Here is a 137,240-nt window from a genome sequence, read left to right on the forward strand (position 1 = left end):
ACACCACTCCCCTCCCAGAGCTGGAGAAAGAACCCAGGAGTCCTGGCTCCCAGCGCCCGCTGCTGTAACCCCCTAGGCTGCATCACTGATGAGAGATTTATTCTCTTGTTGGCTTGGCAGGGCTGAGTTTTTCTAAGCTTCCTGGGGGCTTCAGGCACTGAGTTCCCCATTCACTGGGCACCCAGTTCCCTTAGGGAGCTCTGAACATCTGGGCCCCACGCTGACACCACAGAGGTACAGACACTAGTGATGGACAGTAACTGGTGCTGCTGTGGGGGGGGCGTTTAACAGTCAGGCCTGGGGTTTGTGAAGGCCCCCAACTCCCCATGTCTCTCAGCTCAGGTCAGCGTGGCTCCCAGAGGGAACGGACACCTGTGTGCCCAGCCTCCATTACTGCCCCTCAGCTCTGGGGAAAGCTCCCTAAAGATACCCCTTCGCCTCCTCCGAACCCACTGTGCCCTGATGCAGGCAGCTGAGGGCTGGGATGGCCGGTGGCTAAGCACTGCATACATCCTGCTAGGGAGGTTAGGATGGGTTACCCCATCTCCCTTCACCCAGCAGCAGAGTCTGGAAGGTCTTTTAGCCTTTACCTGCATGGGGAACGTTGCACTAGTTACACGCTGATTGGTTTGAACCTGGGGCTGGGCCTCATTGGACGCTACGATACCTGTTCCCAATTGTAAACTAGACTGAAATAGGCCACTTCTAAACCCAAATGGGAGACAGTGCTGTGGTTTGTTCTGGCTCAAATGTCTGAGTTAGAATTCACACATTGGCTGTGTTAGACTGATGCAACTTCCCTATGTAGATGATACCTGAGGGGCTGTCTACTCAGGAAAGTGAATCTGAATTCACTTTTAAAGTATAAGAGGGGTAGCCGTGTTAGTCTGGATCTGTAAAAGCAGCAGAGAGTCCTGTGGCACCTTGTAGACTAACAGACGTATTGGAGCATGAGCTTTCGTGGATGAATAGCCACTTTGTCGGATGCACCCACAAAAACTCATGCTCCAATACGTCTGTTAGTCTACAAGGTGCCACGGGACTCTTTGCTACTTTTAAAGTAGATTCCTTAAACTGCATTAAACCCCTGTGTGGTTGCTTTTATTATTTAGAATTAAAGTGAGCTGAATACAGTTTATCTTAATTCACTTTGGCTGTCAATTAAAATCAATTGAATTAGCATCACTTTAATTCTGAATAAGACCATCCGTACAGGGTTTTAATCTGGTTTAATGGCTCCATTTTAAATTCACCTCTTAGTGTCCCATGCAGACAAGCCCGTAGACGGCAAGCTGCTTGAGGGTTGGAACGGTTGGATATTCTGTCTCTTGGACCAAGTGGGACCCAACCTGCTGTGGTCTTTGTGTGCTACTGCAGTATAAGTGTTAATAGCATAGCAGCACCAGGGGTGGAGTCATTGGGTTTTGGACAAAAATGTTTGGCTGAAAAATAGGATTCCAACTCTATATATATACACATAGAGTCCCCCTTCCCGAAATCCTTTTTTTTAATTAAGCAAATATTTGTTTACAAACACTTTGAAACAAAACTTGTTTTGAATTTTGTAACAAAAACAATTTAAAAAGTTTAAAATGTTGAAGAAACAAAAATTGTTCATTTTCTGTTGAAGCTTTTTGCAAAACAAACTTTCAACCCATCTCTCAAGTGCCGGAGACAGTTTCGGGCAGCGTGTTGGCTTTGTTAGGGACGGTCCCAGCATGCAAGCCTAGGGACTTGCACGATCTGTCTCTAGCTGTGTCTACTCTATGCAGGCTATGCCAGCATGCGCTGCATCTCCAGAAATTTTTCTGCCAGTGGAGGAATGTGACCTCACCAAGCATGAGTTGTGCTGACAAGCCCTCGTCTGCCGGCACAGCTGGGGCTTTGTTGGCATAGCTGTGTTGCTAGGCTGTGTGTTTTGTTCACAGCTCCGGCTGACACATCCATTAAGGATAGACAAGGTCCTAGCATCTCCTAGAACAGGACTGACCTGAGGGAGTCCAGCTCCACAGGGAAGCTGTCTGGGAGTTACGAATTCAGTCCAAAATTTGGGCATTTTAGGGTTTGTTTTGGGGCAGGTTTTTTTAATTTTAAAAAGAAAATAAGCAATTTTAATGTCATTCAAACATTTTGATTAACTGTTGTTTGGTTGTTTTTTCCCTATTTCCGGGGAGGGGTGGTGGTAAACTTTTCTTTTTCTAAATTAAAACATACTTTGTTGAGGGGCAACCCTAGTTTTTGTGGTTCCCCTTTTTTCACGGGTGGTGGGTTATTTAAATGTTTGAAACTGTCAAATGGTTTCATTCCAGAAGAGCAGGAGTCAAGGGAATTCCTCCTGTCCCTCACTTTTACATCCTCTCCCTCTTTTCATGGGGCAGAGAAGGTGGGGTGGGGGGGCTACTGGAGGAGAGGGGGCTACTGTTTGTAGAATACAATTTTTGACTTTGTTTAAAAAAACAATAAATCTTTTTCTGTGGGAAGTGGCTTTGCAGAAACACCTCTTTGGTATTAAAAAGCTTTTTTGGAGGCAAATGTGTTGAGCTGCTCCAGGTCTCAGCATTGAATTGGAAGGGCTGAGAATCCCAGCTGGGGGATGCTTTCGCCAGACACCAGTCACTGGGCTTAATACAAAAGTTAGACTAGGTGAGCCACTGCTCCCTGATGGCCTCCTCACGAATGGAAGGGCCGGAGCGGTTTTGTGGGCATTTCTCCCTGCACTGCTCAGACACCTTAGAGCTGCACTGGGCCATCTGGGTGTGAGCTGTGGCCCCGGGAAGCGCAGCAGTGACTACTACATGGGTCACAGGCTAATGTCTCTGGGCATCTCTCGGGAGAATGAATTTGACCAGTCACCCACCCAGCTGTCTGTCCTTCCCCCTACAGTGTCTGTCTTTCCTAATCTACCCTCCCTGAGCTTTCACTGCCATTACATATCTCTACCTGGTGTCTGTCTGTCCATTTCTCCACACTTTCTAGCCATCCATACACACCTGCTTTTTTCTCTGCCTCTGTCCTGCTGTCCCTTCTCAGCCTGCCTGTCTGCCAGTCCTCTTGATTTCTATGTGACTCTGCATGTCTAATAAACCCTGCCCCTGCCTCAATTGTGCCTGTTCTATTTGAATCCCACTGGGGCTCAGTTTCCTTTGTGAAGACTGGGTCCTGGTCTAGAGGCTGCAGCTCTGGGACCAGGGGCGTGGTGCTGACTTCAGGCTGAAGAGTGGAAATGGAGCAAGGCAAAGCAGGCTTTTAACCCTCCAGGGTCAAGGGCAAGTAGCTTTGTTCCCACCCTGTGATGGTGCCTCTGAGAGTGCCAATGCAGGGGGCAAGGTGGGGCAGAGACTCAGAGTCCCACAGGAGGTGAACACTGTTGCAGGGTTTGTCCCCTCACTGATGGAAGCTCTGTTGGTCACACCCTGCTCCTAATGGTAATATCCCCAGGGACCGAGGGGAGCAAGGCCCACCATCTCTCTGTTCACTGCCCTGGAATTTCCTTCACATCTCCCAGGGCTCAGAAGGCTCCCTAGACTTAAGGCCTGGCTATACACGGAGTTATCCAGATGAACCCCACATGAAGAAGAATGCCTGGCTTCTGTTTATCACCATGCATGCTTTGCCAGGGTATCTATAATAGCTAGACTGGGAAACCCTCTAGTGTGAACACAGTTTATATCAGCAAGAAAAGATTGTGCTTTTGCTGGCACTTCCAACTGATGCGTTGTAGACACTAGAAAAGCTTTTCTGGCATAGCTGGACCAGTCTAGCTACACGGGCAAATCCTCCTAGTGGAGACAAAAGTGCTCACAGGCCAGTATAAATCCATCTGCTCTCGAGTGTAGAACAGCATAGGTATGTGGGTAACAAAACCACACCTGGTGAAACAGCTCTGCCAATATCAATGGTAAATGTAGACCAGGTCTGCCCCGAATTAAAGAGCTATACCAGTAGAAGAGGAGTATTGCTGGTATAGCTGTCTCTGCACTAAGAGCTTTGCTAGCACACTTTTGTGAAACAGGGATCACACTGGTTCACAACCCTGACCCATAAAACTGTCAGCAGGAGGCTGCAGTGTAGACAGAGCCTGACGGTTTATGTACACGTGTAGTTTTCCTGACTATAACTCAAGAAGTGGGCATTTTTAGGGGTTTCTACATGGGGATGTTAATCCAGATTATAGCAGGGCATGAATTTAAAGCGGAATAGTTTAGAATAATTTCCTGCATTGGATGCTCTTATTCTACAATCAAGTCTTGTTTACATGGGGGCACTCAGAAAAATTAGTCTGCATTAAGATGTGAATTACAGAATAAGAGTATCCACACATGGAGTTTTTCAGAATAGCTGTTCTACTATAAATTCACACCCTGCTTTAATCCAGATTAATATCTTGTTGTAGACAAGCCTAAGTGTGCTTGCAGGAGTTAATCAAGAGCAACTCCATGTGTAGAACAGCCTTTAAGATTCTGAAAACCAGGACTGACACCACTTTATTCCTTTGAAAAATGGGAATTAGAGGGCTAAAGTAAATTTCTCCTATGGTACTACACAGAAAGAGGGAGAGGGGGAACTGCACCTCCCACTCAGCTACCAGCTCTGTCTCCCTCCTGACCCCTCCATCCCCCCACAGGGCAAAGGGGCTCTGCAGTAGGTGAGGGTCATAGAGGTATGTGGTGCTTTCGGCTGACAGATTTATCTTGACACCATACCAGGGAGTATGAGCTGTCCCATTCATTTCAGGGGGTGTTCACCTCCTCCATATCCTGGGGTGCACTACTTTTAAGGCGGATTACCAATATGCATGGATGGGGGGTGGGTTCTGTCTGTAGAACTCCTTGACCAAATTACTCCAAATTCGCAGCACAACTCCTACTCCAGCTCCTGTCGGTGGTCTACCAAGAATCAAGAGGATCTCACTGTGTATGTGGATTTCAGTGCATTTTGAAGATTAAAGAAAGCCAATTTTGTGTGGGGCAGAGTCTTGGGAACCGTTGGACCAAATGACCCTAAATATGGGCCACTAATTCTTCCCCTAGGCTTAATGAAGCAGAGCAATTTTCAAGACAGTCTAAGTATGCCTGCAGATTTTAGAGCCTTTTGAATTAGCTACTCGTTAACAAAAAGTTCTGCCCTTGAGGTGACTCCTGCACCCCACTTTAAACTCCAATCACAGAAGGATAAAAAAATCATTATTTTTTGTGTGTGCGGGGTGGTGGTTAATGTTTTTTAGCATTTCAGTGTTGCCAGATTTAATCATTTTATTGCAAGTCCCGGACATTGGGTGTTTCTCTTCAAGCCCCAGCTCCTAGTGTTAGGTGATTATTCCTGGCTCTGCTTCTGGCTTGCTGAGAGACCTTGAGCGGTCACTTCACCATGCTGTGCCTCAGTTTCACCATCTCTAAAATGCGGATAGTTATACTGACTTTGTTTTTAAAGCACATTGGGATCAACAGAGATGAAAAGCACTGGATAAAAGCTAGAGATTATTATAATTGATTATGTGAGACTCCCAGCTTTCTTACTTTGTAAAGGGAGTTTCTAGCCCTGCTGTTGGATGAGAAAAGTTGGAAAAGTGACCACCCCTAAAGTCTAAAAAAAAAAATTAATTAAAAAGAATTGTAAATTTTATCTTTCTTTGGGGTGACCAGATGTCCTGATTTTATAGGGATAGTCCCAATATTTGGGGCTTTTTCTTATATAGGCTCCTATTACCCCCCCATCCTGATTTTTCACACTTGCTGTCTGATCACCCTATCCTTGTTTACAAAAAAACCCCTGATTTTTAAACACAATACCATTAATGTAAAAGACAGTCTCATTACTATTGAACCCAATCCCAGGATTTCTATGCCTCATCCCATCATTTCTATACCTAATCCCATGATTTTTAAATCCAATCCCAGGATTTCTAACCCTGATCCCATGATTTTAGGCCTCATGATTTGGGGGGGAGCTAACTCATGATTTTCGGACACCTGGCGCAGGCAGCCTGTTCCCCAGCTGGGCATTGGAGGGTGCAGGGGCACTGTGAGTGGGGGGGGGGGTCACCACTGGCTTAAATAGGGAGTTACCACCACCCCCCCCCCCAACACACACACACACAAAACACACTCAGCATCCATCCCAAACCAAGATGGCTATACCTCATAGCTGTCCTATCCACTGCCTGACTGAAAGGGGTGGGAAAAAATTACCCACGACAGGTTTCCAAACGAGTGGGGGGCGAACAACTCCACAAACAACGGGGTTTATTAAATTATTATTATTATTATTTTAATTCAGGCACCACTCAGGGCAGCCCCACCCGGGTGAGGGCCCCCGCTCCCTCCCCCCTCTCTGCGGAGACTTCCTGGTAGGCTCTCAGCCTAACCTGCTGGCTGGCCCCGCCTCCTAGGTCGCCGGGCCCGTCGCCGAGGCCGGGCGAGCTGGGCGGGGCTTGGAGGGGCTGCGGGTTAGGTTGCGCCGCCCATGCTCAGCTGCCTTGTTCTCTCTCCCGGGGAGGGGGGTCAGCGCCGCGAAGGGTGAGGCTGAGGCAGTCGCAGGGGAGACCCCAGGTAAGGTCCCCGCCCCCCCCCGCCCGGCAGGGGTATTATGGGATGGCGACGTGCCCGTCTGCGGGATGCAGGCCAGGCAGGGAGATTCCCCCCCCCCCCCCGGGAGGGATGGTCCAGCCCGCCCCCCATAGGGGATAATGGGGGGGGGGGGCGTCCACACTGCACTGGAGGAGGAGGGGCTGGGTCTACATTGCACCGGGGAGAGCTGGTTCTACACTGCACTGGACGCGGGGGGGAGCTGGGTCCACGCTGCACTGGAGGAGCGGGGGGGAGCTGGGTCCAAATTGCACGGGGTGGGAGGGGAGAGCTGGGTCCACACTTCACTGGAGGAGTGGGGGGGGAGAGCTGGGTCCACATTGCACTGGAGGAGGGGGGGCTGGGTCCACACTGCATGAGGGGGGGAGAGCTGGTTCCACATTGCACTGGAGGATGGTGGGGAGAGCTGGGTCCATACTGCACGGGGGGGGGAGAGCTGGGTCCACACTGAACTGGAGGAGGTGGGCTGGGTCCACACTGCACTGGAGGGGGAGGGGAGCTGGGTCCACACTGCTTTGGAGGGGTGGGAACTGGGCCCACACTGCACGGGGGGAGAGGAGGCAGGGGGCTGGGTTCACATTAGGATGGGGGCCTGAATCCACATTGTACTGGAGGGTCCATGTCACCTTGTCCTTGGGCGGGGGAGGGGTAAGGAGATTGGTGGGGGCAGGAAGCATCCAGGTAGCCCTTTCCTGGGGGGGGGGCAGGGAACACATTTGTGCTGTGCTGATCTGTGGGGGCACAAGGAGAGGATACAGTGTGCTGCCCCTTGTGGGAGGTTTCTGTTGGGAGGGTGCTGCCCAGCTTTTCCTCTGGAGTGAAATACCCCCTCTAGGGCCTGGGAGCTCCCTGCCTGTGGGGATGGAATTGGGGTTGGTTAGAAGTAGAGGGGCAGCCACTCAGGTTGGTCCCCTGTTATTGTATTGGGTGAGGAGATAGCACAGATGATGTGGGATGCCTGCAACATCACCTTAGCCCCTCTCCGCTGGGTTCAGAACCCCTGTCTCACTATGGCTTGTCTCTGGTTTTCTTCTCCCCTTGTGCTGGTAATAGCTCAGTCCTCCCCTCCCCATGGTGAATAGGGGTAGGTAGGCCCCATGTGCACCCAGGGGGTGTCTGCAGTATAGAGGGGAAGGGCTGGAAGGCGGGGAGCCCCATTACAAGTACCATCTGGGAGGTGTCAGCCCAAGATCCTATCACAAATATTTTCAGTGGGAGTTTTGGGGCTGGGGAGAGGGACCAGTTTGGTGCCTGTGTGTTGCAGGGGCAGCTCCGGTGAGGGGAAAGGCCCCTTTCCCCTAGAGGGGAAAAGTATTGAGGGGCACTGGCAGATCTGCGGGTGGGAGCCCAGGGCTGGGCTAACAGTGGGCTGCGGGTCCAGAGTGAGGGGCACAGAGACATTTGTGTGGGGATCCCAGCCAGGGATTGCAGGGGTCTGTGGGTTGGGAGTGAGGAGCACTGGTAATGCTGTGTGTGGGAAGCCCCAGGTCAGGGAGAGCAGGTGTTCATGGGTTGGGACTGAGGGGCACTGGCAGGCCCTTGCTGGGTCACTGCTGGGCCGCAGCAGCAGGTGGTCAGAGCTGCCTGGCATACATCACCCACCTGCTCGGCCTCTGTCCCAAATGTGGAGGGTCCCATGTGGGCCAGGACAGAGCCCTGTACAGCATTGCAGGGCTGTTGGCATGGGTGATGGGGAGTAGCGGGGTGCAGCAGGCCGTGCTGTGCAGCATGGCAGGGGATGGCAGGCTCTGTACAGCAGCAGGGTGTGTGCACAGCTCAGACCAAGCGATGGCACCGGGGAAGGAGGGGGGATGATCTCTGGGCCAAGTGGGGGCTGACACCTGGGGGCCCTGGTAGCTGCAGTACATTGCATGGCTGTGAGAGGATAGAAGTGCGTACTCCTCTGTGTGTGTGTGTGTGTGTGTGTGTGTGTGTGAACCCACAGCTCCCTAGAATGAGGAAGGACGTCTTTGATGTGAACCCGAGATTCTGCAGCTCCTGCTGCCTTCCCCCTTAGTCACTGCCTGGCCAAGCCAGATCACTGGCACCCTCCTAACTCTGCGGTTTGCCCACTGAGGCCCTTAGCTGAGTGCATTTGAATCCCTGAGCCCTGGAGTAGGGGGTGCTCCTCAACCCCCCCTTGTTGCCCAATCACATTGCTGGATCCCTGCTCCGGGCTGTTTTCCCATCAGTAATGTGCAACCTGGATGCAAGGTCGTTGCCCGGCAACAACCCCAGCCTGTCCCCCAAGGCAGGGATGCTATGGGGGTGGGAATGGAACCATAGTTTTCTCCCCTCCTGTGGGAGTGGGGTCCTGGTCTCTGTCACATGGCCCAGGCCCAGCTGAGCTCCGCAGGGCCCTGGTATGGGGATCCCTGTTTTATGCTGACACTCCCAGGGAGCGTGGCATGGGCTCCCAATGTCAGTTTTGTGCTGGGCTCGGGGGGGCGCATGCAGGGAGGGGGTATGTGGTGTGGGCGTGAGCCTTCAGCAGAGCTTGGTTGGTAGTGGGTGGGCGCTGGGCAGTGGGGGTCACAGTGCAGCCCAGTGAGGAGTTGTGGTTTGGGGAGTGTAACTGTGGAGGTGCCCTGGAGTTTCAGCTGGCCCAGAGTGAGCATGGGGGACGGGTGCCTGCAGATGGCACTGAGAGGGGCTGTTGGGAAATGTACAGGACTAAGGGTTGCACCCCCACCTATCAGCTTGTTGGGTGTTGTTTTCAGCTCTGGGGCACAGGGGGGAGGGGGCAGCTGGAGCAGTTGTGGGGGAGCCCTGGAAGTGGCTGTATCTTGCACAGCCCTGCGAGGAGGCCAGTAGGTATGTGCTGGGGTGGGTGGCTGGAGCCCATGGCCCCAGGCCCTGCCATGGAGTGGGGTGCAGAGGAGGTCGGCCCCAGCATGTCTATGGGGAGTCGTGGCAGGATTAGCACTTAGACCTGCATCCCTGGGCTGGCTCTGGGGGTGACTTGGGGGTGCAGCAGCTCAAGGGAGGAAGCTGGGGGCAGGATGGGGGGGCTGAGGTGGGTTTTTGGGTGGGTTCTGCTGGGTGGGGTGGGATACTGGGGTTCTCAGGCACTCCAGGGGGCTAGCTGTGGGGAGGGTGGTCGGGTCTTCGGGGTGTTGGGTGGGGGCCAGGAGGGGTCTCTTGTGTGGGGCTGTGGGTGTCTGTGGGGCCAGACTGGGGGTGGGAGCAGGAGCTATGTGTGGGGAGGCGGGGGGGGTCTCTGTAGGGCCAGGCTGTGGGGGAGCTGTGTGCAGGGGGTTAGGGGTGGCTCTGTAGGGCCAGGCTGGGGGGGAGCTGTGTGCAGGGGGTTAGGGGTGGCTCTGTGGGGCCAGGCTGGGGGGAGCTGTGGGCGGGGGGTCTCTGTGGGGCCGGGCTGAGGGGGGGCGGGAGCTGGGGGCAGGATGTCTCTGTGGGGCCAGGCTGCGGGCGGGGGGGGGAGTCTCGCTGGGGCCAGGCGGGGGGGGGTACCAGGGAGCTGCGGTGGGGCAGGGGCTCTGTGGAGCCGGGCAGGGGCTCTGTGGAGCCAGGCTGGGGGGGCGGGAGCTGGGGGCAGGCTGGGGGGTACCAGGGAGCTGCGGTGGGGCAGGGGCTCTGTGGAGCCAGGCTGGGGGGGTCTCTGTGGGGCCGGGCTGGGGGGGCGGGAGCTGGGGGCAGGCTGGGGGGTACCAGGGAGCTGCGGTGGGGCAGGGGCTCTGTGGGGCCGGGCTGGGGGGGGCGGGAGCTGGGGGCGGGGGGGTCTCCGTGGGGCCAGGCTGGAGAGGCAGGCTGGGGGGGGGCGGGCCGTCTCGCTGGGGGCGGAGGGGTGTCTGTGGGGCCGGGCTGGGGGCGGGGGTCTCTGTGGGGCCGGGCCGGGCCCTGTGTCTGCTGCGCTGCTAGAAGCGGCCGGGCCCGGCCCCGCCTCCCGCCCGGCTCGGGGGAGGGATCCACCGCCGAGACGCCGGGGCTGGAGCCGCGTCTGGGAGAGCCCGGCCCCGTTGCGGGTGGGGAGAGCCCTGGGGACGTGGGGGGAGGTGGGGGAGCATGTGGGGGTGTGTGCCCTGGGGACATGTGGGGTGGGGGAGCATGTGGGTGGGTGCCCTGGGGACATGTGGGGGGAGGTGGGGGGAGGAGCATGTGGGGGGGGTGTGCCCTGGGGACATGTGGGGGGTGGGGGGGCATGTGCGGGGGGTGCCCTGGGGACATGTGGGGTGGGGGAGCATGTGGGGGTGTGTGCCCTGGGGACGTGGGGGGAGATGGGGTGGGGGAGCATGTGGGGGGGTGTGCCCTGGGGACGTGGGGGGAGATGGGGGGGGGGAGCATGTGGGGGTGTGTGCCCTGGGGAAGTGGGGGGAGATGGGGTGGGGGAGCATGTGGGGGTGTGTGACCTGGGGACATGTGGGGTGGGGGAGCATGTGGGGGTGTGTGCCCTGGGGACATGTGGGGTGGGGGAGCATGTGGGGGGGTGTGCCCTGGGGACATGTGGGGAGGTGGGGTGGGGGAGCATGTGGGGGGGGTGCCCTGGGGACATGTGGGGTGGGGGAGCATGTGGGGGTGTGTGCCCTGGGGACATGTGGGGGGAGATGGGGTGGGGGGAGCATGTGGGGGGGTGCCCTGGGGACATGTGGGGGGAGGTGGGGTGGGGGAGCATGTGGGGGGGTGCCCTGGGGACATGTGGGGGGAGATGGGGTGGGGGAGCATATGGGGTGTGTGCCCTGGGGACATGTGGGGTGGGGGGAGCATGGGGGGGTGTGAGACATGGGGACATCAGGGGTGTGTGGAGCATGGGGGGGGGTGCCCTGGGGACATGTGGGGTGGGGGAGCATGGGGGGGGGGTGCCCTGGGGACATGTGGGGTGGGGGAGCATGGGGGGTGTGTGCCCTGGGGACGTGGGGGGAGAGGGGGTGGGGGACCATGTGGGGGGGTGCCCTGGGGACAAGTGGGGGGAGATGGGGTGGGGGAGCATATGGGGGTGTGTGCCCTGGGGAGAGGTGGGGGAGCATGGGGGGGGGTGCCATGGGGACGTGGGGGGAGATGGGGTGGGGGAGCATGGGGGGGGTGCCCTGGCGAAGTGGGGGGAGATGGGGGTGGTGACCAGGGGACGTGGGGGGAGATGGGGTGGGGGAGCATGGGGGGGGTGCCCTGGGGAAGTGGGGGGAGATGGGGTGGGGGAGCATGGGGGGGGTGCCCTGGGGACATGTGGGGGGGCATGTGCGGGGGGTGCCCTGGGGACATGTGGGGGGAGATGGGGTGGGGGAGCATATGGGGGTGTGTGCCCTGGGGACATGTGGGGTGGGGGAGCATGGGGGGTGTGTGCCTGGGGACATGCGGGGTGGGGGAGCATGGGGGGTGTGTGCCTGGGGACATGCGGGGTGGGGGAGCATGGGGGTGTGTGCCCTGGGGACGTGGGGGGAGATGGGGTGGGGGACCATGTGGGGGGAGATGGGGTGGGGGAGCATATGGGGGTGTGTGCCCTGGGGACATGTGGGGGGAGATGGGGTGGGGGAGCATGTGGGGGGGGTGCCCTGGGGACATGTGGGGGGAGATGGGGTGGGGGAGCATGTGGGGGGGTTCCCAGGGGAAAGCTGGGGGGAGATGGGGTGGGGGAGCATGTGCGGGGGGTGCCCTGGGGACATGTGGGGTGGGGGAACATGTGGGGGTGTGTGCCCTGGGGACATGTGGGGTGGGGGAGCATGGGGGGTGTGTGCCTGGGGACGTGGGGGGAGATGGGGTGGGGGACCATGTGGGGGGGTGCCCTGGGGACATGTGGGGGGAGATGGGGTGGGGGAGCATGGGGGGGGTGTGCCCTGGGGACATGTGGGGTGGGGGAGCATGGGGGGGTATGTGCCCTGGGGATGTGGGGGGAGGTGGGGTGGGGGAGCATGTGGGGGGGTGTGCCCTGGGGACATGTGGGGTGGGGGAGCATGTGGGGGTGTGTGCCCTGGGGACAGGTGGGGTGGGGGAGCATGGGGGGGTGCCCTGGGGACGTGGGGGAGCTCTGAGCCATGAGGGGGCATGTGGGGAGCTGCGAGAGAGGCATTGGGGTACTGGGGCAGGGGTGCACAGGTGGCAGGAGCCATGTGGGTGGGGTGGGGGAGCACTGGGGGCGTGTGGTGGTGAGATGGGGCAGTATGGTTTGGGGAGAAGGAGCACTGAGGGGGCTGTGGGGTGCTGTGGGAGAGGGGTTGGGGGCAGGGAGCTGGGGCTGGGAGGGAGATGGGGGTGAGGGTGCATGGGGCAGGGGTTGTGGAGCAGGAGAGTTGGGAGGGATGAAGGGAAAAAGACACAGGCTGCAGGAGGGGAGGATAAGAGGGTGGATGGAGTAGTATGAGGGCACTGTGGGGAGAGGATTGGTGGGGCAGGAGAGGGATGGAGATGGGACAGCCTGGGGAACTGGGAGCAGTGAAGTGGGGGTTCTGGTACAGTGTGGGGGGCAGAATCTGTAATGCTGGGGGGGTGAGGGGGCAGGATTGGTGTAATACTGTGGGAGGCAGGGTCTGTAATAGTGTGGGGTGCAAGGCCTGTAACGCTGTGTGGGGTGCAGGGCAGGGTCTAGTGGAGTGGGGGGTAAGGTCTGTAACACTGGGGGGGAGCTGCAGTGTGGGGGGCAGGGTCTGAAACGCTGTGGGGGGGCAGGATCTGGAGCGCTGTGGGGGGCAGGTTCAAACACTTTGTGGGGTGCGGGGCAGGATCTGTAACGCAGGTGGGGGCTGCAGCGTGTGGGGATGGAGGGAGCAATGTGGTGGTTTCCCCAGTTCTGTCTGCTCAATGCCCTCTTGTCCCTCGGATGCTGTCAGGGAGCCCTTTTCTGGCCCCAGTCTCTGTGCAGCACCCCGCGAGGTGCATTGGGGTGAGGGGAGCCTGCATTAGAACCCTTCTGTTTCTCTGGGGTTGCCCTGACTTTTGCATGGTGCGGGGGGGTGTCTCTTGTTTCTGTGGGGTGACAACAGGGCAGGTTGGGATCCCTGCTGCTGTTGTGCGCTGTGAAAGCGAAGCAGGGTGTGGGGCTGACCGGTGTTTTGGGACAGGACTTTGGGGTCCCTGCTCCTGCTCTGTGGGACTGGCCACTGTTCAGGCATGAAGAGGGGGTGTCTGGCCCCATAGCTGCGGACGGGACTGTTGGATAGGTGTGCCCTTTTCTGTCTCAGTTGGGGTGTGTGTATGGGACATGGGAGAAGCCAGAGCTGGGAAAGCAGGGAGCGGTGAGTCAGGATTAAGGGGCAGAGCTGGGAAGGCAGGGGGCTGTGGGACGGGATTAAGGGGCAGAGCTGGGACGGCAGGGGGCTGTGGGACGGGATTAAGTGGCAGAGCTGGGACGGCAGCGGGCTGTGGGACGGGATTAAGGGGCAGAGCTGGGACGGCAGCGGGCTGTGGGACGGGATTAAGGGGCAGAGCTGGGACGGCAGCGGGCTGTGGGACGGGATTAAGGGGCAGAGCTGGGACGGCAGCGGGCTGTGGGACGGGATTAAGGGGCAGAGCTGGGACGGCTGGGGGCAGGGCGACGGGATTAAGGGGCAGAGCTGGGACGGCAGGGGGCTGTGGGACGGGATTAAGGGGCAGAGCTGGGACGGCAGGGGGCTGTGGGACGGGATTAAGGGGCAGAGCTGGGACGGCAGGGGGCTGTGGGACGGGATTAAGGGGCAGCAGCAGAACTGATGCAGCAGGAGACTGGGGCAGTGGCAGAGCTGGGACGGCAGGGGGCTGTGGGTTGGGATTAAGGGGCAGAGCTGGGAGGGCAGGGGGCTGTGGGACGGGATTAAGGGGCAGAGCTGGGACGGCAGGGGGCTGTGGGGCAGGATTAAGGGGCAGAGCTGGGACGGCAGGGGGCTGTGGGGCAGGATTAAGGGGCAGATCTGGGACGGCAGGGGGCTGTGGGACGGGATTAAGGGGCAGAGCTGGGACGGCAGGGGGCTGTGGGACGGGATTAAGGGGCAGCAGCAGAATTGATGCAGCAGGAGACTGGGGCAGTGGCAGAGCTGGGATGGCAGGGGGCTGTGGGACGGGATTAAGGGGCAGAGCTGGGACGGCAGGGGGCTGTGGGACAGGATTAAGGGGCAGAGCTGGGACGGCAGGGGTCTGTGGGACGGGATTAAGGGGCAGAGCTGGGACGGCAGGGGGCTGTGGGTTGGGATTAAGGTGCAGAGCTGGGATGGCAGGGGGCTGTGGGACGGGATTAAGGGGCAGAGCTGGGACGGCAGGGGGCTGTGGGGCGGGATTAAGGGGCAGAGCTGGGACGGCAAGGGGCTGTGGGTTGGGATTAAGGGGCAGAGCTGGGACGGCAGCGGGCTGTGGGACGGGATTAAGGGGCAGAGCTGGGACGGCAGCGGGCTGTGGGTTGGGATTAAGGGGCAGAGCTGGGATGGCAGGGGGCTGTGGGACGGGATTAAGGGGCAGAGCTGGGACGGCAGGGGGCTGTGGGGCGGGATTAAGGGGCAGAGCTGGGATGGCAGGGGGCTGTGGGTTGGGATTAAGGGGCAGAGCTGGGACGGCAGGGGGCTGTGGGTTGGGATTAAGGGGCAGAGCTGGGACGGCAGGGGGCTGTGGGACGGGATTAAGGGGCAGAGCTGGGACGGCAGGGGGCTGTGGGTTGGGATTAAGGGGCAGAGCTGGGACGGCAGGGGGCTGTGGGACGGGATTAAGGGGCAGAGCTGGGACGGCTGTGGGATGGGATTAAGGGGCAGAGCTGGGACGGGAGGGGGCTGTGGGGCGGGATTAAGGGGCAGAGCTGGGACGGGAGGGGGCTGTGGGTCAGGAGTGAGGACGGGCATGTGCGTGGGAGCGTCTGGCCTGTAGCTGGGAGCCAGGGATTGAGATACTGGAGGTGCATCCAGTAACCCCCCGTCCTGTGTCTCCCATGCAGCCGGACCTGGACTCCTGCTCTTCCTTCTCCATGAGGCCTGGTGCTGACTGACGTGACCGCGGAGGCCCCGATCGTGACGCTCGTTGGGGAGGGGAGCCCCAAACCCCTCCCCACTGTGACAGCCCCCTCTTCGCCCACCCCCCGCCATGGCTGACCCCATCATGGACCTGTTCGATGACCCCAACCTTTTCGGCTTGGACTCCCTGACGGAGGAAGGCTTTGCCCAGGCACCGCCCGACCCCATCGAAGAGGCGCTGGGACTGCCAGGGGCACTGGACCCCTCCCAGCCAACGCCGCCCCCTGCCGCAGAGCCTGTCCAGCAAGAGCCGCCACCAGGGCAGCTGAATCCCACGCCCGGCCCCCCCCAGCCAGACCCTCCGCAGCCAGAGCTCCCCCAGGGGCAGGAGGTGCTGAGCCAGGGGAACCCCTTTATGGGCGTGTCCAGTGCCAGCACTGCCGTGGTGTCGTCGTCCTCCGTTGGGGGGCAGCAGCTGCCGCAGGCTGCGGCCCCCCTGTCAGCCCCCAAGATTGTCATCCTGAAGGCCCCGGCGGGCAGCTCGGTGACGGGGGCCCATGTGGCTCAGATCCAGGCCCAGCCCCAGCCGCTGGGGGCGGCCAATGGGGGCAAGGTGACCTTTGCCAAGGTTCTGACAGGCACCCCGCTACGCCCTGGTGTCTCCATTGTCTCCAGCAATGCCGTGCTGGCCACCAAGGTGTCCCCCTCGGGTGGCCCCACCACTGTGCACCGGCTGGTCCAGCCCGGTCGGCCGGTCAAGCAGCTGGTGTTGCAGCCCGTGAAAAGCCCGGTGGGGGGCACGGGGGCTGCAGGCGGAACACCCCTGAAACCTGCTGTGACCCTGACATCCGCCCCTGCTCAGGTAAGGGGGCTGGGGGGCGGGCATGTCTGACCCCAGTGTGAAAGAGTCAACACGCATCCCGCTGGCGCTCTGGGGTGGGGCGCTGTTGAGCAGGGTGTGGAGTAGGAGCACTGGGGGTGGGGCTGGTGTCTAACCCCCATTGCTTTTTCCCCCACAGGGCGAGTCGAAGCGCATCACCCTGGTGCTCCAGCAGCCACAGGGTGGGGGCGGCCCCCCTGGGCAGCGCCATGTGGTGCTGGGCAACCTGCCAGGGAAGATTGTGCTGCAGGGCAACCAGCTGGCGGCCCTGAGCCAGGCCAAGGGGGTGCCGGGCCAGCCTGCCAAGGTGGTGACCATCCAGCTGCAAGTGCAGCAGCCTACCGGGGGTCAGCCTGGGGGGCCTCAGAAGATCCAGCTGCTGCAGCAGCCCCCAGCACTGGGTGCCTCAGGGCAGCAGCCTCCCCTGGCGGTCTCATCCGTTCAGCAGGCCCAGGTGGTGGGCGGCCCGGGACAGAGGCTGACGGTGCCACTCAAGGTTGTGCTGCAGCCGCAGGTGAGCTGGGGAATGGGGCCTGCTTAGGGGGAGCTGCCCAAAGGGGGGGCCATGAAGGTGTCTGTGAAGGCTCCATGGGGAAATCGGGGTGGGGAGTGACTTTACCCTAGGCCACTCGTCCCAGGGTGGCTCCCTGGGGGGAAGGCAGGGTCTGAGGGGAGTTTGGGTCAGGGGGTGATGGTCCCTCCCCCGACAGGCTGGCTGGCAGCTCCCTGTGGGGAAGGCGGGCTCTGAGGGGAGTTTGGGTCGGGGGTGATGGTCCCTCCCCCCACAGGCTGGTTGGCAGCTCCCTGTGGGGAAGGCAGGATCTGAGGGGAGTTTGGGTCGGGGGTGATGGTCCTTCCCCCCACAGGCTGGCTGGCAGCTCCCTGTGGGGAAGGCAGAATCTGAGGGGAGTTTGGGTCAGGGGGTGATGGTCCCTCCCCCCACCCTGTGGGGAAGGCGGGGTCTGAGGGGAGTTTGGGTCAGGGGGTGATGGTCCCTCCTCCCACAGGCTGGCTCATCCCAGGGTGGCTCGCCTGGGCTCTCCGTGGTGAAGGTACTGAGCAGCAGCGAGGTGGTGGCACTGTCCAGCCATGGCACACGCGGTGGCTCGGAGGAGACCCGCAAGCTGGAGCACCAGAAGAAGCAGGAGAAGGCGAACCGCATCGTGGCCGAAGCCATCGCCCGGGCACGGGCCCGGGGCGAGCAGAACATCCCCCGGGTGCTGAACGAGGACGAGCTGCCCAGTGTGCGGCCCGAGGAGGAGGGTGAACGCAAGCGGCGCCGCAAGGGCGAGCGTGGGGGGCCCAAGGAGGAGAGGCCTCGCAAGGGCCGGGGCCAGGGGGGTTCTGGCAAAAGCAAGGGGCGCAGCAAGCCCAGGTGAGACCCCTCATACAGCCCTGCAGTCCGGAGCCCCCATCTCATCATGTAGTCCCCTCCTAGGGGAGGCTTGACCCCCAGCCCAGAGACGCAGGAAACTCAGGGTTGAAGGCTGAAGAGTTTCCTCATCTTCCCTTGTTCCAGCCCCGCCCCACCTTTCCCCAGCCCCTCTGGTCCCGTCTGCCCTATCTTGCCCTTGGGGGGTGCAGGCAGGTGGCTGGTCCCTGGTGGCGGTTGTACTGGGAGCTACAGCCAGTGCCAAAGGGGTTGGGGCTAGATCTGGGCTGGGGTGGGAGCTGTGCTGGATGCACTGGCGAGAGGTGGGCAGCAGCTCTGTCTGCCCAGCAGAGTGGCGCCCTGGCGTCCCTTCCCCTGCACTCCCCCGCGATGGGGTGTGAGCCCAGCCCCCCCTCACTCTGCCTGTCCCCTGTCATCCCACCAGCACCATCACCCCCGTGGTGGGGAAGAAACGGAAGCGGAATGCCTCCTCTGATAACTCTGACACTGAGGCCATGCCAGCTCCATCCCCCCGCGAGGAGGAGGAGAGCAGCGTCCAGGTGAGGAGACTGGGGTGTGTGTGTGGTGTATGGGGGGGGGGGGGGCCATGCACTGCCCACGGGGGGGCCTGGGTACACAGGCTGCCCGGACACTTGGGTTCCCTGCCTGGAAGGGGAGCAGTGCGATCTCTGCTGCGGGGGAGAGGGGGAGTGAGTGGGGCAGGGGGCTGTGCCCTGCACCCCGTGTGTGTGTGCGGGGGGTGTCTGCCCTGCTGCCCTCTAACCCCTTATGTGTGTATGTGGGGGCGCTGTCCAGGCTCTGTGTGCAGTGTCTGTCCTGGGGTGTCTCTAACACGCACCCCACTCCCGCACCCCCAGAAGCGTCGCTCCAACCGGCAAGTGAAGCGGAAGAAATACACCGAGGATCTGGACATCAAGATCACTGACGATGAAGAGGATGAGGAGCTGGACGTGACAGGGCCAGTGCGGCTCGAGCAGCCTCCCGTGCCACAGCCCTCCGCCCCTGAGCCAGAGGGAGAGACCCTGCCCTCCATGCAGTTCTTCGTGGTGAGTCCTGGGCCCCAGGGGGATGCAGGGAGCAGAACCACTGCTCCCTACACCTCTCCTTGTGGTAAGCCTGGGAGGGGGGCGCACAAGGGTGTTCAGGCTGTGAAGTGTGATGCAGCTGCGGCTAGGGCCCAGTCTGCAGTCTGGGAGGCAGGGTGTGAAAGGGGAAAGGCTTCTGCTGCGTGTAATTCCCACTCCCCCAATCTCTCTCATCCCTGCCCTCAGGAGAACCCCAGTGAGGAGGATGCTGCCATCGTGGACAAGGTGCTGTCCATGCGGGTGGTGAAGAAGGAGGTGAGAGCGCACGCTGTGAGGATGGGTCTGACGCCTCCCAGGCACCAGGTCCTGCAAGAGGGGGCCAAGGACTGGGATATGGGGCCTTTCTCTTCTAGCGGGTGCTGGCTGCAGTCTGGCCACAGGGGAGGAGGGTGCAGCGGGGTGCATTGGTGGGGGTGCGGGGTGTTCAGGGATTTGAGTACAGGGTGTCAGCAGCACTAACACCCCCCCCCCCCTCTCTCCAGCTCCCCTCAGGGCAGTTCACGGAAGCAGAGGAATTCTTCGTCAAATACAAGAACTAGTAGGTGTCATGCCCTTCCCCAAGGCGTCTAGGCGCCACTCCCCCCTGGAGTGCTCTGAGTCTAGCTCCCCACTTGCCCCCGCGTGGTGTGGGGAGGCTGCAGCCGCATCTCCCCAGCTTTGGTTTTCCCCTGCAAGGGCCCGAGGTGGGGCAGATGGATCTGGAGTAGCTAGTGCCACAGACCCTGGGTGGTAGAGGCACTGGGGTGGCCACTCACCACTGCACGTGGCACCAGCGCCCAGTTGGGGAGGGTCAAGGGTGCCAAAGGGATGGAGCATGGGAGCCTTTTAGAGCTGGTTGAAACATTTTCGGCAGAACAGTTTCCCCCCCCCCCCCCCCCAAAAGCCCCAAAATGTGTTGGCTCTGTGACAATTTCAACCAAACTTTTGACAAGAAGATTTACTTCCTGGGCATCCCTAGAACGAGAAAGTGTTTCATTTTGACTGGCTCTCTTTTGACTCAACTTTTCTATTAACAAATTGGGATGTTCCATTTATGTACATTATCCTGGGGCCTGAAGCCCAGGCAGGTTGTCGAAATCTGGGGCCATGAAGAGAAATTGGTGATAGTCAGGTCTGCTCTTTGCTGCAGTCCTAAAGAACCAACACACAATTCTATGCCCTGGGACACAATAAGGCAGTTTCCTGGCCTATGCTCTCCAGGCCTGACTCCGCGGCCAGTCCTGTGCCCCAAGGAGCTCCATGTCTCAGCTCCCTCCCTAGGCCATGCTCCTCGGTACATCACTTCTTCCTGCTGGCTTTCCGGCTTTCGCACACGCAAAGCTCTGCTACCAGTCAGCCTCCAGACCCTGCCTCTGCAGCCAGACCGTTTGCCTGGGGGGATGGGTTCCTACCGCTCCCAGCGGTCACGACCTAACAGGGCATTGAACTGCTCCTTCCATTTAGCTTGACTGAAGGATGGCTGGTGTGCCACCAGCTCTGTGGGCCATGGCTGCTGGCGACTCCTGCCAGCACAACTTATTGTGTTGTCTGTTTTCATATAAAATGAGACTACTTGAAACCATAAATTCATAAGGCTTCACCTTATGGAAACGGCGGGTTTCCATGCCCATGGGTCACATTTGTTTTGGGGGGGTTGTTTCTCGAGAGATTCTGAAATTTCTGCTTCTGTTCAGATTCTGAATGGAGAAAACTCCCCACTGTCAGAATTTCTGGGCGTGGAATTCAAACTCCAGTTTCTGGCCAGGTATAATATCGCTCACGTGATGTCTGTCCATTTGTCTGTCTGTCTAACCCCTCTGCCCTTCCTCCAGCTCGTATCTGCACTGTGAATGGGCCACCATTTCCCAGCTGGAGAAGGACAAGCGAATTCACCAGAAACTCAAACGCTTCAAGACCAAGATGACCCAGATGAGGCACTTCTTCCACGAGGTACCCGGGGGTGGGCATAAACCATGGGGGGGACCACAGGGTCTGGGCAGCAGTGACACTTCCTGGGGGTACCTGAGGCTGTGAGGCCCCTCACTACCCCCTGGCCTGAGCGTGAGGGCAACCCAGCACCCCAACTCCATGGGCAACACAAGCACTGCCCCCCTGGGCCTCGCCTGCCCCACTGTTACTCTATCAGTTAGCGATTGACACGCCCCAGCTCCTGGATCCTCCATGCCTCCCCTGGCCACTCGCAACATCCACAGACGCTGTTCCCAAAGAGGCAGGACACCCTCAGATCACCGCTCCCTCAGCACAGCACTTGGATACATTTAGAGCTGCGGTTCTCAGCCCGCGACCCAGTCAGCATGCAGCTGTGGCCCATATGACACCCTCAGGGCCATACAGGTAGTGTATCTATTGTGTGGGGGGCAGCCTATGTAACAAACAGAGCTACATGTGCAGCCCACAATGGTAACTAGGATGAGAACCTCTGGTTAGTAGTGAAAACGAGGATAGAGTTTCATTAACGAAGCATAGAGATTCCAGTTGCAGTAAGTAAAGTATTGGAAAGAGAGGGTGACTAGAAAATGAAACACCACCACCCATTCCAGAGCCTGGACTGACTATGCTAGAGACTCTCCTGTCTTGATGAGTACTGCTCGCCCAGATTCTTTGCTGCACTTTGCACCAGGCTGGCTGCCTCCCAGGTGAAGGCACTGGCATGCGTCACTTTGCACTCCGAGGTACAGCAGAAATTCTCGGCTGTTCCTCCTATACAGGACACCCCCGCTGTCTGTCATTCCTGTAGATGCTGCAATCTCTTCCGTAGCCTGTGGCTCGCTATGCAGATAGGTGCACTTTGTGAGGCAAACAATAACCACATGGCCAGACAGACACACCCTGGGGGGTTTTCACCTTCCTCTGCGGCGTGGGTCACTTGCAGGTTTAAACTAGTGTCAATGGCGGATTCTCTATAACTTGAAGTTTTAAACCATAGTTTGAGACCGTCAATAATTCAGCCAGAGGTGAGGGGTCTGTTACAGGAGTGGGTGAGGGTCCGGGGCCTGCGATGTGCAGGAGGGCAGCCTAGACGGTCACGATGGTCCCTCCTGGCCTTAAAGTCTCTTGAGTATTTGAGAAGTGTCTGGTCCTGCTGGCCTGAAAGCAGCGTTTCCGAGGGTGTTGCCACCCTAACTCGAAACCCTTAAGAACATAATTTCCAGCGCAGACCTGGAACTCCATAAATGTTCTCTGTACATGCGTTTCCCGAGGAGTGGTGGCCAGTGGACTGCCGGCTCCCAGTACAGACCTCACTTGACACCTTTTGGTGAGCTCTGACACACCTAACTGACCCAGGAGGCCCTGTGAAGCCCTCTGCCCGCCGTGCCCTCTGCCCATTGGCACCCAGGGGTCCCTTTGGCACTGTGGCCATAGGATTGGCTTCTTCCTCGTAGCAGCAGAGGACTGGGAGGGTGGGAGCTGGGGGTCCCCAGCCAGGACGGGGGGTGTGGGTGAGTGTCAGCCCTCAGGGAGACTGGGGACAGGTCGAGGCGAGTTATATACGTCTCCTCCCCAGGATGAGGAGCCTTTTAACCCTGACTACGTGGAGGTCGACCGGATCCTGGATGAGTCTCACAGTGTCGATAAGGACAACGGAGAGGTGACCAGGGTGGGGTGGAGGGTTTAGCTGTGTGGGGGAAGGGGAAACTGGGACAGTGAGGTGTGGGGAGGAAGTGGGGTCTGGGGCAGAGGCCAAGGCTCGGGGGCTGCAAAACCCCCTGATTTATGGGGGGGCTGTTGGGGCTTGGCGTGAAGCTCTGTGGGAACTCACTCTGGGGGTGGGGGTGGGGACTGGGAACAGGCAGCAGTGGCGACCTCCCCGCAGTTTTCCCCTCCCAGCACATGGCCCTGGCCTGGTTGGAGAGAGCTGACGCTCTCTGTGGGGCGGGGATGAGCTGTTGGAGCCCCTTGTGACCATGGGCCTGTCCCTGGCCCCGCAGCCGGTGATCTATTACCTAGTGAAGTGGTGCTCCCTGCCTTATGAGGACAGCACCTGGGAGCTCAAGGAGGATGTGGACGAGGGGAAGGTCCGTGAGTTCAAACGCATCCAGGCCCGGCACCCTGAGCTCAAACGCGTGGTGAGTGACAGTCTCTGGCTCTGCCCCCAGTCGCAGCACTAGGGCTGCCAACTTTCTAATCATACAAAACTGAACACCCTTGCCCTGCCCCTTCTCCAAGGCCCCATCCACTCCATCCCCGCCCCCTCACTTTCACCGTGCTGAGACAGGGGGTTGGGATGCAGGGCGGGGGTGTGAGGGCTGTGGCTGGGGGTGTGGGGTGGGGCCAGAAATGAGAGGTTCTGGGTGCGGAAGGGGGCTCTGACTTGGGGCAGGGGTTCAGGGCGTGGGCTCCAGGCAGCTCTTACACCAGGTGATTCCCGGAAACGACTGGCCTGTCCAGCTCCTAGGCATGGGGCAGCCAGATGGCTCTGCATGCTGCTCACACCCACAGGCACCGCCCCTGCAGCTCCCATTGGCTGCAGTTACAGCCAATGGGAGCTATGGAGCCGCGGCGGTGGCAGTGCGTGGAGCCACAATGGCTGTCCCTCCGCCTAGGAGCCAGCCAACCAGACTTTTTTAATGGCCCAGTCAGCAGTGCTGACTGGAGCCACCAGGGTCCCTTTTCAACCGGGCATTCCACTCAAAAACGGGATGCCTGGCAACTCTACCCTGAGCTAAAAGTGTGATGAGTGACAGCCCTCAGCTCCACCCCATCAGACACCGGCTCCGCCCCCTCAGCCCAAATGCATCCAGGCCCTGAGCTCAGAGGCAGGAGGAGTAACAGCTGTGGCTCCACCCCCTACCCTGGCTCCACCCATCAGCCACCCTGCTTAAATGAATGGTGAGTGACAGCCCCATCCTGCCTCTCCCCCATCCCAAGCCGGCTCTGCCATCACCCCCTCCCCACAAGCTGCCTCCCATCCCAAAAGCAGCAGGTCAGGCACCTGGAACGCCTAGGCATAGTGAGTGACAGCGTCTGTCTTCTCTCCGGGCAGCCCCCCTCCACTCTCGCTGGTGTAAGGGGGGCTTCTTTCCGGCATGCTGATGGTGTCCCCCCTGTCCCCCCCCCCAGGCCCGGCCCCAGGCCATCTCCTGGAAGAAACTGGAGCTCTCCCATGAGTACAAGAACCGCAACCAGCTGCGGGAGTATCAGCTGGAGGGGGTCAACTGGCTGCTCTTCAACTGGTACAACAGGTGAGTTGGGCCTGGGGGACAGGTGAGGCTGGGGTTAGCTCTGTGTCTCCCACTCAGCTGGCAGAACTGCAGAGGGGCTGGGGTGGGGGGGAAGCTGACCCCCTTTTCTCCCCCCCACAGGCAGAACTGCATCCTGGCAGACGAGATGGGGCTGGGGAAGACCATCCAGTCGATTGCCTTCCTGCAGGAGGTTTATAATGTGGGCATCCGAGGCCCGTTCCTGGTCATTGCTCCCCTCTCCACCATCACCAACTGGGAGCGCGAGTTCAACACGTGGACCGAGATGAACAGCATCGTCTACCATGGCAGCCTGGCCTCCCGCCAGATGATCCAGCAGTATGAGATGTACTGCAAGGACTCCCGGGTACGGGGCGAGGGGCAGACGCACATGGGCGTGGACACAGACACAGGCGGGTGTACCGCAGGGATGGGAGGGGCAGACCCACGGGGGCGTGGACACTGATACATGCATGTGTACTCCAGGGACTCCTGGGTACAGGGGGAGGGGCAGACCCACGGGGGCGTGGACACTGATACATGCGTGTGTACTCCAGGGACTCCTGGGTACAGGGGGAGGGGCAGATGCACGGGGGCGTGGACACGGACACGGGCGCGTGTACCGCAGGGATGGGAGGGGCAGACCCACGGGGGCGTGGGCACGGACACGGGCGCGTGTACCGCAGGGACGGGAGGGGCAGACCCATGGGGGCGTGGACACTGATCCATGCATGTGTACTCCAGGGACTCCTGGGTACAGGGGGAGGGGCAGACCCACGGGGGCGTGGGCACGGACACGGGCGCGTGTACCGCAGGGACGGGAGAGGCAGACCCATGGGGGCGTGGGCACGGACACGGGCGCGTGTACCGCAGGGATGGGGGGGCAGACGCACGGGGGCGTGGACACTGATCCATGCATGTGTACTCCAGGGACTCCTGGGTACAGGGGGAGGGGCAGACCCACGGGGGCGTGGGCACGGACACGGGCGCGTGTACCGCAGGGATGGGAGGGGCAGACCCACGGGGGCATGGACACGGGCACGTGTACCGCAGGGACGGGAGGGACAGACCCACGGGTGTGGACACCAACACAGGCGCATGTACCACAGGGATGGGAGGGGCAGACCCACGGGGGCGTGGACACTGATACACGCGTGTGTGCTGCAGGGACTCCTGGGTACGGGGGGAGGGGCAGACCCACGGGGGTCCCAGCAGGCCAGGCTTGGGGATGGGCGCAGGTCTCTGGGGTACAGGGGGAGGGAGAGGTAGGAAGGGTTTGGGGAGGGGGTCTCATGGCTCCAGGAGGTGGGTATCTGCCCTGGCATGTTGTGGGGAGGCTGTTCTTGGCTGTGCTGGTTCCCAGTGTGGCCACCCCACCCCCGTTGTCTGATTGCCCTTGCCCCGCTCCAGGGCCGGCTGATCCCCGGCGCCTACAAGTTCGACGCGCTGATCACCACTTTCGAGATGATCCTGTCGGACTGCCCTGAGCTGCGGGAGATCGAGTGGCGCTGTGTCATCATCGACGAGGCCCACCGGCTCAAGAACCGCAACTGCAAGCTGCTGGACAGCCTCAAGCACATGGACCTGGTGGGACGCCTGGGGGCCCAGAGGTGTCTGGGAGGTGTGGGGGGGGAAAGGGTGGTTGCGGTGGAGCTCAGCTGGGGCTGAGTTGGGGGACCTCCCTCTGTGGGCTTCCCACCATGTGCTGGGCCCTGAGTGGAGGTTTTGGGGCCCTGGCTGTGGGGGGTTGGGGGCTCTTTGGGGGTAGGGGTAGCATGGGGCCGCCCCCTGACGCCCTGTCCTATGCCAGGAGCACAAGGTGCTGCTGACGGGCACCCCGCTGCAGAACACGGTAGAGGAGCTGTTCAGCCTGCTGCACTTCCTGGAGCCCTCGCAGTTCCCCTCTGAGGCCGAGTTCCTAAAGGACTTCGGGGACCTCAAGACAGAGGAGCAGGTAAGGGCGGGCGTCCCCCTCCACGTGCCTTGTCCCACCCCGTCGTCCGCGCTGCCCTGCCCTGCCCTCCCTGAGCCCCTTGTACCCGCCATCCACACCTGCCCTCCCCGCGCCCCTCGTCGGCGCCCCCCTGCCCTGCCCTCCCCGAGCCCCTCGTACCCGCCATCCACACCTGCCCTCCCCGCGCCCCTCGTCGGCGACCCACCGCCCTGCCCTCCCCGCGCCCCTCGTCCCCCGCCATCCCCACCTGCCCGCCCCACTGCCCTGCCCTCCTCGAGCCCCTCGTCCCCCGCCATCCCCACCTGCCCTCCCCGAGCCCCTCGTCCGTGCCCCACCGCCCTGCCCTCCCCGAGCCCCTCGTCCGTGCCCCACCGCCCTGCCCTCCCCGAGCCCCTCGTCCGTGCCCCACCGCCCTGCCCTCCCCGAGCCCCTCGTCCGTGCCCCACCGCCCTGCCCTCCCCGAGCCCCTCGTCCGTGCCCCACCGCCCTGCCCTCCCCACCGCCCTGCCCTCCTCGCACCCCCTGCCCTCCATGCGCTTCTCGTCCGCGCCCCACCGCCCTGCCCTCCCCGAGCCCCTCGTCCCCTGCCTTCCTGCCTGCGCACCATGAGCTCAACTCTTGTCCGTGCGCCTTGTCCCACACCACCCCGCATGCACGCCCCAAGCCCCTTGTCTACCCCGCACACACCTGTTCTCTGTCTCCTGTTCACAACACCCATCCCTGACAGTACCCCTCAATCCCAGACCGCAGCCCCCTGCTCTCCTGGCCCTGGGCTCCTCCCCCATGTTCAGACCTCCTCCCGCTGCCCGGAGGGCGTGTTCCCAGCCCCACCGCCCCAGTGCTGACTGCCCCGGCCCTGCTCCCAGGTGCAGAAGCTCCAGGCCATCCTGAAGCCCATGATGTTGCGGCGGCTGAAGGAGGATGTAGAGAAGAACCTGGCGCCCAAGCAGGAGACCATCATCGAGGTGGAGCTGACCAACATCCAGAAGAAATACTACCGGGCCATCCTGGAGAAGAATTTTTCCTTCCTGTCCAAGGGAGCAGGGCACACCAACATGCCCAACCTGCTCAACACCATGATGGAGCTGCGCAAGTGCTGCAACCACCCCTATCTCATCAACGGTGAGGGGCCGGGTGGGGGGCTCTCCCCTTGGGCAGCGCTGGCCCCTCGCTGCTGGCGCCCGTCCCTGCAATGGTGGCATCTCAGCAGGGCCAGGCGGGGGGCTCTCCCCTTAGGCAGCGCTGCCCCCTCGCCACCGGCGCCTGTCCCCGCAGCTCCCCTTGGGCAGCGCTGCCCCCTTGCCGCCGGCACCCGTCCCTGCAATGGGGGCATCTCAGCAGGGCCAGGCGGGGGGCTCTCCCCTCAGGCAGCGCTGCCCCCTCGCCACCGGCACCCGTCCCTGCAATGGGGGCATCTCGGTGGGGCTGGGTGAGGGGAATGCTGGGCCCCAGGCTAACACGCCCACCTGTTCTTTCCCTGTCAGGTGCGGAGGAGAAGATCCTGGCTGAGTTCCGGGACTCCTGCCCACACTACGTGCCCCATGACCTGCACCTCCAGGCCATGGTGCGCTCGGCCGGCAAGCTGGTGCTCATTGACAAGTTGCTGCCCAAGCTCAAGGCGGGCGGCCACAAGGTGCTGATCTTCTCACAGATGGTGCGCTGCCTCGACATCCTGGAGGACTACCTCATCCAGAGGCGGTGAGGGCACCTGCTATTCCAGGGCCTGTGTGTGAACAGACGCTCCCCCCGGCAGGGGTTGGGATCTGCGGGGCCGGGGGGAGTGACCTTAGCTCTGCTGTAGAGCATACATCCACACAGGCTGTGGTAGGTTGGAAGGGGTGTACGGGGCTAGTGGTAATGAAGCTGGGGGTGCAGTGGGGCATGGAGTTCCATCACTAGGCCCTACGTAAACACGGTGCTGGCCCCTCCCTCGCAGGTACCTGTACGAGCGGATTGACGGACGGGTGCGGGGGAACCTGCGGCAGGCCGCCATCGACCGCTTCAGCAAGCCTGACTCGGACCGCTTCGTCTTCCTGCTCTGCACCCGGGCAGGTGGCCTGGGCATCAACCTCACCGCAGCCGACACCTGCATCATCTTCGACTCCGACTGGAATCCCCAGAACGACCTGCAGGTACTGGGGATCCCCTACAGCTCCCCTCAAAGCCCCTTCCCACCCCCGACTCCTGCATCATCTTCAACTCGGACTGGAACCCCCAGAATGACCTGCAGGTACCGGGGACCCTCCCCTGCTCCACACCCTGTCCCCATTGTGTACTGCCTCCGAGAGCTGACAAGGGGGTCATGCCCTTCTCTTCCTGTACTCCCTGCAGCGTCGTCGTCCTCTCTCCAGGGCTCCCCGTCCGCAGAGCACCTTCTGGGGTCCCTGAGTGTTCTCTTACCCCCAAACCCTGCCCCATCCCTGGGGCTGTCCCACCCCTGTGCACTTCCCCGGGCCCAACAACCACCGTCCCCCAGCTCCTCCCCTTCCCTGCCCCTCAGCACCCTCTGGCTCCTCCCCCCACCAAATGCACCAAGCGCCCTGATGCCCCTCTCTCCCCAGGCACAGGCGCGCTGCCACCGGATTGGGCAGAGCAAGGCGGTGAAGGTCTATCGCCTCATCACCCGCAACTCCTACGAGCGCGAGATGTTCGACAAGGCCAGCCTCAAGCTGGGGCTGGACAAGGCCGTGCTGCAGTCCATGAGTGGGCGCGAGGGCAGCATCGCCGGGGTGAGAGTCGTGGCATGACTCCTATCCAGCCCCAGGAAGAGGGGCTGGTGGGCTGGTGGGAGGCTGTGACGTTCGGGTATCCGTGGGCTGGGGTGGTGGCGTGGTGGGGAGGCGGTTCCGGGGGGCTGTGACGTTGGAGGTACCTGTGGGCTGGGGTGGTGGCATGACGAGGAGGATCCGGGGGGCTGGGGGTTGCTGTGATGTTGGGGGTACCTGTGGGAACGGTGCATTGTCCCCCTCCCCAGATCCAGCAGTTCTCGAAGAAGGAGATCGAGGACCTGCTGCGCAAGGGGGCCTACGCTGCCATCATGGAGGAGGACGATGAGGGCTCCAAGTTCTGTGAGGAGGATATTGACCAGATCCTGCTGCGCCGTACGACCACTATCACCATTGAGAGTGAGGGAAAGGGCTCCACCTTCGCCAAGGTACCCCCGGCTGCCCCGTGCAGATTCCTCCTGCAGATACCCCCAGCCCCCCCTCTGGAGAGAGTGCAGGAGCTCCCCCTTCACCATGGTCCAGCTCTGCCTCCCCACTGCCCTGCGGGGCCATGTCTCACCTGTATCCCGGTGGCAGGGACAGACGGACACACTCAGAGGTCAGCCTGTGAGTGGGGAATGGAAGTGTGGAGGGACAAGTGGGATGGCTAGACACATGGTGCATTGTAGCTTGGAGATCCAGGGGCACCGCCCCCGCCGCCTACCCCCTTCCCCCCGCCGGCTCCCCTCCCCCCCCACCTCTCTAACCCCCTGGCTGCCTCCACCAGGCGAGCTTCGTGGCCTCAGAGAACCGCACAGATATTGCCCTGGACGACCCCAACTTCTGGCAGAAATGGGCCAAGAAAGCGGACCTGGACCTGGACCTTCTCAACAGCAAGGTCTGGGGGGAGGAGTGGGCACAAGGGGGCATGGGACATGGGTGTTGGGGGTGGGGAACGTGTCCTCTTCAGCTGTGGGGGGAGGGGCTGGAGAGCATCGGGTGGGGGAGGGTGTTGCTAGGGACCCCAGAGCCTCCCATCCCCATGGCAGGCTGGGCAGAGAGAGAGACAGTTGCCCCAGTAATGTGGATGGGCATTGGGTCGGAGCCCTACCTGGAGGAGAGGCTGCTTCCCACTGTGCTGTGAGCCCCCACAGCTTCCTGGCTCTAGCTCTCACTCCCAAGCTTCCCTGGGTTCCCCCCGAAAGCCCCAGCCTGTCCTGAAAGGGAACCCACCTTGGAGAGGTGAAGAGGGGGTCTGGGCGGCAGGAGGTTCTCCCAGCCGGAGGGGTGGGGGGCGTATCCCAGAGCTGCCCTCCTACAGCAGGAGCTGGTTCTGGGGGCTGGGCTGGCAGCGCTCCCTGTGTGCCCCCCCCCCCCCCCCCAATCTAGGTGTAATCAGCCCTCCCCTCCCAGAATAACCTGGTGATCGACACGCCGCGGGTGCGGAAGCAGACCCGGCACTTCAGCACCCTGAAGGACGACGACTTGGTAGAGTTCTCAGACCTGGAGAGCGAAGACGAAGAGCGGCCGCGCTCCAGGCGTCATGACCGCCACCACCCCCTGCACCACTCATACGGGCGTACGGACTGCTTCCGCGTGGAGAAGCACTTGCTGGTCTATGGGTGAGGAGGGCTTGTCAGGGTGTTCCCAGGGCTGGCGCTGACCCAGCCAGTCCCCCAGGGCTGCAGGTGCCGGTGGGAGGGCTTGGTATGGCCGGGTTCCTTGTGGCAGGGGATACTGGGGGAGGGGTCTCAGGGCCAGCACTGACCAGTGCGGCTCCCCGCAGCTGGGGCCGCTGGCAAGAGATCCTGTCCCACGGGCGGTTCAAGCGGCGCCTGTCGGAGCGGGACGTGGAGACGATCTGCCGCGCCATCCTGGTCTACTGCCTGCTGCACTACCGAGGTGACGAGAACATCAAGGGTTTCATCTGGGACCTGATCAGCCCGGCTGAGAACGGCAAGGCCAAGGAGCTGCAGAACCACTCGGGTGAGGGTTCCCAGCTCGCTCCCTGCCCAGCTGCCTGAGAGAGGAGCCGTGGAGCCCCTTGGGTGCGACGCCCTGGGCTGACCTCTCTGTCCATCTGTCCGCCAGGCTTGTCAATCCCCGTGCCGCGGGGGCGCAAGGGCAAGAAGGTGAAGTCCCAGAGCACGTTTGACGTCCACAAAGCCGAGTGGATCCGCAAGTACAACCCCGACACGCTCTTCCAGGACGAGAGCTACAAGAAGCACCTCAAGCACCAGTGCAACAAGTAAGGGACCCAGGTATCCGGGCGCGCACACACGACCCAGGCATCCGCCCCCCCTCCCCCCATGCACACGCTCACCACTAGTGCAAGTAAGGGACCCAGGTATCCGGGCACACGCACACGACCCAGGCATCCGCCTCCCCCCCACCCCAACATGCACACGCTCACCACTAGTGCAAGTAAGGGACCCAGGCGTCCAGGCCCCCCTCAACATGCACATGCTCACCAATAGTGCAAGTAGGGGACCCCAGCGTCCAGGCCCCCTCCCCCCCAGCGCGCACACTCAACACTGGTACAAGCAGGGGACCCAGACATCCAGCTCTCCTTCTCTCTCCCCCACACCCCTCCCATATACGCCGCTGGTACAGGGGACCCTGACATCCAGGCTCCCCACAACAGGCACACACTCACCGCTAGTACAAATAAGGGACCCAGGTGTCCGGGCTCCCCCCAACACACGTACGTACATACGTACGTACGTACGTACAGGGGACCCAGGCATCCGCCTCCCCCCCCCCCCCAACATGCACACGCTCACCACTAGTGCAAGTAAGTGCCCAGGCATCCGGCTCACACACTCTCACCCCACTAGAGGTCCGGGCTGCCCTCTCCTGGCTGGGGATGGGGCCCAGGCCTCTTGCTCCCCAGCATGGGCTCAGTGCTCTCTCTGACCCTGTGATGTCTCTCTGCCAGGGTGCTGCTGCGAGTGCGAATGCTGTACTACCTGCGCCAGGAGGTGATTGGGGACCAGGCCAGCAAGGTGCTGGCTGGTGCTGGTGCCAGGTAATGCACCTTGTGCCCCTCCCACGCTGTGCTCCACTGCCTCTCTCCCCCGTGCCCCTCACTCCTGCCTGTTGTCTCCCGCCCTGTCCCTGGTCCGTCCCGGTCACTTGCCCCCTCTCCTCCCTGCGTCTGGGCCTGCATCTCACTTGTTTCTCTGCCCCCTCTCCTCCCAGCGAGATCGACATCTGGTTCCCGCTGGTGGAGCAGCTGGAGGTGCCAACCGGCTGGTGGGACGCTGAGGCCGACAAGTCCCTGCTCATTGGGGTCTTCAAGCATGGTGCGTGTGTGGGGGTGGGTGTCTCCTCTGGGTTGGCAGCACGGGGCGGGGGGTTGTTACACGGGGAGGGGTAAATTGTGCATGCGGTAGGAAGGGAGTGGACAGGTCCAGAGTGGCTGGGCCAGGGAAGGCTGTTTCTGGCCCCAGTGTGTCTGTGCGCACAGAGAGGGAAGCGGGGTGCTGACCCCTGACCTGTGCCCCTTCCCCCCAGGCTACGAGAAGTACAACACCATGCGAGCTGACCCCGCTCTCTGCTTCCTGGAGAAGGCCGGGCGCCCTGATGACAAGGCCATCGCTGCGGAGCACCGCCTGGATGTGGGGGAGGGGTGAGGATTGTCATGGGTAGGGGCGGGGCACGGGGGCAGGGTGAGTGACTGTCCAGGGCAGTGTGTCTCAAACTTTTGTATTTGTGACCCCTTTCTCCCAGCAAACCTCTGAGTGCGACCCCCCCTTGTAAATTAAAAACCCTGTTTTGTATTTAACACTATTCTCAATGCTGGAGGCAAAGCAGGGTTTGGGGGTGGAGACTGACAGCTTGCACGACCCCCAGTTTGAGAACCCCTGGTCTAGGTGACTGACAGGCCTGGGCACGTGGGTGGGGTGGGGGGGAGTGGCAGCCATCAGGGTGGGGCCTGGGTAACCTGTCCGGAGGGGCGTGCCTGTGATGACTTGCCATGCTAATACCGACCCCCCAGCAGCACTTGGCTCTGCCCTGGCGGGGAATGAGTTAAACTTGCTCCTCCTGGAGTTCTGAGGCACCAGCCCCACAGGGGCTGTGGAGGAGGCGCAGCTGGGGGCAGTTCGGGGGGTCACTAATCCCTCCTTTCCCATGGGCCTCAGGGCGGAGTTTGACAAAGACTGCGAGGACCCTGAGTACAAACCGCTGTCTGGGCCCGCCAAGGAGCAGGACGACGAGGTGAGAGCTACTCCTGGCCACCCCCTCACCCCAGGGTCCCCCTCTGCCCTCAGGTCCCTCTCCACACCGAGTTCCCCATCCCCAGAGACCCCTTCTCCCCCTGCCATAATCCAGCCCCCCATTGGCTCCTGGGGGCATCTGTCCCTGTCTGGGGCAGGCAGCAGGCTGTGTATCGGGCAGGGGGCGGGTGAAATGGCTGAGGGGCACAATACTCCCAGTCCTTAGTGTGTCTCTCCTTCCTCACCCCCAGGGTGATCCCCTGATGCTGCTGGACGAGGAGATCTCGGTGGTGGATGGGGAAGACGGTAAGGGGGTGAGGGAGAGGGTGGCTGGAGCACAGGAAGGGTTAAAGCAGGCACTGTCCTGTAGCATGTAGGCTGGGGGTGGCTGGGAGGGGTTTGCGGTGCAGGGTCCATGCACTGGTGGGGCTCTGACCTGTTGTCCCCCTGCAGGCCAGCCGGGGGAGTGTTGGGGTGCAGAGTCCGTGCACTGGGGGGGCTCTAACCCCCATTGTCCCCTTGCAGGCCAGCCGGCCCAGCCCGGGCACCTGTTCTGGCCGCCGGGCTCAGTACTCACGGCCCGCCTGCGGCGCCTCATCACCGCCTGCCAGCGCAGCTACAAGCAGGAGCAGCTGAAGATGGAAGCTGCAGAGCGGGGGGACCGGCGACGCCGGCGCTGCGAGGCAGCTTGCAAGCTCAAAGAGATGGTGCGCCGGGAGAAGCAGCAGCGGTGAGGCCAGGGCAACATGCAGCCGCAGGGAGGAGGGGAGCCCCACCCTGTTCAAGGACGTGCTGTGGAGACGGGACATGCACCCTGCAGCCACCACAGGCCTCTAGGATGGGGGTGCCTGGTTCTGGGATCTGGGGCGAGGGTGGTGGGGCTTGGGGCAGAGGTGCAGCATCCCAGGGACTGGCTCAGCTCCACGGGCCCGCTGAGGCTTTCCTGTTCCCTGCCCCCAGGTGGACGCGTCGGGAGCAATCAGATTTCTACCGCGTGGTGTCCAGTTTCGGGGTGGAGTACGACCCTGACACGCTGCGTTTCCACTGGGGCCGCTTCCGGGCGCTGGCCCGGCTCGACCGCAAGACAGACGAAAGTCTCACCAAGTATTTCCATGGGTTTGTGGCCATGTGCCGGCAGGTGTGCCGGCTGCCCCCGGCCGCCAGCGACGGTGAGTGTCTGTCTCTGTCTGTCTGTCTGCCAGCAGCCCTGAGTGGGCATAAGATAGGGTGAGGATAGGGGAATGTTGGGGGTCTGGGCTCCCCAAATCTCTGACCTCCGCCCCCCACCACCACCATCTCTCCCCGCAGAGTCCCCAGACCCCACGCTGTTCATCGAGCCCATCTCGGAGGAGCGGGCCTCCAGGACGCTGTATCGCGTGGACCTGCTGCGCCGTCTGCGGGAGCAGGTCCTGTGTCACCCGCTGCTGCAGGAGCGCCTGGCCCTGTGCCAGCCACCAGGCCCCGAGCTGCCCACCTGGTGGGAGTGTGGGCGGCATGACGGGGAGCTGCTGCAGGGGGCAGCACGCCATGGGCTGAGCCAGACCGACACCACCATCATGCAGGACCCCGACTTCTCCTTTCTGGCCGCCCGCCTCAGCTACTTGCATGGCCGGGCTGGGGTGCCTCAACCCCCTGCAGGGGGTGCAGGAGCTGCCACGGCCTCCCCCCTGCCCCCCACGCCTGAGCTGCCGACCCCGCTGCTCCCTGTGCTTCTCCCCAAACCTGACTCGGCTGATGACTCGGACTCCGAGCTCGACCTGGGGAAGCTCTCGCCCTCCACGTCTGGGTCATCATCGTCCTGCTCAGAGGACAGCGACGACGAAAGGGGTGAGTGTGGGACCCCCTGTACACCTCTCCCTGGGCTTTGGGTCACCCATACCCTCCCTGAGCCAGGGATGCCCCCCGCCCTCCACATCCAGGTCATTGTCCTGCTCTGAGGACCGTGTGGAGTGTGGGACCCCCATACCTTCTCCCTGTACCCAGACTGAGCTAGGGGTCTCCCTCAGCCAGCTCTGACTGCAAACAAGGGTGAGGGACCTGACCCCCCCCCCCCCTCAGCCTGTTCCAGTGACTGTGATGAGAAGTGGGGGTGCCCTCCTGGACCACCTCCAGAAGCCCTTAAAGGCCCATGGAGCCAGGAATTCCCCCCCCACACACACTTTGATATCAAGGTGTCCCCCTCTGGAGTGCAGGGAAGTCCCCTGGCCTTAGGGACAAGCCCCTGGGGGGGTGGGGGCGGGGCTGTCTGTCTCTGCATCCTCCTCTCCCTTGTCTCTCTCCGCAGGCAGGGCAGCCTGCAGGATGGGTGCTGGCCGTGGGAAGCAGGAGGCCTCCGCCTCCCTGTGGCAGGAGTGGGGGGCAGGGGATGTCTCTCACCATCCTCTGTCTCCCCCCACCCTCACCCCCTAGGCATGATGCCCTGTGGCAGGAGTTGCCTATGGGGTGGAGCGTCTGTCTCTCACCATCCCTCTGGCATGGTGCCCTGCGGGGGGAAGCTGTCCATTAGGGGTGTGGTGTCTGTATCACCACCCCCAGGCACATGCCCTGTGGGGGGAAGCTGTCCATGGGGGGGGGGGGGCTGTCTGTCTCTTCCCACCCCCCACACCTGGTGCCCAGCGGGGGGAAGCTGTCTGTGGGGGGCAGGGTGTCTGTATCACCACCCCCAGGCACAATGCCCTGCGGAGGGGAGCTGACCGTGGGGGGCGTGGGGTGTCCGTCTCACCACCCCCCTCTTTCCCCACCCCCAGGCACCATGCCGTGCGGGGGGAAGCTGTCCGAGGAGGAGGAGGAGGAGTCCCTGCTCTCCCTGCCCACCTCCCAGGAGGGTGACTCTCCCCAGCCCACTGCCCCGGAGCTGCTGCTGCAGGAGCGGCAGCGTGCTCAGGAGTGGCCCAAGGTACTGCTCCCTGGCCGGGGGAGGGGGACACAAACCCAGCCCCGATCATCTGAGGAGCTGGGTGGGGCTGTTGGGGGTAGGTTCTGTGGGGGTGTGTAGGGGTTATGGTTACATGGCAGGTTTTGATGGGGTGGTTGCTGTGGCTCTGTGGGGGGGATGGGGTGGTTGCCATGGGTTCTGGGGGGGAATGGGGTGGTTGGCATAGTTACGTGGCTTGTAATGGGGTGGTTGGCATGGTGACACTGACACGCCCCCCTGTCTCCCCCAGGACCGGGTGCTCATTAACCGCATCGACCTGGTGTGCCAGGCTGTGCTGTCGGGGAAGTGGCCCTCAAGTCAACGCAGCCAGGAGCTCTGCGGGGGCCAAGGGGGAGACATTGCCCCCCGGCTGCCAGGTGACTATGCCAGCTCACCTGCTACCCATGCCTGCCCCCAGGAGGAAGCGCCAGCCCTGTACACCCGTCTCCGGCACAGCCCCGAGGAGAAGGAGTTCACTGTGCAGATCAAGGACGTGAGTGGAGGTTTGGGGGTGCTAGTCCCATGGGAGGGGGCACGGGGGTTACAGGGGATCTCTCTCCAGAGGTGGTGCCTGTGATGACTTGCCATGCTAATACCGACATCTCCCTGGCAGTGCATGTGGCTCTGCCCTGGGGAGAAATGAGTTAAACTCGCTTCTCATGGAGACCTGAGGTGCCTGCTCCCCTGTGTGTCTGGGTGTGTGTGTGTGTGGGGGGGGGTCATGCTGGGATGGCATTGGCCCCCGTTTCCCGGCCCCCATGCTGATCCTGTCTCTCTCCCAGGAGGAGGGGATCAAGCTGACATTCCAGAAGCATAAGCTGATCCCCAATGGCACTCTACATGAGCGGCACCCGCACCCACTGGGCCACAAGAAGAGCAGCAAGAAGCTGGTGGAGGTGAGGGGGTGGGAGCGCGTATCGGAAGGGGTGGGGGTCCAGCGAGAGCTGCAGAGCCTGGGAGGTGAGGTTGTATGCAGAGGGGTGTCGGCCTTCGTGGAAGCTGCAGTGCCTGAGGGAGGGTCTCTCTCCTGACTGGGGGGTCTCTGCCCCTGCTGGAGCTGTAGTACCTGGGGAGGTGGGATTGCTGGGTGGGGGGGTCTCTCTCCTGGCTGGTGGGGCTCGGTGGGGTCTCACTCTCCTGACTGGGGGTGTCTCTGCCCCAGCTGGAGCTGCAGTGCTTGGAAGGGCTGCGGGGCCCCGACATCGACCTGGAGGCGCGGATCCCGGTTGTGCACAAGGCGAATGGGACGTTGCTAGTGGGGGAGGCGGCCCCACGCCGAGCTGATCTGGAGGCCTGGCTACATGCACACCCTGACTTTGCCATTGACCCCCGCTTCCTGGCTGTGAGTGTCACCCCGCCCCTCCCTTCTGTCAGGGCCATGCCGGAGAGCCCGGAGCCCTCAGGCCCCAGCTTCCTGCCTCTTCAGCCTGGGCTCCTGCTCCCCAGTGCCAGTCTGGACATGGGAGAGAAATGGGCTTTGGACACGGACACGCACACACGCCTCTCTCTTCCTCCCTGGTGCAGCTCCCCCCTCATGTGATCCACCTGAACTGTCCCCTCACTCCCAGAGACACAACTGTGCCCGGAACACACTCCAGGAGTGTTCAGCAGGCCCAGGGCCCTATGGGAATGGACTCTGCTTGGCCCCAAATAGAGGGAGGCTCTGATAGCTACTGCACCCTGGTGCCATGAGGCTGCTGTCGGGTAGAGGCCCTTCAGGGAGGTGGGGCTCTGAGCAGTTGCTCCGCTGAGGGAAGCAGAGCCAGAGCTGAATAACCAGTTGTCACTTTCTCTTGCCCTGATCCCTGTGTGTCATTTCCTGTTCCCACCCCCCAGTACATGGAAGAGCGGCGCAAGCAGCACAAGTGGCACCGGTGTAAAAAGACAGGCCCAGTGGAGCTGAGCTGCCTGCCGGGGTTGGAACGGGGCCTGGGGGCTAGTGGCTCCCAGAATGGCAAGAAGGTGAGAGGCAGGTGCTAACCCCTCCCTGTCCATCCCCTTCCATCTCACCTAGGGTTCACCCAGCCCCCTCCCGTTGATCTACCCCCCACCTTTACCGTTCACCTTCATACAGCCTGTTCTAACACTCTACAAGGGCAGGGCCAGAGGCTGTGTCTGTGTCTGTCTGGATTCTCCTTGGGTTTCATCCCTCAGATCCCCCTATGGTGTCTGCTCCCTTGGGAGAGGGGTGTGACAGCGAGGAGGATCTCTAGCTGCTAGGCAGAGGGCTCCACTGTCCTTGCTGGGGGCAGGCTAGCCCCATAGCGGTACTGGACTGGGGTGGGGAGCCTTGCACCACTAATTCCTCACCTCTCTCTCCCTTCCCAGGGCTTCGTGACTGACCCTGTGATGAGCCGACTGTTGCCAGGGCCATTGGAATCTGAGGGGGGCCTGAAACAGCCACGGGGTCGCCGGGCTGGTGTGGAGCTGTCCAAGATGGTATCCCTGATGGGCGGGGCCGGGCGGAGCCAGCTGGGGGTTATGGGGCCTCTGTCTTTACACGGCCCCTTCCAGCCTGGACCGGCCCCTGGCTCTTCCCTGCCATACATGCCCTTCCCTACAGCCTCCTCCTCTGGATCCCTGCTGCACCCAGGGTTGGGCCATGGCAGCTATCCCCCAGGCCCGCACATGCACCTGGGCTCCCTGGGGCACCCGCAGCCTGACGAGGAAGAGGAGGATGAGGAAGATGAGATAGACGACTTGTCTCAGGGCTATGCCAGTTCAGAACAGGACTTCTCCCTGCTCGATGACCCCATGATGCCAGCCAACTCGGACTCCAGTGATGGTGCTAATGACGGAGGCGACTGAGCTGAACAGACGGAAGGGGGTACTGGAACTCACTGACTGTGGGGGATGGCTGGAGCGACCCTATGGTGGGCCCTTAGCATCTGTCAAACAATCCTCTTCCCCTGCTGGGGGTCAGGGTACCGAGTTGGGTGGACTCTGCCCTGACCTGGGGTGATGGGTATGGGCATGGGCATAGAGCCTGTCCTGGGGCAGGGGAGCCTCCCTGGGCTAGATGTATGGGGGCTTGGCCAGTAAAACTGCACCCCAGCATGAGGCAGCAGCTGTGGTCACCCCCCAACCTGTGGCATTATCGGCCAGTGTGCATCCTTGCTCCTTACTTGGCCTTCAGGGGGTGGCAGCCCTTATTCTTAGCCCCAGCGGTGCAGGGCCCAATGCTGTATTGTAGGGGGGAGGGGGGCTATATTTATATAAATATGTAATATGTCTTGTGTAATAGGGCAAGGGTGGGGAGGGGATGCTGCGGTGGGGCCGGGACCCTGTGGCGGCTGCCATGTGGCTGGAGTGGGTGAGGGGTGGGGGTGGGGTGGCCTGGGTTAGCGCTTCCTGTAGTTGGATTTTTTTTTCTAATAAAAGAAACAAAATGCACAAAAAAATCCCCCAACCCTGGCATATGCGGTGGGCGTGGAGGAACGGTGGGCTCCTAGCTAGGCCTGGGTTGAGGGAGCAAGTCTTGCCTAGTTTCTCAGCAGCTGTGTCCTGTGAGCAGCTGGGCTCTGCAGGCTCCAACATGGGACTGTGTGTCAGGCCTCTCCCTCCTGCTGCACCTTCCCCTGGGGTGGCGTAGCCGGCCACTGGGGGGGCGAGCAGGCACCCAGCCCTGCTCCCATCTGGGGCCTGAAGTCTGCCCCTTGCTGGAGTGTCAGCCTGGGCTGCCTGCCCCAGCCCCTCCAGGGCCAAAAGGTGGGAGAACAGCCAGGCTGCCTGCCCCCTCTCTTCTCTCCCCCACCCCCACCTGGGCCCTAGGGGCTCCCTGCCCCTCCCCCCCGGCCTGGCCCATGGGGGCTCTGTGCCCCTCCCCGGGGCCCCCTGGCCTGGCCCATGGGGGCTCTGTGCCCCTCCCCCTGTCTGGGGCCCCCTGCCCCCTGGCCTGGCCCATAGGGGCTCTGTGCCCCTCCCCCCTGTCTGGGGCCCCCTGACCCTCCCCCCCATCCTGGCCCCACCTGCCCCCCCGACCCACGGGGGCTCCCTGCCCCTCCCCCCACATCCTGGCCCACGGCGCCCCGCTTGGCCACTCCCCTCTTGAGCGCGCATCAGGTTTTTGGCGGGGTGCGCGTGCACGCGAGAGGGGCGGGGGAGGGCACCGCGTGGGAGCCAGGGTGTCACGTGGTCGAGGGCGCGCGGCGGCGTAACCACGTGCTTATCACGCGGGAAGGGGCGTAGCGAGGCCACGCACGCGTGGCGGGATCACGTGCCCGGTGCGCACGTCGCTGGGGGAGGCCGGCGGGGCGGGGCGTCTCGGGGCCGCGCGCTGGAGGGGGGGCGAATCCCCGCGGGCGTGAGGCGCCGGCCCGGAAGCGGAAGTGGGGGGCGGGGCGGCAGGAGGCGCTTCCGGGGGCGAGGGGCCGCGGCGGGGCCTGGAGCGCGGGGACGAGCTGAGCCGGAGTCTCCATGGCGCTGAGCCTGGACCGCGAGGCCTATTACCGCCGCGTCAAGCGTCTCTATGGCAACTGGCAGGTGCGGCCCGGGGACCTCCCTGCCCCTCCCCCCCCGGCAGCCCCCGGGACTCGCCCCCTGGGAGCCCCCCCGGGACCTCCCTGCCCCTCGGCCCCGGGACCTGCCCCCTGGGAGCCCCCCCGGGAACCTCCCTGCCCCTCCCCCCCGGCAGCCCCCGGGACCTGCCCCCCGGGACCTCCCTGCCCCTCCCCCCCCGGCAGCCCCCCCGGGACCTCCCTGCCCCTCCCCCCCCCGCAGCCCCCGGGACCTTCCCCTTGGGAGCCCCCCCCCGGGACCTCCCTGCCCCCCCCCCCGGCAGCCCCCGGGGCTTCCTGGAGCCCTATTTCTGGGTGCCCACCCGGGACTCTCCACCAGGACCCCAGCCCCTGGGACCCACCGTGGGGACCCCACCCGGAACACCCACCACGCGGAGACTCCTGGGTTTCTCAGCCTGAGCGCTCCCCTGAGCCAGGGGTCTTCTCCGTCCTGCGACACCTCTAGGGGAGACCCTGCTGGGGAACCCTTCCCCAGATCTGCTCTAGGGGGTCCCCTTTTCCTCCCCCGGGCTAGCAGCCCCGATGCCCTGAGGTTCAAGAGAACTCCCTAGTTCCTCCTCTCAGGGAGTGACCTCCCCCCGCTGGCTGGTGCTAGGCCTGCCCCCCCCCCCCCCCCCAGCACGGTCCATTCAGTTCAGAAGCGGGGAGACACCCTGGCTCACCCACCCCAACATCTTGGGGGGCTTTAACTTCTCCCTTACCCACAGGTTGTCCCCTAACTTTGTTTTCCTGTTTCCAGCCTGGGAGCGAGGCAGCATGTCCAGGGGCAGGGGGTCACTGCTCTGTATTGGCCCCAAGGGCTCCCTGTGGCAGGGGGATTTGGGCATTGGTAGTGGTGAGGGGCCATTTTGGAGTATAGGGGTTATCTTTTCCCACTCAACATAATGCTGTCTTCTGCCATTGAGCGGTACCATGTTGCAATGAGCTCCCTACCCATGAGGGGCTCTCGTGGTGAAGAGTATCAGAGGGGTAGCCGTGTTAGTCTGGTTCTGTAGAAGCAGCAAAGAATCTTGTGGCACCTTATAGACTAACAGATGTTTTGCAGCATGAGCTTTCGTGGGTGAATACCCACTTCTTCGGATGCAAGGCGAAAGCTCATGCTGTAAAACGTCTGTTAGTCTGATAAGGTGCCACAGGATTCTTTGCTGCTTCTAGTGGTGAAGAGTTCCACTGGCTGCTAGTGGTGAAGTGCCCAGCTCTGAACTCTGCTCCCTTCCCCCCCCCTCCCCCCATGTTTATTGCACGTGTAGCAGCCTCCAGTAGGGAACTGGGGCACCATCACACTAGATGCTGCACAGAAGAGGCCTCCCCGAGTCTTTTGTGATCTAAGCACAGAGCTGAAGGTGGAGCAGCCGCAAGAGCTGTGTTAAGATCAAAGGGTGCATGGGAAGAGGAGCCTGGGACTGGGGGGGGGCTCAACTTCCTGCTCTGCCACAGACTCTCTGTGAGACCTTGGACCCCAGTACCTTAGCCTCCCAGTACAATGGGGATGCTGCCCTACTCCGCAGGGGTGCATGGGCATAAATACATTTGATTGTGACACACTCGGATACTACAGGAATGGGGTCTGGATAAATAATTTGCACTGCTAGAAGCTCCCACCTTGATTGGGGGCCTAGGGGTTGTTAGTAGTGTTAGTGGGTTGTTAGTGATGAGCTGATCCTTTGGGCTCTTTTGCCAGCCCCAAATGTTCCAAAATCACGAGATGGCCCTAAAATGGTGATTGGTTTTTTTAAATGCACTTTGGTGTCTTGTTTTTGGTTTTTGCTGTTTGGTTTCTAGGTCTTTGGGTAGCACTTGAGTCACATTCCCAGGCTTTTCTCTGCTACCCAGAGTCTAGAAATGTGCCCTGAGTTTCAGCTTTTCTAACGTGCCTAGGGGATTTGGGTGCCAGTTCTGTTCACTTTGATGGGAGTAGGGTGTCCAAATCCCTCAGGTACCTTAGGCCATCTCTGCCCAAGTGAGAGGCTAGGACTTTCAAAGGGAGTTAGGTGCCCAGCAGTCATTGATTTACAGGTTGGGTCCCGAACTCCCTTAGGCTAAACAGTCTTCTCTGTCTAATTTTGTAGTCAGCTGTTGTCTCCTTTCTCATTCATCTCTGCTAACCGCTCTTCCTTTCTCATTGCCCATCCACGACCTTCCCCTTCGGTTTCTGCTCTGTCCTTTCTAAGAACTCTCCAGGTTTGTATCACAACATTAGGATTGCTCCCTACCCCTCGAAGTCCTGGGCTGCCCTTCCGAGGCTACAGATCATTGAGAGCCCGGAGAGGTCAAATGAGCCTTTCTGATTAGCATGACGTGGTTTGGGGCAGCTAGTGGGGGAGACACCCCAGCCCTCACTTCCCTCTGCTTCCCTTGCAGAAGGGAGAGGATGACTATGCCAACGTCGACGCCATCGTGGTCTCGGTGGGGGTGGATGAGGAGATTGTCTATGCCAAGTCCACTGCCCTGCAGGTCAGTAGGAGGGAAATCCATGGAGGATGCTGCTGAGGCTGGGAATGAGGAAAGTGCTGAGCAGAGGGGAGGTTGGGGTAGCACTCGCGAGGAGTAGGGGGGAGTCTTTGATGGGGAGTGACTCCTTTCCCTCACGGCTCCCCTTCCCGCAGACGTGGCTCTTTGGCTACGAGCTCACCGACACCATCATGGTTTTCTGCGAGGACAAGATTCTGTTCATGGCCAGCAAGAAGAAGGTGGAGTTCCTGAAGCAGATCGCCAACAGCAAAGGCAGCGAGAACGCCAATGGTGTGCCGGCCATCACGCTGCTCGTGCGAGAGAAGGCGAGTGTGTTGCGCGGTGCCAGGCTGTTGTGGGTCGCTGGGCGGCGGGGTGTCTGGGCGTGGCTGGGGGCGCTGGGCGGCGGGGTGTCCGGACAAGGCCAGGCGTGGCTGGGGGCGCTGGGCGGCGGGGTGTCTGGGCGTGGCTGGGGGTACTGGGCAGCGGGGTGTCCAGACGGGGCTGGGCATGGCTGGGGGTGCTGCAAGGTGGGGTGTCCGGGCGGGGCTGGGCGGCGGGGTGTCCGGACGAGGCCGGGCAGGGCTGGAGGCGCTGGGCGGCAGGGCGTCCGGGCGGGGCCAGGCATGGCTGGGGGTGCTGGCGGCGGGGTGTCCGGCCGGGGCTGGGGTGGTGCATGCTGAGGGGTGGAGAGTTGTGGAATGAATATGAGAGTGTTGTGTTTTACCCATTGAAAGTTACGGGAAGGTTGAGCCCATGTGAGTCGGAGGAAGTTGACGGTTGTGCACACTGGGCTGGGAGGAGGTTGAGGTCGCTGCTTATGGAGGAGTTGGGGGATGTTGATGGTGTGCTGGGCCGGGCTGGAGGGAGAGCTGGTGAGGGCCTTATGCTCATGGCTTGCTTGGGGAGGCAGGGTGAAGGGCAGGAGTAGCAAACGGGCTCTGGTGATGCAAGCTGCCGCCTCCCTAGTGCCACTCCCCCGTCTCGGGGGACTAACCCTGCCCCTGCCCCCTGTAGAACGAGAGCAACAAGGGGAACTTTGAGAAGATGATCGAGGCGCTGAAGGGCAGCAAGAGCGGGAAGCGCATTGGGGTCTTCAGCAAGGACAGGTTCCCCGGGGAGTTCATGAGGAGCTGGAACGATTGCCTCAGCAAGGAGGGCTTCGAGAAGGTGAGCAGGGGGGCAGATGGGTGGGTGGGAGCTGCTCCTGTTCCCCTCCCTTCCCCCAGCTCTGACTCTGCAGGCGGATATCAGTGCGGTTGTGGCCTTATGCCAAGGCAGGTATGTGGGGAGCTCCACCTGCCCCCCTCACACCCTCCCTGTCTGTGGAGCAGGTAGATATCAGCGCAGTCGTGGCCTACACTATTGCAGTGAAGGAGGATGGGGAACTGAACCTGATGCGCAAAGCAGCTGCCATCACCTCTGAGGTCTTTAACAAATTCTTCAAGGAGCGGGTCATGGAGATTGTCGACGCTGACGAGGTGAGAGAGTAGGGAGGCCCCAGGGGTGCGGTGGAGTGAGCTGTGGCTGGCAGGTGGGGGGAGCCTGGTGGGGGGTGAGTCGCGGCTGGGAAGGGGGGGCCTGGTGGGGGCGAATCCTGCAGTTCATCTGGCTGTTCCTACTTGAAGTCTCCATGTGCCCCACAGAAAGTGCGGCACAGCAAGCTGGCAGAGTCGGTGGAGAAGGCCATCGAGGAGAAGAAGTACCTGTCAGGGGCTGACCCCTCCACGGTGGAGATGTGCTATCCCCCCATCATCCAGAGTGGCGGCAACTACAACCTCAAGTTCAGCGTTGTCAGGTCAGTGCCAACAGGGCTCCTAACCCTCTCTTCCACCCCAGTATCCCACCCCTACCGCTGCTGAGCGGGCGGGCCAGGGCCAGGGCCCGGCCTCGCTTCCCCCAGAACCACCCAATGCTGGAGACTTGTTGGCTGAAAGGAAACGGTCGGTCTCTAGAGAGGAGTCGGGGAGCTGGTACTGCTGACTGGGTTGGGTTGGTCTGGCTGGCCCTGCCTTTTCCAAGCTCCAGGGACTCCTGGCTCAGCCCCCAGACACCCCACGCCAAGCCCATGACTAATGCCTCCCCGAAATCCGCCTCTCTCCGTCCATCCCCCAGTGACAAGAACCACATGCACTTCGGGGCCATCACCTGTGCCATGGGCATCCGCTACAAATCCTATTGCTCCAACCTGGTGCGCACGCTCATGGTGGACCCGCCCCAGGAGGTGCAGGACAATTACACCTTTCTGCTGCAGCTGCAGGAGGAGCTGCTCAAGGAGCTGCGGCATGGTGAGTAGGGGTGGGGGTGCTGGAGAAGTGGGGGGGGGGTCATGCTGTCTCATGGGTGGAGGGGGGTGGAGGATGTCGCATTGCCCCGCCCTGGCGGGGGAGGGGGGCATGATGCTGCCCTGGCCCACGTGGTAGGGAAGGGGAGGACATCGCGCCGCCTGGTGCTCATGCTGAGACTCCTCCAGGCGTGAAGCTGTGCGAGGTCTATGCTGCCGTCATGGATGTGGTGAAGAAGCAGAAGCCAGAGCTGTTAAACAAGATCACCAAGAACCTGGGGTAAGAAACCGCCCCCAACTCCCACTACACAAACCCACATGCACCGCGCACCCTGCACCGCCCCCTGAGTCTGCTGAGCATGAGCACCCAGGACCTAGGGGAAGAGAACCCTGCTCCAGGTTCCAGCCCCCGTGCGCCCAGGGCCTGCACTGCTCAGCCTGGCTTAGGGGCGAGGCGCCAGGCTCCCGCCGGAGTGGTGCCTGCAATCTCTGCCCAGCTAGTGTAGGGCAGGGAGCATTGCCAGGGCCAGAGGGTGGCTATGGGTAACCCATCCGCCCTCTGGATTCTTCCCAGATTTGCCATGGGCATCGAGTTCAGAGAGGGCTCCCTCGTCATCAACAGCAAGAACCAGCACCGGCTCAAGAAAGGTAAGACAACCCCCTCCCCCACCCCCACCCCACCCCCCACACAGCTCCCTTCCCACTGATGTCATCACAGCCCCATGCCCTCAGAGCCAGCTCAGTTATGGGGAGAAACCCCCCTTTCCTCGCAGTCAGATACCCAGGCCCTGCACCCCCCCAGGCAGCCCTTCTCCTGCAGGCGAGGAGCTCCCCTAAAGCCTATGGGGGGAGAGGATAGCTCTGTGCGCCCTGTGCACGTGGACTGGTTGGCGACAGCTGCCGTCCCTGCATGTCCCCCGGGCCCTGCCACCCCAGCCTGGACCTCTCTGAGCCGTGTCACCCCCTTTCCCATCTGGCTGGCAGGGATGGTATTCAGCATCAACGTGGGCTTCTCCGACCTGACCAACAAGGAGGGGAAGAAACCAGAGGAGCGAACATATGCACTGTTCATTGGGGACACCGTGCTGGTGGATGAGGTGGGTGTGGGGTCGCAAGGTTATTTGGGGGGCACCGTGCTGGTGTGTATGGGGGTGGGGCTGGAGGGTTATTTGAGGGGCACTGTGCTGGTGGATGGGGGGTGCACAGGGTTATTTGGATGGGTTGCACTGTGCTGGTGGATGGGGGGCGTGCAGGGTTATTTGGGAGGCACCGTGCTGGTGGATGGGGGGCATACAAGGTGAGTATTTTCTGCGTCTCTGCCCCCATGTGGGTTTATGGGCTGCCATCCACTCCCCCCTCTGACTCTCCCTTTACTGTCCAAGGACGGCCCGGCCACCATCCTCACCTCTGTTAAGAAGAAGGTCAAGAACGTTGGCATCTTCCTCAAGGTGAGGCTGGGAGTGTGGGAGAGGTGGGGGGAAGGCAGACTCGATATCAGAGCAGGGCCTGGGGGTCTCCCATGCTTCAGGGGCAGGGAGTTCTGCGTGGAGAAAGGCAGGGGACGACAGAAGGTCCCTAAGGTGCTGGGTGGGGGTGGGACTGGGGAGATGTTGGGGGACAGAGTGGCAAAATTTCCTAAATTTGTAGGTCCCAAGGCAGAAGGGATCATTACAACCCTCTGGTCTGACGTTCTGCAGAATACAAGCCAGCGAACATCCCCAGTGTAATTCCCAGCACATCCCTTCCAGGGGGGTGGAGGATGAAGGGTGCAGGGCAACTTTGGGGCAGAGGTGTAGAGGGTGGGGGCAGCAGCTCTGACCATTCTGCCTATCTCCCACAGAACGAAGATGAGGAGGAGGAAGAGGAGGAGAAGGACGAGGCTGAAGACCTGCTGGGGCGCAGCTCCCGAGCAGCAGCGCTGCTGACGGAGCGGACACGGGTGCGGTTCCCCTCCTACCATGGGGAGCTGGGCAGGGCTGGTTGGGCTAAAGAGCCCACATGGGACACCTCTCGGGGGTCCTGCGGCTCAGAAGGGGCTAGGGGAGCTAATTCCCACAAGGGAGGTGCGGGGGGCCCCGCTCCTATGGGACTGTGGATGAATGGTCCTTGTGGCTGCGGGGCTGGCTCGGGGCAGGGCGGTGGCTAGGCTGCTGAGCTGGGGTCTGGGCCTCACTCGCATTCCTGCTCCCCCCAGAATGAGCTGACGGCAGAGGAGAAGCGTCGAGCACACCAGAAAGAGCTGGCCATGCAGCTTAATGAGGAGGCCAAGCGGCGGCTGACGGAGCAGAAGGGCGAGCAGCAGATCCAGAAGTGAGTGGGAGGGAACTTGGGGTGAGAGCAGATCTAGGAGTGAGTGGGAGGGAACTCGGGGCAGGGAGGGCAGTGACTCTAGAAGTGAGTGGGAGGGGAGCATGGGAGCAGGGTGGGCAGATCCAGAAGTGAGTGGGAGGGGACCCCGGGGGGCTGTGCTGTGTTTCAGAGGAGGCTGTGTGTGCCTGCTGGATATCTGGGAGCCCGGGGGGCTGTGCTGTGCTGTGTTTCAGAGGAGGCTGTGTGCGCCTGCTGGATATCTGGGAGCCCGGGGGGCTGTGCTGTGTTTCAGAGGAGGCTGTGTGTGCCCGCTGGATATCTGGGAGCCCGGGGGGCTGTGCTGTGTTTCAGAGGAGGCTGTGTGTGCCCGCTGGATATCTGGGAGCCCGGGGGGCTGTGCTGTGTTTCAGAGGAGGCTGTGTGTGCCCGCTGGATATCTGGGAGCCCGGGGGGCTGTGCTGTGCTGTGTTTCAGAGGAGGCTGTGTGTGCCCGCTGGATATCTAGGGACCCCGGGGGACTGTGCTGTGTTTCGGAGGCGGCTGTGTGTGCCCGCTGGATATCTGGGAGCCCGGGGGGCTGTGCTGTGTTTCAGAGGAGGCTGTGTGTGCCCGCTGGATATCTAGGGACCCCGGGGGGCTGTGCTGTGTTTCAGAGGAGGCTGTGTGTGCCCGCTGGATATCTAGGGACCCCGGGGGGCTGTGCTGTGTTTCGGAGGCGACTGTGTGTGCCCGCTGGATATCTGGGAGCCCGGGGGGCTGTGCTGTGCTGTGTTTCAGAGGAGGCTGTGTGTGCCCGCTGGATATCTGGGAGCCCGGGGGGCTGTGCTGTGCTGTGTTTCAGAGGAGGCTGTGTGTGCCCGCTGGATATCTGGGAGCCCGGGGGGCTGTGCTGTGTTTCAGAGGAGGCTGTGTGTGCCCGCTGGATATCTGGGACCCCGGGGGGCTGTGCTGTGCTGTGTTTCAGAGGAGGCTGTGTGCGCCTGCTGGATATCTAGGGACCCCGGGGGGCTGTGCTGTGTTTCGGAGGCGGCTGTGTGTGCCCGCTGGATATCTGGGAGCCCTGGGGCGGGGGCTGTGCGGTGTTTCATCTTTTCCCCACCCCGCCCAGGGCCCGCAAATCGAACATCTCCTACAAGAACCCATCGCTGATGCCCAAGGAGCCGCACATCCGGGAGATGAAAATCTACATTGACAAGAAATACGAGACTGTCATCATGCCAGTCTTTGGCATCGCCACACCCTTCCACATTGCCACCATTAAGGTGTGTGGGTCTGGATAATGGGCGTGGCCACCATCAGCCTAGGGAGGTGACTCCTCAGCACCCGGGGCAGGGAGGGGGTTAGGAAACCTGTTGGGTTGAGGGGGGTGTTGGTTCTTCAGCTCGAAGGAAAGTGGGGGCCGTTTCCCCCAGAGGCCCTGTCTCTAGGGGCCATACAGGCAGGAGCCCTGGCGAGTGGGGGGGGTTACAGGCAGGAGCTCTGGGGAGGGGGGTGGTTTACAGGTGGGAGCGGGGTACAGAGAAGGCCCCAGCTGCATTCAGGGCGCACAGCCTGACTGACCCCCCCCACCTCCCCATGGTGCAGAACATCAGCATGTCGGTGGAGGGTGACTACACCTACTTGCGCATCAACTTCTACTGCCCGGGCAGTGCCCTGGGGCGCAACGAGGGCAACATCTTCCCCAACCCCGAGGCCACCTTCGTCAAGGAGATGTGAGTGCCCCCTTCTGCCTTCCCCCCCCTCTGCCCACTGCCTGGAAGACTTTCCCCAATCCCCACGCTGCCAGGGGGGCCTTTCCACCTGGGCTGGGACTCGGGACTCCTGGCTCTGGCACAGTCTGGCTGTGTGACCTGGGCTCTTGGCCTCTGTACATGGGGGAACTTGACAGCCTGCTGCATGGGGCAGCGGGGAGACGGCACCAGCTTCCTGTGGGGGCTGGGCGCCTGGATGCCCTGGGCGTGCAGTGCTGTTACACCCAGTAACTGCTCACCGCACCTCCCCCAGCACATATCGTGCCTCCAACATGAAGACGCCGGGTGAGCAGACGGTGCCAGCCCTCAACCTGCAGAATGCTTTCCGCATCATCAAGGAGGTGCAGAAACGCTACAAGACCCGAGAGGCGGAGGAGAAGGAGAAGGAGGTGAGCCAGGAGCGGGGAGCCCCTGGGAGCCTGGGGAAAGCTGTCCCCGGATCCTGATGTCAGGCAGAGACACTTACCAGTCCTGGGGCTCTGTGCTCCACGGGATCTCACTCCCTGGCTCTCCTCCTGGCTCTCTAGGGCATCGTCAAGCAAGACTCACTCATCATTAATCTGAACCGGAGCAACCCCAAGCTAAAGGACCTGTACATCCGGCCCAACATCGCTCAGAAGAGGATGCAAGGCTCGCTGGAGGCCCATGTCAATGGTAGGGGCCCCTTTCCCCAGCCCGCTCGGCTCCAGCCCAAGGGTCCCCTCTCACTGTCTGTCTCTTGGGCAGGTTTCCGCTTCACGTCCGTGCGAGGAGACAAGGTCGACATTCTGTACAACAACATCAAACACGCGCTGTTCCAGCCCTGCGACGGGGAGATGATCATTGTGCTACACTTCCACCTCAAGGTAGGGCCCTGCGCCCCCAGGAACCACCTCCTGGCCTGGTCTTGCCCTGCTCTGTGCAGGGCTGGGGGGGTCTCTGACAGGGTTTGACCTGGGGGATGGTGTGGGGTGTGAGAGACAGTGGAGCCTTCATGTCTCCCCTCCACTCCCCCAGAACGCCATTATGTTTGGGAAGAAGCGGCACACGGATGTGCAGTTCTACACCGAGGTGGGCGAGATCACCACAGACCTGGGCAAGCACCAGCACATGCATGACCGCGATGACCTCTACGCCGAGCAGGTGAGATGTGGGGCCGGGGTAGGGGGGCAGCCTCCAGGCTGACCTTGCTGCCCCTGCAGATTGAGTGCGAGATGAGTGGGGCTGAGCCGAGGGGTCTCTGTCCCTAGGAGGCTGTGCTGACCCTGCAGATGGAGAGCGAGGGGGTACGTTAGGGGGGCTCCTCTCCCCGGGAGCCTGGCTGATGTCCCTGGGCCCCGCACAGATGGAGGCGGGGGGCTCAGAAGTGGGGGGGTCTCTCCCCGGGAGCCTGGCTGATGTCCCTGTGCCCCGCACAGATGGAGGCGAGGGGGTAGGCGGGGGGCTCAGAAGGGGGGTTTCTCCCCAGGAGCCTGGCTGATGTCCCTGGGCCCCGCGCAGATGGAGGCGAGGGGGTAGGCAGGGGGCTCAGAAGGGGGGGGGGGGTCTCTCCCCGGGAGCCTGGCTGACGTCCCTGTGCCCCACGCAGATGGAGGCGGGGGGCTCAGAAGGGGGGGGGGTCTCTCCCCGGGAGCCTGGCTGATGTCCCTGTGCCCCGCGCAGATGGAGGCGGGGGGCTCAGAAGGGGGGTCTCTCCCCGGGAGCCTGGCTGATGTCCCTGGGCCCCGCGCAGATGGAGGCGGGGGGGTAGGCGGGGGGCTCAGATGGGGGGGGGTCTCTCCCCGGGAGCCTGGCTGATGTCCCTGTGCCCCGCACAGATGGAGGCGAGGGGGTAGGCGGGGGGCTCAGAAGGGGGGTTTCTCCCCAGGAGCCTGGCTGATGTCCCTGGGCCCCGCGCAGATGGAGGCGAGGGGGTAGGGGGGGTGTCTCTCCCCGGGAGCCTGGCTGACGTCCCTGTGCCCCATGCAGATGGAGGCGGGGGGCTCAGAAGGGGGGGGGTGTCTCTCCCCGGGAGCCTGGCTGATGTCCCTATGCCTCGCGCAGATGGAGGCGGGGGGCTCAGAAGGGGGGTCTCTCCCCGGGAGCCTGGCTGATGTCCCTGGGCCCCGCGCAGATGGAGGCGGAGGGGTAGGCGGGGGGCTCAGAGGGGGGGGGGTCTCTCCCCGGGAGCCTGGCTGATGTCCCTGTGCCCCGCGTAGATGGAGGCGGGGGGGTAGGCGGGGGGCTCAGAAGGGGGGGGTTCTCTCCCCGGGAGCCTGGCTGATGTCCCTGTGCCCCACACAGATGGAGCGCGAGATGAGGCACAAGCTGAAAACGGCCTTTAAGAATTTCATCGAGAAGGTGGAGGCTCTGACCAAGGAGGAGCTGGAGTTCGAGGTGCCCTTTCGGGACCTGGGGTAAGGGGAAGAACTAGGGCATCAAGGTGCCCTTCCAGCACCCCTAAGGATGGGGGGAGCAGGGCGGGTGCCCTGTCGGGGAGTAAGGGCGTGGAGGGTGCCCTTGCGGGACCTTTGGGCCGGATCAGGGACGTGGAGGTGCCCTTCCGGGACCTGAGGGTTTGTGGCCCTGGGCCCCATGGGGACAGTCTGTGACACAAGTCTGCCCCCTCACCCCCACTCTGGTTCTGTGGCTCTCACTGACCTTGCTCGCTTTGCTCTCTGGCAGGTTCAATGGCGCCCCCTACAGAAGCACCTGCCTGCTCCAGCCGACCAGCAGTGCCCTGGTGAATTGCACTGAGTGGGTGAGTGTCCGTGGGGGACCTGTTCGTGCCCCCCAACCCAGTCTCTGCCCTCCTCAGGGCCTGGCACAAACCTGTGTCCCAAGGGAGCCGCCTGGGTGCTTATGGAGGTGGGCAGAGCTCAGGGCAAGCGCTGGCACTGTAGAGTGGGAAGGGATGGGGTGCAGCTTCATCCCATGATTACTGGTCCCATTGGCAGGGGGTCTCTGTCCCAGGGCTGGTGAGGGGGCTGTCTCCATCCTGGGCCTGACCCCACCCTTCCCCTCCAGCCTCCGTTCGTGGTGACACTGGATGAGGTGGAGCTCATTCACTTTGAGCGAGTCCAGTTCCACCTGAAGAACTTTGACATGGTCATCGTCTACAAGGACTACAGCAAGAAAGTGACCATGATCAATGCCATCCCTGTGGCCTCCCTCGACCCCATCAAGGAGTGGCTCAAGTGAGTGACCCCACCGTCCCCCTCCCCGATACCTACCTCATCAGGATCCCGATCCCCCACCATACCCACCAGTTCAGGGGGGTCCCCACTGAGGAGTGACCACCCCTCGACCCCTCCACTGAGACCTACTTCACCAGGATACCGATCCCCCAGCTCCCCCTAATCCCAGTTCCCAGCCTCCTCATTACCCACCAATGTCATCAACTGGAAGTCCCTCCCCCTCCCCCCCGCCTCTCCTGGTGCCTACCTCACACACACCAGGACTCTGATGCCCCAGAGCTTCCCAGAGTGGAATGATTTAAATCAAGGGAATTTAAATCACCAGTTTTTAATCATGATTTAAATCAATTTTAATTGTTTTTTGCATTTGTACTTTTTAGGGTTTTTTTCTCCTAAAGAAAGGTTGATTCTCATTGGCTGGTAACCATTAAAACAAGTTGATCTGCAACTGAATACAGCCTTTACACTACATTTAGTTCTTTTTGCTATGGAGGACATACTAGCTATATCTATACACAGTTATTTAAGCAATGATAGCAATTTACATGTCATTCAGATTCTTAATTTTACATTTTTTATTCTGTGAGAAAATGGTGACTGATTCATATCTTGAAGATGATTTTTTTACTTCTGGTTAGTGTCAAGCTCTGTTTGATAGAAATTCAAATTCAATTTAAAAATGCACAGACCCATTGTAAAATACTTTTTTATTAGTTAAATAAACTATCTTAATGTGCAGGATACATTCAAAAAAAGTATACCAAAGTTTTATCTAAACATGTTTTGCACTTAAAACCAATTAAGCAAGGGAAGCTTTTCCAATTCCCAGTAGGTTTTTCAACTTTGAAAACTAGTCATTGAACTGAACTTTGAATGCACTGAAATGAAGAAAATATTCTCTCTGCACTTGCAGAAGAGGCTACTGCTATTAAAAGCCTGTTAGGCCTTCAACAAACTCTGGTTCCAAGTGCTTGACCAGCTACTTCCACCAGTTCAGTGGTTTAATTTTCCTTAAAAGTTGGTAGTAAACATTTACTGAATAAAAATATTAAATTTAATATAAATAGCCTATAGTAAATTTAGGCCTGAACATAGGTTGTCATAATTTTAAATAACTTTATTTTTTTATAAATAAGTAAACCTGTTTAGTTTTACATAAAATTTATCCACTCTGGAGCCTCCTGATACCATTCCCCTGAGTCCCAGTCCCCTCATCCACTGGGACCCAATACTGATCTCTCCTTTCTCCCTAGCTCTTGTGACCTGAAGTACACGGAGGGGGTGCAGTCCCTCAACTGGACGAAAATCATGAAGACGATTGTGGATGACCCTGAGGGCTTCTTTGAGCAGGGGGGTTGGTCGTTCCTGGAGCCTGAGGGAGAGGTATGGGCAGGGCCAGCTTTAGGCCAATTCCCCTGAATCGGGCCCCGCGCCTAAGAGGGCCCAGTGGCAGGGCCGCCCAGAGTGGGGGGCAAGTGACCAAGAATCCCTTCCCTGGCTAGAGGCACCTTTTTAATTTTTACTCACCCAGCGGCGCTCCGGGTCTTCGGTGCCATTTTGGCGGCGGGTCCTTCAGTGCCGCCAAACACCCAGAGCAAGCGAAGGACCCACCGCCAAAGACTCAGAGCGCCGCCCGGTGAGTACAAGCCCCACGTGTTTTTTTCACGTGTTTTTTTTTTTTTAGTCATCCCTGCCAGGGCCCCGTCGAAACTGTTCGAATTGGGCCCCGCAATTCCTAAAGCCGGCCCTGGGTAGGGGGTGGGGATGGGACTCTGACTCCCCTGGAGAGTGGTGAGGGAGGGCTCTGTCTCACAAGGGGGAGGGGCCCCTGCAAAGCGATGATAGTTGAGTGGGATTATTTTGATTTCCTCTGGACACCCCAGTATCTGAGCCCAATGAAACATTAATTAATCTGATCTCACTCCCACTTCTCTCTGCCCCCCATGACCTATGGGAATCACTGAAGATCATCCAGTGAATCAGTAACAACTGGAGATAGAACCCAGGAGTTCTGATTCCTGGCTGGGATCTCTCCCCAGGGCAGTGATGCCGAGGTCGGGGAGTCAGAGTCAGAGATCGAGGATGAGACATTTAACCCCTCGGAGGATGAATATGAGGAGGAGGAAGAGGACAGTGATGAAGATTACTCGTCTGAGGCCGAGGAATCAGGTGAGGCCCCTGCAGCTTAGGCCGGGGGTGGAGGGGTTCTTGACACCAAGCCTCTGCGCTGGGGGTCTGACCCTGAGGGGTCACCTGGCAGAGTACTCAACTACTCCCCTTCTCCTGGGAGCCCTCCCTTATCCTCCACACACTGCCTGCTCTGTCCTGCCTGATTTCCCCTCCCACCTGTGCTCCCATTCTGAGGGGTGGGGTGAGGTGGGGATGGGATCCTTGTTGTTCCAGTATAGGAGGATGGTTTCCCCTCATTGGACAAAGGGTTGAGCTGGGGGGTGGGGCTGCGCACTGGGCCATCCTCTGAGCTCCTGTCTCCATTTGCAGATTACTCCAAGGAATCCATGGGCAGCGAGGAGGAGAGTGGGAAGGACTGGGACGAGCTGGAGGAAGAGGCCAGGAAAGGTGAGTGCCAGCCCTTGTGCACTTGGGGAGATGTCTCACCAGGGCCATGGGATCTGGGTTTCCTTGGGGCACCTTGTTCACTCTGACCCCTAATGGGTATGGTGGGAGGGGACAGAGCCCTGCACCTCCTGTTGCTTTGTGGTAGAACAGGAGAGCTGGTAGTGGAGGGTGTTGGTGGGGATAGGTACCCAGCCTCTCACCTGTCCAGGAGTTGGGTGGATGGAGGAGGATGGGTTACACAGCCATGCCCTGACCCCCGTCTCACTCCCCTAGCGGACCGGGAGAGCCGGTACGAGGAAGAGGAGGAGCAGAGCCGCAGCCTGAGCAGGAAGAGGAAGGGCCCAGCCCACAGTTCCAGCCGCCGCAGTTCCCACAGCCGCAGCCCAGGCCGCAGCTCAGGACCCCCCAAGAAGAAGAGGAAGTAGGCAGTGAAATCTGACCCTCCCCAGTGGCCAAGCCTGGGGCACCAGACCCTGCTCAACAGCCAGTCCCAAGGCTGGGGGGGGGCACCATGCCCCACCCACAAACTTTTGTCTTTTCCTGTTTTCAGTTTTCCCCATTTTGTTTCTTGAGTTTTTCTGGCCATTTGTACGGACCAATCAGCTGTGAGAATTCCAGGCCCCGCCTGCCTGTAACCATGGACGTGGGCACTGCCAATGAAGAGGAGAAAGGACACTGATGTCAGTGATGTGCTCCCCACACCCCCTTCACTCCCTCCTGGGGTCCCACCCTAGTCACCCCCACATTCCCCTGCGAGGCGTAAGCATGGCCATGGCGCAGGCTGGTGCTTTCTTCCCCCAGGGAGTATCTGGCGATGGAATCATCCCCTCCTTCCCAACAGCTCTGGGGAGACCCGCAGCCAGCGCAGAGGAGCTCGGACTTCATCCTCGGGGTGCTGGTAACCAAGGCTGGGTTGGCCCCTACAGGTCCATCCCATCCCTACTGGAGGGGTTGGAAGTGGGCCAGCCCTGCCGGGAGCGGGGTGCATGGGGGGAGTGGTCTAGCCCTGAGGATCCAGCTTCTTGTTTTTTACTCGCCTGGCTCTGTCCTGTATTTATCTCGTTCCCTCCGTTGCCAAGTCAAGCCTCTGGCGGGAGAGATGCTTTTGTTTTGGAGGGTTTTATCGTGTCATCTCCCCTGGGCCCCCATCACCTCTCCCTGCTGCTTGCTGGTGAGGAAGGCCCCTGGGAGGTGATGGGGCAGGGGAGGGCTCCAATTTTTTTTCATAGCTGGTAGCTCTTGGATTTTCGACTTTGGAGAATTGAAACAATAAAATGTTTTTTTGTAAGTTCACCTTTTCCAGGTGCTGAGTCTGTTCAGTCAGGGGGGATGGGACGCTGCTCACCTCTTGTTGTTTGTATTATGGCAGCACTTTGACGCTCAGGCATGGCCCAGGACCCCTTGTGCTAGGCTCTGCATAGACAGAGCAGGGACAGGCCAGGCGCTGCCCCGAGGAGCTCGCAATCTGAGTCATGGGCTGACTGCTTTGAGGTCCCCATTTGAACCTTACTGTGCCAAGTGCTTGCACGCCTTGTGGGAGCTGACGGGTCCTTCATTCCTCCTCCTCAGCCTTTCGTCTCCCCTCCCAGTAGATGGCGCAGAGGGCAGCAGCTGCTTCCACAGAGACCTTCAGCCTCCCGATGGCAGAGTGGTCCTGAGGGCTGACAACTGCCGAGAGGGGGTAAGAGAGCGGAGGTGAGGGGAAGGGTCAGTGTTTCTCCAGGGCCACTCTCTGGCTGGGCCTGGTATAGGCCTTGCCTCCCCCAGCCCCGGGAAGGGACAGGACTTGCACTGCTGCAGCTCCCAGGTATAGATCCCAGCTCAGTGGCCAGGCCCCTGGCTCCCTCTCATGCAGGTGGCATGCAGGGGCACAGGAGACTGCTCGTTCAGGTGCTGCTGGCTCCGTCACTCACCGTCGAGGTCACGCTCCAGCACATTGTTGCCTGTCAGCAGGATCTCACGCAGGTCTATGTAGGCAAAGCCCACGTCCTCACACTCGCCTCCTGTCCCAGGCGGGGGCTCGCTCACCACCACAAACTGCAGCCTGCAATGGGGGGCAGTGGGTCTGGATCCTGCACCTGCAGCCAGCCCCTCCTAGCCTGGCTCCCCATAGAAAAGCCAAGTCAAAGGGCTCAGTCCTCACCTCTAGTGCACTCAGTGGCTGGGGCGCAGGGGATCTAAAGGAGCCGAAAGCTCACAGAGGAGGGCTCTGTCTGCCAGCTTTGCTCCTCTGCTCAGGGAACCTTCTGCAGGAAGCGTACAGCTCGTCTGCAGGAGACAGCGCTGCCTAGGGAGGGGGCACACTCGGCCTGTGTGAAACAAACGCCATCACAGACCAACCAGTGCATTCCTTTGATCTGCCTTCTCTAACCTACAGCGCGTGTTCTTACATCACACACACCCCCTGTGCTGCAAGTCCTCCCCTGCCCATGCTCCACCCACGGCAGAGAACAAGCACAGGGTGGATATTGGTCGCAGTGTTCAGGCGCTTACAGGAACATGCTCAGAAGAGGTGATGAGCAGGCTCTAAGAGCCTGTACGGGGAGGGGACGGGGACCTTTAGCCCAAGGGACGGGAATTCCTGGCCCTAGCCAGTCTGCTCACCAGCTCTGCCCTGCCTCCTCTGCCTGCAGCATGGAGAAGAGGATTTCCCGCTGGCTGCTCACCCCCTCCGTGTCCAGCTGAATCACTGTGGTGGGGGCACAAGGCTGTTAGGCAGCGCGATGCTGGGTCGGGGGGAGGAGTCGGGGTGATGCTCACGGGGGGGGGGGCACCGAGGGGAGGAGTCGGGGTGATGCTCACGGGGGGGGGACCCGAGGGGAGGAGTCGGGGTGATGCTCACGGGGGGGGGACCCGAGGGGAGGAGTCGGGGTGATGCTCACGGGGGGGGGGGACCCGAGGGGAGGAGTCGGGGTGATGCTCACGGGGGGGAGGGGGGGCACCGAGGGGAGGAGTCGGGGTGATGCTCACGGGGGGGAGGGGGGGCACCGAGGGGAGGAGTCGGGGTGATGCTCACAGGGGGGGGGACCGAGGGGAGGAGTCGGGGCAAGAAGCTGATGCTCACCGGGCTCAGATAGTGACACTCGACCCACCTCCACACTCCCCAGTGTTGCTCCCGTTCCCAGGCTGTTAGTGGTCCAGCCTCCAGCACCACGTTCTCCCTGTTGGGAGGGAGCCCACGGGGGCTGGGCTGGGCTGGGCTGCTCCCCCATGGAGTGGTGCAGCATGAGCTGGGCGGTGGGATCTTTGCTAGCTTGCACTGGCAGTGGGGAAGCGGAGTCCTTGGCAGGGGGCTGGGGAAAGGGGCCCTATTAAACCAGTCATGGCCTCCCTTTACTCCTGGGCCTGGAGTGATCCACCGTAGAGCTGGGCCCAAAGCTGTGTCCTGGGGTCGGGGGAGATGCTTTTCCTCTCTCCACCCATTTTTCATCTTCCCCCCCCACCCCCGAGGCATGAGACGCCCGCCCTGCCTGGGCGGGGGCTCTGGGACGGGCGAGAGCAGGGCCCGTGCAAGGATGTTTCGCGCCCTAGGTGAAACTTCCACTTTGCACCCTCCCTCGAGCCCCCCCCCCCCCGCAGCAGCAGCAGCTCCCCCCCTCTGCCCTGAGATCACCAGCTCACCTGCCCCAGCTCACCCCTGCTCCGCCTCCACCCCAAGCACGCTGTGGCTGCTTCACTTCTCCCGCCTCCCAGGCTTGTGGTGCCTAACCTGATTGGCGCTGCAAGCCTGGGAGGTGGGAGAAGTGAAGCAGCCACGGCGTGCTCGGGGGGGGAGGCGGGACAGGGGTGAGCTGGGGCAGGGAGTTCCCCTGTGTGCCGCGCCCCCCCCCCTTACTTGCTGCAGGCGGCCCTCCCCACGCTCCCCTGCCCCAGCTCCCTCCGTCTAAATGCCAGTGGCGACCGGGCCGAAGATCCGGTCGCTGCCGAAGAAAATGCAACCCCACCCCCAAATCCTAGCGCCCTAGGCGACCGCCTAGGTCGCCTAAATGGTTGCACCGGCCCTGGGCGAGAGCCAGACCCTGCCCACGACAGCTCACCCTTGCTGAAGTGGAAGTAGATCTCCTCGCCGCCCTGGGGCTTGCGCAGGGACAGGGGGGTCTCCGTCTCAGCCAGGGGCACCCCTGGGAAGTGGTACTCCACGTACAGCTGCTGGATGTGCTCGCTGGCCATGGCCTCCGCCTCAGGGTGCAGGCTCAGCGAGACGATCTCAATGCGGATCCGCTCCATGTCCTGACAGGATGAGGTGAGAGCAGGTCATACAGGGCCTGAGAGGGCAGGAAGCAGTGCCCCAAACTCTTTTGGGGGGGGGGGGGCAGGCAGGGGAGTCTGGCCAAGCCAAGCTCCCATCTTCCCCCCCCCCACTCACCCCACTTCGGAACTCAGCACTGTCACTACAAGCTGTACCTGGCCGGGCTTCCCCCCTCCCCCATGGGTCTGTGCACCCTCTATTCCAGCACTGCCTCGGGGTGGGGGCATTACCACCTTTGGAGGGCTCCCCAAGCTGGTCCCCACCACAATCTCGTCACTGTCTGTGGTCTGTGCATCGCTGTTGCTCTCCAGCGCTGGCTCACAGGCCTCCTCGGGGGCTGGCAGGGACAGAGTACTTGTTACTGGGAGGGGCATTAGAATGGGATCTGCCCGCCCTCTGCCCTCCCACCCGGACCATGGGCAATGAAGAGTATTGCTGCAGCTGCAGCCTGCTTTGCGGTTGTTTGCAGTGAGAGCTGTCAGGGCTGCACCTATGCCCACCTCTGAGTTTGTTCACACAGGGACCCTGCTCTGCAGCTGGATGGCCATGTCGCCCTCCCCCATCACAGAGTCCCAATCCACAGCTGGATGGCCAGATGCCCCTGTCTATGGCTCTACATTGTGCCACCTCAGGATGGTGAGTGTGACCTTTAGAGTCAGCTCTGGCACAGCATGAGGGGCTGAGCAGGGCCCTAAGGTGGCCTGGCCAGTTGGCACTGACAGCTGGGTGCCCCGTGGGAGGCAGGAGCTGGTACCCATGTCCTCTGGAGCAGAGCCTACGTCCAGTGCAAGGGATTTGGGCTCCAAGCGCTGGGTCCTGGCAGAGGTTTCAGCGTCCTTAGCTGAGTGTCCTGCTTCCTCCTCGCCAGCCTGGGCCTCCTTCCCCTCCAGTGTCCCCTGCACAGACAAACCCCATCAGGCTCAGGGAACAGTACTGTCCCCTGTTGGATGCTGGTTCAGTGTGGGGCACTAGGCAGCCTGTGGGCCAAATCCAGACTGCCAGATGCTCGCAAACAGACCATTGCATCTTTTTATGTACTTATTACTATCGTTGTTGTGATGTGAAAACTGTTTCTCTGGAGTCCAGACCTTAACTGTACCTTGACCAAGAAATTTGGACCCTGACAAAAAAATAACTGACTACCCAGGGTGTGCGGTGAGCAGGGGACTTGGGTTGCTGCATCCTCACTGCCTGCTTCCTGCTCCCTTCTCCCCAGCTCTCACCTCAGCAGTGTCTCCCACCGGAGCCAACTCTTCTCCCTCCTCTGGGGTGTAGCCACTGGATGCTGGCACTGGATTAGGCTGAGTCTGACTGCTGGCTCCCGCATTCCGCCTTCCCCACTTCTCCCTGCATCCATCAACCTTGCTCGCCGAGATATGGAGCTTCTTCCTCTGGCCCTCAGGCTGTGATGGCAAGATGCTGGGAGCAAGCCAGGCCTGAGCAGAGGTCAGAACAGCACAGTCACGCCACAGCCTGGCAGCTTCCCCCCATTCCCACTACCCTGCTCCTCCTTGTACTGGGGTGCAGAAGTGGCGGCAGCACCCAGCAAGGCAAAGAGCGAGCAGGGGCTAGAAGCCTGGAGTTCTGACTCCCAGCCCTCACTCACTGAACCCCTCACGGGGAGGGTGATATTGTATAGGGCAGGTGTTAATTCTGGGCTGCTGGGTCGTTCTGTACCTGGCTGTGTAGTGCAGCCCTTTCCTCCTCAATCAGCTGCTCCAAGGGTGTCTCACGCTGGTGTTCCCTGGCCCAGGCCGCTTGGTACAGGGTGTCCCCTAGGGGCAGGTACCGATGCTTCCACTCCAGGCTGAGGCTGATGGAGCCATTGGGTTGCCCAGCTGGGTTGGTGAGGACAAAATCTCCTGCAGAGTAGAGAAATGGAGGCATAAGAGGGCACAGGGGGTGGGGCTCTGGACACAAGGCACTGATGCCAGGGAAAGGGGGACTGTGCCCAGCTATGTGCCTCATGAGCAAGAGAGGATCTGGCTCCAGCGGCTTTCACCTGTGATACTGTGCCCGCGTGCCAGAGGCAGCAGGGGGATCTGTGCTTTGCCCAAGTAACTGCCTGGCTCAGTAGCCTCATCGTCGAAGATGTACACCCAGAGGCTCTCTAGACGCAGATAGCGGTCGAGTTCAGCTGTGGGGCGCATGGGGAAGGTCCGCAGGTCTCCAAAGTGCGGGTTGTTGCTGCAGGGGATGATGGGCGTGTCGTGGTCAGGAAAGGTGAAGAAGCGGTACATGGCATAGGGGCTGGGCTGGGTGCTGAGCCAGCGACCCCGCAGGCCGGTGCAGCCTACAATCTGCACTTGCAGCTCATTCCACAGCCACTCAGCATCCAGGACCTAGAGGGGGAGACTGAGAAAGGCTAGTAACTGGGTGAGCAGACGGCCTAGAGTGCATCCCATAGGAATCATGGCTTTGCCATATGGAAGGCCGTGACGCAGTAGGGAGCGGGGCAAACTGACCTGGGATAGCAGGGGGTGACTTTACTTGAGTAACAATACCTGAGACAGAAGGGGGATGGGGCCAGGGAACACCTTCTGCCCAGGAAACTGGACAAAGGCTGGAGGAGGAGCCAGGGGAAGGGTGGGTGAGACTGCTGGAGGGGGTTTCAGTTTGGAGCGGTCTGGGGAAATAGAGGGAACGCCAAGGCTAGGGTCTAAGATCCCTGTACCATCCCCCCCGAGGGACCTGTGTGAGGGGGCCTGGTTGTACCTACAAGCTCTGTTGGGGACTGTGTTCCTGTCGTCTAATAAACCCTCTGTTTTACTGGCTGGCTGAGTGTCACGGTAAATTGCAGGAAGTGAGTGCAGGGCCCAGACTCCCCCACACTCTGTGACAAAGGCACTTCAGCGTCCAGAGTGCCTGAGGCTTCCCTTACAGGGATCCTGCTCTGACATGTGCCAGAGAGCTCCTAGTGCGGAGCACATATCCCCGTGTGCCACCATGGGGAGCCCCTTTTGTGGGGGCGTATGTCCATACAGGGATCCTGTACCAGTGGGCATGGCCCTATAAGGCTCTCCCTTTCTGGGGTGCATTTCCCTCAGTGTGAGTATGTGTGTTTACCCTCACATACGCCTCCCCCATGCATGCCCCTGCTTTCTCACCCCCTCCTTGTCCTGCTGCCTGCTCTGCTGGGCATCTCTGGCCTGGGGCACGCAGGCTGACAAGTAGCCCAAGGCCTTGGTGCGCTGGCAGTGCAGCCGCATGGTCTGCTCCATGGGCAGGCGCAGCCTTATCCAATACTCCAGCATCCCGTAGTTCTCGCCGCTCGGACCTAGAAGGTGTGGAGTGGGCGGGGGGGACATGCAGGAGGCAGTGTGGACACAAAGGCCGGGGCATAGGGATTAGGGCAGCAGGTAACAGGACATGAAGGCCACAGGGACATAAGAATGGTTAGAAACCTGGCATATTCCCCAAGCTGACGCCAGAAGGGCTGGGGCAGGGCGAGCCTTGGCCCCAGGGAGTCTTTACTGTGAGGGAAAGGTGAGCGAATACACTCCCATGGCTGGAGAGCCTTTACTGTGCCATGCAGCTGAGCTGCGGCACTGACAAGGCCAGGCACCCTCACTGAGCAGCTGCCATGGCAGAGGGCACAGGGAGCTCTTTGCCGTAGAGCAGCACTGTGGAGAGGGAAAGCGCTTACCATGTAGCATCGCTGTGGCATGCATGCGCTCCCCGCTCCCCAGAACCTCCCGGAAGCGCAGCCAACAGGAAGCCAGAGTGCTGTGGTCAGTAGCCGTGGCCAGGTGCAAGTCTAGGCGAGCGGCAGCCCTCTGCAGGTACTGCAGGAAGAAGGGCTCAGCCTGTATCACGTACTGAGACGTGAAGCTGTAGCGGGGCCGGGCCCCCCGCACCACCGGTGTGCAGTGCGTCTCGAAGTCGTAGAAGGCATAGGTGCAGAAGGTGACAGGCTGGACTTCCCCCAGCAGCTGCAGTGCCTCCCCTGACAGCATTGCCCCTGCAATGTGAAGCTCAAACAGGTTCTCACCACGCCGCAGCACGGGGACCTTGCCCTCCTCCACGTCCACATCACCCTCAGTCCGCAGGAGTGGGAGCTGCCGTGTCCCATAGGCCACATCCTTCAGCTGCTCTGCGGGAGGAGATGGGGCCTGTGAGGGGTGGGAATGTCCCCATCTTCTCCCCGCTCTATCTCCAAGGCACAGCCTGTACAAGTCCCCCTTCCCATCCGTTCCTGACAGGAGTGACCCACTGCCCGTCTGCTGTCTTCCCTCCCTCTTGCTACAAGCCCAGCATAGCCATTTGCCAGCCGAAGTGATGTACAGCAAGCCAGCTGCTCTTGAGGGGCCAGCTCCCCCTCTGAACAGTACCATGGGCATGCAGGGACCTGGCACAGCCTCTTGGGGCAGGGAACGAGAGCACAGGTCCAGACAAAGGCCCATCCTGCCCAGCTGTCTCCAGCAGTGGTCATGAGTGAGGCAGGGGCAAGAATTGCTCCAGGGGACAGGTGGGGCTGGCTCTGCTCTTACCCTCCAGCTGGCGGATGCGGGTGCTGCGCAGATCCAGGAGCTGCACCATTTTCTGCTGCTTTTCCTCATGTCCCCTCTTCTCCTGTTCAGCCTGCACCATCACACCTTCCAGCTCGGCCTGACAGCACACGAGGTCAGTTACACAGCAGCTCAGCCCACAGCTCAGCTTGACATAGCACCCGGGTGGGGTCAGTCACCCCCTGCACCACCTCCCGCACCTGATAGTCCCGGTTGATGCGGTGCTGCAAGATCAGCATGTCCCGGGTTTTCTCCAGCTCCAAGATGGTGTCAGCATGGGCAGCTTCTGTCTCACGGAGTTTCCGGCTCAGGCTCCGCTGGGTGAACAGCTCCTCCGGCTCAGTCTCGGTGGGGAACCTATCGAGGCAGGGGGGCTGTAGAGAAATGGGCTGGGAGTGAGCAGAAAAGAGTCACGCCTACCCTGCTGAATGAGGGAGGAGCACCACAGTCCCCAAAGCTGCAACTCCCCCATGCGTAACACTAGAACTTGCCGGCACACGTGGTCCCGGCCCAGCCCTCCCCCCCCCCCCCCCCGTCTTCCCAGCACAGGCCGCAGCACTTTGGGTGGGGGGGGGTCTGGCCCAGCCTCCCTAACCGCTTAACTCCCCCTACATAGAATCATAGAATCTCAGGGTTGGCAGGGAACCCCAGGAGGTATCTAGTCCAACCCCTTGCTCAAAGCAGGATCAACTCCAACTAAATCATCCCAGCCAGGGCTTTGTCAAGCTGGGCCTTAAAAACCTCTAAGGAAGGAGATTCCACCACCTCCCTAGGTAACCCATTCCAGTGCTTCACCACCCTACTAGTGAAAAAGTTTTTCCTAATATCCAACCTAAACCTCCCCCACTGCAACTTGAGACCATTACTCCTTGTTCTGTCATCTGCTACCACTGAGAACAGTCTAGATCCATCCTCTTGGGAACCCCCTTTCAGGTACTTGAAAGCAGCTTTCAAATCCTCCCTCATTCTTCTCTTCTGCAGACTAAACAATCCCAGTTCCCTCAGCCTCTCCTCATAAGTCATGTGCTCCAGCTCCCTAATCATTTTTGTTGCCCTCCGCTGGACTCTTCCCAATTTTTCCACATCCTGGCATGGGGCCCAAAACTGGACACAATACTCCAGATCAAGCCTCACCAATGTCAAATAGCAGGGAATGTCCCTCGATCTGCTGGCAATGCCCCTACTTATACAGCTCAAAATGCCGTGAGCCTTCTTGGCAACAAGGGCACACTGTCGACTCATATCCAGCTTCTCGTCCACTGTAACCCCTAGGTCCTTTTCTGCAGAACTGCTGCCCAGCCATTCGGTCCCTAGTCTGTAACAGTGAATGGGATTCTTCCGTCCTAAGTGCAGGACTCCGCACTTGTCCTTGTTGAACCTCATCAGGTTTCTTTTGGCCCAATCCTCTAATTTGTCTGGGTCCCTCTGTATCCTAGCCCTACCCTCCAGCATCTCTACCACTCCTCCCAGTTTAGTGTCAGCTGCAAACTTGTTGAGGGTGCAGTCCACGCCATCCTCCAGATCGTTAATGAAGATATTGAACAAAACCGGCCCCAGGAATGACCCTTGGGGCACTCCACTTGAAACCAGCTGCCAACTAGACATGGAGCCATTGATCACTACCTGTTGAGCCTGACGATCTAGTCAGCTTTCTATCCACCTTATAGTCCATTCATCCAGCCCATACTTCTTTAACTTGCTGGCAAGAATACTGTGGGAGACTGTATCAAAAGCTTTGCATAGCACATAGCAGTCACCATGAGAGGAAGGACCACTCCAGACCTGCTGACTCCCCCACATATGGCCTTGTGCTTGCCATGACGGGTGAGGCCAGCCCAGTCCCCCCCTGACTCCTCCACACAGGGACCAGCCCCCACCCCACCCCCACTGCCCCCTGCACAGGCCCCAGCTCTATGCCCTTTACCTGCCAAATGCTGCTAGAGGATGGGGCACCTACTACCCCCCACCAAGAGGCCTGGGGAGATCAGCCAACTCTGGCTCCTCCCTGGCTCATACCCACCTGGAACAGGGTCGGATCAGGCTTCTGCTCTGGAGTTTGCTTCCCCCTCTCCACTTCCTGCTTCAGCTCCTCATTCCGAGCTGGGGACAAGACAGGAGTCAGGTCTAGACACCAAACTGGTTGTAATACAGCGCTGGCCCTGGCCCTGTGTGAGCGGGACACATTCTGCCCACCACCACACGTGTTGCACACCAAGGATCCACCCCCTCCCTCAGGTGTCACGTGGCCAGACCGCATGCACCCTCCCCCCACTGCTGTCATGTGGCTGAGGCACTCCCCCTCCCCACAGACTGCAGTGCACTTGTGATGCCCCCATCCCAGTGAGAGTGGACTAGTCAATGGTGATGCAAGAACTCCCCATTGGGATGAAGCTGCCATTTCAGTCCCTTGTCCCTGTGCTGATAGTGAGATTCCACCCCCCCACCTCACACACTGTCCTGCCAGCCCCCTCACCTCTCTCCTGCACCAGCTCCTCCATCAGTCCCCTCTTCTCTGCCAGCTCCAAGCTCAGCTGCTCCTCCAGCTGTGAGATGTCCCCCTGCCGCTGCTCACAGGCCAGAGTGCTGCAGCAAGGGGGGCAATGCTACAGTGTTACCACAAGGGCCACAAACTCCCCGCCCCCCCCCATGGGGGGGCTCCAGCACACATGCTGCCCTGAGCCCTCAGGGCCCTGGGAACTGCTTCTGCATGGCTGGGGCAATTCTTTCCCAGGCCCCACCCAGGCATGACAGATTGAGGGTGAGGGAGTGTCCCTATGGCTCTGCCAGGCCCCCCCAAACTGTGCCACAGACTTGGAGAGGGCTTCCTGAGGCTCTCCCCAAAAACCCCCTTCCTGCAGGTTTGGGATCAGACTCCTGTCTCTGGCAGACTCTGGGTCTGCGCCAGACCTTTGCCTATCTCCTGCAGGCCAGAGCTCCCAGCCCCAGCAGCCCGTCCCTGAATGGAGCCCAGAGTGGGGGCTGAGCAGGCATCGGCCAGATCTGGTGTGACTGGACCCCAGGCTGTGGCATCTCTGGGGATCAATGGGGCTGAGACTGCTCACTTGACCTTGGGCACCATGGGACAGGCCCACTGCATGGCGCGGGGCTCTCACCTCTCCAGCAATTTATCATAATCCTCCTTCAACAGGTCTCGCTCCTTCTCCAGGGACCTGATTCTCTCCTGAAACTGAGAGAGACAGAGCTCAGCGCCCAGACCTGGCTCCCCCAGCCAATGTGGGGTGGGCCTGTCAGGGTCTTCCTCTAGGGTTAGAAAGGGACCCCCCCCCCAGCCCCTGCGCACCAGGGAAGCTGGCCTCAGAGTAGGGAAAAAGGGGTCCCCAGGGCTCCCTACCTCCTCCAGTGCCCCCTGCAGGAATGAGACTCTCTCCACTTTGCTCTCCAACGCCATCACCTTCTGCGTCTCTGCCTTCAGCTGCACAGTGAGCGCCTCCAGCTGGGCCAGGAGGGCCTCACTGCTGGTTCGCAACGTCTCTTGGTTCTGGTGATGGAGGGGAAGGAAGAAAGACCTGCACAGGCAGGAGAGAGGGACACCGGCCCCTCCCTGCTGCGGGGCCGCCGGGATGGAGGGACCTGGAACCAAGTGTGAGAAGCCAGGGACAAGGGGGTGGAGGCTGGCTCCTTAGGATTGGATACAGAGGGACTCTCTTTGCCCCAGCCTCCGCCCCCATCTGGCGTGCATTGCCCTCCCAACGAGTCCCAGCGGGGGAGGGGGCACTCTTGTCCCATCAGTAAAAAGGGATGCTCCCTTCCTGGGGGGTGGGGGGCAGGTCCCATCCAAGTTGTCTGGGCAGGGGAGCGCCTGCCTGCTGGGGAGTGGGTCCCAGTAGGGTACTGGGGGGAGCGGAGATCCCATACGTCAGTATTTACCTGCTGGAGCTGGCTCTCATACGCCTGGGAAGAGAAATCACAGAGCTGCCATCAGTGCTGCTATGTGGAGCCTATTATTTGCTGAGCGCTGACTTGGGAGGGCTTTGGGCTGGGACTCTCCCAATGGCCCTCAGAGCTGTTTCCCTCCCCTCCCCCCCCGCCCCGTGCACACACACCCCCAACCCAGGGAAGCAGGTACACTGATCCCACTTGGAGGAACAGACACAGACATGAGGGGGTGAAGGCGGGAGCTCCCCATGAGGTTGGCTGAAGGGAGAACTTCCCCTCTAAGCCCCTACTCATCCCATGGGGTTGGTGGAGGTCACATTGGGTGCTCAGGTATCTCTCCTCAGGTGGTACAGTCAGGGGGCCTAGGTTTTGGGGGTGTCTCTTCTCCTCCCCCTCAGGTGGCACAGGCAGGGGAACTGACAGCTGGGGGGTCTTTCTCTCCTCCCCCCCGGGTGGCACAGGCAGAGGAACTGACAGCTGGGGGGTCTTTCTCTCCTCTCCCCATGGGTGGCACAGGCAGGGGAACTGACAGCTGGGGGGTCTTTCTCTCCTTCCCCCCATGGGTGGCACAGGCAGGGGAACTGACAGCTGGGGGGTCTTTCTCTCCTTCCCCCCATGGGTGGCACAGGCAGGGGAACTGACAGCTGGGGGGTCTTTCTCTCCTTCCCCCCATGGGTGGCACAGGCAGGGGAACTGACAGCTGGGGGGTCTTTCTCTCCTCTCCCCCTGGGTGGCACAGGACTGGGGCTAATTCACCTCCTGCAGGTCAGTGAATCGGCCTCTGGTCACGGCCAGCTCGCAGCTCCGCTCTCTCAGGAGCCGCTGCAGCCGGATCAGCTCCACGTTCCCCCGGATGGTGGCTCTGCAAGGGGAGCAGTGGATGGCCTGAGCTAGAGCAGCAATCCCTGCAGGGGACCCACATTCCATCTGTCCTATGCCCCCAACCATCTGGGCCTAGCACAGCCGCCACCCCCCCCCCTTCCTTACTCTCCCCTGTCCAGCCCCAAAGCTAATCGGAGTCACGTCCTCTTCCCGCCAGGGCTATATAGGCATAGACTCCCCCCCGCCCCCCACTCTCCCCCAGGCCCAGCAGAGCCACGTCCTCGCCCAGGGGGCATCCGCAGGGGTGCCATACCGATGCTCCAGGGCCTGATGGTGGTACTGCTGGGTCGGGGCCCCGTCGCGGTCCATCGCGCTCCCCCATGCCAGGCATTGTGTCTCAGGCTCCAGCTCTGCCAACACCAGGCTGTGGGATCTGTGGGGAGCAGGGACCTGGGGTGACACACTGACCTCTAAGGAAGTGTAGGGGCAGGATCAGAGGACACAGGTGCTAGGGTGATGCCACATTGACTCCAAAGGGAGCATGGGCTGGAAGGCAAGCAGACAGCAGGAGTAGGGAGTTTGACAGAGCACGGAGAGGGCACTTGCATCACCACACTGGTCACTATTAGCACCAATTAGGTCCCCCGCTCAAGGCCTAACTGGTCAGGGCTGTGCCTGATTACTGGGTGTGACGCAGTAGGGAGTGGGGTGGATTGACCTGGGAATGTCGTTTAGTTTTACTGGGGCTGTCTGCATGAGGGATGGGAGAGTCTGTAACCTGAGCCAGGAAGGGGTGGGGCGAGGCGACACCTTTGCCCGGGAAAACTGGACACAGGGGCGGCTCTAGACATTTCTAGATAACCTCGTTATCTCCTGCCTGCTTCTTGCTTGCATATATACTTGCCCCTGGAAATTTCCACTACATGCATCCAATGAAGTGGGTATTCACCCACGAAAGCTCATGCTCCAAAACTCCTGTTAGTCTATAAGGTGCCACAGGATTCTTTGCTGCTTTTACAGATCCAGACTAACACGGCTACCCCTCTGATACTCTAGACATTTCGCCGCCCCAAGCACGGCGTCATGCCGCGGGGGGCGCTATTCCGCTCACCGGTCCCATGGCTCTGGTGGACCCTCCGCAGGTGTGCATGTCTGCAGAGGGTCCACCGGAGCCGCGGGACCAGAGGACCCTCCACAGGCATGCTGCCAAAGGCACCCTGCCGGCCGCCCTCCCGGCGACGGGCAGAGCACCCCCTGCGGCATGCCGCCCCAAGCACGCGCTTGGCATGCTGGGGCCTGGAGGCGCCCCTGACTGGACAAAGGGCGAGGGGGAGAGAAGGAGGGGAGAGAGCCGGCTGGAGGGGTTTTTGGTTTCAGTTTTGGGCTGGCTGGGAAGAGGCAGGGAACCCCAAGTCTGGGGTCTAAGATCCTTGCCCCCCCTCCCGAGGGACCTGGCTGGGGGGGGCGGGTGGTCCTGGTTGTACCTACAAGCCCTGCTTGGGACTGTGTTCCTGTCGTCTAATAAACCTTCTGTTTTACTGGCTGGCTGAGAGTCACAGTGAATCGCAGGAAGTGGGGGGTGCGGGGCCCTGACTCCCCCACACTCCATGACACTGGGCCAGTGGGGTTGGGAAGGTAATGAGCTCACTAGCCAATGGGCAAGTGGTTTGAAAAGAGCACAGGAAAGGCCTGCTGGATTCTGGAGTAGATGTTGCTAACCTGGGAAAGCCTGGCAAGAGGGAGCTCTCTGAACACCCCACAATTCTCCTCCCACCTGCAATGCACCCCCTGGGACAAGGGACCAGAAAGCTGGACAACAGTGTGGAGGTCCGGATCTAGTGGTGGAGGGAGTGAGGAACTGTATCGCAAGTACATGCTGGTGTGCTCAAGTAAGAAAGTCTCAGAGCAGTCCGTAATGGTGGGGATGTGGCACCCATGTCCCATTGCAGGGAGGGAAGGGTATCTGAGGGAGAGGACATGGGGCTTTGGACAATAGTAGAGTGGTGGAGGCACTCACAGTTGGGATTCAGGGGCTGCTACCCCTTCCGTGGTGCTGGGTGGGGGAGGGACACATAGTCTCTCCATATCGGCTCGTACTCCCTCTGCGATGTGGTCTCTGTATCTTGGGGGAGCTGTGTGGGTAGGTCTGGCCTCTGGACCACGCACCCGCATCCCTGCACAGGAGAAAAAGGTGGGATGAGGCCTTATGTCTTCCTGATGCTAAACTTGTAGGGGCAAAGGATTCCTAAGGGACTGGGCTGAGGCCAGCAGACTCACTTCACCTGTGAGCTGACTCCAATACACAGAAGCAGAGCTGGGACAGGGCCTGCCCAGAGGCCAGGAGGGGTCATCCCCTGGGCTCTTCACCAGAGCTTCCGCTGCTGCAGACCATCTCTCACAGACCCTTTTCTTGGGGATACACTGCCCCAGGATCCAGGCCCTTCAGCCCCTAGGAATGGTGCTTTCCCCCACGCCCTGGCCTGATCCAACCCCCTCACCTCTGGGATGTCTCTCAGTCACCCTCCCGCCTGCGCTGTGGACCTGCCGGAGTCCAGTGTCCACCCGGGGTTGGACGTAGCCATAGGGCCAGTGGCGCCTGCAACCGTGGAGCTGCAGCTGCTGCTTGTAGGATAGCAGACGACTCCGCAGCCCTTCATTGCGCCGCTCCAAGTCCCACACCCGCTCTTGCAGTTCCTCCAAGGACTCCTCCAGGTCCCAGCCTGACCACCTGGCCTTGGTGCGCAGCCGGCCCTCAACCTGTGCCCGCTCATGGGTACGTCTCAGCAGCTTAGTGCCCAGCCTGGGGAGGAAGCACAGGTAACAAACCTCCATCTAATCCATCCCCGCACACATACTGCCACAGCCCCTAACTTACCCACCTGCTGTGCGTCCCTCAGCCTGTGCCTGCTTGTGGGGGAGTCTCACACACACATCCCCCCAGGGAGTGGGGAGCACAGCCCCACTCACTCCCTGTGAATCTTCTAACCCCAGGCCCCCTTCTTGCATCACCACAGACACCTACACATGCTCCCTCTGCAAGCCCTGCATACCCTCCTCTGCCCCACCATGTCTCCAGGAGCCTAGGATCCTAGCGGTGAGAGTGATGGGTTTCATGGGGCCCTGCTGGTACCTCTTGATCCTGTCCTCCTGCTTGCAGGCAAACTCTTTGAGCACCAGGTTCTCATCATGTAGATGCAGGAGCCCATCCTCCAGCTCTGCCCGGTTCATTTGGCTCACATGCTGCCGTGTCCACGCCACCAACTCTGAAAGCCCAACATCAGGGAATGAGGGGCAAGGGGCTTGCACCAATTCTACCCTACAGGGACTAGGGCTAGTGTCTGGGACCAAGGACTGCTGGGCTCTCTCCAGAGTTCTGGGAGGGGAGTGGGGTCTAGTGGGTCTGAGCATATCTGTGAGCTCAGAAATAAGCAGTTGTGAAGTTGGGATCAGTGCAGAGGAGCACAGGACCAGCTGGGCCTCTGTGAGGAAAAGAAGGCAACCAGCCCCCCCCCTCCCCCCAGTTTAAGAGTGGAAATATCTGAAGGCGGTTCCCATGGCTGACAGGTCAGGGCTGAAACCCACATAGAACTTAACATCTACAGAGTCCGATAGTGGTGTGCTTGCAGGAGCGCCTCAAGGGACAGAGCTTGGCCACAAGTCAGCGAGAGCAAGTCCTGGCCTGCCGAGGGTAAAGGAAGAGAATGGGAAGCAGCAGTGGCTGCTGCAGGAGGAAGAGCTATAGCTAAATCTTCCTGCAGAGCCAGCCCATTAGAGAAAAGGACGAGAAGCTGGAGGGTATGGAGGCTGATGTTTCAATTTTAAAGAAAGAACTAAGCACTGGGTTCCTTGGGGAGAAAGAGGGCCTGCGCTGAGAGTCTGCCCATTACACACCAGAAGTGTGGGGCCCACATGGCTGCAGTCACAGGAGGAAGAGTTGGGAAGCTAGCAGACAGCACAATGTTAGGCCTAACAGCTGAGGGAAGGGCAGCTTTGACTCTAGACTAAAGATTGTCATTCAGGGAGAAGTGGGGGTAGGAGATGAACTGAAGTGGGGTCTGTTATGGGCTGTGATGGAGGTTGTACAAAAGGGGATGTGAAACTGAGTGTTTGGGTCCATTCTGTGGTGTGGATCCCCAGCTCAGTATTTGTCTGTCTGAGCGGGCTGTGCTCCTCAAGACAAGGAGGCCGTGCTAGCCCTCACCCCCAACTGGTGAAGTTCTGGCTGGTGTTTTGCCTGCTGCAGAAGCAGGCAGGAGCTAGGATGGGAATGGGTCCATATGTTTTTGTTGTAGGAGGATGGGCACATTAAAAGGCACTTCCCCAGTAAGAACTCAGACTTCAGGGAAATGGACTGTATCCCCGAGAAAGACTGCCTCTCTGGACTGGGGGATACCTGTCTCCTGCAGAGAGCTGTTATGATGGAGTAGGGACTGTCTGCATGGGGAATGGGAGAGCCGGGGAGGACTTTAGGTGATGGACAATACCTGAGCCTGTAACCTGAGCTAGGCAGGGGGGAGGGGAGGTCAACACCTTGGCCCGGGAAGCTAGACAAAGGCAGAGAGCTGGCGGGAGAGGGTGGGGTCAGTTTCGGTTTGGGGCTGGGGGGTGCAGTGCAGGGAATCCCAAGCTGGGAACTAAGCTCCTGCACCCCCAGAAGAACCAGATTGAGGAGTCCTGGCTGTTTCTCCAAGCTCTGCTGTAGCCTACATTCCTGTTGTCCATTAACCTTCTGTTTTACTGTCTGGCTGAGAGTCACTGTGAGTCCCAGGAAGAGGGGTGCAGGGCCGGACTCCCCCACACTCCGTGACAACTGGTGGCAGGGGCGGGATCTACTGCACCCCGTGGATGGCACTTCCTGCAGTAAGTGACTGGGGAGCAGTAAAACAAAGGGGGATTGACGGGGACAAGGTGGGCTGAAGAGACAGAGAGCGACGGTTTCAGGAGGCGATTAACCCCTGGGAGTGTGTGCCCAGTGAGAAGGACTTTGAAGTAACAGGGTCCACCGGGGGAGTGCAGGAGCAGTCCCAGGGGCGGAGGAGTCTGCAGCTTGACCCTGGCAGAGAGGGGGTGACCTGAAGAAGGGCTGGTGCACGAGGGGTCTCCCTGGAACCGGTGGGAAGCTGAGAGCACAGGCCGGCGAGGGGCCAGCAGGAAGATGTATGCTAAGCACCTTAAGAAAGACCTGGTGGAGCTGTGCAGGCAGAGGGGGCTGCGCATTGGACTCCCCCACACTCCGTGACAACTTCTCTCCCCCCTTCGAGACTGAACTGAGCGGGGTCACTCTGCCCAGTGACCTGGGGAAGTTCAGGGCCCCCTCTCCAGGACAGCGCGTCCACTATTAGGTTGGCACTTCCCTTCACATGGACCACGTCCATGTCACAGTCCTGCAGGAGCAGGCTCCACCTCAGGAGCTTGGCGTTGGCTCCTTTCATCTGGTGCAGCCAGGTCAGGGGAGAGTGGTCGGTGTACACGGTGAAGTGGCGCCCAAAGAGATATGGCTCTAGTTTCTTAAGGGCCCACACCATGGCTAGGCATTCCTTCTCGATGGCCGCGTAGTTCTGCTCCCAGGGTAGCAACTTCTTGCTCAGGTGCACAATGGGGTGTCTCTCCCCCTTTTCATCCTCCTGCATTAACACCGCCCCCAGTCCCGTGTCTGAGGCGTCGGTGAACACCATAAAAGGCTTGTCAAAATCTGGGTTTGCCAGAACGGGGCCACTAACTAGAGCCTCCTTCAGTGCTCGGAGAGCCTGCTGGCACTGCTCGGTCCAGACCACCTTGTCTGGCTTCCCCTTCTTGCACAGCTCAGTGATGGGGACGGCTATGGTGCTAAAGTGGGGCACGAACCTTTGATAGTACCCTGCCATCCCAATAAAGGCCTGGATCTGCTTTTTGGTTTGGGGAGCAGGCCAGTCTCTGCTCACCTCCACCTTGGCTGGTTCCGGCTTTAGGCAGCCGCTCCCCACCCAATGGCCCAGGTAAGATACTTCAGCCATCCCCACCTTGCACTTCTCAGCCTTTACGGTTAACCCAGCCTCCCGGAGTCGGTGCAGCACTTGTCTAACCTGGGACACGTGGTCCTCACAGGTCTGGCTGAAGACGCAGATGTCGTCAATATATGCCACGGCAAAACTCTCCATCCCCCGCAGTAGCTGATCCACCAGGCGCTGGAAGGTGGCTGGTGCTCCCTTGAGGCCGAAGGGCAGGGTCAGAAACTCGTAGAGCCCCAGAGGGGTGATAAAGGCCGATTTCAGCCTGGCACCTGCGTCCAGCGGCACTTGCCAGTAGCCCTTGGTAAGATCCATGGTGGTGAGGTACCGAGCGCCTCCCAGCTAGTCTAGGAGCTCGTCAGGCCTGGGCATGGGGTAGGCATCAGATACGGTGATGGCATTGAGCTGTCGATAGTCCACACAGAACCGGATCGACCCATCCCTTTTGGGGACCAGCACCACTGGCGAGGCCCAAGGGCTGGAAGATGGCTGGATCACCCCCAAAGCCAGCATGTCCCTGACCTCTCTTTCTAGGTCCTGGGCAGTTTTCCCGGTGACCCGAAAAGGGGAGCATCTTATAGGAGGTGTGACCCAGTCTCCACCCGGTGGACAGTCAAATTAGTGCGTTCAGGCTGGCTGGAAAACAGCTGTCGGTACAGATGCAGCACCCCTCTGATCTCAGCGTGCTGGGCCAGGGTCAGCTGATCAGAGAGGGGAATCTCCTCCAGGGGGGAACCAGCTTTTGTCCCAGGGAATAGATCCACTAAAGGGTCATCTCCCTGCTCCTCCCAGTGTCCACACACGGCCAACACCACATTCCCTCTGTCATAGTATGGCTTCATCATATTCACATGGTACACCCCGGCGGTGGTGCGCCCAGTTCGACAGCTCCACCACATAGTTTACCTCATCTAGTTGCTTGATAACCTTGAAGGGCCCTTCCCAGGCAGCCTGGAGTTTGTTCTTTCTCACGGGGATGAGAACCATCACCTGATCCCTGGTGGCGAAGGCGTGGGCCCGTGCCGTGCGGTCATACCAGACCTTCTGCTTCCTCTGGGCTCGGGCCAGATTCTCCCTGGCCAGGCCCATGAGCTCAGCAAGTCTCTCCCGGAAGATCAGGACATACTCCACCACCGACTCGCCATCGGGGGCGGCCTTCCCCTCCCATTCGTCTCTCATCAGGTCCAGGGGCCCCCTTACCCGCCTTCCATATAACAGTTCGAAAGGCGAAAACACGGTAGATTCCTGGGGTACCTCCCTGTACGCGAACAGCAGGTGAGGTAAGTACTTGTCCCAGTCCTGCAGGTGCTGGTTCATAAATGTTTTTAGCATCATCTTTAGCGTCCCGTTGAACCTTTCCACCAGCCCGTTGGTCTGGGGGTGATACGCTGAGGCCCAGTTGTGCCAGACCCCACATTTCTGCCACAAGCACCGGAGCAGGGCTGACATGAAGTTGGACCCCTGGTCCGTTAAGACTTCCTTGGGGAACCCCACCCGGCTGAAAATGGTCAGCAGCGCATCTGCCACGGTGTCTGCTTCGATAGAGGACAAGGCCACCGCCTCGGGGTAGCGAGTGGTGAAATCTACCACCACCAGAATGTATTTCTTCCCCAACCGAGTCATCTTGCTGAGAGGTCCCACTATGTCCATGGCCACCTTCTGGAAAGGTTCTTCTATGATGGGCAAAGGCCTCAAAGCTGCTTTCCCCTTGTCCCAGGCCTTCCCCACCCTCTGGCAGGGGTCACAGGCTCAGCAGTACTGTCGGACACGGGTAAAGACCCCAGGCCAGTAAAAGTTCTGTAGCAGCCTCTGCCTGGTGCGCCGGATTCCCTGGTGCCCTGCAAGGGGGATGTCATGGGCCAGGTACAGTAGCTTGTGGCGAAACTTCTGGGGAACCACCAGCTGCCTCCTGATCCCCCATGACTCCACTTCCCCGGGCGGGGGGCCCATTCTCGGTACAGGAACCCCTTCTCCCACAGGAACCTCTCCTTGCAACCTCTCCTCGTGGTCTGTACCGCACTGAGGTTAACCCAGTCCCTGGGCTTTCGCAAGGAGGGATCTTTCTGCAACTCGGCCTGGAACTCAGCAGCTGGGACAGGGATGGGGACCTGCTCTCTCTCACCGGCTGGGTCTGAGGCCGCAGCCTCTCTGAGCCGTGTCCCTGGGCGTTCCCTCCCCACCAGGTTAGGGTCCTGCGCCTCGGGCAAAGTACCTTCCCCGTTGCCGGGGCGCAGTGCCCTTCGCTGACTCTGACTATGGGTCACGACCAGGGCACCCCGGGCGTTGCTTGGCCAGTCCTCGAGGTTCCCCCCCCATTAACACTTCTGTGGGCAAATATGGGTGCACCCCCACGTCCTTGGGGCCCTCCTTGGCCCCCCACTTCAGGTGCACCCTCGCCACAGGCACCTTGAATGGGGTCCCGCCCACGCCCAGCAGGGTCAGGTAGGTGTCAGGCACCATCTGATCTGAGGCCACCACCCCGGGCCAGGCCAGCGTCACCTCTGTGCCCGTGTCCCAGTACCCAGTGACCTTCCTCCCATCTACCTCCAGGGGAACAAGGCACTCTCTCCAGAGGAAGCAGCAAAGAATCCTGTGGCACCTTATAGACTAACAGACGTTTTGCAGCATGAGCTTTCGTGGGTGAAGTGGGTATTCACCCACGAAAGCTCATGCTGCAAAACGTCTGTTAGTCTATAAGGTGCCACAGGATTCTTTGCTGCTTTTACAGATCCAGACTAACATGGCTACCCCTCTGATACTCTCTCCAGAGGGGCAGCCCCGCGCCCACCCTGTAAACCAAAAACCCGGAGTCTGGAGCATCCAGCCCCCGAGAGGAGCTGACCTGGGGCCCTCTTCCCTCCTTCATAGGTGGTACACTGCCAGCACCCCTTTCCTGGGAATGTTGCCCCTCATCCGACTGGGTCTTTACCCAGTCAACCCTCTGCGGGTTGGGTCTGCTCAGTCTGTCCCTGAGCTTGGGGCACTGGGCCCGTATGTGGTCTCGTTGGCCACAGTGATAGCAGCCCATGTCTCGTGGGTCCCCTCGAGTGGGTCGGATGGACCTGACGCTGGATGTTTCCCTTTGGTGGGGGTTCTCCATAGGCCCCCACTGGGAGGTCCCATGGTGACTTTCTCTCTGCGTTGAGGCAGGCCTGCTCCTTCGAGACTCCTTCCTGTTATCCCATGCCCGACTGTCCACAAATTGGTTGGCCAGCTGGCCTGCGTGCTACGGGTTCTCTGGCTTCTGGTCCATCAACCACAGCCTCAGGTCGGGTGGGCACTGCGCATACAGGTGCTCCAGTATGAATAGGTCAAGCAGGTCCTCTTTAGTTTGGGCCCTGGCTGTCCACTTGCGGGCATACCCCTTCGCCCGGTTAACCAGTTGTAGGTATGTGACCTCACGGGTTTTATGTTGACTCCGGAAACTCTTCCGGTACATCTCAGGAGTCAGCCCAAACTCGCGGAGCAGGGCCTGTTTGAACAGTTCATAGTCCCCTGTCTCTGCCCCTTTCATTCGGCTGTACACTTCCACGGCTGTGGAGTCCAGTAAGGGGGTGAGAAACGGGATCCTGTCTGCAGGGTCAACCTTATGCAGCTCGCAGGCATTCTCAAAGGCCGTCAGGAAGGTATCTATGTCCTCCCCCTCCTTACGCCGGGCCAGGAAGTACTTATCAAAGCTCTTTGTAGGCTTGGGTCCCCTCCTCACTCACCGCAGCCGGGGCCCCGCTGCTCCTCAGCCGGGCCAGTTCCAGCTCATGCTGGCGCTGGTTCTCCTCGTGTTTACGCTGGTTCTCCCACTCCTTCAGTTCTTGCCTCCTTAGCTCAAGCTCCTCCCGTCTCAGCTCCCTGTCATGTTGCATCCGCATCCGTTCCAGGGACTGGGAGCTCCGCCGGGACGATCCCCTGCTGGCCGCTGGGGTCAGGGTGCCCTCGGTGTTCACTGGGCTTCTCCCAACCCCTCCCCTAGGTATAGGTGGGCAGGGTCTCGGGGTGTCCTCGGCAGCAGTCTGGCCCCACCCAGCCATGTCAGGCCCCGGGGCCCACGCTGTGTCCGCTGGGCGGCTTCCCTCTGGGACAGGGCCCGGTTCACCCAAGCGATCTGTCTCCTCCAGCTGGGCAATTAGCTGGTCTTTGGTGGACCTCCCAATGCGCAGCCCCCTCTGCCTGCACAGCTCCACCAGGTCTTTCTTAAGGTGCTTAGCATACATCTTCCTGCTGGCCCCTCGCCGGCCTGTGCTCTCAGCTTCCCACCGGTTCCAGGGAGACCCCTCGTGCACCAGCCCTTCTTCAGGTCACCCGCTCTCTGCCAGGGTCAAGCTGCAGACTCCTCCGCCCCTGGGACTGCTCCTGCACTCCCCCGGTGGACCCTGTTACTTCAAAGTCCTTCTCACTGGGCACACACTCCCAGGGGTTAATCGCCTCCTGAAACCGTCGCTCTCTGTCTCTTCAGCCCACCTTGTCCCCGCCAATCCCCCTTTGTTTTACTGCTCCCCAGTCACTTACTGCAGGAAGTGCCATCCACGGGGTGCAGTAGATCCCGCCCCTGCCACCAGTTGTCACGGAGTGTGGGGGAGTCCGGCCCTGCACCCCTCTTCCTGGGACTCACAGTGACTCTCAGCCAGCCAGCAAAACAGAAGGTTTATTGGACCACAGGAATGCAGGCTACAGCAGAGCTTGGAGATACAGCCAGGACTCCTCAATCTGGTCCTTCTGGGGGTGCAGGGAGCTTAGTTCCCAGCTTGGGATTCCCTGCACTGCACCCCCCAGCCCCGAACCGAAACTGACCCCACCCTCTCCCGCCGGCTCTCTGCCTTTGTCTAGCTTCCCGGGCCAAGGTGTTGACCTCCCCTCCCCTCTGCCTAGCTCAGGTTACAGGCTCAGGTATTGTCCATCACCTAAAGTCCTCCCCAGCTCTCCCATTCCCCATGCAGACAGTCCCTACTCCATCACAGCTGTGCTTGGGGAAAGTACCCTGTCTGCGCCCCACTGCCCCCTCTGAATGGGGTGGTGACATAGGGTGCTGGTGTGGGTAGAGGCTTATCCTCTCTAGTGTGCCATGCTATCTACCTCAGCCTGTGTCAACCCTGAATCCCCTCACTGTTTGTGTGGGGTGGGCCCCTTTGCTCACCTCTCACCCGGGTCTTCAGCCCCTGGGCCTTCGTGGGACGAGCAATGGCTGACACACCTAGGAAGTCACCAGGAAAGCAGTTAGAGCATCACCCTGCCATGGGCAGCGGGGGCGCTGGGATGAGCCCAGGGACAGCAGTGAAAGTGAGGAGGATGGGGGTAGATGAGGGGGACAGGAGAAGAGGAAGGGGGATCAGGGAGAGTTGAATGGGTGAGGGGGTGAAGAGTGGATGGGGGGGTAGATGGGTGAGGGAGGCTGGGAGGAGGCCTTGGAGGTCAAAGAAGGAGTCTGGGGGGTCCCTGTGCCCTCACACCTTCCTTGGGATTCCTGCATTGTTGTTGTGATGTGGCCCTGACCTTGAATAGCTGTGATCACTGAGGGCTGAGGGCTGCTGTCTCTGACAGGCAGGTCTCCAGCTGTCTCGTCCAGCAGGAGTAGTGACATAGCAGCAGGCTAAGCACAGTCTGGAAGGCAGGGAGAGAGACAGTTACAGGTGGCCCTCGGGGGTCCAGCCCCCAGTCATGTCCCACAGTGGGTGAGCCCAGCCTGGAGGGGGCAGAGGTGGCCTCCTCCCTCTGCTGTGCTCCTGGGGGTGGGATAGGGGAGCACCTCAGCTCTGGGGTTGGACCTCCACTCCAGGCCCCACATCTGCGCTATCTACTCCGTCCTTCTGGCCCCCCCGCCCCAGCTGGTGTGTGCTTGTCCCCCTCACTCACAACCCCCTCCCAGCCTGCTGACTGCTCTGTCCCTGGAAAGAGCTGTCTTGGCAGCTGTGAAGGAGGATTTCCTTCCCAGCTAATCTACTACCATCTGCCAGAAAGTAGTGCAAGCCCCCTGAAGATCCACAGCCCAGTCATGCCCATGTGAGGGCATGGGGATATAATGGCAGAGATGTGGCACGAGGAACAGCACTGACGTGAATCAGACTGAACAGCCAGCTTCTGTGCAAGCTTCCTCCAGACATCACTGAGCTCCCTCCACCCCAGTTCTGCTGAAACCTCTCAGTCCAGACACAGAAGGCCACTGCTCTCCCAGCCCTGGACTCTCCATGCCCCACAGCTCTACCAGTGCCCCTCGCTCCCAACCCACAGACCCCGTGCTATTCCAGCCCAGGGCTCCCCTAACTCCGCTAAAGTCCGTCACGCCACACCTAGAGATTCGCTGCTCTCTCAGCCGAGGGCTCCATATCCTGAGCACAGCTCAGTCAATACCCCACTCCTGACCTGCAGCCCCCTGCTAACACAGACCAGGGTTCCCTCAAGTTCTGCACAGTCTGACCCCAGCTCTACCAATGTCCCTCACTACCGACCCACAGTTCTCCTCCTATCCCAGCCCTGGGCTCCCCCATAGCTCTGCCAGTGCCTCTCTGTCCCAACCTACAGCTTCCCTGCTGTCTCAGCCCTCACTCTGCTCCATCTCACCTTGCCTGTCACTGTCTCCTGTCCTGGTGCTCTGTCCAATGCCAGTGTGAGTCTGGAAGGAGAGTGTAAATCTCTTGTAATCCTCTGCTGTGTAAGCTCATTAGGCCAGGAGGAGGGGGGGGTGTCTTGACACCTTGTGCAGCATGAGGTTAAGCAGAGGGGCAAATTCTCCTCACCCCTGGGGCATTCCTTTCATGCAACTGGGATCACAGGAGCCACTAGCTGGGGGTAGGAGCGGAGAACAGCCCCAGGGATGGGCTCTCCAGCTCAGTACCCATCTGTGTCTGGGACATTGCCAGAGGAAGCCTGTGAGTCTAGAGAGCAGAAGAGCGTGACAAGGGCTGAGGTCACCAGGGGACACCAGGAACTGGGGGTGGGAGCTGGGCAGGGAAGAGGGGGGGGACTGTGTCTGGTCTGGAGGTCTGTTGCAGGGACCCCATGTGTCTGTGCTGTGGCCTTGGTGCTTGAAGAAGGGCTTTGCTCATGTTGTTCCCCGATGCACCAGACAGCAGTGCCCTGCGGAGCCCTTACTGTGCTGATGCCTCTGTCACAGACTCACAGATGGTGCCCACTCGTGGTCCCGTGCGGTCCATGGAGGGTGCCCCTTTCAGTGTGACAGCCCTTCTCGGGGGTCCACTCTCTCTCGGGGTCAGGCCCCTCCACCTCCTGGAGCCGCACCTCTCTGAGCCTTAGCACGTCTGTCTCTGCCGTGGGCCCCCTCAGGGAGTTCCCTTGCTCTGGGCCCCCCGGGCCTCCTCACCCCCGAAGGGGTTGATGCAACCCTGTTCTCTAGACCAGAGTGACTCTCAGCCAGCATAAAACAGGAGGGTTTATTGAGAGTTGAACACAGCACAGGAAACTCTCAGGGCCTCAGGCCTGGCCTCCTCAGCACAGCATATCCCAGTCTCCCTGCATCCAGGTGGGCTCTGCCTGCTCCCCCTCTCCAGCCCACAGCAGGGATGCCCAGAGGATTCAGGAGGTCTGGGGTCTTCGGCGGGGGCGAGCCCCCGCCGCCAAAGACCCGGCACTTTGGCGGTGGGTCCTAGGGTGGAAGGCCCCCCGCACTGCCGAATTGCCGCCGAAGACCCACCCCTGGACCCACCGCCGAAGTGCCGGAAGGACCCCACCCCCCGCTGCAGGTCTTCGGGGTACTTCGGCGGCAGGTCCCGGGGTGGAAGGACCCCCTGCCGCCGAATTGCCGACGACAACCTGGAGCGGAAGAAGCTCCCCACTCCAGGGGCCCCAAAAAACTCTCGTGGGGGCCCCTGCAGGGCCCGGGGCCTGGGGCAAATTGCCCCTCTTGCCCCCCCTCTCTGGGCGGCCCTGGCCCAGAGCTCCCTCTGCTTCCCAGCTGGGCCTCTGCCAAGACCCACCTCTGTCCATTGTCTTCTCTCCAGGTAAACAGGGTCGTAAACAGGAAGGCCTGGGTCTCCTCTTCTCTCAGCCCTCTTCTGTCCCCCTCTGTCTGGAACCGGCTGGTCAGGTCACCGGGGTCCTCTCTTCGCAGCCCACTGTCCTCCCACTGGCCAGAACCAGCTGTGACTCCTGGGCTGGGCCTCCAGGTCGTCAGGTCACCAGCCGCTGGGGTCTCCATCCTCCAGGCCATTGGCTGGGGTCACAAGTTCCCTCTCTAGTCCGCTGTAACAACAAACTACCTCTCCCCTCTGCTCGTTAACCAGTAACACACGGGGACACTGAGTTCCACCCCCTCTGCATGCAACCCACTGGAAAACAGAAAAACCAAGAAACGCCCCCACTTCATCATAGCCTTATAGTGCAGACACACTTCCAGCCTCAGCCCACAGTACTGCCAAGGATCTTCACACAACCTCAGCTCCCAGCACTGACAGTGTCTCTTCCACCACCACCACCTCTTTCTACAGCCTCTTTTCCCCCAAGGACTCCCCAGTGGCTGCCTGTACCCTCCCATCCCACAGACAGTCTTGCTCAACCCCTCACTCCCCATACACACAGCCTCCTTCACTCGCCCCGCTCCCACATCCTTCCTCTTCCTCTGGTGAGTCAGAGGCAGACAACTGAAGTGCCCGAAGGAACTGTACCTCTGATGGGTCTCTGGCACCAACTGCCCATGCTACGCTGGCTCTCTGTGGTTTGGGATGAAGTTCAGGAGGTTACTAAGCAGTTGCTGAGGCATGTGGGAGTGTTTGGTGTGCTGGTGAGTGATGTGCATATATCTGCATGTATGTGCACCCATCTTCGTGATGGGGGGAGTGTGAGGGGCATGTCTGCATGTGTGGGGGAATGTGTTAAGGGTGTGTATGGGGAGAAATATGAGGATGGTTTGTGCCGCTCTAGGGATGTGTCTTGGGGAAGCGTGTGCATGTTGTGGAAATGTGTGAAGGATGTGCACAACCCAGAGGGACATGCAAGAGGTGTGTGAGCCTGTGGAAGGGGGACTGCGAGGGGCCTGTGTGTGTACCTGCATGAGAGGAATGAATGACAGGTGTCTATGTGGGTGGGAGGATGTGGGGGCTATCCATGCAGCTGCATATGGCTGGGGAACTGAAGGGTGTGTATGGGGGGTGGGGATTGTGTGTGCCTCTACACGTGTGGGATGGAATTGGGTGTGGGGGGGTCTGCGTGTGCTGAATCTGAGGGGTGTCTGGATCTGTGAGGAGTGAGTGTTTCTGTGCACATGGGAGAGGTAGTGAGGGGTATTTGTGTGTCTGTATATGAGGGCATTGTGAAAGGGGTGTGGCAGGCGTGTGGGGGAGTCTGTCTTTGGGGAGTTGTGGGTCTGTATATGTATGTGTGAGAGGGGTGTCTGTGTGTGTGGCTTGTGGGTGTAGGTGTGGATGGGGGGGTCCATGTGGGGGGGGAGTTGTGAGGGGATGTGGGGACTGAGACATTCTGTACGTTGAGGGAGCATCCTGTAAACCCCCCCACCCACGTTCCTCATCTGTATATAATTGTGATATTACATAGAAAGCATGCCTTGTAAGGTATCAGGGGAAAGATTATGATCTGCTGAAGGTCATTTCTCTATCCATATATGCATATATTTAATACATTCGAAGTTATGAGGATTGTGTTGTATGGTTGTCACTAAAACATGCTAACAAGGAGTCCGGTGGCACCTTAAAGACTAACATTTATTTGGGCATAAGCTTGTGTGGGTAAAAAAACTCACTTCTTCAGATAAATGGAGTGAAAATTACACTTGCGGCACTTGCAGCGGTATTCGGAGCGGTGCACTCTGGGCAGTTATCCCACAGAGCACCTCTTTCTGCTGCTAAGACTTGTGGGAAGGTGGATGGGGTCATGCAGCATCCTGGGTCCTGTACCAATGCCCCGTGATGCATTGCTTTGCATCCCAGAAATCCCTGTGCTTTCGTCCACATTTGGCACCATCTTTCAATGGTTTGTGTACTGCACTCCCTGCTTCTTCGGGCTGCAGGAATGGATCCCGAACTGCTGACTAGTATGCTGCTTGCTCTGACCAACACGAGTGGCAGTGGAGTTATTCCCTAAACTACAAAGGCAAGAGCAGAGTGACATTGATCTTGTCACATGTACTAGCTATGACATGAGATTGCTTGTGGCATTCACGGAGGTGCTGACCACAGTGGAACGCCACTTTTGGTCTCAGGAAACAAGCACTGAGTGGTGGGATCACACTGTCATGCACATCTGGGATGACTAGCAGTGGCTGCAGAACTTTCGGATGAGGAAAGCCACATTCATGGGACTGTGTGATGAGCTTGCCCCAGCCCTGCGGCACAAGGACATGAGAATGAGAGCTACCCTGTCATTGGAGAAACATGTAGCGATTGCACTGTGGAACCTGGTTACTCCAGACTGCTACCAATTGGTCGCTAACCAGTTCGAAATGGGAAAGTCAACCGTTGGACTCGTGTTGATGGAAGTGCGCGGGGCCATTAATCACATCCTGCTCCAAAAGACCGCGACTCTGGGTAACATGCGTGACATTGTGGAAGGCTTTGCACAAATGGACTTCCCTAACTGCGGAGGAGCGACAGATGGCACACACATTCCAATTCTGGCACCAGACCACTTAGCACATTAATCACAAGGGGTATTTCTCAATGGTTCTTCAGGCACTTGTGGCTCTGGTGATCTTTTCACAGACATTAACACAGGCTGGTCCGGAAAGATGCATGACACCCGCATCTTTTGGAACACTAGCCTGTTCAAGAAGCTGCAAGCAGGGACTTTCTTCCTGGGCCAGAAGATCACCATAGGGGAAGCTGAAATGCTCATTGTGATCCTGGGAGACCCCACCTACCCCTTAATGCCGTGGCTTATGAAGCCATACATGGGGCAACCTGATAGCAGCAAGGAGCGGTTAAACAACAGGCTGAGCAAGTGCAGAATGACTGTGTGTGCTTTTGGCCATTTAAAAGCCCGCTGGTGATGCCTCTATGGGAAGCTGGACCTGGCCGATGACAATATTCCTATGCTTATAGCCGTGTGCTGTACATGCCATAATATTTGTGAAGGGAAGGGTGAAAGCTTCACTCAGGATTGGACCACAGAGGCTCAGTGCCTGGAGGCTGTTTGAATAGCCAGAGACCAGGGCTATTAAGGGGCACAGCGTGGGGCCATAAGGATCAGGGATGCCTTGAGGCAGCAATTTGAAGCTGAAAGCCACTACTATTTGTTGCTATGCTCGGGATTGCAGTGCTTGTAATGCTAGGAGGTGGCCGGTGCACAAGATGCAATAAAGGGGTTTAACATAATTGTATGTTGCTCTGCAGTGCTCTTTTTGCTTTCAATTAATAGAAAAAAAGATTCCTTTCAAACCAACAATTCTTTTATTAAAAGACAACAACCAGAGGACAGAGTCAAATGAAAAAATACATCAGCAGTGAGGGGAATGGGGGAAGGGAAGGTCCCAGGAGGAGGAGGGGTCCCAGGATGGATAAAGATTTAGGTATGTCCAGGGATCATATCCAACCTTCTCCATTGAAGTACAATGCAGCAGGTACTGTACTTCAGCAGGGCCAAACTGCAGAGGGATGGGTGTTGAGTGCAGTGGGTAGTGGGAGTCCACAGTGCTGGACTGTGAGGAGGGAGGAGTGGAATGCTGCAGGTAGAGACTGGAGCCAGGAGGTTGATAAGAGTGGGTTGGCAGTGTCTGGGGGGCACATGGGACAGAGTTTTGTGACAGCAGCAGCAGGGGAGGGCGGGTGCGGAGCTGCTTGGTTTGAAGAGCTGGTATTGCCTGGAGTGTGTCCACTTGGCGCTCCATAAAGTTTAAGAGCCACTCCGTGGCTTCTTTCTGGCATGCCGCATTCTCCTTTCAGTCCCTCTTCTCGCTGTCCGGTCACTCCTTCGATTCCTGTTTCTCGGCAGTGGAGTGCATCATAACCTCACTCAGAAAGCCCTCCTTAATTCTTCTTGGCTGCTTTCTAATTCTGCGCAGCCATTCTGCCGCTGATCAAGAGGGAGGCTGGGCTCCCAAGGTCATCTCTGAAGTTTAAATGCAACATTTTACAGAAGCAGTATTGTTTGCAACACATGCCACAGTGATTCAGTGCTTTAAAAACACAGCCAGTACTCACACCTGTCACTGGCTGGCTGACCCTAGGCAAGCACACATGAGCCACAAGACCCTCCCCCAGACTGTGAGTAGGGGCAGGGTAAATCAGTCTTCCCAGGCCCTGCTGTACACTGGGCATGTGGCTCTTGGGGAGAGCCAGCACTGTAAAGGGGGCGGGGGCTGATAGTCATTCCTGTCCCCATACTTTCCACAGGAGGTGATCATTATGGAAGATCTCACTGCTGAGGGTGAACAGGGAATCAAGGGAGGGTCTCCTCCAAGCCTGCGGCTTCTGCCCTAGCCCCTACGTGACTCGGCTGTGTGCAGCAATGGTTCCCCCGCCCCAGTGGCACAGGAAAGTTATCGTTAATGGGGCAAGGAAAAAAAAAAGCAGCTCTGCCGAAAAACCTGCAGCAATGGATTGCCCAGTATCTCCGTGAGAGTTTCCTGGAGATCTGAGGGAAATTCCCATGAAGTGAGGGAGTCAATCAACAGCCTGTTCCGCCACTCAGACTAGGCATGCGGTGGGAGACAAGCCTGCTTTCTGCAACCCTCCTGCCCCTGACAACTTGCTTCAGCAATTCCCAAAATCATAGACTCAGATTTTTAAGGTCAGAAGGGACCATTATGATTGTCTAGTCTGACCTCCTGCACAACACAGGCCACAGAATCTCACCCATCCACTCCTGTAATAAACCCCTAACCTATGTCTGAGCTATTGAAATCCTCAAATCATAGGTTTAAAGACTTCAAGGTTCAGAGAATCCTCCAGCAAGTGACCCGTGCCCCACGCTGCAGAGGAAGGTGAAAAACCCCCAGGGCCTCTGCCAATCTACCCTGGGGGAAAATTCCTTCCTGACTCCAAATATGGCGATCAGCTAAACCCTGAGTATATGGGTAAGACTCACCAGCCAGACACCCAGGAAAGAATTCTCTGTAGTAATTCATGCCCAATAGTCTGTGATGGGATGTTAGATGGGGTGGGATCTATTTACCGCTAACAGTCAAAGATCAATTAAATGCCAAAATTAAGCTATCCCATCATACCATCCCCTCCATAAACTAGTTAGTCTTAGTCTTGAAGCCAGACATGTTTTTTGCCCCCACTGCTCCCCTTGGAAGGCTGTTCCAGAACTTCACTCCTCTGATGGTTAGAAACAGATCCACTTACCAGGGGCCTCCTTCCTGTTTGTGCTTTGCCAAGATCCGACTGCTGTGACTGGCTAGACTCCTCTGGAGTAGAAAAAAGCTCCTGACTGCATGCATCTCTGGCCTCCGAGTCATCCTCTACCTCTGGGTCCCCCTCCACATCCTCGTTCAAGAGTTCCTCCTCCTGGCTCGGTCCACTCTCGACTGGCATGCAAGCCAACAAAGTATTCACAGGGGCCTTTGCAGTGGAGGTGGGGTTGCCACTGAGTATTGTGTCCAGCTCTTTGTAGAACTGGCAGCTCGTGGGCACAACACCAGAGCGCCAGTTCTCCTCCCGTGCCTTGTGGTAAGCATTCTGCAGCTCCTTCACTTTTACTCTACACTGCAGTGTGTCCCGGTCATGGCCCCTTTCTATCCTGCATTGTGAAATCTGTCTGTAGGTATCATAATTCCTATGGCTGGAGCATAGCTGGGACTGGACAGCCTCCTCTACCCAAATACTGATGAGGTCCAGCAGCTTGGCATTGCTCCAAGTGGGGGATCGCCTGGTACGTGGAGCAGGCATGGCCACCTGGAAAGATGTGCTGAGACCACTTCACGCATTACCGACCAAACAGGAAGGGGACTTTCAAATTTACAAAGGAATTTACAGGGTGGAGATGATGGTTGGTCACCTGAAGGCAGGGCAATAGAGTTCAAACGGATGACCAGAGAGGCAAGAACAGGCATTGTGGGACACCTCCCAGAGGCCAATTGCAGCGCTGTAATCGCCATGGTGTCTACATTGGCACTGCAGTGCTGTAGCCCTGGTGCAGAAAGCTGTATACCTCTTGGTTTTGTTTTGTTTTTTTTAACAGTGCTGTTACTGTGCAGTTTCTGTGCACTAAGTGGCTTGGCAGTGTGTACACCTTGGGGGGTTACAGTGCTCAAAGGTGCTTTACTGCGCAGAAACTTGCAAAGACTGAAGACTCCAACTGAGGGGACTGGCCCAGATTTCAAGGGTGAAATCTGTGTACTATGAACTGCAATATCCAGCAGGGTGAGAAAACTGCTTAGTCTAGTTGGTGCCCAGTCTAATGGGGTTGAGAGTTTAGACTATGTGCTTATATTTTATTTCTATTGGTAATGAACTCTGACTTTTTGCCTATCATTTACAAATCTATCTTTTATAGTCAATAAGTAACTTTTTTTTTAAAATATGGAGATATACCTATCTCACAGAACTGGCAGAGACCTTGAAAGGTCATTGAGTCGAGTCCAGTCCCCTGCCTCCACAGTGGGACCAAGTACTGTCCCTGATGGATTTTTTTTGCCCCACATCCCTAAATGCCCCCCCTCAAGGAATGAACTCACAACCCTGGGTTTAGCAGGCCAATGCTCAAACCACAGAGCTATCCCCCCCTTTATCTTTATCTGTGAGTTGCCTGAAGTGGGTGGCAAATGTGCTTAAGTTTGCAAAGGCTGGTGTATATCCACTTTCCATTGATGAAGTGGTGAACCAATTAATAAATCTGCACTGCTCAAGATGGTATATTTCTGAGGTACAGTGCGGGGAGCTGGGGGGGGATTGGGCTGGTGCCTTTCTCTGTGTGATTCATGAGCAGCTCTGGGAGCACTCATGCAATATAGCTGGGAGGGGGGCTCCACATGCTATTGTGCTGAGTGATCACAGTGCCTGGAGGGGTTTGCTGCTGGTCACTTGCCAGGCATTGAGAGACAGCCCAGGCTGGAGAGAGTTCAGGGGGACACAGCGGTCTCATGGTCCCAGGCTGCACCCTGGGGAACCCATCACAGGGGCATTTGTATGTGTGGGAGGGGATTGTGAGGGGGGCATGGAAGAGTGTCTCCGGGGGGGGGGGGGGTTGAGAGGGTGGGTGGGTGTCTATGTAGTCAGGCTATGGGGGTGTATGTGTTTTTGGATGTGTCTGTCAAGGGGGTGGTTGTGAGGGATGTGTTTGTGTCCATGTGCAGGTGTGGTTGTGTGTGTGTGGGGGGGTGTTGTGATGGCAAGTGTGTGTGTGTGTGTGTGAGAAAGAGATTTTGAGGGAGGTGGATCTGTGTGGGGTTATGAGGGATGCCGGTCTTCATTTGTGAGGTGGTGTAGGGTGTGTGGCAGGATTGTGAGAGTGGGGGGCGGTTGTGAGGAGGTCTGTCTGCATATGGATGGGTGTGTGTATAAGGGGTTGTGAAGGGTGGGTGCCTGCATTTGTGGATGGGGTTATGAGGGGGGGCTGAGCAGTGGGGTTGTGAAAAGTCTGTGTTTATATATGTGGGAGTGGTGAGGGGCATGAGTATGCACATGTGTCAAAGGGAAGCTGTGATTTTGGGCTGAAATTGAGGAACACAAAGAATGCGAGAACCAGCAATGTTTTCAATGCAGCATTTCTGAATGTGTCCCACTGAGGTCGGTGAGCATCTCACTTCTGCAGCAACATGGCGCATGCAGGGTCGCTGTTCCTGAGTCCTATTCAGAGATTGAATCTAGTCACTTGTGCCTGCCACAAGCAGAGGGATCCAAACCTCCCTATGGGCACCAACTTCATCTCAGTGATCAAGATTATCAATCCCAAGACTGCAGAGCACCTGTCTGCTCCCCAGCTGGGTGGAGAAGGAATTCACAGCTAGCCTAGTCCCTTCTCTAAGCATGGAGTGGGGGAGCAGTTCTCCTCTGGTTGCAACTCTGCTTCCTCCTCTTCAGCAGCAGCATGGTCACTGCTGGAACCACAGCCAAGGCTCTGTGGAGAAGTAGCCTGGGGAAGTGGAGCGCACAGGAAAGGAAGGGACTATGGTGGATGGTGAAATTCCAGCTCTGCTTTCACCATGCCTCATAGCTCCCTCTCTCTCAGAGGCCAAGCTTGGGTTCCTTCCCAACCCATAGAACAGGTACTGCTCTTGGAGGAGGGGGTAGGTGTGCAGAGGGAGGCAGAGCAGTCCGCATGGCCCAGTCATTTCTTAGCCTCTCTCCTAAGGTGACCAATGACTGTTGCTTGTTATGTAGCTACCAGTCCCTGGGAAACTGGGGAAATTGGGCTGAGACCTACTAACAGACAGACAACTAAAGAGTTTCCACTTGGAAGGACTTGGCTGACCTGGGGATTCATTGGTACTGGCACCCCCTAGAGGGAGAAGGCCAAGTATCTCACTTCCCATCCCCCTAAGCCAACCTCTCCCACTTACTTGGGCTGGATCAGAGACAACACCCCTAGAGGGGAAAGTCTCCATATTCCATTAACCACCTCCCTGGGACTGGACTGGAACCAGCGCCCTCTCTCTCAGTCCCTGAGACACTGCTCATCTCAGAGTTTGAGAGTCATGGTTCTGCTTGGCCTTTGTGCAAGTGATTTTTGCTGAAGCGTGACCCCTGAAGATCCCCCTTTTTCCCTCTATCAGTCACTCACCAGGTTGAATTTGGCTCCTCCATCAGTGTAAGCTATGGCAGTTTCCAGTGTGGGCTGAAATTCCCAGCCTATGCTTAGCTTGTGCCCCTCACTGTCCCGTATTCAAGCAGACTTTGTGGTTACCGCCTGCCTCGCTCAGACATTTCCATCTGCAGAGAGTAAATGTCACGTAACTAAACCACAGCTGCTGAGTGTCTGACTCCCCTGAGACACACTGACTCGGAGACAGAGGAGATAGAGTGTTAGTGAGCCCTAACATGGCAGCACGACCCTATGGTAAGTGCTTTATTGATTGATTTTACTTATCTAAGATGCCTTTACCTGACAAACTCTGTTTTCCTTATTCACTCTCTGGGGTTTAAAGGCACCTGTCCTCTTGCTTTCTATTACTGCATTTATTACTTATCTATCCACCTCCAAGGTGGAGATGGGGGCTGTGGCAGCAAGCACTATCTACTCCAAAGAGCTGACAGCCTAACCCCAAGGCAAGGACCAACAGGGGAGAGCAGCAAACAAAGGGGGTGGAATTGGAGAGAAGGGTTACGAGTACTGGTATCATGGACACAGCTCCTACTCAGGTGCCTGGCTGCACAGCTTTGACAGAGTGGCAGTAAGAGGGTCTTTCATTCATTTATAAAGTGCTGTTTTTTGGGATGTGAAGCTCTTTAAGTGAAGGCTCCGTTCCATTTCGGACAGCTGTGCTATGGGTCCAGTGCAAGCTGGTCACTGATACAGAGTAATCTGTATCTGGAACCTGGGCACAAGCAAACACTACACATTTTAATATGATTCAGTGTAAATATATACATCTAGAAACAAAGAATGGAGGCAATACTTACAGAATGGGAGAGTCTTTCCTGGGAAGCAGTGAGACTGAAAAAGATTTAGGGGTCATGGTAGACCAGCTGAATATGATTGATGCTATGGCCAAAAGGGCTAATGCAATCCTTGGCTGCATAAACAAGTGACTCTCAAGTAGACCTGGAAAGATAATGGAGCAAAAAAATTAAGCAATCAATTTGCAAACATTTAGAAGACGGGTGGACAAACTTTTTGGCCCGAGGGCCACATCTGGATATGGAAATTGTATGGTGGGCCATGAATGCTCACAAATTTGGGGGTTGGTGTGCAGGAGGGGGTGAGGGCTCCGGCTGGGGGTGGGGGAGGGGCTCTGTCGGGCTCTGTGGTGGGTCCAGAAATGAGGAGTTCAGTGTGCGGGAGGGGGCTCCTGGCTGGGGATGAGGGTTTGGGATGCAGGAGGGCGCTCTGGGCTGGGATCAAGGGGTTCAGAGGGCAGGAGGGAGATATGGGCTGGGGCGAATGGTTGGGGCATGAGAGGGGGTCAGGGGTGCAGGCTCTGGATGGCGCTTACCTCAAGCAGCTCCCAGAAGCAGCGGCATGTCCCCCCTCTGGCTCGTACACGGAGGCGCAGACAGGCAGCTCTGCATGCTGCCCTGTCCGCAAGCGCTGCCCCTGCAGCTCCTATTGGCCATGGTTCCTGGACAATGGGAGCTGTGGGGGTGGCACTTGGGGCGGGCACAACATGCTGAGCCCCTTGGCTGCCCCTATGTGTAGGAGCTGGAGCGGGGTCATGTTGCTCCTTCCAGGAGCCGTGCGGAGCCACAGTACACAAGGAGCGGGGCAAGCCACCTACCCCGCTCTCCAGTGGGAGCTCGAGGGATGGATTAAAATGTCTGAAGGGCCGGATGCGGCCTCTGGCCCGTAGTTTACCCACCCCGATCTAGAAGATAATAAGGTGATAAGTAATGGTCAGGATCGATCTGTCAAGAACAAATCCTGTCAAACCAACCTGATAGCTTTCTTTGACAGGGTAGCAAGTCTTGTAGTTAGAGGGAAGTGGTTGATGTGGTATATCTTGACTTTAGTAAAGCTTTTGATACTGTCTCACATGAACTTCTCATAAACTAGGGAAATGCAACCCACACAGAGCAACTATAAGGTGGGTGGATAACTGGTTGGAAGACCATTCTCAGAGAGTAGTTATCAGTGGTTCACAGTCATGCTGGAAGGGCATAATGAGTGGGGTCCCACAGGGATCAGTTCTGGGTCCGGTTCTGTTCAATATCTTCATCAATGATTTAAATAATAGCATACAGAGTAACTTTTATAAAGTTTACAGATGATACCAAGCTGGGAGGGTTGCAAATGCTTTGGAGGATAGGATTAAAATTCAAAGTGATCTGGAGAAACTGGAGAAATGGTCTGAAGTAAATAGGATGAAATTCAATAAGGACAAATGCAAAGTACTCCACTTAGGAAGGAACAATCAGTTGCACACATACAAAATGGAAAATGACTGCCTAGGAAGGAGTACTACAGAAAGGGATCTGGGGGTCATAGTGGACCACAAGGTAAATATGAGTCAGTGTAACACTGTTGCGCCGCCCCCTGCCCCTCCAAAAAAAAAAAAAGGCACAAACATCATTCTGGGATATATTAGGAGGAGGGTTGTAAGCAAGACACGAGAAGTAATTCTTCTGCTTTACTCCAGGCTGATTAGGCCTCAACTAGAGTCTTGTGTCCAGTTCTGAGTGCCACATTTCAGGAAAGATATGGACAAATATTGGAAAAAGTCCAGAGAAGAGCAACAAAAATTATTAAAGGTCTAGAAAACATGACCTATGAGGGAAGATTGAGTTTGTTTAGTCTGGAAAAGAGAAGAGTGAGAGAGGACATAACAGTTTCAAGTACAAAAAAGGCTGTTACAAGGAGGATGGAGAAGAATTGTTCTTCTTAACCTCTGAGGATGGGACAAGAAGCAATGGGCTTAAATTGCAGCAAGGGCGGTTTAGGTTGAACATTAGGGAAAACTTCCTAACTGTCAGGGTGGTTAAGCACTGGTATAAATTGCCTAGGGAGGTTGTGGAATCTCCATCACTGGAGATTTTTTAAGAGCAGGTTAGACAAACACCTGTCAGGAATGGTCTAGATAATACTTCGTCCTGCCATGAGTGCAGGGGACTGGACTAGATGACCTCTCGATGATAAATTGGAGAGGGTTCAGAGAGGAGCCATGAGAAGGATTAGAAAATACATTTATAGTGATAATCTCAAGATCAATCTATATAGTTTAACAAAAGGAAAGGTTAAGGGGTGACTTGATTACAGTTTGTAAATACCTACATGGTGAACAAATATTTCATAATGGGCTCTTCATCTAGCAGAGAAAAGTATAACCAAACCCAACTGCTGGAAGTTGAAGCTAGCCAAGTTCAGACTGGAAATATGGCATATATAATGATCCTTCCTGTTTAAAAAAAACAACAAACAATTGACCAAGGGCGGTGTGGTGTGCTGCTAACACTGGTTTTGGGTATAGCAAAGAAACACTGGGACATTCACACTTAATAAACTCTCCAGAGGAAGCAGTTTCACAACCAACAAATGCAGATTAGAGCACATATAGACATGGAAGAGCCATGGCGACAGAGAGCCAGGATCCTTGCTTAGCAGACCACACAAGCAAAGTTTATGGAGATGACCATTTGGTACAAATGTTTTCAACTGTTGCTGATTAGTTTTAACAAAATGAGAAAGCTTTCTAAGCATGTGAGCTTTCTCTGGCTCCCTCCCTCCCACACTCAACACTATCATTTCTGAAACTCCCTCTTAGCCATATATATTCATGTCCATATCTCCAAAAGGTCCAATAGCCCATTCCTCAATCCCCCTGCCTCCCATTTAATTTTCAGTGAGATGTTTTTAAGTTGCAGTTTACTGTCACTTTTCTTCATGAGGTACACAGAGTCAAATGTGCCTGTCACAGGATTGGGTGTCCCCTTTACCAAGCCAGGCTTATTCAAGATATGCTGGATGCTATCACTATCCACTGTGGTGCTGTAAAGTCATTGACTCCTTCTAATCAAGGAACATAATCCTGACCTCAGAGTGTAATTCAATAAAATAAAAAAAAAATGGAGCAAGTTACTGCTACTGCATGACTAAGCTAAGACAAAAGCTTATGCTCAAATAAATTTGTTAGTCTCTAAGGTGCCACAAGTACTCCTGTTTTTTTAAAGAGGTATAACAGGTAGCGCAGGGCTGAGTAAAGGGTAAGTATTTCCAATTCTACACTAAAGTGAAATGGCATTTTCCCCACAAGCTGTATTCCTAATCATTTGGGTCTAAGGATGGTGTACTAAATGGTATCTTGGTGCTGTGCTTACATTTTATAGCTCACTTTGGACAATGAGTCTATAAGACAACCTGAGCTGGCTTTCAGTAAAAATGCTGCCTGCTGATCTAAACTCAGGACATGATTTTGCTCTCATATTTTCAAAGTAGCTCAGCTCCCTCTCCGGTCCCTAAATGAAGTGGCCAGAGTTTCACAAGCTGAGTACTGAGTTCTTTTGAAAATATGACCATTTATTTGGCAGTGCCTCAGTTCCCGGCGTGAAACATGGGGATTGTGATGGGGCGACGACTCACCTGGCGGCGCCCCCTGCTGCTCATCCTGGGAATTAGCTCTGTCCACTCAGGAGCACCCTCTACAGGCCAGTGTCTTGCTTGCTACTGGTCCCAGTGTCCCTTCCAGACCCCGGTGCCCCTTCTCTCGGGGTTCTGCCCCCTGCAGTATCCCAAAGTCTCACTGGGTCTCCACTCCCTGGGGAACCCCCAACCCCCTATCCCCACCTCAGTCTTGGGCTACTGCCAGTCACTATCTAGTCCCTGCTCACGGGGGCAGACTGCAGTATAACTGCCACTCATCATTGGCAAGGAGGGTTTGGACCTGCTGCCTTTGCCTACACTTGGGCTGCCCCTCTGCAACCCCAGTACCCTTCTTGGCCTTTAAATAAGGCTTGCAGCCTGGGGGTTTTCCAGGGCAGAGCTCCCCAGCTCCTCTGGCCTTTCCCCAGCCCTGCTCCACTTTAAGCACCCCGCTCAGCTCCCAGCAGCCAGCCCCATCCCTCTCCACAGCTAGAGAGAGACTCTCTGAGTTCCAGCCTAGAAGCCCCTTTATAGGGCCAACTGCAGCTGCTTCCCCAATCAGCCCAGGCTTACTAGTTCCCCACCACAGCCCTCTCGCAGGGCAGTTTTAAGCCCTTCAGGGAAGGAGCGGGGTTACTGCCCAGCTACAGGGATATCATCACCCACTTTCTCCCACTCTTGATCTATTTACACTGTATGCTCTTCGGGTTTGTTACTATGTGTTTGTATGATGCCTAGCATAGTAGGGCCCTGATCCCATCTGGGAATGCTAGGTGTTGCCACAGTACAAATAAACAGATCACAGACACTTAGAGTACCTATACAGCACCAGTCACGTTAGGCTGGAATATTCAAAGGACCCTTCGGGCTGGTTCTACACACAAACCTTCTTCAAAATGATTAAATCAATTGTAATTCACCCCTTTTACTATTTCAGTTCAAGTCTGTGGGTAGACACTTTTATTTTAGAATAAAAAATTGTGTTAAATTGCTGTAGGGCACTCTTGAACCAAAATGAGTATCCATACACAGACTTGCACTAAAACAACAACAGTGGTGAATTAAATCTGTTTTAGTTATTTCAGTGCAAATCTGTGTGTAGACCAGCCCTAGGCGAGTTACATGGGTGCCAGGTTTGTATAATTTTTGGTGGTGCCCAGAACGGGTCCAAGCAGAGCTGTCCTATCCGTAGGACAGACCGGGGTAACCACCCTGGGCCCCATGCTTTGGGGGGCCCTGCACTTCAGGGGGACATGGGGTCCAGGGTGGCCTGGGGGGGGGTTAGTGGGGGCTGGCACCAGCAGCAGTGAGCAACCCAACCCCAGTCTGCCCCGATCCACCCCTCCGGCTCCCGGCGTCACTCGGGGGAGGAGGCGGAAGCCGGAAAAAGGCAGGGCAGGGGCTTGGGGGGAAGGGGATGGGCAGAGCAGGGGTGGGAAGAGGTGGGGCTGGGGTTTGGGGGAAAGGCGTGGAGAGGGGGTGAGTGGGGGCAGAGTGGATCAGGGATGGGCAGAGGCAGGGCAGGGTGGAGCAGGCTGGCATTAATCCAAAAGGTGGCATTTTGCACTACTGTAAATAATGACCCAACGGGCAACACAGTGGTGTATGGGGTCCAAAGCCCCTTCGCTGAAGAGGGTTGGAAAAGGGACTAAGCCGGGGGGGGGGGAGGTTCTGAGATGTATTTGACCCATGCATGGTGCAATTTTTGGAGCCAACGCCTAGCTGTCCCTGATTTTAGCCCTGGCCTGTGACTCTGATGAGCCTTTTCTTTCTGATGCTGGCACCACCTCACCACAATGTTCAAGTGCCTCCCATGTTCATTATTTGGCAAAGCAAGGTCCCTAGGGGATTTCACTGAGTCTTCAGCTTCTCTCACTTCCACAGTTGTGGGAAGCTCTGCTTGAGGTTGTGGGGAGCAGTTGTTGTAAAGGTCATAAGATTATAGTGGAAAAGCTTTGTCAAAACAGAAGCCTTGCATGAAGAGCCAATGCTCAGCGCTTTTGTTTGCATTTAGTTTGTTGGGAGTTTGGGGTGGACTTTCCTTGCTTAAGAGCATAATTGGCCTGCCAGGGGGACAGGAAGTTGTGACTGCTTCCTGGACAGACAGCCCAGCTTTGCTGTAGTGTTTGCACTATCAAGAAGGAGTTAAAAGCCTTAGTTTCAGGCTTGTTCTCTAGCTCAGATCCCAACACAAGGGTTACTAGGCAGTGAAATCCCAACCCTAGCTGTCTGATAAAGGGAGCAAGTCATCAAGGACAGTCAGGTGCTTGGGCTGCCTTGCTTTTTCCCTATAGCACTTGGTTTTTCTGTCTCTTACAGACTCTTTGAAGAGTGCAGCTTGGGAGTAAGTGGAGTGACTGTGTTCCCCTTGTGAGACAGTCACCCTGGAGAACTGGATGTAGCCTCCACTGTAGAACAGTGACCCTGAAGACAGGGGCCTGTGTCCCCTTCCATGCAGGATGGCAACCAAGGGCCTTGGTAACAATCACTGACTCTGCTGGGTAAGGTGAATATCATGGCCTCGCCCTGTCCAATGGCTTTTAACACCACCAAATACTTCCTCATCCCCGTCTACTCTGTGGTATTGGGGGCTGGATTGCCGCTGAACTGCCTGGCGCTTTGGACCCTGGTGTCCCAGATAAACAAGTCCATCGTCCTCTCTGTCTACATGCTGAACCTGGTAGTAGCTGACCTGCTGCAGACCCTGATGCTGCCCTTCTGGATTTACTACAGCTACTGGGATCACAACTGGGATTTGGGGGCTGGGGCCTGTGTGGCAGTCAGCCTGGGCTTCATCACCAACTTCTATGCCAAGAACGGCTTCCTGTGCCTCATTGCCATGGAGCGCTACATCGGTATTGTCCATCCCCTGTGGTTCCATGGGCTACAGACAATACGTGGTGCCACCAAGGTCAGCGCTATAGCATGGGTGCTGGTGCTCAGTATCTGCTCCGTGGGGACTGGGCTACTGTGGAAGGAGCCAGAAGCAGGGCGCTGCTATGAGGGTTACCCACTGGGCACGTACTATGCACATTTTAAGATGGCCACCATGGCTTTGTCCTTCTTCCTACCCTGCTTCTTCATGGGATTCTTCTACCTCCGGGTCCTGCACAAGCTCAGGCAGGTGCCATCACTGGAGCGGGAGACAAAGAGGCAAATCTACAGCTTCATCTCCCTCATCATCATCTCCTTCTTCCTGCTTTGTGCTCCTTACCAGGTGACCTCCTTCTACAAATACCAAAGGGAGATGGTTCAGAACAATGAAGGTCTCTGCCTCTTTGAGACAAACCTCTTCATTTACAGCCAGGTAGCACTGTGCCTCACCACTCTGGGCAATGTCCTGGATCCTTTGCTGTACATCCTGCTCCTCAAAGACGTGCGTACAGAACTTGGAAATCACTTAAAATGCAAGGTCTTGGGTCAGGGTCACAAGTAGATTAGACAGGAATGGACACACTGGGTGGACACTGGCCCAGACCACTGCGTAAGATACCCAGTGAGGTGGCGGAAACCCATTTGGACTTCAAGGTCCCTCCATTTGATCCCGGTCTGAATGCCAGGGCTTGGCCTTGCTCTCTGCTTCCCTTTGTGAAGCAGCTCTGCCCCCTGCAGCCAAACATGGAAATATGATCCCCCAGGGACTTCCAGTGACTCAGAAGTTCTTGGAGAAGCAATTCGATACCAAAGAGACAGGCTGAGTCAAACCACAAAAAATCATTAGATTGGCTTATGAATAATAAATTTAGGTCTTTTTGCCTTTATGGTTTGAGCTCCAGCTTTTCACTGCAAGTGGGGGGCTATCATGCTCTTTTAAATGAACAGCATCATATAATTTCAAGAGCTGGGGCTTTAACATTGAATATTGACTCATGATAAAATTGAGAGGTGGCAATACCGAACAGATAGGTATTAAAAAAATAAAAAATAAAAAAAACACAGACCACTAGACTAGACTAGGATCTAGGAGTGGATATGGATGGATAGGAGCAACCTACAGTTGAGAAGATATTCATCCAAACTTACATGTGAGTGAATGTGTGAGAGAGAGACCCAGATCCCGCCCAATGAATAAAGACCCACCCTCAGCAAAAGCAGAAAGGCAACAAAATGGTGCTCATTGGGGAGGAAGACTCACAGCAGGCAAGGAGCTGTCAATTTAACCACGGTGGGACAAAGAAAAAGGCACCCATGTCCATAGGCCCCAACTCCGTTGGTGCTCTGGGGCTGGAGCACCCACAGAGAAAAATTGGTGGGTGCTCTGCACCCACCAGTAGCCAAGCTCCCCACCCCAGCTCACCTCTGCCTCCTCCCCTGAGCATGCCACATCCCCACTTCTCCTCCCAGCGCTTGACACTGCAGAACAGCTGTTTCACAGCATAACAAGCTGTGGGAGGGAGGGAGGGGGGGGGAGGAACAGGAACTCGGCACACTCAGGGGTGGAGGCGGGGAAGAGGTGGAGATTTGGGGAAGGAGTCCAATAGGGGCAGGGAGGGGGCAGAGACTTTGGGGAAGGGGTTGGAATGGTTGTGGGGCAGGGGTCAAGTACCCACTGGCGCCAGGAGAAGTTGGCACCTATGTGCACATCCATGCCACATCCCCAGCTCAGGCACTGAGTAGCCACAGAGATGAGTGATGGGAGAATTTGTCTATCCTCTGGCAGTGCCTCCCCTTTGCCCATCTCTCTCTCTCTCTCTCATCCCAAGTGCTGTAAAGTGGCACCACCAGTCCCCCACACACATTGTCTTGTCAAATTCTGGATTTTTAAACCAACCATCACCCCCATGGCAAATGGGGGCTGGAAGTTCTGGGAACAAATCTTCCTACTGGTGTGGCTGGAGCCTGAAGCAGTCAGGCTGAAATCCTCCAAGCCAGACCTTTCACCCCTCCTACTAGGGGGAGGGTAAAATGTGTCCCACAAAGGGGGATGACAAAGACGGACGTAAGGTGGGTCCAGGTCTACTGTTGTCTCCTGTTACAGCAGCCCTCTGTCAGGAAAATACAATTAAATGTACCAGTCTGGATAACATCCAGGTCACTAACCTCTGCTTACTCACACCGGCCACCTCCTAACAGAGTGGGCGGGTGAGGGCTTCCTTCTACACTGGCTGGAGCAGCCTTCCTCCTCTGCTCACTAAATGTGTTCTCCTTTGCTTCTGACAGGTTTCAGAATAGCAGCCATGTTAGTCTGTATCCACAAAAAGAACAGGAGTACTTGTGACATGTAAACATGTGCAGGACTCACCACTGCAGTGCCTCATGCTGGTCGTCTCTGGGAATTAGCTTGTCCAGCCTCCAGAGCACCCTCTGCAGGCTGGTGTCCCGCTGCCACTTGGCCCTCGTGTCCCTCCCAGACCTGGTGCCCCATTATCTGGGGTGCTGCCCCCTAGCAGTAACCCCTCACTCTCAGGGTCTCCCCTCCCCAGTGAACCCCCAAACCTCTATCCCCACCTTGCCTCAGTCATGGGCTACTGCCAGTCACAAACTAGCCCCCGTTCCCTGGGGCAGACTGCAGTATAAGCCACTCATCACTGGCAAGGAGGGTTTGGACCTGCTGCCTCTGCCTACCCGTGGGCTGCCCTCTGCAACCGCTAGTACTCGGCATTCCACTAGGCCATAGCCTGGGACTTTCCTAAGCCCCTCAGGGCAGGAGCGGGTGACCACCCCGCTACATGGCACCTTAGAGACTAACAAATTTATTTGAGCATAAGCTTTTGTGGGCTACAGCCCACTTCATCGGATGCAGAAAATGGAACATATAGTGAGGAGATATAGATACACATACAGAGAACATGAAAAGGTGGGAGTTGTCCTACCAACTCTAAGAGGCTAATTAAGAGGGGGAAAAAAAACGTTTGTAGTCATAGTCAAGAAAGCCCATTACAGACAGTTTGACAAGACGTGTGAGAATACTTCTCTCTGTCTTCCTGGAATGAGCTGCACTGTGTGGTGATGGGCGGGGGGGCGGGAGAGAAGATCTGGGGCGTGCTGTTGGTAGGGGATGTGGTCATGTGTCAGGACCTAGATAGCACGGTTGTGAAGTGAAGGCCAGATGACTGCTGCAGAGGACACAGTGTCTGAAATGGCTCAAAGCTGCCCTAAACCCTACATGAAACTGTTGCCGGCACAGAGGGCCGAGGACAGCAACAGTAGGGGTTCGTTGCCCGGTGTGCGCCGCACTAATTAACACACCAGGGTGGAGAAGCAAACCAGGTTTATTTGAGCCCAAAAAGGTGCCAGGGAGAAAAAGCATTCTCAAATCCTGCACACAGATCCAAGTGGTTTTTCTCTCTTTATACATAACTTCAGCTAAGCATTCCCATCACCCCCACACTCCTCCTCTCCCCCCACCTTTCATTCCCATGCAGCAAATACACTTTGCAATAGCAATTACATTAAGCAGTTAAGTCATACTTGGCAAAAACCACTTTAGCTCGTTAGTAACTCTTCTGTGAACAGTTATCTTGTTTTACTTTTCTGGATCCGTTATTCTGCCCCCCCCCCCTTAGCCAGGTGTAAGCAGGCCTCATCATTATCTCCTGGCAGTACCACGGTTGAGCTAGCTGTTGTACATTCCATTCTTGGTTACTGGCCTGCTAGGTTGATTAAAGTTCAGACATAAACATGGAAGCGCTTTGGTCAGACATGGAGTGACTTTAGTTCATTCAGGCCTACTACAGAAGGCTTTATTGACACTTATGGCTTTCCACCCTCCTGAGTTACCTAGGGTTATGCCTAGTGACACCAACATAGCTACTACCAGTGTTGCTCAGGCCTGGTCTACACTAGGACTTTAATTCGAATTTAGCAGCGTTAATTCGAACTAACCGCTCAACCGTCCACACCAGGAAGCCATTTAATTCGAACTAGAGGGCTCTTTAGTTCGAATTTGGTACTCCACCCCGGCAGGTGGAGTAACGCTAAATTCGACATGGCTAGCTCGAATTAGGCTAGGTGTGGATGCAAATCGAACTTAGTAGCTCCGGGAGCTATCCCACAGTGCACCACTCTGTTGACGCTCTGGACAGCAGTCGGAGCTTGGATTCTCTGACCAGCCACACAGGAAATGACCCGGGAAAATTTGAATTCATTTTCCTGTCTGGGCACTTTGAATCTGACGTCCTGGCTGGACATCGGGGCGAGCTCCGCAGCACCTGCCACGATGCAGAGCTCTCCAGCAGAGGAGTCCGGGCAATCCCAGAATAGAAAGAGGTCCCCAGCATGGACTGACCGGGAAGTCATGGATCTGATCGCTGTGTGGGGCGAGGAGTCTGTGCTCTCGGAGCTGCGCTCCAGCAAGCGGAATGCAAAGACCTTCGAGAAGGTCTCGAAAGCCATGAAAGACAAAGGATACAGCCGGGATGCGATGCAGTGCCGCGTGAAAGTCAAGGACCTAAGACAAGGGTATCAAAAAGTCAGAGCGGCAAACGGACGCTCCGGAGCCAAGCCCCAGACATGCCGCTTCTACGAGGCACTGCATGCCATTCTAGGTGTGTCTGCCACCACTGCCCCACCAGTGACGGTGGACTCCGAGGACGGAATAGTGTACCGGGACAGTTCCTCCTCGATGTTCGCCGATGGGGAAGATGAGGAATGGTCTTTGGAGGACGGCGCAGGCGACAGCGAACCCACTCCCGCTTTCCCTGACAGCCAGGATCTCTTCATCACCCTCACAGAGATCCCCTACCAACCCTCCCCTGCCGTTAACCCGGACTCAGAATCAGGGGAAGGATCAGGCGGTAAGTGCTATAGATGTGTAAACATTTATTTTTTATAAAATATGTATATAAAAAATAGAAATACTATATAAAAAATTGTAAATATTAAACTATACGAAAAGTAGGTCCACACAAAGAGGGATTGAAAAAAAATCCTCTAGCGACAATTCAACGAAGGTGTCATACAGTTCCTCGAAAAGCCTCCGCAGGAGGTTTCTTGGGAGAGGTGCCTTGTTGGGCGCTCCGTTGAAGCAAACTCTTCCTTGCCAGGACATCCGGATATACAGAGGGATCATCGCCTCCACGAGCATTGCTGCATATGGTCCTGGTCGGTGCAGCGCTTCCCTTAGCATCCTCTCTTTCTGGGCACGGGTGACCCGCCTCAGGGTGATCTCGTTCTGGAAATACTGCATCTAAGTAGGGCAATTAGTGTATTGTTACTATTGTTAATGGTTTAAAGTTAGGTTGCATAACAATGACCCTCGCCTAACAGCCACGTGCTAGAGGCCACAGAGAACAAGCATACATTGATCTTTCCCGTGCACTGGCGGGAGGGGCTGCAAAAGGCTCATCCTTTCTGCTTTCCACATTGCCTTTAGCAGGAGAGCACAGCTATCCACTACCTGATAAGCATTATCTACTGTAAGGCTTACCAGGACTGTCTGCAAGACGGATTCAGCTGTCTCTCCCCGCTTGTCCGCTCTCCTGTGCAATGGCGCCGCCAGTGAGAGTGTACTCCAAAATCTCGAACTAGTTCTGAGATCTCGCGAGACTTGGTGCCCTGTATAGTCTTGCTCTCTTAAACTGACTTGACTGTGTTCACTGTCCGCAAACCTGTATTTGGTCAAGGAAATCACTTACTTTTTCGCATCACACAGCTTCGGCTCTTTCCCGGACTGCCCCGGCATCCCCCTCGCAGAGGCTGGCTCAGATTAGACGGCGAAAGAAAAAGACTAGGGACGAGATGTTCCAGGAACTGATGGCCAGCTCCAGAGCAGAGGAGGCAGAGCAGAGACAGTGGAGGGAGACCCTGTGTCAGCAGCATCGCACATACATCGAACGGGAGGATAGGTGGCGGCAGGAAGACCAGCAGGCGACTCAAACACTGCTTGGTCTAATGAGGGAGCAAACGGACACGCTCCGGCGCCTTGTAGATGTTCTGCAGGACCGCAGGCAGGAGAGAGCCCCCCTGCACTGCATCTGCAACCGCCCTCCAACCCCAAGAAGTCCTGTCCCCCCCTCACTCAAAGTAACAAGAAGGAGGGGCGGTAGGGGCCGTGAGAACTGTCACTGCACCGCAGCAGAGCGCTAATGTACAAGACACCTCTCGCGCTCTAAATTTGTAGAAGTTCTTCCCTTACAGGATCACCCAGTCCCAAATCCAAGTTTCAACCCCCCACTGTGTATAACATTATTAAAAGCGGTTTGCTGTTACTCACTATTTCCGTCACGTTTCTCGTGTCAGAAGACTTTGTGTGTAGGGGGGTGGGGATTTTTAATTGCAGTGCATAGCCCACATTACCAGGGTACAGACTTGGGGGCAGGGTCAACTGCAGGGCACACACAGACTGCAGTCACTAGTCACCAGGGTCAGTCTGTGTGGTGTATGCTGCCCCGGGTGATTCGTTGATGTGTATGCTTGTCCAGGGTCCTGGCGCCTGCCATCCCCGAATGTAAAGGCAGGCTTCCCTTACGATGCACTTTGACCGTAGCCACGAGCCTCTCCGCTGCCCTGAGCCCCAAAAAGAGCCCTCATCCAGGGATAGATACTCACCCTTCCCCCACACCCCTCACCCCTTCCAACGCCCAAACCCACAGCCCACAGCCGTCATGCAAACCCCTATCCAAAGACGGCACCCCTCGCCCCTTCCTGCAAACCCACCCATTCCTGCAAACCCACCCCTACATGCACAACCACTGTAAACCGTCCCCCACCCCACAGACCTATGTAGGAGCAGGAGGCTGTCCGTCCTGTATTGGACAAGCGGTCTGTACATCAGTGCACACCGAACCCAGCACAGTATGCTTCCATGTTTCAACCCAGGAACAGAAATGCAAAGTCAACGAAAGATTTATTATTAATTACTGTTACATTTCATTAGTTTTAAAACGTGCTTTGGAAGTGGGGGAAACTTGGAGAACCGGGTTTGTGAGCTCAGATCTAACTCGACACATACAGACACAGGCCCATGATCAGGCTCTCTTAAAATCAAGTGGACAGTCACAGGTTACCCTGCTCTGCGAGGAAACTAGCTTTCAAAGCCTCCCGGATGCACAGCGCTTCCCGCTGGGATATTCTCTCGGCACGGGTGTCTGGCTGATCGTAAACAGCAGCCAGGCGATTTGCCTCAACCTCCCATCCGGCAAAAAAGGTCTCGCCCTTGCTCTCACAGAGATTGTGGAGCACACAGCAAGCAGTAATAACTACGGGGATATTCTTTTGGCTGATGTCCGAGCGAGTCAGTAAGCTCCGCCATCTCCCCTTGAGACGTCCGAAAGCACACTCCACGACCATTCTGCACTTGCTCAGCCGGTAGTTGAAGAGTTCCTTCTCACTGTCCAAGGCGCCTGTATAGGGCTTCATGAGCCAGGGCATTAGCGGGTAGGCCGGGTCCCCGAGGATCACTGTAGGCATCTGCACATCCCCTACCGTTATTTTGTGGTCCGGGAAGAAAGTACCTGCCTGGAGGCGTTTGAAGAGACCAGAGTTCCTGAACACACGCGCGTCATGAACCTTGCCCGCCCACCCGACGAAGATGTTAGTAAAACATCCCCTATGGTCCACCAGTGCTTGCAGCACCATTGAAAAGTAGCCCTTTCGGTTAATGTACTCGCTGGCCTGGTGGGCTGGTGCCAGGATAGGGATGTGAGTCCAGGTAACGGCTAGTAAGTCCCTGGGCCTGCGCCGCTTCCATCAGCCCCCATTGGCCCAGAGCAGTGATCCGTGGCCAGTGGGACCTGCGATCAGCCAGACCTGTGGATGGGACAGGTAAACACACCGGCCTGGCCCGCCAGGGGCTTTCCCTACACAAGTGGCGACCCCTGTTTGAAAAACCTTGGGTTATTTCAATTACAGGGTGTCATAAACAGATAGTTAAGGGTTAATGTCTCTTTTACCTGTAAAGGGTTAAGAAGCTCAGTAAACCTGGTTGACACCTGACCAGAGGACCAATGAAGGGACAAGATACTTTCAAATCTTGTTGGAGGGAAGTCTTTGTTTTGTGTTTTTTGTTCTCTCTTGGATCTAAGAGGGGCCAGACGTGCAACCAGGTTTCTCCAATCTTTCTAAAACAGTTTCTCATGTGCAAGATAGTAAGTACTAGCTAGAAGGCGAATTAGTCTTTTGTTTGTTTTCTTTATTGCAAATGTGTATTTTGCTGGAAGGATGTTACCTCTGTTTGCTGTAACTTGTACTTATGCTAGGGGGGAGGGAGTTCCTCTAGTCTATATAAGCTGAATACCCTGTAAGCATTTCCATCCTGATTTTACAGAGATAATTTTTACCTTTTCGTTTTCTTTAATTAAAAGCTCTCTTTAAGAACCTAATTGATTTTTCTTTGTTTTAAGATCCAGGAAATTGGGTCTGGACTCACCAGGGATTGGTGGGGGGGAAAGGAGGGAGGGATGGTTAATTTCTTCTTGTGTTAAGATCCAAGGAGTTTGGATCTGTGTTCCCCAGGGAAAGGTTTAGGGGGAATGGAAAGTGTACCAAAACACTATATTTTTGGCTGGTGGCAGCACTATCAGATCTAAGCTAGGATTTAAGTTTAGAAGGGTACATGCAGGTCCCCACCTTTTGGATGCTAAAGTTCAGAGTGGGGAACAAACCCTTGACATGGTGGGAGAAGTGGGATTTTTAAGAACCAAAAGCCAGTGAGATTTTTTTGTTCTCTCCTTCTAAGGCTTGGAAGCAGCCTGAGGGCAGAGGTGTTAAGTTTTTCTAACAAGGTTTTGTTAGGGCTTGGCTACACTTACAAATTTGCAGCGCTGCAGCAGGGTGTGAAAACACACCCTCTCCAGCGCTGCAAATTGCAGCGCTGCAAAGCGCCAGTGTGGTCAAAGCCCCAGCGCTGTCCGTTATTCCCCACAGGGAGGTGGAGTACGGACAGCGCTGGGAGAGCTTTCTCCCAGCGCTGGCGCTTTGACTACACTTAGCGCTTCAAAGCGCTGCCGCGGCAGCGCTTTGAAGTGTAAGTGTAGCCAAAGCCTTAGAAAGGATTTCCAGCTGGGCTTAGCTTAAGGAACACATGAACAATTATACACTTTTTCAAACCAAGGCCAGAATCAGAATGGGGCTGACACCTGAGCATGCCCATCGGCGGTTCAGAGCCCTAAGGTGGAAACCAGATGTGTCATTCACCCGACACACCTACCACATTGGAAAGAATTGGGATGCCTGGATATCAGGAGCAAATATTAAATCTTCTTGACCTGCTGCTCACAAACAGGGAAGAAATAGTAGAGGAAGCAATAGTGGATGGGAACCCGGGAGGCAGTGACCATGAGATGGTCAAGTTCAGGATCCTGATATAAGGAAGAAAAGAGAGCAGTAGAACAGAGACCCTGGACTTCAGAAAAGCAGACTTCGACTCCCTTAGGGAACTGATGGGCAAGGTCCCCTGGGAGAATAACATGACGGGGAAAGGAGTCGAGGAAAGCTGGCTGTATTTTAAAGAATCCTTATTGAGGTTGCAGGAACAAACCATCCCGATGTGTAGGAAGAAAAGTAAACATGGCAGGCGACCAGCTTGGCTTAACAGTGAAATCCTTGCTCGTCTTAAACACAAAAAAACAGCTTACAAGAAGTGGAAGATTGGACAAATAACCACACTTGGAGTTGCAGCTAGCCGGAGATGTTAGGAGTAACAAGAAGGGTTTCTTCAGGTACGTTAGCAACAAGAAGAAAGTCAAGGAAAGTGTGGGCCCCTTGCTGAATGAGGGAGGGAACCTAGTGACAGAGGATGTGGAGAAAGCTAGTGTACTCAATGCTTTCTTTGCCTCTGTCTTCACAGACAAGGTCAGCTCCCAGACAGCTGCACTCTGCAGCATGGTATGGGGAGGAGGTGACCAGCTCTCTGTGGAGAAAGAAGTAGTTCGGGACTATTTAGAAAAGCTGGACGAGCACAAGTCCATGGGGCCGGATGCACTGCATCCGATGGTGCTAAAGGAGTTGGCCGATGAGATTGCAGAGCCATTGGCCATTATCTTTGAAAAATCATGGCAATCGGGGGAGGTCCCGGATGACTGGAAAAAAATCTAATGTAGTTCCCATCTTTAAAAAAGGGAAGCAGGAAGATCCAGGGAACTACAGGCCAGTCAGTCTCACGTCAGTCCCTGGAAAAATCATGGAACAGGTCCTCAAGGAATCAATTCTGAACCACTTAAAGGAGGGGAAAGTGATCAGGAACAGTCAGCATGGATTCACCAAGGGCAAGTCATGCCTGACTAACCTAATTGCCTTCTATGATGAGATAACCGGCTCTGTGGCTGAGGGGAAAGCAGTGGATGTGCTATTTCTGGACTTTAGCAAAGCTTTTGATACAGTCTCCCACAGTATTCTTGCCAGCAAGTTAAAGAAGTATGGGTTGGATGAATGGACGGTAAGGTGGACAGAAAACTGGCTAGATGGTCAGGCTCAATGGGTAGTGATCAATGGTTCCATGTCTAGTTGGCAGCTGGTATCAAGCGGAGTGCCCCAAGGGTCGGTGCTGGGGCCGGTTTTGTTCAATATCTTCATTAATGATCTGGAAGATGGTGTGGACTGTACCCTCAGCAAGTTTGCAGATGACACTAAACTGGGAGGAGTGGTTGATACACTGGAGGGTAGAGATAGGATACAGAAGGACCTAGACAAATTAGAGGATTGGGCCAAAAGAAATATGATGAGGTTCAACAAGGACAAGTGCAGAGTCCTGCACTTAGGACGGAAGAATCCCATGCACTGCTACAGACTAGGGACTGAATGGCTGGGCAGCAGTTCTGCAGAAAAGGACCTAGGGGTTACGGTGGACGAAAAGCTGAATATGAGTCAACAGTGTACCCTTGTTGCCAAGAAGGCTAATGGCATTTTGGGTTGTATAAGTAGGGGCATTTCCAGCAGATCGAAGGACGTGATCATTCCCCTCTATTCAGCACTGGTGAGGCCTCATCTGGAGTACTGTGTCCAGTTTTGGGCCCCACACTACAAGAAGGATGTGGATAAATTGGAGAGAGTCCAGCGGAGGGCAACAAAAATGATTAGGGGGCTGGAGCACATGACTTATGAGGAGAGGCTGAGGGAACTGAGATTGTTTAGCCTGCAGAAGAGAAGAATGAGGGGGAATTTGATAGCTGCTTTCAACTACCTGAAAGGGGGTTCCAAAGAGGATGGATCTAGACTGTTCTCAGTGGTAGAAGATGACAGAACAAGGAGTAATGGTCTCAAGTTGCAGTGGGGGAGGTTTAGGTTGGACATTAGGAAAAACTTTTTCACGAGTAGGGTGGTGAAGAAATGGAATGGGTTACCTACGGAGGTGGTGGAATCTCCTTAACATAAGAACATAAGAATGGCCGTACCGGGTCAGACCAAAGGTCCATCTAGCCCAGTATCTGTCTACCGACAGTGGCCAATGCCAGGTGCCCCAGAGGGAGTGAACCTAACAGGCAATGATCAAGTGATCTCTCTCCTGCCATCCTTCTCCATCCTCTGACGAACAGAGGCTAGGGATACCATTCTTACCCATCCTAGCTAATAGCCATTTATGGACTTAGCCACCATGAATTTATCCAGTCCCCTTTTAAACATTGTTATAGTCCCAGCCTTCACAACCTCCTCAGGTAAGGAGTTCCACAAGTTGACTGTGCGCTGCGTGAAGAAGAACTTCCTTTTATTTGTTTTAAACCTGCTGCCTATTAATTTCATTTGGTGACCCCTAGTTCTTGTATTATGGGAATAAGTAAATAACTTTTCCTTATCCACTTTCTCAACATCACTCATGATTTTATATACCTCTATCATATCCCCCCTTAGTCTTCTCTTTTCCAAGCTGAAGAGTCCTAGCCTCTTTAATCTTTCCTTGTATGGGACCCTCTCTAAACCCCTAATCATTTTAGTTGCCCTTTTCTGAACCTTTTCTAGTGCTAGAATATCTTTTTTGAGGTGAGGAGACCACATCTGTACACAGTATTCAAGATGTGGGCGTACCATGGATTTATATAAGGGCAATAATATATTCTCAGTCTTATTTTCTATCCCCTTTTTAATGATTCCTAACATCCTGTTTGCTTTTTTGACCGCCTCTGCACACTGTGTGGACATCTTCAGAGAACTATTCACGATGACTCCAAGATCTTTTTCCTGACTCGTTGTAGCTAAATTAGCCCCCATTATGTTGTATGTATAGTTGGGGTTATTTTTTCCAATGTGCATCACTTTACATTTATCCACATTAAATTTCATTTGCCATTTTGTTGCCCAATCACTTAGTTTTGAGAGATATTTTTGAAGTTCTTCACAATCTGCTTTGGTCTTAACTATCTTGAGTAGTTTAGTATCATTTGCAAACTTTGCCACCTCACTGTTTACCCCTTTCTCCAGATCATTTATGAATAAATTGAATAGGATTGGTCCTAGGACTGACCCTTGGGGAACACCACTAGTTACCCCTCTCCATTCTGAGAATTTACCATTAATTCCTACCCTTTGTTCCCTGTCCTTTAACCAGTTCTCAATCCATGAAAGGACCTTCCCTTTTATCCCATGACAGCTTAATTTATGTAAGAGCTTTTGGTGAGGGACCTTGTCAAAGGCTTTTTGGAAATCTAAGTACACTATGTCCACCGGATCCCCCTTGTCCACATGTTTGTTGACCCCTTCAAAGAACTCTAATAGATTAGTAAGACACGATTTCCCTTTACAGAAACCATGTTGACTATTGCTCAACAGTTTATGTTTTTCTATGTGTCTGAATTTTATTCTTAACTATTTTTTCAACTAATTTGCCTGGTACCGACGTTAGACTTACCGGTCTGTAATTGCCGGGATCACCCCTAGAGCCCTTTTTAAATATTGGCATTACATTAGCTAACTTCCAGTCATTGGGTACTGAAGCCGATTTAAAGGACAGGTTACAAACCTTAGTTAATAGTTCTGCAACTTCACATTTGAGTTCTTTCAGAACTCTTGGGTGAATGCCATCTGGTCCCGGTGACTTGTTAATGTTGAGTTTATCAATTAATTCCAAAACCTCCTCTAGTGACACTTCAATCTGTGACAGTTCCTCAGATTTGTCACCTACAAAAGCCAGCTCAGGTTTGGGAATTTCCCTAACATCCTCAGCCGTGAAGACTGAAGCAAAGAATCCATTTAGTTTCTCCACAATTACTTTATCGTCTTTAAGCGCTCCTTTTGTATTTTGGTCGTCAAGGGGCCCCACTGGTTGTTTAGCAGGCTTCCTGCTTCTGATGTACTTAAAAAACATTTTGTTATTACCTTTGGAGTTTTTGGCTAGCCGTTCTTCAAACTCCTCTTTGGCTTTTCTTATTACACTCTTGCACTTAAGTTGGCAGTGTTTGTGCTCCTTTCTATTTGCCTCACTAGGATTTGACTTCCACTTTTTAAAAGGAAGTCTTTATCTCTCACTGCTTCTTTTACATGGTTGTTAAGCCACAGTGGCTCTTTTTTAGTTTTTACTGTTTTTCTTAATTTGGGGTATACATTGAAGTTGGGCCTCTATTATGGTGTCTTTAAAAAGGGCCCATGCAACTTGCAGGGATTTCACTTTAGTCACTGTACCTTTTAACTTTTGTCTAACTAACCCCCTCATTTTTGTATAGTTCCCCCTTTTGAAATTAAATGCCACAGTGTTGGGCAGTTGAGGAGTTCTTCCCACCACAGGGATGTTGAATGCTATTGTATTATGGTCACTATTTCCAAGCGGTCCTGCTATAGTTACCTCTTGGACCAGCTCCTGCACTCCACTCAGGATTAAATCTAGAGTTGCCTCTCCCCTTGTGGGTTCCCATACCAGCTGCTCCATGAAGCAGTCATTTAAAGTATCGAGAAATTTTATCTCTGCATTTTGTCCTGAAGTGAAATGTTCCCAGTCAATATGGGGATAATTGAAATCCCCCACTATTATCAGGTTCTTAATTTTGATAGCCTCTCTAATTTCCCTTAGCATTTCATCATCACTATTACAGTCCTGGTCAGGTGGTCAATAATAGATCCCTAATGTTATATTTTTACTAGAGCATGAAATTTCTATCCATAGAGATTCTATGGAACATGTGGATTCGCTTAAGATTTTTACTTCATTTGAATCTACACTTTCTTTCACATATAGTGCCACTCCTTCCCCTGCACGACTTGTTCTGTCCTTCCGATATATTTTGTACCCCGGAATGATTGTGTCCCATTGATTGCTCTCAGTCCACCAGGTTTCTGTGATGCCTAGTATATCTATATCCTCCTTTATCACAAGGCACTCTAGTTCACCCATCTTATTATTTAGACTTCTGGCATTTGTGTACAAGGACTTTAAAAACTTGTCCCTGTTTATTAGCCTGCCTTTTTCTGATGTGCCAGATTCTTTTTTATGTGACTGTTTATCATCTGATCCGGCCCTTACATTATACTCTTCAGTCCTCTGCTCCTGACTATAACCTGGAGATTCTCTATCATCAGAATTATTTTAGCATGAGCTTTCGTGAACTGCAGCTCACGAAAGCTCATGCTAAAATAAATTTGTTAGTCTTTAAGGTGCCACAAGTACTCCTGTTCTTTTTGCGGATACAGACTAACACGGCTGCTACTCTGAAATCTATCATCAGACTCTCCCCTAAGAAAAGAGTGTGTCCGATCCACACGCTCCTCTGCAGCAGTCAGCCTCCTCCCCCCCCATCTCCTAGTTTAAAAACTGCTCTACAACCTTTTTAATGTTTAGTGCCAGCAGTCTGGTTCCACTTTGGTTTAGGTGGAGCCCATCTCTCCTGTATAGGCTCCTCCCATCCCAGAAGTTTCCCCAGTTCCTAATGAACGTGAACCCCTCCTCTCTACACCATTGTCTCATCCACGCATTGAGACTCTGAAGCTCTGCCTGCCTACCTGGCCCTGCGTGTGGAACTGGGAGCATTTCTGAGAATGCCACCATAGAGGTCCTGGATTTCAGTCTCTTCCCTAGCAGCCTAAATTTGGCTTCCAGGACATCTCTCCTACCCTTCCCTATGTCATTGGTACCTACATGTACCATGATCACCGGCTCCTCCCCAGCGCTACACATAAGTCTGTCTAGATGTCCTTCCTTAAAGGTTTTTAAGGTCAGGCTTGACAAAGCCCTGGCTGGGATGATTTAGTTGGGTTTGGTCCTGCTTTGAGCAGGGGGTTGGACTAGATGACCTCCTGAGGTCCCTTCCAACCCTGAGATTCTATGGAAGAGCTGTCCCTCCTGATGCAAATGGAACAGTTCTTAGAGATTGTTCCTGAGGAAATAGAAAGGTACATCCTAGATGGGAAACCCAAAACTGTAACCAAGGTGGAGGAGATCGGAGCCAAATAGGTGAAAGTAGAAAAAAAAAAGCTACTAACAAGGGGAGCGAATATCATAGGGAGCAAACTGAAAATAAACCCTACCACCGGGGGCCACCCAAGACCCCACCTACAACCCAAGGAAAGCCCCAGACTACCTATTGTCCCACCTCACCAGTCTCCAGCAACCCACCTCGGCCCAGTGACCAGTCAGCTGGGCGATGTTTTAAATGTAATGAACTGGGACATATAAAGGCCAACTGCCCCAAGAACCCCAATTGAGTACAGTTCATTACACCACCATCACACCAAAGATCCCCAGGCCCAGATACCTCTCAAATACCCTCAGAGTGAAGGGAAACCTTGAGAGTGGGCGGAAAGAAGGTTATCACGTGGAAAGACACCGGGGCACAAGTGTCAGTTATCCACCAATCCTTAGTGGACCCCAAATTCATCAACCCAAAGGCCCAAGTGACAATTCACCCATTCATGTCGAAATCTTTAACCTTGCCTACAGCTGAATTGCCTGTCCAGTACAAGGGCTGGTCAGGAAGGTGGACGTTTGCTGTCTATGACAATTATTCCATCTCCATGCTAGTGGGGGAAGACTTGGCCAACCATGTGAAGCTGGCCAAGAGGGTGGGAGTGGTCACCCGCAGCCAGGCCAAGCAAGCTTCCACACCCATCCCTGTTCCTGAGCCGTCCACAAGGGCCCCATCTGTGTTACCAGAGACCCAGACAGAGGTGGTGGAACCGGATTCCCTGCCAACGACTACAACAGCCATAGTACATCCAGTCCCAGAACCAGAACGGAAAAAGCAACCAGCACCAGAACCGTTACCAGCACTGACGCCAGCGCTTGCAAACCCATCTACCACTCCAACGCCAGAGGGCACCAGCGGGCCTGAACTGGCAGAAGCAGCAGACAACCCTACCCAAGAGGCTCAGCCAGAGCCTGAAATATCACCTAATGCACCAGCGGACAGCGGTTCACAGTCAACGGAAATAACCTCATCGCCTACATCGCTTCCACAGGGACCAAGCCCAAGTCCACAGTCTAAGGAGGAACTGGTGTCTCCAGTCTCAAGGGAACAGTTCCAGACTGAGCAGGAAGCGGATAACAGCCTTCAAAAAGCTTGGGCGGCGGCACGGAGCACACCACCGCCTCTCAGCTCTTCTAACCGATCCCGGTTTGTTGTAGAACAAGGACTTTTATACTAGGAGACTCTTTCTGGTGAGCACCAGGAAGACTGGCATCCTCGAAAGCAGTTGGTAGTTCCAACTAAGTACCGGGTAAAGCTCTTGAGCTTAGCCCATGATCATCCCAGTGGTCATTCTGGGGTGAACAGAACCAAAGACAGGTTGGGGAAGTCCTTCCATTGGGAGGGAATGGGCAAGGACGTTGCTAATTATGTCCCAACTTGTGAGGTGTGCCAACGGGTGGGAAAACCCCCAAGACCAGGTCAAAGCTCCTCTCCAGCCACTCCCCATAATTGAGGTCCCATTTCAGCGAGTAGCTGTGGATATTATGGGTCCTTTCCCAAAAAAGACCCCCCAGAGGAAAGCAGTACATACTGACTTTCGTGGACTTCGCTACCAGATGGCCGGAAGCAGTAGCTCTAAGCAACACCAGGGCTAACACTGTGTGCCGGGCCTTAACAGACATTTTTGCCAGGGTAGGTTGGCCCTCTGACATTCTTACAAATTCAGGAACTAATTTCCTGTCAGGGACCATGAAAAACCTGTGGGAAGCTCATGGGTGAATCACTTGGTTGCCATCCCTTACCACCACCAAACCAATGGCCTGGTGGAGAGGTTTAATGGAACTTTGGGGGCCATAATACATAAATTAGTGAATAAACACTCCAATAATTGGGATCTAGTGTTGCAGCAGTTGCTTTTTGCCTACAGGGCTGTACCACATCCCAGTTTAGGGTTCTCACCATTTGAGCTTGTGTATGGCCACGAGGTTAAGGGGCCATTACAGTTGGTGAAGCAGCAATGGGAGGGGTTTACGCCTTCTCCAGGAACTAACATTCTGGACTTTGTAAGCAACCTACAAAGCACCCTCCAACAATGTTTAGCCCTTGCTAAAGAAAACCTAAAGGATGCTCAAACAGAGCAAAAGGCCTGGTATGATAGACATACCAGAGAGCGTTCCTTCAAGGTAGGAGACCAGGTTATGGTCTTAAAGGTGCAACAGGCCCATAAGATGAAAGCGTCATGGGAAGGGCCCTTCACGGTCCAAAAGCGCCTGGGAGCTGTTAACTACCTCATAGCATTTCCCAATTCCTCCCTAAAGCCTAAGGTGTACCATGTTAACTCTTTAAAGCCCCTTTATTCCAGAGAATTACAGGTTTGTCAGTTTACAGCCCAGGGAGGAGATGATGCTGAGTGGCCTGAAGGTGTCTACTATGAAGAAAAAAGTAATGGTGGCGTGGAAGAGGTGAACCTCTCCACAACCCTGGAACGTCTGCAGCGGCAACAGATCAAGGAGCTGTGCACTCGCTTCGCCTCCTTGTTCTCAGCCACCCCAGGACGGACTGAACGAGCGTACCACTCCATTGACACAGGTAATGCTCACCCACTGAGAACCCCACCCTACCGGGTGTCTCCTCATGCCCAAGTTGCTATAGAACGGGAAATCCAAAACATGCTACAGATGGGTATAATCTGCCCCTCTACCAGTGCATGGGCTTCTCCATTGGTTCTAGTTCCCAAACCAGATGGGGAAATACGCTTTTGAGTGGACTACTGTAAGCTAAATGCTGTAACTCGTCCCAACAACTATCCAATGCCACGCACCGATAAGCTATTGAAGAAATTGGGACGTGCCCAGTTCATCTCTACAATTGATTTAACCAAAGGGTACTGGCAAGTACCGCTAAATAAACCCACCAAAAAAAAAAAAAAATCAGCCTTCATCACCCATGCAGGGGTGTATGAATTTAATGTGCTTCCTTTCGGGCTGCAAAATGCACCCGCCACCTTCCAAAGCCTGGTAGATGGTCTACTAGCAGGATTGGGAGAATATGCAGTTGCCTACCTCGATGATGTGGCCATTTTTTCTGATTCATGGCCCGAACACCTAAAACACCTGGAAAAGGTCTTTGAGCGCATCAGGCAGGCAGGACTCACTGTTAAGGCCAAAAAGTGTCAAATAGGCCAAAACAGAGTGACTTACCTAGGGCACCAGGTGGGTCAAGGAACAATAAACACCCTACAGGCCAAGGTGGAGGCTATCCAAAAAGTGGCCTGTCCCAAGGTCAAAGAAACAGGTCCAATCCTTCTTAGGCTTGGCTGGGTATTACAGGCGATTTGTGCCACACTACAGCCAAATCGCTGCCCCACTAACTGACCTAACCAAAAAGACCCAGCCGAATGCAGTTAAGTGAACTAATGAGTGTCAAAAAGCCTTTACCCAGCTTAAGGCAACGCTCATGTCTGACCCTGTGCTAAGGGCCCCGGACTTTGACAAACCCTTCCTAGTAACCACCAATGCATCTGAGTGTGGTGTGGGAGCAGTTCTAATGCAGAAAGGACCGGATCACAACTTCCATCCTGTCGTGTTTCTCAGCAAAAAGCTGTCTAAAAGGAAAAGCCACTGGTCCATCAGTGAAAAAAAATGCTATGCCATTGTGTATGCCCTGAAAAAGCTACGCCCATACGTTTGGGGACGGCGGTTCCAACTACAAACCGACCATGCTGTGTTAAAGTGGCTTCATACTGCCAAGGGAAACAAAAAACTTCTTCGATGAAGTTAGCTCCCCAAGATTTTGATTTTGAAATTCAACACATTTCAGGAAGGTGCCACAGGATTCTTTGCTGCTTCTCCCATAAAAGTTTACCAAAATCAATTGGTTAAAAATTGTTCTTAAAATGTGAAAAATCTTGTAGTTTTACATAATTAGTAGTATATGTAACGGTGCATGTATTTTATTAATCTGTTTATTTTAAAGTTCTAGGAAGTAATCACCGCCAGTGTGGTTCCACACTGTCTGAGATTTGGGGGGCGTGTCATAAACAGATAGTTAAGGGTTAATGTCTCTTTTACCTGTAAAGGGTTAAGAAGCTCAGTAAACCTGGTTGACACCTGACCAAAGGACCAATGAAGGGACAAGATACTTTCAAATCTTGTTGGAGGGAAATCTTTGTTGTGTTCTTTGTTTGGTTGTTGTTCTCTCTTGGATCTAAGAGGGGCCAGACGTGCAACCAGGTTTCTCCAATCTTTCTAAAACAGTTTCTCATGTGCAAGATAGTAAGTACTAGCTAGAAGGCGAATTAGTCTTTTGTTTGTTTTCTTTATTGCAAATGTGTATTTTGCTGGAAGGATGTTACCTCTGTTTGCTGTAACTTGTACTTATGCTAGGGAGACCCTGTAAGCATTTCCATCCTGATTTTACAGAGATAAAGAAAACGAAAAGGTAAAAATTAATTAAAAGCTTTTTAAGAACCTAATTGATTTTTCTTTATTTTAAGATCCAGAAAATTGGGTCTGGACTCACCAGGGATTGGTGGGGGGGGGGGAAAAGGAGGGGGGGGATGGTTAATTTCTTCTTGTGTTAAGATCCAAGGAGTTTGGATCTGTGTTCCCCAGGGAAAGGTTTGGGGGGAATGGAAAGTGTACCAAAACACTATATTTTTGGTTGGTGGCAGCACTATCAGATCTAAGCTAGGATTTAAGTTTAGAAGAGTACATGCAGGTCCCCACCTTTTGGACGCTAAAGTTCAGAGTGGGGAACAAACTCTTGACACAGGGTCAATTGGGATTGTGTGTTTGGGGACAGTTTGAGCCTTTGTTCCCTTGATCATCCTTGATCATCCTCAATCAGCCTTGTGATCACCCTCCCCCTGTGTGATTAATGAGGGGGTAGGGCTGACCTAGGAGGGAAGGCCTTAAAAGCCAGAAGCTAAGTGAACAAGGGGAACTAGCGAACAGGGGACCTCGAACAAACAGGGGAGTTTGAGAGAGGGAGTTTGTAGGAGGGAGACGATAATATTGCTATGGTTTGGAAGGACCACATCGCCAGTGCCAATACTGCTCCCATCTCCTCCACCTGTGCCTGTATCCAGACAGAACCTAACCACAAATGCCTCTATCCAGATCCTGGTGTGGATTTGCAGAAACTGTGGCCTGCATTTCCCACTCACAGAAAACCAGGCTGGGGGGGGACCATCCAGTGTGAAAGGTGCCCGCTGGTGGAATCTCTCCGGAAGCAGATGGGAGAGCTACAGGAGGAGGTGGCTAGACTGAGGAGCATCTGTGCACAGGAGGAGTCCATTGACAGTATTCATATGGAGACTTCCTAGGCGGAGGACGCTATCCAGCTAGACAGGATTGCTGTCACGCCCCCAGGGGAGGAGGATAACACTCTGATACAGGGAGGACACTGGCTGCTGGTTACTTCTGGCAGCAGGCAGTGCTCCACCCATACTCCCAACCCACCCACTATGGTGATGGAGAACCGTTATGCTGCCCTCACAATGAGTGATGAGGAATTATCCCCAAAGGCTGAAGAGGAGAAGCCATGTTTCCCACCCCCCCACCCCAGGCTGGGAGGATCACAGCCACCACTCCCAGGAGGAAATGTAGGGTAGGGGTGGTTGGAGACTCTGAGGGGGATGGAGGCACCCATCTGTTGCCCTGACATGGCATCCTGGGAGGTATGCTGTCTGCCAGGGGCCTATTCTGAGACATTACAGAGGGATTGTTGAGGATCATCCGGCCCTGCCCTCTGACTACTACCCCATGCCTGCTCATCCATGTGGGCACTAATGATACTGCAAGGTATGACCCTCAGCAGATCAGAAGTGACTACAGGGCTCTGGGAGTAAGGGTGAAGGAGTTGGGAGTACAGGTGGTGTTCTCTTCAGTCTTTCCAGTCAAGGGTAGGGGCTAGGGTGACCAGATGTCCCGATTTTATAGGGACAGTCCTGATTTTTGGGTCTTTTTCTTATATAGGCTTCTATTATCCCCACCTCCGTCCTGATTTTTCACACTTGCTGTCTGGTCACCCTAGTAGGGGGTCCAGGCAGAGATAGATGCATCCTGGAGGTGAATGCCTGGCTGCGAGGATGATGTTACCAGGAAAGCTTCAGCTTCCTTGACCACAGGATGCTGTTCCAGGAAGAAGAAGGACTGCTAAACAGAGATGGGATCCACCTGTCGAGGAAGGGAAAGAGCATATTTGGCTACAGACTGGCTAACCTCATGAGGAGGGCTTTAAATTAGGTTCAACGGGGGCAGGTGACCAAAGCCCACAGATAAGTCAAAAACAGAGACCTGGGAGAAGGGTAGGAATCTGGGGGGAGCATGGGCTGTTATAGCAGAAATAAGGGAGAGACAAGACAGAACTGGGGGGTGGGGGAGGGAATCAAATCAGTATCTTAATTGTCTGCATACTAAAGTGAGAAGTATGGGGAATAAGCACGAAGAACTCTAAATGCTAGTAAATAAACACAGCTATGACATAGTTGGCATCACAGAGACTTGGTGGGATAATATACATGACTGGAATATTGGTATAGAACAGGGATTGGTAACCTTTGGCACGTGACTCACCAGGGTAAGCACCCTGGCTTCCCGCAGCCCTCATTGGCCTGGAGCGGCGAACCACAGCCAGTGGGAGCCACGATCGGCCAAAACTGCAGAGGGGCAGGTAAACAAACTGGTCTGGCCCGCCAGGATGCTTACCCTGGCGAGCTGTGTGCCAAAGGTTGCTGATCCCTGGTATAAAAGGATACAGCTTGCTCAGGAAGGAGAGGCAGGGAAAAAAGGAAGGAGGTGTTGCCTTATATATTAAAAATGTATATACCTGGACTGAGATTGAGATAGAAATAAGAGACAGACTTGTTGAAAGTCTCTGGGTAAGGCTAAAAGGGGTAAAAAACAAGGGTGATGTCATGGTAGGGATCTATTACAGACCACCAAACCAAGAAGAAGAGGAGATGGATGAGGCTTTTAAAAAACAAAACAAAAAAAATCATCCACATCACAGGACTTAGTGGTGATGGGAGACTTCAACTACCCAGACATCAGTTAGGAAATCATCATATCAGGGCACAGATTTTCCAGCAAGTTCTTGGAATGTAATGGAGACAATTTTTATTTCAGAAGTTGGAGAAAGCTACTGTGGGGAGGCTGTTCTAGATTTAATTTTGACAAATAGGGAGGAACTGGTTGAGAATTTCAAAGTGGAAGGCAACTTGGGTGAAAGTGATCATGAAATAGTAGAGTTCATGATTCTAAGGAATGGTAGTAGGGAGAACAGCAAAATAAAGACAATGGATTTCAAGAAGGCAGTCTTTAGCAAACTCATGAATTTGGTAAGTAAAATCCCATGGGAAGCAAGTCTAAGGGGGAAAACAATTGAAGACAGTTGTCAGTTTTTCAAAGAGACATTATTAAGGGCACAAGAGTAAACTATCCCACTGTGTAGAAAAGAGAAAGTATGGCAAGAAACCACACAGGCTTAACTAGGAGATCTTCAATGATCTAAAACAAAAAAAAAAAGTCCTACAAAAAGTGGAAACTCAGTCAAATTACAAAGGATGAATATAAACAAATAACACAAGTACGTAGGGACAAAATTAGAAAAGCCAAGGCACAAAACGAGATCAAACTAGCTAGGGACATAAAGGGAAAGAAGAAAACATTCCACAAATACATTAGAAGTGTTGGTGTCATTAGGCATAAATCTAGGTAACTAGGCCTGAATGAACCAAAGTTACCCCATGCCCTTCCATGTTTAAACTTTAATCAACCTAACGGGCCAGCAACAGAGAATGAAATGTGTAGCATCCTGCTTAGTTATCAGTTGCAACACTGCTTAAACCGGTACCAAAAGGTGATAATGAGGCCTGCATGGGGCAAAATAACAAATCGAAGAAAATAAAACAAGATAACGGTTCAAAGAAGAGTTACTAATGAGCTAGACTGGTAGTCACACAAAAATGACTTAACTGCTTAATGTAATTACCGATTTAGTGTAGCTGTTACAGGGAGATGGGAGGGAGGAAGAGGGAGTGGGGGGGGGGGGAATAAAAACAGCTTAGCTAAAGTTATGTATAAAAGGAGAAAAACTGCTTGTAGTTGTGGGGTGCTTGATTTGAGACATGTCTGTCTCCTAGCATCCTGCTTTGAGATCTCAAATAAACTTTGTCTGCTTCTCCACCTTGGTGTGTTCATTGGCACGAAGCACACCGGGCAACGAACCCTGCTGTTGCTGTCCTCTGGCACTCTGTGCCGGCAATAGAAGCAAGAGGAAGACCAAGGACAGAGTAGGCCTGTTACTCAATGATGGGGGAAAGACAATAACAGAAAATGTGGAAATGGCAGAGGTGCTTAATGACTTCTTTGTTTTGGTTTTCACCAAGAAGGTTGGTGACGATTGGATGCCTAACATAGTGAATGCCAGTGAAAGTGAGGTAGGATTAGAGTCTAAAATAGGGAAAGAACAAGTCAAAAATTACTTAGATAAGTTAGATGTCGTCAAATCACCAGGGCCTGATGAAATGCATCTTAGAATACCCAAGGAGCTGAATGAGGAGATATCTGAGCCATTAGCAATTATCTTTGAAAAATCATGGAAGACGGGAGATGTTCCAGAAGACTAGAAAAGGGCAAATATAGTGCACATCTACAAAAAAGGGAAATAAGGACAACCTGGAGAATTACAGACCAGTCAGCTTAACTTCTGTACCCAGAAAGATAATAGAGCAAATTGTGATGTTGCACTCCATGTTTTTATGAAAATATGCTAATGAGTGTGAATATAATGTAACTGGAATATGCTTCATGAAAAAGGCCTCTTGTAAGGTATCATTACAAAGTTTATAATCTACTGAGTGTGATCATCCTATTTGAATAAATGTATCATTCTTGTATCTGAAATTAGAAATATGAAATATAATTCTGAGGTCCTATTGTAATTATGCACAGTGTGGGCCATTAATGGCGGTTTGGAATCTAGATGGCTCCCATCAACTAGGACAATTGGTTGTAGTTGTTTACTTGCAAGCCTTCCTGTGAATCAGGCCAGGAAGAATGAAGGCTTGGGGTCTCATGGGACATGTAACCATGTCACCTGACACTGGAATCCATCTTAAACCTGGTGCTTTTCCATTTAGAAGGAGGGGTGGGGACCCAGGGGACAAAAGATTCCTGCCTTGTGCCAAAGCTATATAAGGGGGTGGAACTGAACAAAGGAGGTTCTAGTCATGAGAAATCCCCCGAGCTGGAGCAAACAAGAACTGTACCAGGGGAAGGACTGGGCCCAGATTAGGAAGGAGTCCAGTCTGTGAAAGAAACTTATTGGAACATCTGTGAGGGTGAGATTTTATCTGTAATTAGGCTTAGACTTGCATGTTTTGTTTGATTTTGCTTGGTAACTTACTTTGTTCTGTCTGTTATTACTTGGAACCACTTAAATCCTACTTTTTATACTTAATAAAATCACTGTTGCTTTTTAAATTACCCCAGAGAAAGTAATACCTGGGGGAGCAAACACCTGTGCATCTCTCTCCATCAGTGTTATAGAGGGAGGACAATTTATGAGTTTACCCTGCATAAGCTTTATACAGAGTAAAACTCATTCATTTGGGGCTTGGATCCCATTGGGAGCTGGGTGTCTCGGTGCTGGAGACAGGAGCACTTCTTAAGCCGTTTTCAGTTAAGTCTGCAACTTTGGGGCATGTGGTTCAGACCCTGGGTCTGTGTTGGAACAGACTGGCATGTCTGGCTCAACAAGGCAGGGTCCTGGAGGCCCAAACTGGCAGAGAAAATGGGCTCAGAGGTAGTCTCAGCGCCATCAGGTGACAGTCCCAAGGGGGTCTCTGTGGCCGAACACATCACACAAATAATTAAGCAATCAATTTGCAAACACTGAGAGATAACAAGGTGATAAATAACAGTCAGCATGGATTTGTCAAGAACGAATCATGTAAAACCAACCTGATAGCTTTCTTTGACAGAGTAACAAGCTTTGTATATGGGGGCACGTGGTAGACTTGGTATATCTTGATTTTAGTTAGACTTTTGATACTGTCTTGCATGACCTTCTCATAAACAAGCTAGAGAAATACAACCTAGATGGAGCTACTATAAAGTAGGTGCATAACTGGTTGGAAAATTGCTCCCAGAGAGTAATCAGTGGTTCAGAGTCATACTGGAAGGGCATAATGAGCGGGGTCCCACAGGGATCAGTTCTGGGTCTGGGTCTGCTCAATATCTTCATCAATGATTTAGATAATGGCATTGTTGGTGTCCCTAGGCCTAAGTAAACCAAAGTTGTGACTTTGGGCCTGAGTGAACCAAAGTTCTTCCATGCTGTGAACTTTAACCAGCCTAAGATGCTAATAAACAGCAAGCAAAATGTGTAACTGTCAGCTGTCTTAGCTTGCAGCTGTAGGACAGCTTAAAACAGCAAAAAGCGGCAGTAAGACGGGGGGGAGAAGGGGGGGGGGAAATCTGCATGCGTCTGTGCTGTGAAGGCCATAGATAAATATGTGAATGAGAACAGTTCTAACAAGCTACATTATAGTGTTAAGTGTAACTGTTGCAAGGGGGAGGGAAAAAGGGGGAAAAACAAGGGGGGTATAAATGCTGGGACCCAGCCTGCGTGCGGATGTGCAGGATTTGAGAATGCTTTTTCTCCCTGGCACCTTTTTTGAGCTCAAATAAACTTGGTTTGCTTCTCCACCCTGGTGTGTTAATTAGTGCGACGCACACCGGGCAACGAACCCCCACTGTTGCTCCTCCTCGGGCCCTTTGGGCCGGCAACAGCATAGAGAGTAGAGTTATAAAATTTGCAGACAATACCAAGCTGAGAGGGGTTGTAAGTGCTTTGGAGGCTAGGATTAAAATTCAAAATGATCAGGACAAACTGGAGAAATGGTCTGAAGAAAATAGGATGAAATTCAATAAGGACAAATGCAAAGTACTCCACTTAGGAAGGAACAATCAGTTGCATACATACAAAATGGGTAATGACTGCCTAGGTAGGAATTCTGCAGAAAGGGATCTGGGGGTTAGAGTGGATCACAAGCTAAATACAAGTCAACAGTGTAACACTGTTGCAAAAAAAAGCAGACATCATTCTGGGATGTATTAGCAGGAGTGTTGTAAGTAAGACACGAGAAGTAATTCTTTCGTTCTACTCTGCGCTGATTAGGCCTCAACTGGAGTATTGTGTCCTGTTTTGAGTGCCAGATGTGGACAAATATTGGAAAAAGTGCAGAGAAGAGCAACAAAAGTTATTAAAGGTCTAGAAAATATGACCTATGAGGGAAGACTGAGTTTAGTCTGGAAAAGAGAAGAGTGAGAGGGGACATAATTTCAAGTACAAAAAAGGTTGTTACAAAGAGGACAGAGAAGAATTGTTCTTCTTAACCTCTGAGGATGGGACAAGAAGCAACGGGCTTAAATTGCAGCAAGGGAGGCTGAGGGACATTAAGAAAAAGTTCCTGTCAGGGTGATTAAGCACTGGAACAAGTTGTGTAGAGAGGTTCTGGAATCACCAGCACTGGAGCTTGTTAAGAGAAAGCTAGACAAACACCTGTCAGGGATGGGCTAGGTTCTTAGTCCTGCCAGGAGTGCAGGGGACTGGACTCAGCGACCTCTCACTGTCCCTTCCAGGTCTATGAGTCGATGTGGGGAGAGGGGCTGCACCCTGAAACCAGCCCACTCAGAGTCAGGCCTTTGGGGAGGGCACAGCTGGCTCTTCCCACCTCACCCCTTCCCGCCTCAGTTAATTGCCCCCCCCCCCCCCGGGCTCTGTCTCAGCCCCTATCCCACAGCCTCTTGCCCCTCCAAAACTTTCGCGCAAGGCCTATCTAGCCCCTCCCCACTCGAGAAACAGCCTCTATCCGCTGTTGATTTGACAGGGTCGGTTTCAAAGCGGCCAATCACTGTTACGGGAAGGGAGCGGCCTGGCACTGATTGGCTGAAGCAAGACCTACCCGTTCCCGCGCATTCGCTGCTAGCCGATCCCACAGCAGAAACGGGGGAACCTTCGCTCACCAATGACAACGCGAGGAAACAGAATTGTCATCATCCCCACTGTGACCAATGGGAAGGCGTCAGCGCGCAGGCCGCGGACGTAATTCCGCCACCATGGAGCTCTTTCAGTCACACAGTTGATCCTGCCTCTTCCTCGTTAATGGCTTATAAGAGTTGACCTATCTTAGAGTGACAGACATGGTAGCCAACCAATAACAAAAGCGGTGGTGGGCTAAAAATACATTTAACCAATCACAGAGGCCTATAGGCTAGGGCGGGGTCTGATGAGTTATTCATCCAATCAGAAAGGAAAATGTAAAGGAAACGGGGGAGAATGACAGGCCAGTCAGAATGGAAAATTGGAGCATGGTCGGGGAGTGACAGGTTTCTCAGCCAATCGTTATCTTTTTCTCCGTCCCAAGGGGAAGAAAGGGGCAGAGCCACTCCTAGCCTCGCCCTCACTTTCTTTGCTCTCATTGGCCAATATTGTGCTCGACTTCCATCTTAGCCAATTACTGCTGAGAAGGGCTTTCCCGCCCTCCAATGGAGGCGTGAAGGGGGCGGGCACAGATTAGTCCGGGCTGCGCGGCGCAGAGGGCGGCGTAGGCGCCATTTTGTGAGGAGCCCGGAGTGAGGCGGCCGCTGAGAGATAGTGAGCGTGACGTGGAGCCATATTGGGGTCTAGCGGTGAGTGAGTCGTTTGCGAGCCTTTCCTGAGGGTTAACGGTGTGGTCCTGGCCCGGGAGGCATCACCCTCCCTGGTGCCGGTGCCGGGGAGGGGCTCGACACACGTATTGCCCCCGTCCCGGGAATGGTGCGGCCCTGGAGCGGGGGACGAGGACACGACACGCACCATCTCCTCCCCCGGTAATGGTGGGCGTCCTGGTCCTCGGGTGGGGGATACACGTTCCTCTCCGGTAACAGCGGATGGGAGGACATCTTGCATCCCCCCCCCCATGGTGCGGTCCGGGGGAGGGAAATCTACCCTTTTCTTTGGTGCTGGAAATGGGGGTGAGATAATGGTCTGTTCCGGGAGGGAGAGTCTCCTCTTCTGGGAAGGGGGAATGGCGCTGCCGAAACAGAACATCTCCGTTTCTTCCCCGGAACTCGGAGACCAGGGTAGGCGGGGGAGTTCGGGATAACTGCTACAGTAAATATCCTGACCCTGTTGACACCCCCCCCGGGGGGGGGCGGTGGAGAATGGTACGTCCTAGAGAGTAGGATTGTGGGGGAGTGCCGCAATTTGCGATGTGGTCCCTCCAGCCCCGGGAGAAACCAGTGCTCCCTTGCAGGGGGAGGAGGAGGGCTACCCCCACATGCATCCCCCTTTGAGCTGACCCCCGTGGTTGAGATGGCTAAGACCTGGAGGTTGGCGGGAGAGGTGTGTGGGCGGGGGTGCCTTCTCCTCCCCCCAGATGTCAGTTGGAGGGAGCCCAGATGTGCCTGTGGTGGTGAGGGCTTCATGAGGGTGCACAGACTGCCTCTATGATCAGGATCAGCTGGCACATATACCCTCCCACAAAACACACTTTGTTGGGGCCACTTGCCATGGTACTCACATGGCAGGGAGGGGTGGCTAGCCCCCTTATCATCTCTGGTTCAAGAAGTGTCTGTAAATGGTCCCTGGGCACAAACATCACTGTAGGGATTTGGGCAGCTGATGCGAATCTGGGCTCTGTGTGTGTCTACATGGGAGGTACCATCTAACCCAAACCTTGCGTGAAACAGCAGGCATTTGGTGGTGGTTGTGACTCCAAACTGGACAGTGTCAGCTTCCCCACTATCACATTTCCTCTCTTGGGTGACAGTGGGCTGGGGAAACAACTTGTGGAGCTCAAATCCTAGAGGCATAGCCTCATGTAGACGTTCTTGTTGTTTAATAAACATAGCAACAGGTGAGAGTGAGAGGATCCCGTCCCCCTATGCTGTAGGCTGGGACTCTGCCTTATTCCTAGTGATCAGAGATGATTTGAAGGAGAGAGTGACTTACAATGTGACTTATGCTGGGGTAACATGGATTCTGCAGTTCAGGCTGTCCCTGAACCATGCCAGGGGAGCATGTGGTGGCAGTGTATACTAAAGGTACAGGGCACTTCCTTTCCGAATGTCTCCCCCACTGCACATCTAATCTTCTTTCTCTGTCTGTGTTCTGAACCAGTGTGGTAATGGGCCCATCTACCCTAGGATTCTCCCCATCCCCTTTCATGCTGGATCAGATAGATGGGCCCATGTAGATTGGTATTTCTTTCACATCATAGCCATGGCCCCACAGGGCAGTGGGCCCACCTAGCCTGGTATTCCATCTCCAGCTAATGCTGGTCTCTTCAGAGAGAAAGAAGGCAGCCTCATCCCCTTTCCCAGCAGCAAGCTGCCTTCTGTAATGCCTGACAGGTTGGGGAAGGGGATATTTTCTTCCAACCCCAGGAGGCTGTGGTGCCTCAAACCCCCCACATTCCTGGAGTTCCAGTTAACTGACTTACAGGTTCCTCTCCCCATCCTCTGTCAGGATTGGCTTCAGCATATGTATGTGCTCCTTCCCTTCGCCCTCATTGCCTCATGGTGTGTGAACATGATGCACCCCCACGTGAAGCTGCCTTCTGCCACAAGCTCACAGGTGTCTGTGCTCACAAGTCATCTGAGCTGCTTCTTTGGCAACAGGGAGAAGCAGAGAGATTATGATGGAGACAGTTTCATCGCACCCAGAGCCCTAATTGTGCCAGGGCATCTGTGAGCTTGGGGCCCCCTGGGAGGTAGGCAGGTCTCTTGGTGGGCGAGTGGGAGATGCGTGCAGTGTTTCTGAGGAACCCTGACTCAATCTGTCCCTTCTCCTTTCACAGGGCAGCAAGGCGAAACCCCATCCCTTCTCACTGGAGCTCAGCTTCGTTTTAACCCCCCTCCCCACACACGCACACCTCCCAATTTTATAGAGCCATTTTAACGGTGTCCCTGTGGCCTGGCGCTCCCTGCGCCAAACTGGAGCTGGATTTAAGATGTAATTTTTAAAGTCTCTATCTCTATTTTTTTCTGCAGCAGCTGGGGTAGATGAGGAGCCTTTTCGCCCCTCATGAGCTGACCTCTCCTCGGGTATTTTTAGAGTGAAATGATGATGTGCAAAGGGCTGTGATTGTCTCCTACAGAGAGCTCTCCCCAGGCGGTTCTGTGGTAACCGTGGCTGGAACAGAGAGAGAGAGGGAGAGAACAGAAATGATCGTTGCTGACTTGACCTTTTGGCACCTCCCGTTTTTCTAATCTGGGCTATTTTTATTTTTGTTTTTTTACAGTGAGATTTTTTTGATCTTCAGCTACAGTAAGTTATTCCAATTTTTTTTTCCATTTTTCCTGCCTTTCCACTGATTTCCTTTTTATTGTTGTTGCTAGTTACTATTACTATTATACTACTATAATGCTGATGACTTGACTATGCTGATATGTTGCTGATGGTGATGATAATGACACTGCTGATTTTTAACCGGATGAAATCGAGTTTTTCTGAGTGTTCCTGACTGTGGAAGGTTTTTAAATTTTTAAGTGGATTGATCACGCTAACTCTTTTTTTCCCCCCCTGACTGCCTGGCTGCTGAGAGCGGGACCTGGTTTCTCCTGAATTGTTTTAGAACATCTCTGGAAGTCTGTATTTTTTTTTATATTTTTTTTATTTTTTATTTTTAATCTTTCATTTGTACAATTTTTAAACTGTTGCTGCAATATGTCTGTGGTGCTGATCGCTCCTGAGAGCGATGGCCCTTCCCCAAACAGCCCCTCTCCTCCTTTGACCCCCAAACCCTCCTCCCGCTCTTCCTCTACGCCGTCCTTCCCTCACAAACAACCCACCACGACATGGACACTCAGCCTGGAGCAGCAGCGGCAGCTGGTGGTACCACGTGCGGCGCAGATACAAACCCATCCTGGGCCATGGTAAGAGGTGTGAGGGCCAATACGTTTTATTGCAAGCTTCAGCAGCCAGAACTAAAGGCCCTGGCATGGAAGAGGCATTGTTGTGGGTACCAGTGTTGTGTCTCAGGCGTGGACTAAGGTTAGCTTGCTGCAGAGACTTGCATTAGCAGAGCTGCGGGGTGGGGGAGTGCTCCCATGGTAAGGGCCATGGTCATGTGGCTCTGGTGGTGGGAGGGGAAAGATCAGCCATGATAACCAAGCAGGCTGTATACATGTGGTCACATTTCCACCTCAAAAAGCTGTGTCACAAGAAGTTCTGGGTTTGAGAGAGACAGGGGAAAGGAAGCCATGGAAATCCTGTTCTCAACACACAATTAGTTAGGCTCAGCTGCCCAAGATGTGCAACTTTCCAGCATCCACGAACCATTGTGCTGCTCTCCTCAGATGTCCCTCCCAGTGAGGACCCCAAAGCTGAGCACAGGATCCCAGGTGGGATCGTCTGAACCTGTCTATAGAGGGACTCTCCCCTCCCTGCTGTGGGTCCGGAGGCCTCTGGGTTTGAGGGTCTTGGTCCTGAGCGCCAGGTCCCAGATGGGATCTCGCTAGAGCTGTATGTAGGTTCTCTCTTTTCTTGTCTGTGGCTGGTATGTGCAAAAGCAACAGGGGGTTGAACTGCCTGTGAGGATGGAACATGCTGACCTCTCCACTCAGTGACATCCCCTCAATCCTGACTTGCAGCCGCCGCTGCTATTTTAGTCCAAGGGCTCCTGCAGCAAGAACTGCCACTGGCGCCATGTTCATTGTATGATCCTTGAGCTCCTGGCAGATGCTCTGGCTTGTCGAGGTGTGTTAATCTCACCAGCCCCTAACGCTTTGACCTTTTGGGGAATAGAGTTGTCTTTGTGTGTGTGTGTGTGTGGGGGGGGGCAAACAATCTTCTGTTCAGTGGATTTGAGTGTAAAGGGTGAATCCCATCCTGAGAGATGGGGGACAGTTCTCAAGAAGTCTTCCAGACCTCTGTTCCCTTCCCCTCCTAGCACCCTGCAGCTCCATGAGAGAACATCCCCTTCATCAGAGGCAAGTGGAAATAAAGCTGTGCTCCATCTTCATGTCATGCAGCATGGCCCCCATGCTGATTCCTACCTCATACCACTGATGGCACAGTGCCTGTATACTGCCTTATGCCCATCATATCCTGTGCCTGTCTCCATCAGAAGGGGCGAGTCATCGCTTTTTCATGAAAGTCTTCTTGTCTGTAGGGCAGCTGGGAAGGCAAGCACAGAATGTCGGGGAGGGTGAGCACTTGGTGAAGTGCTTGGGTCTGAGGTGAGCCCCTATGTCGCTGGGTGACCCAGGGAAGGTCTCTCTGCCTCCTTGGTCTGAGTTGGCTGGTGTGGAGCACAAGGCAGGATCTGCACGAAGACTGTCCAGCCCCTCACCACTCCAGTATGGAAATGGCCTGCTGGGAGAAAGGGTCCAGGGGCCCACATGAGCCAAGATAGGGCTGCTCATTCCCGTCCAGCCTGTCTGCTTCACAAAGAGATTGGGACGGCTCCTCATAGAGGGGAGAGAATAGAGGGTTACACAACAACGGCTGGTAGATCAGCAGTCGCATTACAGAACCAAGGGCAGAGTTAATGAAATGGAAAGGCAGCTAGTGTGATGCTGCTAGAAAGGAAATCGTTTCATGCCATGGACACGTAGTCAGTGGAACTCCGCATCACATGGTGTCATTGAGGAGGCCAAGAGGTTGATAGGGTGCAGGCAGATTGGGCATGTGCATCTAGAGTTCCATTAGCCAGTTTTAAGACTGGGATAGCCAAAAGTACTGAGGGGGGCTATTGCCCATGTTCCAAACTCCTAGGCTCCTTTTGGACATCCCATCCTAAAACCCAAGGGTGGAAGGGATCTAAGCTTTCCTCCAGAGTCTGGATTGACCCCTAACTGAGGGGGTTGGGGGGGGAAACTGCCTGCTGCAGGGTTTCTTAGCCCTTCCTCTGAGGTGGTTGCTGCTGCCAGGTGATTCCGGGCCAGACAGAGCCCTATGTGACTGGGTCTGGCACTGGCTGTATTCCAGGGTCAGGAAAAGTTGAAGAGCTAGGCAAGTGCCTAGGGCTAGGTGTTGGGCCTCTCCTCTCCGTAGGTATTAGTGTCTTCTGTAGCGACTTGTATACAGTGTGTTACTCATAGACTTGAAGGACAGAAGAAACAATCATGATGATCTAGCTTGACCTCATGCGCATCAGGCTATAGAATCTCATCTATATGCTCCTGTAATAGGCCTGTAACCTCTGGCTGAGCTACTGAAGTCCTCAAATCTTGACTTAGACTTCAAGTTACAGAGAATCCACCATTTACTTTAGTTCAAACTATCGAATGACCCGTATTCCACATTACAGAGGAAGGTGCAACCCCCCACCTCCCTCCACCCCGGTCTCTGCCAATCTGTTCTGGGGGGAAATTACTTCCTGACCTCAAATATGGTGTTTGGACTCTGAGCATGTGGGAAAGACCCACCAAGCAGACACCTGGGAAAGAATTCTGTGTAGTAACTCAACCCTCCCCATCTAGTGTTTCATTTCTGACTGTTGGGGATATTTGCTAAGACATCACAGATGGGCCTTTTGCCAATGTAGGCAGCGTCATATCATCCCTTCCATAAACTTATAAAGCTCTTGAAACAAATTAGGGTTTTTTTTGCCTCCGCTGCTCCCCTTGGCATGGGATCTTGGAGTCATTGTGGATAGTTCCCTGAAAACATCCACTCAATGTGCAGCGGCAGTCAAAAAAGCAAACAATGTTGAGAATCATTAAGAAAGGGATAGATAGTAAGACAGAAGATATCATATTGCCTCTCTATAAATCCATGGTACGCCCACACCTTGAATACTGTGTGCAGATGTGGTTGCCCCATCTCAAAAAAGATATATTGGACTTGGAAAGGGTTCAGAAAAGGGCAACAAAAATAATTAGGGGTTTGGAATGGCTGCTGTATGAGGAGAGATTAATAAGATTGGGACTTCAGCTTGGAAAAGAGATGACTAAGGGGGGATATGATAGAGGTCTATAAAATCATTACTGGTGTGGAGAAAGCAAATAAGGAAATATTTACTCATCCTCATAACACACGAACTAGGGGCCACCAAATGAAATTAATAGGCAGCAGGTTTAAAATAAAAGGAAGTATTTTTTCACACAGTGCATAGTCAACCTGTGGAACTCCTTGCCAGAGGATGTTGTGAAGGCCAAGACTATAACAGGGTTAAAAAAAAAAACTAGATAAATGCATGGAGGATAGGTCTATCAATGGCTATTAGTCAGAATGGGCAGGGATGGCGTCCTTAGCCTCTGTTTGCCAGAAGCTGGGAATGGGTGACAGGGGATGGATCACTTGCTGATTACCTGTTCTGTTCATTCCCTCTGGGGTACCTGGCATTGGCCACTGTCGGAAGAGAGGATACTGGGCTAGATGGACCTTTGGTCTGACCTGGTATGGCCATTCTTATGGTCTTCCAGAACTTCAGTCCTATGATGGTTACAAACCTTTGTCTCATTTCAGGCCTAAACTTGTTGATGGCCAGTTTAAAACCATTTGTTGTTGTGCCAACACTGGTCCTTAACTAAAATAACTCCTTCCTCCCTGGTGTTTATCCTGCTGATTTATAGAGATCAGTCACATCTCCCCTCAGCCTTCACTTTGTTAGGCTAAGTGAGGCAAGCTCCTTAAGTCTCCCCTCATAAGGTAGGTTTTCCATTCATCTGATCATCCTAGCAGGCTTTCTCTGCACCTGTTCCAGTTTGACTGCATCTTTCTTGAACATGGGAGACTGGAATTGCATGACATATTCCAGATGAGCTTTCACCAGTGCCTTGTACAATGGTAGTTCTAAAAGGGGGTGGATCTGGCTGTCCCTGACACTGGATCACTGTGTAGCCATGGACAGGCCTTCCCTCTTCTCGCCCAAGTCTAACTGTGAGAGTCCTGCCTTGTGGTGTGACTGGAGATTCTGAGATCGCGGTCCCTCCTAAAGCACTTGGATGCCCGGATGGAAGGCAGTGGAGACGGGACCTGGCTCCGAGATGCAGGGAGATGGGGTGTGTTCATTTCTGTGACTGTCCCTCTTATCAGCTCTCCCCACCCCAGCAGGTCCGTGCTGCGCGTGAGCCATGGCCAGCAACGTCACCAACAAGACAGACCCGCGCTCCATGAACTCGCGTGTATTCATTGGGAATCTCAACACGCTGGTGGTGAAGAAGTCTGACGTGGAGGCAATCTTCTCCAAGTACGGCAAAATTGTGGGCTGCTCTGTGCACAAGGGCTTTGCCTTTGTGCAGTACGTCAACGAGCGGAATGCCCGCGCTGCTGTGGCTGGGGAGGATGGCCGGATGATTGCAGGCCAGGTTCTAGGTGAGTGCCTCCTGGCTGCATCCCTAACTCAGATTAGATACCCCTTCCTGCACACAGAGGAGTATCGCGGGGTTAGCATGGGCAAGGTCCTAGGTGAGCGCCCCCTGACTGCATCCCTAAGCCAGACCAGAGAGTCCCCCACCCTCACATACTCGGGAGATGTCAGGGATAGCATTGGCCTGGTCCCAGGTGAGCACCTCCTGTCTGCCCTAACCCTGCCACACCATACCAGGGAGGGCATCCCCTAGCTGTGCCTCCCACCCCATCCGCACACACTGCAGAAGATAAGCTTATCACCAGCCAGGTTTTGTATGAGCTTCACCCAACATGCCCATCCTGGCTAGTGGTTGGGCTGTTGAGGTGCCCCCCTGCAGCGCCTGGTCACGAGCTAGGAGGGAGCAGGAGAAATGTGAACATGGAATAGATGGGGGTGGGTGGGGAGCTGGGATGGGGGGTTCCAGAGTGGCAGGTTTCTGACCCTCTGCAGATCTCTGATACAAGAGATGCCACTGCCTCTTCCCCCAGGGCTCACGTTTATCTCAGAAGCTGTTATGGACACTGGCCAGCAGCCAACAGATACTTAGTGTTGACCTGTCAAGGGAGATGGGTATGATGCTCAAGAAGTCTTGAGCACAGGGATGTGAATCGGAGGATGTCTGTGGGGCTCTATGGAGACTGAGGCACCCATTATGCAATCTGCCCCTTTCCCTGTTGCCAGTGTGTGGCTGGGTCACTGACACACACAGGCCCTGTTGCAAGCTGGATACATTGTGGTCACAGTCTGCAGTTGGGAATTTTCTCTGGGCAAGCCTTGCCTGTGTGGGGAGCCTTCCCATTGCCTGGCCTCTGTGGTAGACGAGCGCTTGTGTGTCTGCCTCCCCACTGCCAGCTGTTCCCCATGGCCCATTTGGTGGGGCCGGGTACCGAGTCGTGCTGAAGAGGGACATGGATCATGCTGTCACTTTATGCCGGTGAGCTGCACTGGTCAGAGCTAGCACTCCAGTGGGGGAGAGTAGCTCTGATCGAGGAGCTGTCCCCTATGGGCCTGGCTCCAGTCAGTCGAAGTGGTGTTAGTTCCTCACATCCATGAGGAGTAGGGCTGTCTGCTCAGCATGTGTCTGCTTCTCTCCCAGATATCAACCTTGCGGCTGAGCCGAAGGTGAACCGGGGCAAGGCAGGCGTGAAGCGGTCGGCAGCGGAGATGTACGGGTCAGTAGCTGCACCACCTTCTCCGTCCCCTCTAGTCAGGTCGGGACCCTTATGTTTTTTATATCGCGTTTATGCCTTGCGTGGGCACCTCCTCTCTCTCTCTCTTTCTGTCTCCCAGAGGTGGGGAGGGATGTTGGGAAGTGGCTGCACATTAGATGCCTCCCTTGGATGTCTTGGGCTGCCTAGGCCCCTGCCCCAAGTGTCTGAATTGCTGGGGCTCCCTGGGTGTGGGAGGTTCTGCCTAGGCCCATTCCAGCTCGTAGCAGCTGGGTAGTAGGCAAACTGGAGAGATAGGTGCTGGTGAGTTTGCTCTGCAAAGCTACCCCTTCCTCCTTTAGTATGGCTCCGTATGTGTGTATAACCTGCACTGAGAAGCCAGTGAGTCTCTCAGGCTGGGCTGCTGGGTCCTGTCTCCCTCCATGAGGAGCAGGTTCGGTGCAGCAGCACCTCTTTCCCCACTTCCTCAGCAGGGTCCCTCCCCACCGTCACCACCTCCTTCTCCTTCTCCTCCTCCTCCTCTTCCACCCCTCCCCCCCCCCGCCCCAAGGCTGTCTGCCCATCCTGACCCTGTCTCATGGGCTTTCTCTTCCAGGTCCTCCTTTGACCTGGACTATGATTTCCAGCGGGATTACTATGACAGGTACGTTGAGTGTCCTGGGAGGATGACGATAAGCTTTAGCACTGCACACACAATCTCTCAAGGGGCGTAACACTCTGCAGCTCAGTGTGCAGGTGGGTGCATGGAGGTCCTGCTGCTCGGGGGTCACTGTTTTCCTCCTGCTCCTAGGATGTACAGCTACCCAGCACGCGTGCCCCCACCTCCCCCCATCGCTCGGGCTGTGGTGCCCTCCAAACGCCAGCGTGTCTCTGGCAACACCTCCCGCCGAGGCAAGAGTGGCTTTAATTCCAAGAGTGGTCAGCGAGGATCGTCCTCCAAGTCTGGTAAATGTATGTGTCGGAGCCTGCAGTGCTGATTTCAGGGGTCTGGGGCAGGATCAGGCGCGCTGCAGGTGCTAGACCCACGCTGAGTAGTGTGTACTGATACTAACTTTCCCATACCTGTGTGGGGTCTTACGGCCCTGCATTCCAGAGTTAGGGTTGCAGCCTGTACCCTGTTGGGATGGGTCCTAGTGGCAATCAGTCCCCTGCTTTTCTTGGGTTTCAGTGAAAGGTGACGACATCCAGACCATTAAGAAGGAGCTGACCCAGATCAAACAGAAAGTGGATTCGCTGCTGGAGAGCCTGGAAAAGATCGAGAAGGATCAAAGTAAACAGACGGGTGAGAGGGGGGGTGGAGAAGGGTGTGGGGCTCCCTCGGGGGACCCACGTTGGTTTGTCCTTGGTGTGGAGTTGTGGCAGGGTTGGGAGAATCTGTCTCCCTCCATGGGGTGTGCTTTGCTCAGAGCAGCCTCAGCTCCCTGGATGGTGGGTGAGCACGAGGCTCTGGGGTGGCATTTTCCCTGATACCCATCCTCACCCCCTGCAGAGATGAAGAACGAGAAATCTGAGGAGGAGCAGAGCAGCAGCTCCATGAAGAAGGAGGAGAGCAACGTGAAGATGGAGTCTGAGGCTGGGGCAGATGACTCTGCTGAGGAGGGGGACCTGCTGGATGATGATGATAATGAGGATCGAGGGGATGACCAGGTATGAACCCTGAAACCAGAGAGCGCCAAGGCAGAGTGGGTGTCACTGTGGCTAACCCCTTCCTGTCCCCTCTCTCCCAGCTGGAATCCATCAAGGGTGACGAGAAGGAGGCAGAGGAAGGAGAGGACGACAGAGACAGTGCCAATGGTGAAGATGACTCCTAAACCACTGGCGCAACCCCCCCCGCAAGGCACCCACCTGAGATTGAGCCTGTCACCAGCCCCTCCCCAGCCTCCTTCTCACTGCCCACCCACGTGTTCATGGTGTTGTCTCCTGCCGCACCCCTGGCTCGCCCCATAGTTCTGTTAAATCCCTTGTAATTTTCCTCTTTTAATTTTGATACCTCTATGATTTAACAATAAAAAAAAAAGTATGGTTTTTACCTGGTGCATCTACCTGCATCTGTCCACCTGGGAGTACCCTCTGGCCCAGCATATGCAGTGGCATCTGCCACAATGGAGGGAGATAATGACATAGAGCAGTTGGTGAAGGGGACTAGTAGGAGCAGGATGTACCACAAGAAG

The 137,240-nt window shown here is 56.2% G+C and overlaps 5 protein-coding genes and 2 non-coding genes across 19 annotated transcripts; 6 read left to right on the forward strand and 1 right to left on the reverse strand.

Annotated features, from left to right (window-relative positions):
- The first annotated feature begins 6,429 nt into the window (after window positions 1-6,429).
- On the forward strand, window positions 6,430-39,011 carry CHD8 (chromodomain helicase DNA binding protein 8). 2 transcript variants are annotated; one of them, XM_044985283.1, is made up of 38 exons: window positions 6,430-6,548; window positions 15,421-16,298; window positions 16,456-16,830; window positions 17,324-17,691; window positions 18,134-18,248; window positions 18,567-18,755; window positions 18,981-19,049; window positions 19,277-19,332; window positions 20,606-20,723; window positions 22,300-22,383; window positions 22,724-22,861; window positions 23,856-23,977; window positions 24,098-24,341; window positions 25,385-25,561; window positions 25,785-25,928; window positions 26,795-27,050; window positions 27,413-27,626; window positions 27,865-28,060; window positions 28,490-28,657; window positions 28,903-29,082; window positions 29,421-29,531; window positions 30,047-30,255; window positions 30,420-30,619; window positions 30,725-30,881; window positions 31,572-31,661; window positions 31,835-31,938; window positions 32,150-32,264; window positions 32,779-32,854; window positions 33,105-33,159; window positions 33,379-33,583; window positions 33,814-34,022; window positions 34,162-34,680; window positions 35,601-35,749; window positions 36,018-36,260; window positions 36,550-36,663; window positions 36,930-37,109; window positions 37,604-37,729; window positions 38,096-39,011. In XM_044985283.1, exons 2-38 carry the CDS (start codon window positions 15,567-15,569, stop codon window positions 38,573-38,575), a joined length of 7,287 nt encoding a protein of 2,428 aa, XP_044841218.1. In that variant the 5' UTR covers window positions 6,430-6,548; window positions 15,421-15,566; the 3' UTR covers window positions 38,576-39,011. The 2 variants fall into 2 exon arrangements, with proteins under 2 accessions (XP_044841218.1, XP_044841217.1); XM_044985282.1 differs by lacking the exon at window positions 6,430-6,548 and adding an exon at window positions 13,429-13,687.
- Window positions 32,595-32,697, forward strand: LOC123348985. The gene has a single exon (XR_006573300.1). It is a non-coding gene; the product is annotated as a small nucleolar RNA U6-53/MBII-28 (small nucleolar RNA).
- On the forward strand, window positions 36,336-36,443 carry LOC123348984. The gene has a single exon (XR_006573299.1). It is a non-coding gene; the product is annotated as a small nucleolar RNA U6-53/MBII-28 (small nucleolar RNA).
- A 1,083-nt stretch (window positions 39,012-40,094) lies between the features above and the next one.
- On the forward strand, window positions 40,095-56,105 carry SUPT16H (SPT16 homolog, facilitates chromatin remodeling subunit). The gene is made up of 26 exons (XM_044985543.1): window positions 40,095-40,249; window positions 42,646-42,738; window positions 42,891-43,061; window positions 43,753-43,905; window positions 44,070-44,216; window positions 44,382-44,533; window positions 44,851-45,023; window positions 45,209-45,299; window positions 45,594-45,667; window positions 46,004-46,116; window positions 46,402-46,467; window positions 46,860-46,958; window positions 47,214-47,329; window positions 48,438-48,591; window positions 48,914-49,041; window positions 49,334-49,469; window positions 49,608-49,734; window positions 49,807-49,925; window positions 50,077-50,202; window positions 51,343-51,455; window positions 51,724-51,799; window positions 52,066-52,235; window positions 53,489-53,618; window positions 54,275-54,404; window positions 54,735-54,812; window positions 55,086-56,105. The coding sequence occupies exons 1-26, from the start codon at window positions 40,184-40,186 to the stop codon at window positions 55,235-55,237; spliced, it is 3,153 nt and encodes a 1,050-aa protein (XP_044841478.1). The 5' UTR covers window positions 40,095-40,183; the 3' UTR covers window positions 55,238-56,105.
- RPGRIP1 (RPGR interacting protein 1) lies at window positions 56,101-82,649 on the reverse strand. Of its 4 annotated transcripts, XM_044985539.1 has the most exons (27): window positions 82,198-82,649; window positions 80,825-80,876; window positions 79,760-79,867; window positions 79,404-79,460; window positions 71,419-71,551; window positions 70,787-71,088; window positions 70,306-70,462; window positions 68,602-68,721; window positions 68,223-68,328; window positions 67,458-67,481; window positions 66,922-67,068; window positions 66,683-66,756; window positions 66,043-66,152; window positions 65,590-65,669; window positions 63,770-63,943; window positions 63,552-63,669; window positions 62,708-63,154; window positions 62,169-62,338; window positions 61,064-61,403; window positions 60,739-60,923; window positions 60,285-60,497; window positions 59,816-59,957; window positions 59,295-59,398; window positions 58,850-59,042; window positions 57,417-57,501; window positions 56,726-56,856; window positions 56,101-56,480 (listed from the first exon to the last, which is right to left on the reverse strand). In XM_044985539.1, exons 3-27 carry the CDS (start codon window positions 79,845-79,847, stop codon window positions 56,365-56,367), a joined length of 3,816 nt encoding a protein of 1,271 aa, XP_044841474.1. In that variant the 5' UTR covers window positions 79,848-79,867; window positions 80,825-80,876; window positions 82,198-82,649; the 3' UTR covers window positions 56,101-56,364. The 4 variants fall into 4 exon arrangements, with proteins under 4 accessions (XP_044841474.1, XP_044841476.1, XP_044841477.1 ...); XM_044985541.1 differs by lacking the exons at window positions 79,404-79,460; window positions 79,760-79,867; window positions 80,825-80,876; window positions 82,198-82,649 and adding an exon at window positions 74,351-74,396; XM_044985542.1 differs by lacking the exons at window positions 79,404-79,460; window positions 79,760-79,867; window positions 80,825-80,876; window positions 82,198-82,649 and adding an exon at window positions 72,773-72,812.
- Window positions 82,650-97,859: 15,210 nt separating this feature from the next.
- Window positions 97,860-98,780, forward strand: LOC123347763 (G-protein coupled receptor 4-like). The gene has a single exon (XM_044984961.1). It carries the CDS (start codon window positions 97,860-97,862, stop codon window positions 98,778-98,780), a length of 921 nt encoding a protein of 306 aa, XP_044840896.1.
- A 27,332-nt stretch (window positions 98,781-126,112) lies between these two features.
- On the forward strand, window positions 126,113-137,098 carry HNRNPC (heterogeneous nuclear ribonucleoprotein C). 9 transcript variants are annotated; one of them, XM_044985501.1, is made up of 10 exons: window positions 126,113-126,248; window positions 128,399-128,553; window positions 128,843-128,868; window positions 133,600-133,863; window positions 134,997-135,111; window positions 135,665-135,712; window positions 135,860-136,020; window positions 136,238-136,351; window positions 136,559-136,716; window positions 136,797-137,098. In XM_044985501.1, exons 4-10 carry the CDS (start codon window positions 133,623-133,625, stop codon window positions 136,878-136,880), a joined length of 921 nt encoding a protein of 306 aa, XP_044841436.1. In that variant the 5' UTR covers window positions 126,113-126,248; window positions 128,399-128,553; window positions 128,843-128,868; window positions 133,600-133,622; the 3' UTR covers window positions 136,881-137,098. The 9 variants fall into 9 exon arrangements, with proteins under 9 accessions (XP_044841436.1, XP_044841440.1, XP_044841444.1 ...); XM_044985505.1 differs by having other exon boundaries at window positions 133,603-133,863; XM_044985500.1 differs by lacking the exon at window positions 128,399-128,553 and having other exon boundaries at window positions 126,127-126,248.
- The last annotated feature ends 142 nt before the right edge of the window (window positions 137,099-137,240 follow it).

This window comes from Mauremys mutica, chromosome 13, assembly GCF_020497125.1.
Source record: "Mauremys mutica isolate MM-2020 ecotype Southern chromosome 13, ASM2049712v1, whole genome shotgun sequence".
Classification (NCBI taxonomy): domain Eukaryota; kingdom Metazoa; phylum Chordata; order Testudines; family Geoemydidae; genus Mauremys; species Mauremys mutica.

Coding starts and splice junctions, on each gene's coding strand:
- CHD8 (XM_044985283.1), top strand. CDS start 15,567: ATGGCTGACCCCATCATGGACCTGTTCGATGACCCCAACCTTTTCGGC. Junction 27,627..27,864: donor GACTACCTCATCCAGAGGCG/GTGAGGGCACCT, acceptor CCTCCCTCGCAG/GTACCTGTACGAGCGGATTG. Junction 29,083..29,420: donor AGGGCTCCACCTTCGCCAAG/GTACCCCCGGCT, acceptor TGCCTCCACCAG/GCGAGCTTCGTGGCCTCAGA.
- SUPT16H (XM_044985543.1), top strand. CDS start 40,184: ATGGCGCTGAGCCTGGACCGCGAGGCCTATTACCGCCGCGTCAAGCGT. Junction 51,800..52,065: donor TGGTGAATTGCACTGAGTGG/GTGAGTGTCCGT, acceptor CTTCCCCTCCAG/CCTCCGTTCGTGGTGACACT. Junction 54,405..54,734: donor GTCTGAGGCCGAGGAATCAG/GTGAGGCCCCTG, acceptor CTCCATTTGCAG/ATTACTCCAAGGAATCCATG.
- RPGRIP1 (XM_044985539.1), bottom strand. CDS start 79,847: ATGTCACTACTCCTGCTGGACGAGACAGCTGGAGACCTGCCTGTCAGA. Junction 71,552..79,403: donor GCTGAAGACCCGGGTGAGAG/GTGAGCAAAGGG, acceptor TTGGGCTTTCAG/AGTTGGTGGCGTGGACACGG. Junction 67,482..68,222: donor GATTCACTGACCTGCAGGAG/GTGAATTAGCCC, acceptor TTCTCTTCCCAG/GCGTATGAGAGCCAGCTCCA.
- LOC123347763 (XM_044984961.1), top strand. CDS start 97,860: ATGGCCTCGCCCTGTCCAATGGCTTTTAACACCACCAAATACTTCCTC.
- HNRNPC (XM_044985501.1), top strand. CDS start 133,623: ATGGCCAGCAACGTCACCAACAAGACAGACCCGCGCTCCATGAACTCG. Junction 135,713..135,859: donor CAGCGGGATTACTATGACAG/GTACGTTGAGTG, acceptor TCCTGCTCCTAG/GATGTACAGCTACCCAGCAC. Junction 136,352..136,558: donor GGATCAAAGTAAACAGACGG/GTGAGAGGGGGG, acceptor CACCCCCTGCAG/AGATGAAGAACGAGAAATCT.